Genomic DNA, 144,179 nt, shown 5'->3' with positions numbered 1-144,179 from the left:
CCTGCCGGTCTTAAGTAGGGACATTCCTTCTGTTGGGTCTGCAGAGGGCCGCTGTTGGGTCTGCAGAGGGCCGGAGTGGTACCTGCCTGAGCGTATCCCCTTCTGCTTCCCGTTTCCATCTTAAATGAGGTTCCCTTTATTTTCACACCAATCAGGGAATCCTGAATTCTCTGTTGATTCAAGACACAGAATTAATGGAATCAATACTTGGCATCCTGCCCTGTGTCTGCAGACTAACAGGGAAGCCCCTGGCTCGCAGGCACTCAGTCAGGTGAAGGGACGGACCCCGTTCTCTGGGTGGACCTGGGGGAGGGTGTGAGGAAAAGGACTGCAGCCTGTCGCCACCTTGAGGGTACCTGGCACCTGCAGAGCGGCGGGGGGGAGGGAGAAAGTGAGCTCTTGGCAGGTGGCCTCCCTGAGTGGGGGAATCAAGCCAGGATTGAACCCAAACATGTGAGCCAGGCTGCACCAGGGTTTCTCTTCCTTGCTGCCTGAGGAGCTTTCCAGAAACTCCATACTTGGCAGCTCCGGCTTCCAGGGTGGGGAGGTCTCTATGGCGGCCGCCACCCATCGCGCCCCCGCCCTGCCCATCCCTCGCTGGATAAGACGGCTCTGTCCTCCTGGCCTCACTCTCCCACAGTCCAGTCTTTATACCGCAGACACAGCCAGCTTTAAAAACATAAATTAGGTAAAGTTGTTTGCAACAAATGCATTTTCATATATTCATAGTTGTTGAATTGAGAGGTTTTAATTTATACCATTTAATTTTAGGTGGAGAAATACTTTTCTTCTGAGAATTATGGAATAGCCAAATCTGTTATTTATGACTCTTTTTTTCACAGATTGCCTTTACAAAATTATAGTCATTTAGAAATGTGCTTGTGAAAAGTCCATAATTATGGATAATAAAAGCTTTATAGATAAAATACGACAAATTAATATCTCATCTTCAATTTATATTTTCACTATTCTGTTAGTGTCTCCTGACCTCAGGGCTCTTGGAGGAGTTTGTAACTACATGGATTACAGGGCACATCGCCATGTGCTGTTTCCATTGATTTATGTTTCTGTCTCAGACATAGGAGACGATGTGTTTATTGACCTTTGTCAAACTCACAACATTTTGTGCATTGCCTGGACATACTGAGAATTTTTTAAATGGAAGTTGAGGGTTTAGTCATGTGTCGCAATTGTACCTTCATGTGTCACAATTGGGGCTGCCAGGCTGGGGACTCCTCGGGCCGGCTGTGGACTCAGGTCAGCCGTGGGCTCCTAGGTGGGGCAAGCAGGTGTTTCGACTGTGATGGTTTGCAGACCTGGGCTCAGCCAGGTGGGCTTTGGCCTTTGCATGTGTCACTGATGTGGGTCTACAAAGGCAGGGACTGGGGTAGATGCCATCAGATCAGAGACACCCAACAAGGGCTCGATTTTATACAAGTCTTAGAGTCATTGTAACCAGAAAACCGTTTGCTTTGGCCTTTGCAAGGCGGCTCCAGCTGTAAAGGGGGGTTTCTGGCCCAGCAAATCGTGCCCTCCACCATTTTGCAGGAAGGGCCAAGGGGTGAAGCCGGGAAGCCCTGGACCATCCAGCAGTATACGAGTCACACCTCACACCCCAGGGTGCCTCCAGACTGAACCTGGACGTGGGGCGTCTCCGGGGCCCAACCTGCTGCATAGCCAGCACTGTGTTCTTTCCTGTGGCTGCACTGACGGAACACCCGACAGGGGGCTTAAAACAGCAGGAGACAGCCCCTCTCAGTCTGGAGGCCGGAGGTCCAAAGCCCCAGGGGCAGCAGGGCCAAACTCCCTCAAGGTGGGGGGCAAGGTTCCTGCTGCCTTTTCCAGCTTCCCACGGAGGGTGGCAAGCCCTACATTCCACTGTCACATGTGCCTCCACCTTCTCTTCTCATCAGGGCGCCGGTCACTGAGTCAGGGTCCACCCTCCTCCAGTAGAGCCTCATCCTAGCTTGATCACATCTGCAAAGACCCTGTTTCCAATAGGCTCCCATTCACGGGGACTAGAGCTTGAACATATCTTTGGGGGACGCAGTTAACCCACAACCTGTGTAACAGATAGCTCTGCCATACCCAAGGGTGCCTGCTCCGGAAATGGACACAGCAAGTGGGAAGAAGGGGTTCTGAACACAGTGGATGGGAAAAAAAGAAGGAAAGCTCAGTAGGAGCTCAGGTATGTAGGTTTCAATTGCCACTACCTTAGGGAGGAAGTAATGTATGTCCTCCCTTCCCCGAGGATATAATACCTGTGTTACGGAACTCAGGTCCAGCTGCTTGCTGCTCAAAACTCAGTATTCAAAAGGTAAGTTTTGGTGGAAATGGGAAACGTTGCTTTTAATCAGAAAGCCAGCAATCTGGGGAGAAGGTGGACTGGGTATCCCCAAAACCAACCCCGAAGATTCTGCCCGGCCATGCAAGCTTTTAAAGGGAGAGAGGGGACGTAATCTCAGTTAAATCGTGGAGGTAGGAGATCAGACTCATCGCGATCCCCCACTGTGTGCAGGCTGTCGACTCCGTGGCTCTTTCTTTAGTTGCTGTCTTGTTCACAGTTTGTTCACAAGATTCCTGAAAGGGGAAGCTGGGGAAAAGATCTGGTCATCTGTTAATTACTTATTCTTCATCTTTACTTCCTTGATCTACGGAAGGAAACAACAGATTAGGCAAGGCTTTGTGTGACCAAGAGATTTGAAAGGTGTGCTTGGGTCGGAGACAAGCAGAGCATGGGGGTGACTGGTTTAAGTTTAGTGACAAGACAGAAGGGGCCTCCTGCAGAGAGCTCGTTCCTGCCGAAAGCTGCTGACACCTGCATCATCTCAAAACTGACCTCCTTCTGGGACCTCTTAATTGACTTCAGTCCTGCTTCACAGGCCACAGCCTTCCTCATCTGAAAGAGGTTGACATGATGGGGGTATAGTTGACCGTTACCAGAAGCAGAAACCTCTATGTTGACCTATTACTTAAATGCTCCTAAACCATTGATGGGATGGATGTTATGGATTCACTTTGCAGTGAGGAAACTGAGACTCAGGGAAGTAAATACACTGCCTAGCGTGACAGCCAGGGAGACAGTCCGGATCTGGGGTAGACTCAGCTGATTCCAGAGGCTATTACTCTTCCGTGGCACAGACTCTGCCAGATGCCTTCCCCATCGGCCTCCTCCTAAATGGTCCCCTCTAATTAGAAAACACTTCTTTGCATAGGAGACAGCTCTTCCCCAGAGTAGTGAACCGTTGGTTTAATGCCTGATTCTCTTTGCAAGTACAGCCTTGTCTCAGAATGCAACTCTCCAACAATTCTGCAGACCAACGACCTGCCTTTCTTGAGTTGACGTTCGAGTCTTAGGTCAGGTTCAGCTCTTCTCTAAGGCAAAGCTGGAGTTGTGGGATGAGGGCCAGAAATGCTGTGACTGTTAAACCATCTGTCCAGGTGAGGATTTGGTTAGAAGACAGAGCTGTTTGAGAATGAGTCTGCCATCCTGCAGTGACTGCTCTCAACTCTGATGTTGGATGTTTATACTCAGTATTTACTACCCTGACCTGTCAGGGAGACGGGTTGGAGAAATCAGCGACTTCAAAGGCAGTTTTTCTCCTCGCTAATGATGGCTTCTTACACTAGGGCATAAAGAGCAGGGTTCTCGGCTTCCTGCCAACGCCGGCTCCAGGGCAGTGTCGCTGGAGAAGGGCCGAGTTAGAGTAGCTGACTGTGTCTAACGCAGGGCAAGTCGGATGCCTTAGCAGCCGCTGTCCACTCCTCCTGTTCCTATGACAACCCGCCCCGGGAAGTGACCGGGTCAGCTCTCTGGGCTCCTGTCCCCTCAGGGAGCTCGCTGCCTTCACAGCAGCCACCGGTGAGTCCCTCTAAGAGTCCAGAGCCAGTGGAGAAGGCGTTGTGGGTGTCGACTGAAAAATAATGCACAACCTAAAAGTTGAGAATGATGTTTATTTGGCGGACAAAACTGAGGACTTAAGCCCAGGACGCAGCCTGTCAGTAGCGCTGAGGGACCGCTGTGAAGAGGTCGGGGAGGAACCAGGATCTACAGGGGTTTTTGCCACAGAGACCAGGCAGTCAGAACATCAAAGATGACTGTTCATTAAAGAAAACTAGACATCTCAGGTTAATGAATTCAGCCCTTTTCTAGGCATGGGAAGATGCAAGAGTCTGGGCTCACCGGAATCGTTCCTTTGATCCGCACCTCAGCCACCTGGGGCCAGGATCCTGTGCTTTCCAACCCTGAGTGCCCTCAGGGGGCCCGTCTTCAGGGAGCGGCTGCAGGGGCTGAGGGCGTGGCAGTGGCATCCTCAGGGCTCAGTGTCCGGCGGCTGTAGCGGTGGATGGCTTGATGGCTGCGGCATCATTCGTTTACTGATACGGCAGCAACATTATTCGTTCACGTGGGCTTTCCTGTGCTCGGCCGCGGGGTTTATCATCTCACTTATTTTTAAGACATTTGAGACAAGTAAGATATAATTTTAAATGCAGTTGTTAAACACAAGGAAATTTCCACCTCTGCTTCAAGCAGTCATTGGCTCATTTTTACCCAATTAATGGGCCAAAGACATTCTGTTGAATATCTCTCACCTTATTCATTTAGGGGCAACTGCTATTGTCCTGGTGCCACAGAAGGACAAAAGCCCCAAGGCATGAGGTGCAGCCAGGAAAAGGCTGCTTGTGACTTCAAGCAAAAGCCAGCAGGTGGTCACTTCTGGGCTTCCGATACGCGGATAAGCCTTCGGGAGTCCTTGAACGCTAGGGCCGGCGCTCTGACCCCAAGATTGGTGTTGGGAGGTTTGCGGGCTCCTGCACTATGGAGGCAGCAGGGTTCCCCAAGTATTACACCCTTCTTACTGGTGTAAAATCACAGCGTGACACGTGGTGATCAGTTCATACTGACGTCTCCCGGGACATTTAGAGAGGCTGAAGATAGCCTTCATGTGGGATATCGTAACCCTTCTGTGAGAGCTGCCAGATGATTTTCTGCATGCCATTCTGCGTGGGCTGCCGTAACAAAATACCACGGACCAGATGGGTTAAAGGACAGAAATTCACTATCTTACAATCCTGGAGGCTGGAAGTCTGAGGTCAGGGTGTCCACAAGTTGGTTTCCTCCGAGGCCTCCCTCCTTGGCTTGGAGACCACTGTCTTCTCCCTGTGTCCTCACCTGGTCATCCCTCTGTGCCTGTCTGCGTCCCAATCTCCTCTTCGTTTATGGGCATACGCCATGTTGGACTACAGCCCTCCCATGTAATCTCATTTTACCTTAAGTAAAGGCCATATTTCCAAATATCATCACGTTCTGAGGTTCTGGGGGTAGGACCCCAGCACGTGAATTTTGGGCAGGCACAACTCCGCCCATAACAACTCCCAGGGGGATCATTCAGTGCAGAGACAGGATCTTTCATGTCCTTTTTTCTAATGTGATAAAGCACTGGGAACAGTGGAATGAAAATGGACTTTAGATCAAAGGAAACGATTTGAATATGAATTTTTCCCTTGTTGGCTGCATGACCTTGCGACTATTATTTTTTAATTATCTGAGCACTAGTTTACTCCTGTGTAAATGAGCACACTAAGGCCTTTCTGATGTAATTTTTTGTGGACTGTGATGATATGCCTTCACTGCCTTGCACTGTGCCAAATAATGCCTATTACTATTTCTATACTGTTTTATCCCAACTATCCCCAGGGCATCTTCTTTTCAAATTTCTTTTAATGCATAAGATGGATATTCTATCTGTTTCCAACTCTTTTCTGCATATGGGGGAAGCAGTGCAGATGGAGGTGAAGGGAGATACACCAGCTACTCTCGTCATGACTGTGCCGCTTCTTTTATTTTGGGGACGGTGCTGTTCTAAATAGAACATTATATTTTATTTGCTTCTTTGAATTCCATTGCACATTGAATAGTGCATCTTGGAAGAGGTTTAAAGGTCAGAAACATTTTTTTCTGAGACTCTACAGCCAGTTCATATCCAATCACTGTAACTCTGTAATTCAAATTATTGCTTCTAATGTAAATATTCCTGCATTCATTAAACATAAGGTATTTACACAGATATTCTATTCTGAAGCTGGAGATCTAGGTTGCCTAATAAATAGGTCTGTTATTGAAGATGTGAACAGCGTTCAGCTTAGCTTCCTTGATTTTTTAACTTGCCAGGTTCATGTTTCTCTTTGTCCTAAATTGCTTCCAGTCTATTCGAGAATATAGGATGTACAGTTACTCCTTGGAAGGACGTAGACACTTCTGACCAGTGACAGGAGGCAGGTGTGAGTTGGGCTTTTACCAAACCCTTTCCTCTTCTTCCTGGGCACCAAGCTTATCCCCGCCTCCACGTGGTCAATGGCAGTGTTAACAAGGACTTTAACCCAAAAAGGGAAAAGGAAGTGATCGATTGAAGGTCAAACTGGGTGTGCACAAATCTTGGGAAGAGGGCTGCACCTTCTGGTTGTGTGTCTGGCACTTGGCGACACCTGGCATCCGTGTTGGGGTCTGTCTGGGTTCCCAGAGTCCCTTCCCGGCCCCTTTGGTTGTCCTGAGTCATCCTCTCCTCCAGCTTCAGCTCATGGAAATTCCACAGCTCTGCAAAGGAGGGGAGAGGGTGCTTGGGGGCCAGCAGGAGTCAGCAGCTGGAGGCCTCCCTCGGGGAGTCCTCCTTACACCCGACTTCCGGGCCGTGTTAGTGGCTTGCAGCTCGCTATATTCGTGCGTGATCGTTGTAACTTTTCTTCAGTTATTGCTTTGAAATCATGCAACTTCCAAGAAGCATGACATTTTTGTTATCACAAACTTTGTGATTAGAGCTGAATTTCAATAATATCTTAAGGAATATCATAAGAAGGTGAATGCAGTACCTAATCTAGAATACAAATTTACAGTGAACAGAAGTAATAGTTTGTTTTGAATCACAAATCTCCCTCCACACACAAGTCCAAATGTAATTCTGCATAGTGTGTCTCTGGATTGTTAGTTGTGACATGGATGGAATGATTAATTAATAATATGGTGATGACGCACTTTCTCCTTTGACAGCAGAGTGAATTTAACTATTGAGAAGCAGGAAAAATTGACAACATACTTTGATGTGTTGGTCATTTAACTAAAAGCCAACTGGATACATCTTTGCCTTTTTGACAAAAATCAAGGTTTCTGAAGCTGCTATCCATGGTGGCCTCAGTAGGTCCATGAAGCTCTGGAAATCACCAAGTTTCTTCTTCAGTCTGTTTACATGTAATTTTTCTGCAGAAAATGTCTAAATCCTTAGTTAAATTCTCAAAGAGTCCATGGAGAAAATCCAGTCCATTTTCTGGTTCCCAGGGCTTACATATACTGGACTTGTCTGCTCTGTTGTTTCCCCTACGATGCATCTCCTAGTGTGATGTGAGCTGGAGCCTTTCCCAGGGGCACACATCCCTCCACACTCATAAAACAGCTGAAGTGTAAATGAGGAATGAAATGAATAAGGTCAGCCCACTCAAGGCGAAGCGGAGCGCCACGCGTCTTGGCAGCTAGAATCACCACTAGGCGTTCGACCATCCCCAGTGAGAGACAGCCAGGGCCACCCTCCTGGCTGGAAAGTCCTGGATCACACATTTCCTCATAAGATTATCAACAGCACCCCCTTTTGAGTGCAGAACTGTCCAGTTTGGGATGATAATTATACAGTCACTCTATTACTGGGAACATGATCGGATCAGCGAATCCAACATTGCTTTACCGCTTTGCTGTAAATGAGTTATTTTGTCAGAAGTGATGTTTGATGTGAAATTGTGAACGGTGGATGAAGTGGTCAAGACGTCCACGGTTGGCATCAGTGGAAGAAGCACCGGGAGCCCCGGGCACCCATTTGGAGGGGATTTTCGTGCGGCTGACCGTTGAGGGTCTGTCACCTGTCTGCTTCCTGTGAACATGCGAGTCGTAACTGCACGGGCAGATCACAAAGGGGAAAGGGAGTGGCCATGGTGACCGTCCACTGGCTGGAGGGACGGTGCTGATTGAAATTCCCATGTCCTCTGACACGGAGGCTTCTCTGCGGAAAGGACTGCCTGGCATGTCAGCCTATCCTTTACGGACCAAGGTAAATCTTCCTCAAACTTCACCTTCACCAATCCTCCATTTATTCTTCAAATCTCTGTGCATCTGACACAGGACGCGCCTGAAAATCCAGGTCCACCTCTGCCTACAGCCGTGTCTCCCATGAATGCCCCATTTAGGCAGAATCCCCTTGCTGTCCCCATGGAAGAAGCAGCAATAGGGTAACGGATTTTCAGCCCTACCAGGGGTCAGCTGTGTCAGCAGATAGAGGGCTTTGGAAATGAGGACTGTGGGTAAACGCATCGCACGCATTCAGACACTGACTTCGTTCCACAGAAAATCTGCAGGTGGTGCTTAGCGGTCTCTTCCTTTCCTGTAACTATTAGTAAGTGATGCTTCCTTATCACGTGCCCACGGGCTACATCCTGTAGTTAAAAAGACGTGGAATCTTGCTACTGTCTGTTCCCTTCACTGCTTTCGTGGTCTTTGAATTAGATGCACTGAGTCAGTTAATATTTCATTGGTACAAGGATAGAATTAAAACAGAAAGGCCAGGTTCCTTTGCTTGCAAAGGTGCCGTTCCATGTCTGCTCTGTTCTGGGCTGAAAGATGTGTCGTTCTCCCTGGAGACAAGTCTCAAAAAATAAGCAAAACAAAACACTCGCATGAAAAGCCACCGTCTATAAATCTACTCCAAATCATGTGTGATAGTTTGATGTTTAAGCAGTGTTATTGTTAAGTAATCTTTTTATCAATCATCTATTATTTTCCAGTGGCTGCCATAGAGAATGCGTTTACTTTTTTATCGTGTGATATTTTATTTACAGGATATTGAATGTAAGTGAGTGTTAATACTCACCTTTTCCAAGAGAGTCTGAAACTGAGCAGTTCAGACCTGAGAAGGTTAGAGACTTTCTTTCTCTTGATTTTAAAATTCCTCTGTCCCATATGACTTACAAGAGCATATTTTTATTTTCTTTATCCTCTATAAATTTACACTGAACTCAATTTCATCATTTTAAGAGTGAAGCCTATCCTAATACTACCTCCTGCACACAACCACAGAGAGTATTTATTTAAAAAAGGATGTATTAAACCATTTTACGAAAGCTTTACCTGCAACAATAGCCTTAAGTCACATTTTCCTTTCCTGATGGAGGACAATGACTTTCTCCTCTTTGTAGGTGATATTAGCTTCTCTACAACCTCCCCATTGACTTTAAGGGAGGATCCAAGCTTCTTTTTCCTCTATCGTCTATTATGTCTTAGTTTGTAATAGAATTCAAATTATTTACGCAACAGTAGTACTTATTTTATTTCATTTACATACTTGCTCTTCATTGAGGAGTAGAGGTGAACTGAGGTTCATATACCTATTTAAAAGTCACTCTGGCATAAATGAAGGTTAACTTAGAATTCTGACAGGTCCTAAGGGTCAGATCTTCCCTCTTGCCAGGTCCAATCTAATATAGTTCCCATTTTTCCCTGGGAAATCTACCACAAAAAATCCTCACCCATTCTTATAGGGTCTTTTACTTGCCGTTTTCTAGCACCATCAGAGTGTGGAAAGGTAGGCACCAGCGCCTCTGGCGTCTGAATTGCCTGGACTCCCAGTGACACTGCCGGTTGCTGCCCTCGAAGCTGCACAGACTCACTCCCTAGGTGACCTGGAGGGTCTTTGTCTCAGGTGGGCTGTGATCAGAGTGATGCGGCGACGTACTTGCCTGGTCTTCCGGGGCGGGGTGCAAACACCACTGTCCTTTCTGAGGAGGCTGGGGAGGCGCGAGCAGCATGGAAACACGGGCGGGATACTGCAGGCGAGGCTGAGGTGCCTCCACACATGCTGATTCCTGGTCAGGAAACCACGCTGAGCAGGACGGATGCGGGGCGTCCAGGTCTCTGGTACCGTGTTCTGTCAATGAGGGTCCAGCTGCTTAGCACTGATTGGAAAGTTACTGCTTTGCTGGAAACAGCCATGAGAAGCATGAAGTTATATATTCTTGGTAATGCTTGTTGTACTGGAAGAAGGAAAACCATGTCTTCATCACAAGCGGAATTTCCAAAACCGCCAGGAGGAGGTCCTCATGCAGCTGAAGTAACTTACAGACGATACGTTTACACCGAGGGAATGTATCAGGGGTCTCATCATCCCTACACATTATAAACCATGTGGAAAAGGGCCAGCTGACTCACACTGATGGCGCCTGGCCGCTACACACATTTCTCATGTTTGCTAAGAGTTCCCTCGGCCCAGGAATTACCGACCAGTTTAAAGACCACGTGAGGCACAGTTTCAGACAGCTGATGTTCCTTCCTTCATGTTCTCAAGACTCAGCAAAAATGTTGGTATCTTACATTTTGTATACAAATTTAATGATCATCTCTTTTCTAAATAAAAAAAAAGAATATTATACCAGAAATTGAGACTTTGGAATAATCAATTTAATTGTCAGTACACTCATGCCCTCTTTTAAATTTTAATGTGTTGTATACATTTAAGAAGGTATAGAGTCTGACATTTTAAAAGGAAATTGTATGTATGCAACATTAGTTCTGAAACTTCTTTTACCCAGACATCTTTTTTAATACGAGGAGGGAATTTAACCAAGTCTTAAAAAATGTGTTGCTTCAAAAATCAGAGTCACTGCAGCAAAAAAGAGTAACATAGGTTAGAGGGGAGAAAAGGGGATGGGGGGAGAGAAGAGAGAGGCAGTGGTCAGATGAACATGAGCTGTTGTTCAATTAAATCGTGCGTCACAGGGATACACACAGTTCTTGAATCATCTCTGGCATCACCGTGGAAACCTACAGGCACTTTCTCTGGAGAGAGGACCACACCCCCTGCAGGCAGCACGTCGTCCTTTGGAAAGCCAATCTGTTAGGAAGTTAAGCTTACCTTTTTTCTCATGTGTTTTAATTTTTTCCCTGAGGCCAAAACTATTTTTCTACTTTACATCTCCTAAAATATTCTTTATGTCTTTAGGGACCCACCACCCACTGAGCACTGGGGGAAACGGCGGGGCCAGCATTGACCCTCCCTTACCCCGTCCTGCCTGTAAAGCTCTGTATGTGAAGTCTGCAGGGGCTGCACCTACGAGAACACACATCACAAGGACATGATGTAGCTATCGTCCACCAGTTGCTTCTGTAGCTTTCCTTACAAACACGGCTGTTGAGAATGTTTTCCCATTTATAGGAAACAAATGTGAAACAAGGTGAAAGTGTTTCCTTCTGTCCAATATGGATTCAGCCTATAGTTTGAGGACTTATTTAAACATTACACTCTCCTCCTCTCCTTTTCAAGCCAACTTCCAACTTGATTATTGTGTTGTAATGATCAAGGACACACACATTCAGTCCTACAGGATATAACAAGCCCCCCAGGTGTGTTGTCTCCCTGCCACTGGAACAGCAGGGGAAACAACGCCAAGTTTGTTACTTAAGCCTGTAACCAAAGTCCTCAGCCTAATGGTATTACGGATCAGCCTAATGATATTAATGGTTATAAATGAGAGGAAATTGGGGCTTAGGAGAGAGGAGATAAAAGCAGACAGCAGAGCAGATAGGATTTTCTTTTATTTGTCTTTGCAATGCAATCTTAGGAGAAAGAATAAATGCTGAAAATGGGAAAAGTATACATAAACCTTGGACCTCTATTATGACATCTGTAAAACAGAGAACAAATAAGTAGAAGAAAGGTAAGGAGCGTGGGAAGGGTGCTCTGCTCTGTCACCTGATCCCACACAGCCAGGAGTGGAAGGAAGGGCTGGTGAAGGTAACTCTAAGAATGGATGACGATGTCCCCCGTCCAGCTGCCCTCCCCGCACAGGTGACCAGGACCTTCTCCTTAGGCTGCACACCTAGAGCAAGAGGGGGGAGGACGTCTGCTTCTCCTATCGTCGCAGGCAAATCATTCCAATGAAACCCACTGGAAGCAACCAGACAACTGCATAAACACAATCGATATAGAGAAGAAAAACATTAAAGGCGTCAGAGACCTAGCAAGGCAATAAGGAATCCAAGCGTATGGTTCCTAGAAAGATGGGAAAAGGGGGAGGGGACCCCAACACTGGCGCCCTCTTCCCTTCGTTGAATGTGTTGACACAAGCAGCAGCTGAGATGTGGAGAAACCAAGGAGAAAGAGGCTGGGAAATTCAGAAAATACATCTTACATCTTACAGAAATAAAGGGACAAGAGTTTGAGTTCATGGCCCACTATAGGGAAGGGGCCCCAGAAGTAAGGTGAGCAGAACGCAGAGAGGAGGTGGGGACCCAGTGGGGACATCGCGGTAGGGATCCACCTCCACCTGCCCGGCCACCGGCCGAGTCCAAAGTGACCCCTCTCCGGGGAAAGACAGTGGCATCTGGAGCCCCAAACTATCTCTGAAATTCTCTCTATACTGTCAGTTACCCGCTCAGATGTTTCCAAGCATCAACTGCCTAAAACCAAGAAATTCAACCCTAACTGTTCACTAGTCGACATTTTATAGGCGTTTCTTGTCAGTCAAATAAGCTAAATAAAATAAATGGTAAGAATATTTGAAATGAAAAATACACGCGTCTCTACTTACAGGTGAAACGTGTTTATGAAAGAAATATTCTGTAAACCGTTAAGTTTAACAGATGAGTTTGACTCACTAAAGCGCAATGTCATTTCACAGAAACCCAGTCTATTCTCAGCAATTAACTAACAGGAAGTACGTTTTTAAAGTGATACCATTTACCACAGCATAAAACTCATCGAGGTCCTAAGAAGCGTGTGTAAATAAGGGTAAGGCCTCTATACCAAAGTTATGAAGATTATTGAGAGAAGGGAAAGAAAGCCTAGATAAATGAAGGACAGAGTGTTTTCTCAGGTTGGAGGAAGCAACATTCTGAGAATAAAAATTCTCCCTGAATCACAGCAGGTGTTTTTGTTTGTTTGCTGACAAGAGACTTGCTAATCTAAAATTTAAACGGAAGCAGAAAGAACCAAGAATAGCAAAAGATCTTAGAGCCCAGAGGAGAATATATACGACCCAAAGTCAGGATTTATTGGAAACCTAAGTAGAGCAGTGCAGTTCTGGTGAAACGGAAGGAAAGAGATCGATGAAATAGAGTCCGGGCAAAAGAAAGCCTGCCCAGAAAGTTGATAGAAAACAAACGGGGAAAAAGGGAAGTCTGCTTAGTAAAAAGTGCTGGATAGACTGAAATACTCAGTGAAAAAACTCAAATCTGGGTGGACTGCAAATCTAAACGTGAAAAATAAGACAAAACAGCTTCTAGAAAATAATGTGAAGATTCTCTCCTTTGTTATTGGGGTAGGGAAAATTCCTTAAACAGGACAAAAAAGCTCTGGATATAAAGAAAAAGGGACTTCTATCTATTAAAGACTCTACTACTAGTTTTTTTTTTTTTTTAAAGCAAGCCACAGAGGAGGAGAACATATTTGTAATACTATAACTTTCGAGAGAATCATTACAGTGATAATAATAACGTATATAAATCAATAAGGAAAAGACCATCAGAAACAATAAAGAATACCACGGGTGGGCAGTTTGCAACAGGGAATCTCCAAATGGCCGATAAATGCATGAAAATTTGCTCAATCCCATTAGCCCTCAGGAAAATGAAAATGAAAACCAAAATGACAGAAACAATCAACACAGTGAAAATCAACCTGTGGAATGAGAGAGAATATTTGTAAACCATATATCTGATACGATGTTAATATCCAAAATATGTGAGGAACTCCTACAACTGAGCAGCAAAAAACAAATAATCTCATTAAAAATGGGCAAAGGACTTGAATGGATATTTCTCTGAAGAAGGCATAAAAATGGCCAATAGGTACATGAAAAGATGCTCAACATCATTAATCACCAGGAAAATGCAAATCAAAATCACTGTGGGGTACCAACTCACACCTATTAGAATGGCTATTAACAGAAAAAAAGAAAACAGAAAAAGAAGATAAGTGTGGGTGAGATGTGGAGAAAAGGGAACCGTCGTGCACTGTCAGTAGGAACATAAATGGTGTGGCTATTATGGAAAACAGTATGGAGGCTCCTCGAGAAATTAAAAATCGGACTGCCATACGATCCAGCAACCCCACCTTTGGGTATTTACCAGAAAGAATCTTGAAGAGATGCCTGCACTCCTATGTTCATTGCAGCATTGTTCACAGCAGCCAAGACACAGAAACAACCGATGTTCACTGATGGCTGAATGAATCAAGAACATGCGGTGTATATATACAACGGAATATTATTCAGCCTTAAAGAAGAAGGAAATCCTGCCATTTTTGACAACATGGAAGAACCTTGAAGACTTTGTGTTAAGGGAAGTAAGCCATCCCAGAAGGATAAACACTGCGTGATTCCACTCATCTGAGGAGGTACCTGGGGCCATCAGACTCAGAAGCAGAGGGTGGATGCTGGTGGCCTGGTCCTGGGTGGGGGGCAAAGGGGGAGATGCTGGTCTAGGGGATAAAGTTTCAGTTCTGCAGAATAAGTTGTGGAGACCTGCTGTACAACATGTGCCTACCGTTAAAAATCCTTAAAGAGGGTGGATCTCATGCAACGTGTTCTTACCACAATTAAATAACAAAACATAATGAAGCACCACTGCCTTGTACCTGAAATGCTAATTCTGATGCCATTGGCTCCACTGAGTGCTGGTGAGTCGGTGGGCAGCTGAACTCCCCGAGCCGGCTGTTGTCAACTGGTGTAACCACTTCAGGAAACTCTTTGCCATTTATCTTAAAATCTGGCTGTACACCTATCACAAAACTTAGCATTTCTACTACTATTTATACAACCAACAGAAATGCATGCATAGGTGCCTGTGTTTATATCAGTATTATTTATAACTGACTCATGTTGAAAAAGTATCCATGAACAAGCAATAAAAGGGATAATCAATCATGGTGTGTTTATACAGCAGCCTATAAAACAGCAATAAAAAAATAACTCTTCGGGCTTCCCTGGTGGCGCAGTGGTTGAGAGTCCGCCTGCCGATGCAGGGGACATGGGTTCGTGCCCCGGTCCAGGAGGAGCCCACATGCCACGGAGCGGCTGGGCCTGCGCATCAAAAAAAAACCCAAAAAAACCCATAAAATTCCTCTACACGACAGCACATATGACCGTCACAAACGTACTGCTGCTCAAGGAATGCACACACACACACACACACACACACACACGCTCACTCAAGTTAACCCTGGGTTGGTGACAGATAGATATTGGGTGGCTAGGAGTTCGTGGGTGTTTTCACTTTGGGGTAATGATGATAGCATTTGTCACTTTACCCAAGTATGCTAAACTTCAGTATAAATGTGAGTCCAAAAGAATAAATCAAGACTACACATATTAATAAGAAAAGTAAGCTCTGTTAGCTTGATTTGTTCGTAGTGGCCTGTGAAGACTCTGGTGGTTATTTCTTCCTTTTCTTATACGGCCACGGACTGAAGTAGAATAAGAATTTCCCCATTAAGGTACTGGGAGGGAAGTACCACGGGCCGCAGGAGTGAGTTCGCGGGTTAGAATCAGTGTTAGTGATGCTTCCTGGCTAGAGTCCACCCACACTTCACAGGCAGCTTTGCTGTAGGAGGGTTATCAGAGGAGGCGTTTGCATCAGAGAACCCTGCACAAGTGTATCCAGCGCTGTTTCTGGATTTGCCAGCACCAGTGCTCACATTACATTCGGGAAACCTCCCGAAAGTATGCCGCCTCTAGGACCACGGAGGATACAGGCGTCGGTGAGGCAGGGAAGAAACAGCTGCAGGAGCCATGGGTGGAGATGCTGGCAGGCGCGCAGGCGCACAAGGCCCCCGCATGGATCCAGAGCGGGTGCTGGTGGTGGGGCTTCAACGTTGTGGCCGCCCTCACCTGGGACTGCGCCCTGGGTGGCCTAGTCCCCGCAGTCAGGGGCTGGACCCTGAGAGCAGAGCTCGGGGGCTGGCCGTGCCCGGGCCGGGAGGGTGTGCGGTTAGCCTTGTGTTCCTCAGCCCGCGGCCGCACCTGGCCACCTGTACACGTTGTTCTGCGTGCGTGTGTGTGTGTGTGTGTGGTGTCCGGGCCCAGACTTCCCCTTTAACAGGGACCCCTGTTGTGTTGGGTTAGGGCACACCTGACCCGGGATGAGCACATCTTAACTAGCCACACCTGCAGTGACCCCATTTCCGAGGAGGGGCCCCTCCTGAGGTCCTGGCGTTCCGACACGTGTGTCCGCCCCGTGCTGTAGGCATCGTGCTGATTTGGTCCGGTTTATTTCAGCACGTGGGGGGCCGTCGGTGTCCAGTTGCTGACTGAGCAGATCAACAAATTCAGGTGCAGGTTCCCATCAGGATGGTGGCAGGACACATCTCTCCCTCTGAAGAAACTGGACGTGGAGTCTTGCTATAGCAGAAATCGGTTAGGGCTGCTTCCAATATGCAAGGCCTTATTCTTTTAGCCCAGTCAGCCATTTTCTCAGAAATGTTTCTCTTTCTTACTTAATCACATTCTGAAAATGGTTACTTTCCAATCAGAGCTGTACAGGGCACCGGGTGTGTGCTGTCCTGAGGAAGCGCTCCCTAGCGCTCCCTTCCTCTGTGAGCATCCTTTATTCCAGAAAGAGAGTCACAGTGTGCTAGCCTCAGGGACCACTGCAACGCTCCCAAGACTGCCCGCCACCAACTTTGACCACGTAGTTTTACGAGAGGAAAGAAGAATGCAAGCTTGCGCCTGCCCTTCTCCTTATCAGCACTCCCTTCCCCTCCTGAACTATAAGACCCCGTCCTATTTTCTCCCAAGGGACAGCACAGTCTTGAGGGCGCTAGCTTACTGTGGCCTCCTTTGCCTGGCAAAGCAATAAAGGCTACTCTTTTCTACTTCACCCAAAACTCTGTCTCTGCGCTTGTATTTGGCGCCAGAGAACAGAGGCTGGGATTTGGCAACAGTGTCAGCACTCTGAGAAGCTGTCCTCAGGCTCCTGCTGTTCCTCCTGCCCCTGCAGGGCAACCTCTGCTCACCCTCTTCTAGGAGACAAGCTCTGGGATGTTGGTTGCCACCCAGCACGGCACCCGGCCCGTGGTCCCCGGGTCATGGGTCTGCACCCGACACCGGTGGATCCGCCCACTGGTCCCCGGTGGACCGCAGGGGTCTTTCTTGTCTCACTCTCCATCTTAGCTTTTAGAAATTAAAATGTTTTTTTCACATGCAGAAAATATGAATTCCTTACACTTTTTTTTTTTTACCATTGTTGTTTTTAAATTAGCTCCTTGGTGCTACTAGATTTTAACTTTTCCATACTTACTTGGAAGGCACTTGAATAGAGGTGACAAGTACTTTCTGAACTCAATCATGCCCAATAGTTTTTCTATTCACTGTGAAGGATCTTCGAATGTGTGTGTTTCTTTCACTAGGCTGGCGGAGAAATTTAAAAACTGATATTAGAATTTCTTAAAGGCATTCTAGATAATGAGGTGAAAAGCACCAAGTTTGATGTGGGAGGGATTCAGCCCCTGAAATGTTGTTTACGAATCACTGGCTGAATCTTATCACAGGAAAACAGATTTAGTTTTCAACACTTAGTTTTGAGAAGCATCTAAACTTCAGTATGCGCCAACCTTCAAATGCTTTTGAAGGAGGTTGTCTGCTGCAAAGCTAAATAGCGGTGAACTTAAAAACCTATCTCTTCTGGCTCTAAATCAGGCCATCTGCTGCGGAGAAGCCAGCGTACGGTGAGGCCCCAGAAGCCGCGCGGGTCCTCCCGCACTGAACCACCTTGAGGACTCCTGGCTGGTTTCCCAGTAATTACGTCTTTGGTGTTGCCAAAGTGACTTGATAAATTGTGGATACAATGAGCAGTTTGAAAGGCTAGTGTGACCTTTTCGTTCCCAACCACAAAAACAATATAAAATAAAGTTTCTAAAATGCTGATGAAAATACATAATCTAAATCTATTCCATACCTGATAATGAAACAATAAATTAATCATTAATCATGGTTAGGGATGTTTGAGTATGTGCATTTAAATATATGTAATAAATAATAAACACACACATAGGAGAAGAAGTCACCTTCAGCAGCCCCTTGTCTGCTGGCCTCTGTTACGAGCTCTCTGGGTCACAGGCTGTCTGGTTATTGGGAAACAATGCGGGAAGGAGATCATGCACTCAGCCCTTAGTTTAGCGTCTTTGCACAGGATGTGGTCTCCTTCTGACCTGGGCTTGAATCTCATTATTGCAACTTGTGAGCTCACGTTATCCTGAGCGAATGACAGGGTTCTCTGAGGATGAGCAGAGGGGATCTGCTCGTCGTGGGGTTCTCCCACGTGGAGCTCCTGTGAGTGTTAAATAAACGTATGCGTGCACACACACACGCGTGAAGCACAGGCACGCAGAGGTCCAGCACCTGAGGTCCTGGTCCTACTGGCTCATCAGCCTCACTGGGCTGATGGCTGCATCAGGCCATTTAACCTGATGCCATTACGTATCCAACTGGCCCAATTCTCATTCATTCTTCAGATTTTACGCTCAACAAACTCTCCAAATACAATTTAGTGTTTGCGATCTGTTCTCCATTCCATGCTGTAGCCGTGCAAAGAAGGAGTTTTGCACTGCCTGTTGTTTGAAGACACACACAGACACACCCACACACACAGACACTCATGCACATCTTCTGAATTTCGAGACAAGCGAATGCTTGCTGAAATGTAAGTCTTTGTTAACTCTCATGTTTCTGTGCACAGGACACGAGTTAATAAGTAGCTGGTGTGGAACAACCATCACTTTTGAATATCGATTTACCCACAATTAGCTTCTAACTGTTGACCACATTTAGTTACTTAACTTTGATCTGATTTGCTTCTGTAGACTTTGCTTAGTGTATGTCTCAATTTCATCTTTGTGAAACAATAGATGATTGGCTTGAAACTCTTAAACCTAACAGTGTTTTGTATAATTTACTAGCAAATGAGCATCAGGGACAAATATTTAAGAATTAGAACAGTAGGTAAGATTACCCACTGCCAAGTCACTCAGCTCCACCAAGGGTTTTCTAACCGTCTCTCCTCCCTCCACCGTCCAACAGCTGCTCTTGGTTACTTCCTAGACCGAGATCATTATTCCTTTTCTGGCTTCCAAAGCTTTACCGCGTGTGGCCTCACTTTAGCCAAACAGCCAGCTCTTCACATCTCCCCATCCTGTGTCCTTTGCTTCTGCCCTCACTACCACCTGCTCTCCTGCCCTGGGAGGGTGGGGTGCCCCCAGCCTGCATCCAGGTTTGCAGTCACATTCAGCGAAATAAATAAATTCAACCCAGTCTCATCTCTCAAAACATCCAAAGGGCAGAGCTGGACGTGGTCAGTGCCTGACGTGGGTTCAGGCCCAGTTCTGTCGCCTTTTATTTGATCCTGGGCGAGTTCCATGGGCTTGAGCCTCAGCTTCCTTTGCCTGGGAGACGGGATCGACAGTTTCCAGGTGACAGCGTGTGTAAGCAAGGCTCACACAGAGGGAGTGCCCGATGCACACCACGAAGGACGCAGTGCAGCCTGGCTCCCACCGCGTGGCCCCTTCAGGAGCCTCGAGATCCTGGAGGGACGGCTAGCTGTGCCTGGAGGCTCTGGATCCCAGCGCCTGGGCATGAGGCACCTGCTCAGGTTGGCTGGTTCACTGGTAAACTGATCGCCACGCGTCACACATCATTAATCCATGTGAAGCAGTCAGCAGAGTGCACTTTAGTTTGGCTTAAATAATTTCAAAATAAAAGGAATACAACAAAATTATACAAACAACATATAACATGAGGAATAAAGGGCTTCCCTTAGTCTGTTGATTGCTTTCAACTTACCCCGCTTTATCACTGTAAGCTAGTCTTGAGATCTATCTTAATAATCAATAGTAACAGAAGGGAGCTGGCCCTCGTTCACTATTCGCTGTGACTCCAGAATCTCTGAGCATCGACAGAGTGATCTTTGCTGAAGGCGCTGAGCGGAGCGTGTCTATTGCCGAGTGTGGCCACTAGATGGCGACATGCACACTCTCCTCACGCTCCTGCGGGTCTATTTTCATTCTTAATTGAAGTCCTGTTCAAGCAACTGCATCTTTTTTCTCTGTTCCTGGAGCTGTGGATTTTTATAACACGTTTCATTGTCCTTTTAATAATCCTTGAAACTTTTTGTGCCTTCATTTAACCCCAAAGCCAGATTACTATTCAAATGGTCCCATTGTATAAAAATGTTAGGTGTCTATCAAATAACGACAGCTTAATCCTGCCGCCCCAGGAAGCTGATGGAGCTGCGGCCTTGGGGTTGGGAGGGGAGCAGGCAGGGGTCTGCAGCCGGCAATGACCTTGAGGACGAGCCTCAGGCCCAGAGCACACCTGCGCTGCAGGACTGGAAGGCAGAACCCTGTGGGTGGGATGAGAGCGCGGGAGGTGGTCTGAAGCGTCCGCCTCTCGGGCTCCTGTTACCCTGTCTGTAAACAATCGGTACTCTGGGAAGGGGATTGGAACTCATCACTCCCAGAATCCTCAGCGATTTGCTCAAGGTCACAGAGCTGTTTAGAGGCAGTGATCTCAGGCAGGAATCCTCCTCTTCTACTTGGAGATAAATCATTTTTCAGTGACGGGTGTGCTGCGCGGCCGGGGTGTCAGAGAGCTGGAGGTTCAGATCCTCTCCCTCACCCGCCGGCCCCAGGCCTGGTGCGGTGGACCCGCCTCTCTCTCCCCTCCCAGGGCATCTGCTCAGTCCACCAGGGAGGTGGAGCCCGCAGGGTCCCAGGGTCCGCGTCACAGAGCAGCCTGAGCAGGGCTCATCCCCTGCTTGAAAGACGCCTGTCTGCGCCGGACGGCAGTGGACTTGTTCCTGAGACGGAGAGGCGGGGGTGCGGGCTCAGCGGGGAAGGAGAAGGACACGGGAGGCTGCAGAGCGAGGTCAGGAGCCATCACCGGCCGTCCTTGGCGGCACGTCTGCCTGTCTGGACTCTTGTCAGAAGGTAGAGAACAGCTGTGCAGCTTTAAGCTGTGGAGTCCCTAACAGACCGCTTTATGAAGTTTGCTCACTGTGGGAATGTGTGGAAGCGGGAGGCCGGGGGTCCCCGACTCGGGATGGGGGCCCGTGGGTGGGGTCACAGTGGGGAAGCCAGCGCGGATGGGTGGCCACGACAGCACCACAGGGGACCTGAGAGGGGAGAGTCAGGGGGGTCTGGGCACCACGGGTAGGGCGGAGGGGCTGGGAGAGGATTCCAGGGTGGGATGCAAGCCTGGCGTTTCGCCTGAAAGCTCTGAACGGAGGGACGAGCACGCGGTGCCCTGGGGAGCAGCCCGAGCCCCTCCGGTCCCTGGGGAGCCAGGCTGCAGCCCGAGCATCACCGGAGTGTGAGCCCCGGCCTGGATTTCCCCAGCATCGAAGTCGTGGAGGCCCCGCTTTAATCCCGCCGTGTCCCCTGACCTCACTGAAGGCGGCGTGTGGGGCCGCGGCAGCCATTCCTGCTCTGGCCCCCGCGGTACCCGGCACCCCTCACCTCGTGTTGTAGCGAACGTGTTACCTTGAATTTCCTGGCGGTGAATCAAGCCTAGAGCTAGAAAATGCAATTTCTCTTTCCTCTGGGAGACCCACCTCACAGCCCCTCTGATGCAGGAGTGTGAGGCTGTCAGCCTCTCTTTGCAACGTTCTTGGCCTGAGGCTTCCGGCCAAACATTGTTAACTAAATGCAGAAACAACTTTAAGACATTTTTAAAAATTGAAGTAAAATTGCTCTACAATGTTGTGTTAGCTTCTGCTGTACAGTGAAGAGAATCAGCTATACGTATACATACATCTCCTCCCTCTTGGACCTGCCCCGCCTCCCATTCCGCCCATCTAGGTCACCACAGAGCACGGAGCTGATCTCCCTGTGCTATATGGCAGCTTCCCACTAGCTGTCTGTTTTACACGTGTTAGTGTATTGATGTCAAACCTAATCTCCCAGTTCGTCCCACCCTTGCCTTCCCCACTGTGTCCACATGTCTGTCATACAGATTGAAGTAAACCATTTGAAGACTTTTTAACCCAAGCCTTCTATATTCATTCTATTAGTACATACTATTAACCAGGCTTGTGAAACCAAAGTGTTTTCCCGAAACCCCAAATTTCTTACTGAATTTCCTTCTGTGACATTTGTTTGTCTTTTTCAAGTCAGATGAGGAAATTTTACTGTCAAGACTCAGTCTTTAAATAATGCCCAAGTAAGACCTGCTTCTCCCCGAGGGACCCTGTTCCCTCTGCTTACAGACGTCAGAAATAAAGGGTCTGTCAAATGAGAAATCTCTGAAGCAGATACAAGTTCCACGTCACTGTACACACGTCGCTTCTGTATTTGAGAAAATGAATAGTTACACATCCATTTCATCCACCTTTCTGTCAACACATATGTACTGACGTTTACCTGTGGAACGTGGGCCTTATTGAGGTGATCCTTTTGGTTTGTGTGTGGCCCTCGTCCAACAGGTGGGTGAACAGGTTCATGACAGCAGGTCCACATCAGCAGATCTATTTCTGCCATAATCAGAGGTGATTCCAGACACTTGGCTACTTTTTATTAATTGTTTCGTTGTGTCTATTAAGATCAGGAAGAACTTTAAAGTCAGTCTCATTGCGTGTAGGTATTAAATCCAACAAATAGATTATCTTAATTCTCATGGGTAATAAAATATTTTTTATCAAAAAAGCACTCTTTCACCTTTTATTTTATTTGAATGGTTAAGAAAAACACATTTTCCTTTTCCATTAGTTTCTCTTTTAGAAGTCATAATTTTCAGTCCAAATCCAAACTGTTAATTGTTCAGTTAATTAAAAACAAAATACAAGCGTGTGCTCAAGCATCTGTCTGCCATGTCTCAAGGAACAATAACAACTGATGTGAGCAGAAGTGGTCAGTGAACCTCCCAGGCGCCCACGAGTGTCCAGGTGCCCCTGCTTCTGGAGTCCCCTTGGAGGCCCTGGACTCCTGAGGGGTGTGTGTGGGGTGTGGGCTGACATCCTTCCTGTTCAAGCTACTTCCTGCTGCATTTCTCTCATTTGCATCTAAAAGGGGTCCTGATTACTAACAAGGCCAAACTGAGAAAACCAAGGACACTTCACTTCTACCTTCAGGGTCAGAGAAAGATCCTCCTTTCCGCCTTTCCTTCCACCCACGTCCGGCTCAGATGCACGGTCAGCTCTGCTCCCGGACATCTGGGCTGTGTTCCCATCTTCCTCGGATTCTGCTTATGGATTTATTAGCCCACCTAATGTTTGCACAGAGAGTTTTCTCCCACTTTTCCTCTTCCGCTTGTATTGAAGCTCCTGGAACCGGGGCCGCGCTGCGTCCTTGTCAGCTCAGTGGGCATCCCTCCACTCGACCGCACACACAGTGCAGTCGAGAAGGGGTGTTTGGGAAGCAGGCTGGCTGGACGTGCTGGTCTGAGCCTCGGAACCAGCACGTGCTTCAGGGATGCTGGCTGGTGGGGCGGGGGCTGCTTCCCTGGGAGGCCTTGAGAGGATGGTTTTCTTTTTTTTATTGACGTGTAGCTGACTTACAATGTTGTACCAATCTCTGCTGTACGGCAGAGTGACTCAGTTTTACACATAGACAACGAGGTCCTACTGCATATAGCGCAGGGAACAATACCCCATCTCCTGGGATAAAGCATAACAGAGCAGGGTTTTCTGCCCGAAGACACTGGAGCTGAGACCTGCAGGGTCATCGAGAACAGGAAGCAGATAGGACTCTGAGAGGTGTCTGAGTCCCAGAAGGGGGTCACGCGGGAGTCTTCTGTACAGGTGTCCTCTGGGCCCTGTGAGGTGGACCCCGAAAGAGAACCTGCACCAGAGTTCCAGGCCAAGACCCCACTGGCCTTGAAAGGTAGAAAAATCACTGTGATTTTTTTCAGCATGTGAGGGACAGCCATCAGGTGGTATCTTGTCAGAGACATTCGGATTTTTAAACCCACTCCCAAATATTAAACGTCACTTTGTCTCAGAAAAGAGAATGCTGTCAACATTCAAAAGTCAAGAAGGGGGTCTTTCAGGAGGCTGCCTAGAGACCAGAGGCCTAGCTCCTGCAGGCCTGACTGAAACCATTTGTCCACAGTCGTCCCCTTAGCTCCAGGCATGGAGCTGGGGTCCCCCACCGGCTCTTCCGAGGTCGATCCAGGGCAGTGTGGAAGTCAGATGCTCTTTCCTGACAGAAGTCAGATCGTCCCCTGGGCTTTCCCTCCACATTCTCTTGGGTTACAAAATCCAAGGCACACGACGCCTAGCTGTATCATTTCTCTGGAGCGGAGTTGTTCTCTAGGACTAAACCACAATTTGGAAGCTTGAAAGGTGTAAAGCAAACAACCAAGAAAGGAGAGGAGGAGGCGAAAACAGACAGGGGACGGGCTTCTGCACTCACTGCCCTGGCAACAAACTTCCAGAAGCCTGACGGTGCCTTGCGAAGTGGTCGTGTTCCTGCCCTTTATGATCGTGAGAGAACAAACCCAGCATTTTCAGTGTGCTTTACACGACAGCAAAAAGAAATGCTGTCCCCGCTGTTAATGACGCTGGGAATCAAGGTGCAGAATTTTAGTCCCCAGACATGCAGCTGATCATTTTTTCAGAATAATTAGAGTGGGAGCTAAGAGAGTCAGGGCACAAGGGTCCCCGTGACAGAGATGGGGGGCATTCAGACGTGACAGCTCGCCTGGCGCTGGCATGCGTGGACGAGGAGGTCTCCAGAGCTGCAGGGAAGGTTCCAGAGATTTCAGCTATCACGAGAAGGGGTCCCTAAAAGCCGCGTGAACTTTCAACCATTTTCTGTGAAAGCTTTATCAGGGACCAAGTATATTGTTACAGCAGAATCTCACGCTTCCTTGTCTTCTAAGAGATGACAGTTGTCATTGCTGTTTTCCAGTATATGAAAGGAGTGCAGATTTTGACTTTAGCAATGACTTCTGTGCTGTAGAAAGAAGGGGAGTGATGTGCTTCTCTGGCAGCATCAGCCCTTTAAGATGACGGTGATCTCGAAGCTTCCAAAGAGGTCCGGGGCTTTCGGTGCTTCAGTGAAGGGTGGGCCGGCCCCCCGGTGCTCAGCATTCCCGAGCCGTCCCCACCACTGGCTGGTGGCTGCAGACCCAGTTTATACCCAGCACAAGTCATGGCATTAGACTCACCTGACGCAGAGGCTAACTCGATCTTAACACCAACAGAACAACCACACACGTTTCCCCCAGAACAGGTTACGGACCCTGTGACTGGAGGTTTCCACCTGTGTAGAGGCTCCCTGGACCCCAAGCCTGCACGGACCCCTTCACCCTGCCCGTAATGTCTTCACGGGAAACTCCCCCAGCACAGAGCCCATGGTGGAATCCAGTTAACATTCCACCTGATCGTATTTAATTACCAGTCGACAGTGATTTACGCAGAGCCAGCGATGATTTCCAGGAGGGTTAGCTAGGTTAACAGTGCATAATTCTTCCAATGATTAGATCAGATTTTTTTATCTTCATCTTTTCTCTATTTTTTCCTTCCTCTTAATGTGAGAAAAGGAAACTAAGTATTGGGGCAGCTGGTCAACTGGCATGTTTTGCCATTAACTTTTGTCATGTTTAAAAGGATGGGTTTGAAAATAATACTTGTTTTTATTTGTGCCCTGGTTTCTTCTACAGAGCAGTTGGAGAAGGATTGCGTGAAAACTGGGTAATCTTGCCAACTCAGTAGAATATCACTGAAGAAAGAGAAGTGACTTTTATTTTAAGAAAATGCTTAGAAGCCTAACAAAATGCAGAAAACACACAAAAGCAATGAAATGTGATGAAAACGTGACTCTGGGAAAGAATGGGTGATTATATTACTTGTAACAGGTCTTGGAGATGGTCACGTGCCTTTCAGATCTCATGGTTCTCTTGAAACAGGTAGGATTTGTCGTGAGCGTCTACAGGCCTGAGTTACACCAGATAACGTAGAACAAAGGAAGCATTTTTGATTAATGAAAATGCATCTTTGTTTGTGCTTTAAAAAATTGATGTCTAAGTCCTGCCTGCCATGTGCCCATGGGAACATATGTAATGCTTGAAACTGGATATTTAGTTTGACTAGGTTAATTTCAAAAACAATGACAACTGAACTTAAAAGATCAGGCTATAAACGAAAGGAAATAGGAGTACAGGTTGTTAAAAGACAGGTATAAAATAATGCAGAAGAAGTGCTGCTTCTTTCTATTAATCAGGCTCCAGTGATCTTAATTCAGCTCCAGCTAGTTTTCCACGTTTGATTTCTTTTTATTATTTTAAGGAGCAGATTTTGACTTGCCAGATGGATTTTTGAAAGCAGTTCCAGTCTTTTCTTTTTCCTTCTTGGTTTTCCCCAAATGCAAAGGAACAGATGTCTTTGGGCTGATGCGTCCTTTCCAGGTTACACCCTTAGGATTCTGCCATCTTGGTACCAAGTAAACTTTTAACTCAGTGCCGGGTTATAGAACACAAGGTACGGACCGGATGGGGTATTTTCAGGGAAACGATTTCATGTTGTTTATTTGAAAAGAAGTGCTAGGCTGACTGTGCACACTTGACAAAGTGCTTCTTTTGTCTTAATATGTACAGTGGTAATATTCCCAGAGGTGATCTTTAATTTCTATATTGTGGTAAGTCACTAGCTTGTTCTGATATACTTGAAATATAAACCTGTATGTTAACCATACTCAGTGGATTCTTTGGTTTAATATCTGCTTTCAAAATAACATGGCATCCCAGAAAAGTGATGTATACTCTTCTGTCATCTTGTCGAATTTCAAGGTAATTCCATTTAAATCATGGGAAAAAATGATATATTTATTTATAAAAATAATATTTGGAGATAAGACATATAATAGAAGCTTTAGGGCATACTTGCTTTTAAGATTGCGTGGTAAAACAGGATCACTGGGATGGTTTTTAGTTTTGAAACAGAAGTCTCTGATGATAACGCTAAGAGACGTGGTCATAGAGGTGTCCGCTCACAACCCCGTCCTGCATGCTCGCCCAGAGAATGAGCGTGTGCTCCACTATGGGAAACATGTGCAGCTATTTTATTTATTATAACTTTTTTTCTGTGGTATTAAAAGTTGGGAAAAGCTTACGTGCTTGTCATTAGTAAGGTAGAGCCTGTGCGTGCCCTGGACTCTACCACTCCACGATCTGGAGTAATAAACAATGCTTTACATGCAGCAATGAATTACATCAGAAATAAGAATCAAAATGATGTGCGATACATACAATAGTAAGTATGTAAATTAAAATACACGAAGAACATCACATATTTTTTCACACACAAGCTGGACTACCAAGACATTCATTAATTATAATAGAGTGAGTGCTTATTGGAGGGAGAGTAAAGATAGGGAACAGGGAATAAAAGGAACAAAACAGAAAATACCATCTCATAACAGAGGGACCCAGCCTGGACCTCTGGTGATCAGCTTCTGTCGGTGCAAAATACGAAAGAATCAACTCTTTCCTTTTAGTGTCTTGTCTTTATAATAAAAAAATAATAAAGGGAAAAGGAAAGTAAAATCATGATATTAAAGCTGGTCTCGGGTTATAAAAATAGGTGAATTACTATTAACAGAGAACATTTTAAATCAGATATATTAAGCAGAGGCTAATTTTTTAATGCTACCAACAGATAAAGCAGAGAAGTACCTGGAAAAAATCATGTTTTATCAGCTGATTAAATAGGCTCTGGACAGTCATTGCACAGAGATGCTAAAGCTTCCACTATTTTGACAGACTGGAAACTGTAGAGACTCTTTAATTAAAATGCCATCAGCTGTGACAGAAAGTCCACTAAGAATTTGTGAGTCAAAATGTGATTTGAGAAGATGACACCTTCCTTAATAAAATGGCAAACTTCAGCCCGAACATGTCACTGTTTACATTAAATGAAAATGGTTTAATACACCAATGAAGTTATAGGTTGTCAGAATGAATTTTTCAAATGACCGAAAAAAGATGTTTAAAAAGAAACTCACTTCAAATATAATGTCATATGTAGGATCAAAATAAAAGGATCTAAACAGATGTACTCTGCAAAGCTGAATTTTAAAAAGGAGAGAACTTCTTATATTAACAACAGATACAGTAAACTTTAGAGCAAAAAAATTACCAGGGACAAAAGTTAATATTATCCATAGATAAAAAGATTGACCCGTGCAGAAGGCATAGCAATCCTGAATGCGAATCACCAAACACTGCCTCAAAATACGTAAAACCAGAGCTGATGGAGCTGAAAGAGAAGCGGACAAATCCACACTCAGAGTTCGCAACTTTCAGCAACTGACAGGACTCTCAGAAATTCATCACGGGCGAGGAAAGCTGACACCCTGAGGCAGCGGGTCTAACGGACATTTACAGAACCTCAACTCACATACACGCCATCCTAAAATCCACAGAACACGCACCAAAATACACCATGTCTTAGTGTATATGAAAAGCCAAACAATTTTAAGATACTTGAAACCATACCAGGTGTGCTCTCTGACCACAATGGGATCAAAACAGAAATCAATAAAATAAACATAATACAAAATTTCTGAACATACAAAAGTTAACAAAACATTCCTAAATAATCCATGTGTCAAAGAGAAAATCTCAAGGAAAACAAGAATAAATCACAGATATAAGTAAAAATTAAAATATGAGAAGCAGCTAGACCATTGCTAAGAGAGAAATTTTATACCACTAAATGCTAAATTAGAAAAGATGGAATCCTCAGATAAATGGGTTAAGCTCCCAACTCAAGAAAATATAAGAAGATAAACTCAAATCATGAAAAAGAAAGGGAATAGGAGAAGAAATCCATAAAACTGAAAACAAGAAAATAATACAGATCATCAATGGAACAAAAAGTTGGTTCTTTAAAACGATAAACCTCTAGTGAGACTGAAAATGGTAAAAAGAGAAAAGATACAACTCACTAATATAGGGAATGAAGCAAGATATGTCACTGTAGATCCCACAGATTCTAAAATAATAACAAAAACATAAACAATTCTGTGCACATGAATTTGAAACCTTAAATGAAATATATCATTTCCACAAAAAAACACAAAAAATCACTCAACATGAAGTGGATAATTCGAATAATCATATAAATATAATGTAAATATCCTATAAATAAATGTACTGAGATAGGCCAACTGACATTATCCAGTTTGTGGAGCAGGAAGAAAAATGAACGAAGACACGTGAGCAGAACCTAAGGGTCTGTGAGATGCCATCAAGTGACCCAACATATACCACATACACAAATATACAACACACACGTGCAACACACACAAACATACATACACCATTCACACACAACATATACGTGCAACACACATAAAACATACGCATGCAACATACAATACACACAACACACACAAATATATATGCATACAAAACACACATACAACATACACAAGAATACAAGAGGATACAAAACTATCATCCAAACGTAAAGGATAAATGAATCCGGCCCCAGATAGACAGAGCTGGGGTGTCTGATGCAGTAAATAGGGTCTGACAGTCCCGACAAGAAATGCTGAAAGGATTCCTTCTGACTGAAATGAAGACCCAGGTTGTCACTGGCACACAGTGTATCAAGATGAGACCTGAGCCATGGGAAGAAGGAGGGACATTGATACACATTTTCACGCACAGGAGATATAACCACCATTTTGTATGTCATCTTCTTCTTTCTATGTGATTAGAAAGACAAACGTACAAAAAACCAATTTTCGACCCAAGTTGATGGGCACACATGCTAAACATGTAATTTTTGAGGGTAACAATGTAGAGGAAGGGGTGGAGAGATACAGGAGCAGAGGACATATTTGCAAATACCGTCTGAAGTGGGACTTGTGTATAAAAAATACAAAGAACCCTCAAAGGGCCACAGTGGAATCGAGCAATCTAATTATAATTAGGAAATATGCAAAAGACCCAGAGAAATATTTCACCACAAGGATATAAGGATGGCAGATCAGCACACGGAAATGTGGTCACATCTTACCCACAAGTGAAATGCAAATTAGCACCACAAGGAGACCCACTGCTCACCTGTTAAAACAGCTTAGTTTTTTTCTAAAAGTGACATTCTAAATGCAGGGAAGGATGTGAAGAGTCTGGTGAGAATGTAGAAAGACAGAGCCACTATGGAAAATAGTTTGCCAGAGTACATGATTATTTCAAAATAAAGGTTAAAAAATAAAGAGATAGACAAAAAGCAGTCTTAGGGGTAGAGAATGTTAATATATATTGGTGAAATAGTAAATTCATTAGGAACAATAAATAATTCTGAACATTTTGCATCAATTAAGTTTCCTCAGTCAGTCTGTACAACATTACACAAATTGATGGAACTCCAAGACTTCAATTTTGTTGAGTCCAACAAATAAAATATTATCAAAAATACAAGATTTAAACAACACAAAACCTTTATTCCTTGGATATACATATTCAAAATTAGAGAATTGACATTTTACAATGCCATGTGGACACTATACAAAACTTACTGTATGTATGCTTTGCTGTATAGCAAGACTGAAAAGGGTATTTCTGACAAAATGTAGTCTTATTACCCCTGCTCTATTCACTGTCTCACGGGAGGGATTTTCTGTGCAAATGTTAACTTCAGTGCAGCCTCCGCCTAGATTTCCACCACAATGCATCAACACCCTGCCTCCTAGGAACCCGAGTGGTGGGGTACTCTGACCGTCCACGACGGCCGGTGCTGAGGTGCTGAGGACACAGCCCAGGGAGCTGTCACACATCCTAGGTGGCTTTAGTCTTCCCTTTTGGGAAGTAACCCAACAGAATCCGGTTAACCTAAAATTCCTAAAAGGAGATTCTGACACATCCCAGTACTTTCCTAAGATGACTGTGGAATCCTTTTCCAGAGACTTTTATTATTATGGAAGATTGAGTAGATGTATAAAAATAAGATAATGTCCAACCAAGTGATTAATTTTTGCCAACTCCTTCTCGTCAGCTGCAATCTGAGACATTTTCTGACCCCAACATTTACTTTTCCGAAGCGTGCGTGGCAGCTGTGTTTACAAAGAACCCGTCACACCTGGATGTACTGATTTCCCACCTCAGTTGTTTCTTGCCTGAGCATCTGTTCTAATTGTTCTGTAAAAAAAAAAAAACAACAAGGTTTTAGAATTGTTTTAACACCTGGAATATGGAAGTTGAATTTCTCAGATGGAGAATTAGGTGTTTCATCATCTCTCCCACGAAGTCACACTGATCCCTCTCTTTGAAAAGATTTTATTTACTGGTCCCTCAGCTGCCGTTTTTTAAGCAGCTGTTTTCAATAATATATTTTTAAAAGGCGTTTATAAATATTTATCAAGAAACTTAATTTGGGAAGTCAGCCCCTCCTCCCTGAGTGAACACTGGGCTTTGAAGAGCGTCATAGGAAACATTTATCTTTCATTTGACTTTCAGCTGGAGTTTAACCCACTGCTTGTTGTGTTGGGGTTGGGTGGGGTGAGGTTGAATACATGGGAACAGCCAGATTTACCCTCGATGCCCTTTGCCGATGCTCTACTTTAAGCACTTGCTTGTACTATTCCCCACAAACGATGGAAAATCTTGGTAATTCCCATAGTGCCCGGTGGGTCGTACACCATCCTTTGAGGTCAGGCATAGCTGAAATAGACGATGGCGAGACCCCACCTCTGGGGCTGGTGCTTGACCCTGAGACAGGGTCTCGGAAGGGTCAGGCAGCAGGTCGTGCAGGAACAAATATTGTTCAGAAGGAGTCTGAGGGCTTCCCTGGTGGCACAGCGGTTGAGGGTCCGCCTGCCGATGCAGGGGACACGGGTTCGTGCCCCGGTCCGGGAAGATCCCACATGCCGCAGAGCGGCTGGGCCCGTGAGCCATGGCCGCTGAGACTGTGCGTCCGGAGCCTGTGCTCCGCAACGGGAGAGGCCACAGCAGTGAGAGGCCCGCATACCACAAAAAAAAAAAAAAGAAAAAAAGAGTATGAATGCTCAGAGGAACGCGCAGGCCCCGGCACAAGATTCTGCGTCGTCGGAACTTTCATGCCCAAACCAGCTTAAGGCTAATACAAAGTTAACAGTTGGCCAGTGGATCCGCCATCGAACCTCTGGCCACCATGCAATCCGACGGCATCCCAGTCTCATGTCCCCCCATGTGAACAGACAGCCCGGACCAGGGTGAGGGGTGATGTTGCTGCCGGAGCAGGGGCTCTTCTGGGTGGCCTCGAGCGGCCCTAAATTCTTCAGCTGCAAAGCCGGGGCATCCGGCGACGCAGGCTGTGTTTCCCAAGGATCCAGGACAACAGAACGTCTTAGTTGAATCTTAATACTCTTTTGTGCCATGGTGAGTAAAGTCCTTTTGAGAATGGCTTCGCATCAGGCCCAGCCCAGGCCTACAATCACCCTGGGGAGATGTGACCACAGAACGTTTAACTCTGCCTGTGAATTTGTCACCCAGAGAGATCACGGTTTTTTGTTTAATATACAGTTTTTGATGATATATTGACTTTTTTCCCCCAACGAACTGTATTGCGATCAAAGTTGTTCCTCCTAATCTTTCTTTTCATTACTGTCAACGAAGCTTCTCTCCCAACCTGCTTCCTCTGAGCCCTGAAGAAAGGATGCAAACATAGCAAATCTGATGCCGTAAATTACAGCTGCCCTTGCTTCTCCCCGACAGTTTTAATTAGCAGAGGGCTTTCCTACAAAGTAATTTATTATTCATAGAAAATCCTTGATGTAAAATTTATTTTGAATTGAGTAGGTATAAATTTTAACTTGGATTTTAATTTTTACTTTGATTTGTTTTTAAAGTACATCAAAGTTGACACCTTGTTAAGAATCTAATCTCTTTTCTAAGATTTCAGAATCTTGTGATTAATTTGAACAAAACAAAGAAACTGTAAAAGTCTTGGAGTGTTTTATGTTCCAAGTGATACTATAAATAAGCTCCCCTTGACCCTCACAGCCCCCCAAACACATGCACCTAAATATCTAATGTGGCACCTGGCAAGCCCTGCTCATTTTACAGAATCAGAAAACTTCAGAGCAAAAATTGTATATCCTTGCAACTGTGATTCCAAGAACTTCTGTGCAGAAACTATTCCCTTTCCCTCTACCGTACCCAGCTTCAATTAGACATTTGAAAAAGCCAAAGTGGGCATCACCTAGTGTTACACGCTCGTGTCAGGAGCCAAAAGGAGCAGGGACCAGGCGCTCAGTGAGGCTGTGCCGGTCCCAGCTGGGCACCTTTTTCCTGCTTCAGGAAAATCGGAGTCATCAGTTCTGTTCCAGGCAATGTATAGTGACAGATTTCCTCGTGTTTGGTACAGGTTTGTGAACTTCTGCTTGCACTGCCCGGATGAAGCAGTAACACAGTTACTACGTTGAATTAGCACCTGCCAGGCTGTCTCTACATTCACCATCACACCTTCTTAGAGTGGAAGGTGTGGGTCTCAGGTGCCGGATGGAAGAGAAATAACCGAGTGTGATGCTGTCACCGAAGTAACAGGCGAGCGTCTTTACGCGTTAGTTCTGTCAGGCCTCTTACGAGTTCACCTCCTGGAGTTAACAGGCTTAACTTTTTCACGTGGGATTGCTTGTCAGAAAGGCATCTTTAGGGCTTCCTTGGTGGTGCAGTGGTTAAGAATCCACCTGCCAATGCAGGGGACACGGGTTCGAGCCCTGGTCCGGGAAGATCCCATGTGCCGCAGAGCAGCTAAGCCCGTGTGCCACAACTACTGAAGCCGGAGCTCTAGAGGCCATGAGCCACAGCTGCTGAAGCCCATGTGCCACAACTACTGAAGCCCGTGAGCCTAGAGCCCGTGCTCTGCAGTGGGAGCGGCCATCGCAGTGAGGAGACCGTGCACCACGGTGAAGAGTGGCCCCCGCTCACCGCAGCTGGAGGGGGCCCGTGCGCAGCGACGAGGACCCAATGCAGCCAAAAGTCAATAAATTTATACGTATAAAAAAAAGGTGTCGTTAAAATATATCCAGTCCTTCTGTTTTTGGTGAAGGGCTGGAACTTGCTGGCTATTCAGGGAGCGCCCCCACAGCTTTTACGGTGCGTTTAGTGGACGATCGAGGCCTTTTCCAAGTGGAGCAGCTCAGCTGTGACACTTTAGTGAAGTACGGCAAACCAGACAAGGTGCGTCACTGCAGTGGTGCCATATGTGAAGAAGGCATGGTTTAGAAAGTTGTAAAACCCCCCATTTTCTTTCTGAATGTGCCTGGACCTCCCACCTGGCTCAGAAGGTGAATCACAGCCTGGCCGAGTCTCGCTTGGACTTGGTGGCCAGAGTTCTCTGCGGCTTGAAGGATCCTGGGCAACTGGCTCTGATGGGGGAGGGGTCTCTAAGGAAGGGGCCACCCCCGGAGGAGGCTCCGCCCGCTTGTGCTGGGAGCTGCCCCTCCACCGACACCCGCACCCCTCCCCCCGTGAGCGGACACCAATGTCCTGGGACTCACACGCTGCCGCGTCTCAGACAGGTTTTCAGACGCCCTTCATTTGCCCTCTTTCTTGCCTGAGATGGGATTAAGCACTCAGTTAAAATTTCCCTAAAGAAAGAGAAATATAATGAGGCTTATATGTTCAGTTGGCGGTGAGGTGACTTTAATTTTTATTTCTATACTTCATAATGATTTTCATTTCAGATTGGCAAATCAATGTACGTAATTTTCAGGAACTTACGGGAAGATGTAAAATATTACATAATGCTTAAGCCACATGAGCTGGTCTGTGACTTTTTTGTGTCCAGAGGTACATTTTTTTCAATACTTCAATTGTAATAAGAAGTATGACTATTCATTATTAAGCACTGGACCGGCGCCTCAGAAACATGGGTGTTTTGTTTGAACTTACTATAAGGAGTGGTCATTCTCCTATTAGTCTTGGTGTGTTTGAGATTTCTCAAATTAGCACAACACCAGCTGTGATCTCTTCTTGAAGACCGAACAGCCCAGAGATCATTTTCAGAAGTCAGCTTTTCAATTAGCTGCTTCTCCTGGAGACGCAGTGATAGAAGCCTCAGAGGTCTATCTTACTACTAAGCTCTGAAAAATGACTGAACCTTTTCTCCGGTTTCCGATACATTCAGGACAATAATAATAGGGTCTAACAGCTGGGGGCCCTACAAGAAGCAATTATTTCCAGAAGGAAAGAAAATGTGAGTAATTTAGCCCCAAAGTGAAGAAAAACATGGAATCATTTCCATCTCTGAAGTAACAGTAGAGCGACCATGGGGTTTTTTTGTTACTTAGGTGACTATTAGTAACACATTTTTTTTAAATGAAGATTTTAAAAATTTCACGCAAAACAGCCGAGAAGGAAACACATCACTGTTAAAGTGATCAAAATCACATACAGGTTATAGATTAATTAAGGCACAGCTAGTAAGTCAATCAGCCTTGTTTTATTTTATCTGGTTAAATATTTCTAAGTCATAATCACCTTATAGCATTGCTGAAGGAAGTAGTTTTAAATGCTTAACAGTTTTTACTTCTGTATGATTCTATGAAAATATGTTTGTATGTGGACAGTTTTTACATACTTGCGTCTACGAAGCCTAGTATGTTTTCTGTATTTTAATGTGTTCAGTAAGGACTCCTCCCCGTCAGCAAGGGAACATTATGCTATGTATGCACAGTGATTTGGAGGCGAACTTGGAGTGGTGTGATGTCTGGCTTTGCTCCATTTTTAGTCTGTGCCGTTAGGAGGTGCAGGATGCTAGCCCAGTGGTTGTTGGGGCATTTCAGCAGGGCTGTGATGGGAGGAGGAGGTAGAGGGCACGTGCTGGCGTTGTGGGAGGAGAGCCCTGTGTGAGGCGGCGCCCACTGAGGATGCTGCTCGGGGCCCAGGGATGGAGGGGAAAGCGCGGGGGCTGCCCCCAAAGGCAGAGAAGAAACGCTCCAGCTTCATGGGTTTCCGGGGTTCTGCTCATCCGTTTGCCCCCGAGAGAGGCTTCATGTGCTTCCGTATTGGGAAAGTAACTGCTTCAAAATAGACCTTGGCTACCTCAGATCTGTTATAACCGTGTGATGCGAATTTAAAACTTTGAAGAGTTGTAATATCCCCGATTCAGTCTAACTTATGACACTCGTGCTTCACCATAAGAGGTTGCTGATGCTTTCATGTATGATAAACACTCATGGTTCTTTCTCGAATGTCAAGCCAGGAGAAAATACCCCTTCCGCAGACATTTTGGCTGTTTCGTTTCATTATCTCATTCCTCCCCTTTGATTCTACCCTATGGTTTACCAGCATGCCCTCGCAGCACCTCGTCATTCTATGTGCTTAAATTGTGCGCAGTCAACATGCCGGACAGCTTAGTGGAGAGACAGGGTGCGGAGAGCACGCGGTTCGAAGGCCTTCTGACTTGAGTCACTGTCCTAAGGCTGCACTGGAGGGACAGTCTCAGAATGCGGCTGCCCCAACTCCCAGCTCCATCTCGTTGTAACACGCGAAGCAAGTTAGAGAGCTATGAGCACAGGGTGGCCTGAACACTCACACGTTGTTCTTGAAATGAGGTCTCTTTCTTCAGTAGAAAAATGAATCTGTGTATAACGATCAGTGTTCAGTGGCAGCAGCAAGGACTGAAAGGAAAGATGGAATTTGCGGCTGGGTGGCTCCTGGGAACGGTGGATGGTGGCACTGTTGACGGCAGTGACGTTAGACAGCTTCCTGATGGACATTCCCTAGTGACATCTGTGCGGCACTGATGTCACCTGCTCCTTTTACATTTAAATGCCGACCTTCCCTGTGGTCCACAGGTCAGCACAGCAGGAAGGATCGCGGGGCCTGGCGCTCACGCAGGCCTTGCCTTCACCAGCTCCAGGCCAACTGGGGCCAGTCGGCTTGGGCAGTGACCACGGTGGGGTGTCCCCACTGTCCTGAGCTTCGCTGAGGTCTTTGCACTTCAGGGGTCCCATTGACCCCAGGAGCATCTGGGGCCTTTTTTTTTTTTTTGCGGTACGTGGGCTTCTTACTGTTGTGGCTTCTCCCGTTACGGAGCACAGGCTCCGGACGCGCAGGCTCAGCGGCCATGGCTCACGGGCCCAGCCGCTCCACGGCATGTGGGATCTTCCCGGACCGGGGCATGAACCCGTGTCCCCTGCATCGGCAGGCGGACTCTCAACCACTGCGCCACCAGGGAAGCCCCATCTGGGGCCTTTGTGGGGGGCTCCCAGAGGGAACCCCAAGCCCTGAGTGGTCCAGGGCCTCTGATGCTGTTTAATATAATAAAGTAGATATCAGGGCTTGTATCTTCCTCAGCCAATTGTCAAGGCTAACTCAGCAAAAGTGAAAAACTACTGTAACATATACGCACCCAAGGTGAAGATGTAAGGAGGCTACTGGGGCCCCTGGTAATACACGCTGCAGACCCGAGGAAAGAGGAGAAGCGGCAGCAGCATTTAGGCAAAGATGTAAAGGTAACAGCTAGAGAATCCACGTTAGAAGAACTTAGCCTAGTGCACAGCATGGGAGTAAGCTGTGATCAGGAAGCAACAAGTTTAGCCAAAGTCTAAAAGGACGGACGGCCTCTGCAGGGCTTATTCCTTCTCCAGGAGACCAAGCGCGGCTCTGCTGCTTCTCATCCCTCCAATATGCTCCTCTTGGTGTCAGACATGAACAATTATAGGCTTTAGTCATACGGTCATTTTGGTGAAAATTACACAATTTTATGATGGCGTAAAACTTTACGAATTCTAGGTCTGCATATCTCTATAGCACAACTTTTTTCTTGTGGTTTATTTTTGTCATGGAAAGTAAAGTAAGTGGCCCTCCCGTGCTAATGACTTTCTAATGCAGTCACGAGAAAATCTTGAAATCCCAAACCTAATGATATTAGATGTTGGAAATGTCACTCCCTGTAACCTATTTATGCGGCATATTCTGAGAATTCACTGTTCACCAGTTTCCATTCTGACCTGAGTTAACCTCTGTGTCTTCACCTCCACCTCAAATGGAGCTAGGCTTGCAAAGTTTCTGAAAGTCTAAGTATTTATCTCTGTGAATAAACACCTGGATTGTTTTACTTGTAAAAAAAAAAAAATCTACACCTTTTAAAAAGAACAAAACTCCACTACTTATTAGATTTTTAAAGAGGTTTGACTTATTCTCAAATGAAAACACATATTCATAAAATACCCTGTGCATGAATGCTCAGAGTGACTTTATTCATAATTGCTCCAAACTGTCAAAGAAGAACAAAAACAAAGAAACAGAAAGCCCATTAAGAGGTGAGCGGAAAATCTGATATGGTGTACTCACACAGTGGAATCGGGCTAAAATCGCCCCAAAACTACTCACAGTGGAATCGGGCTAAAATTGCCCAAAACACACGTGAATCTAAAAAACAGTATGCAGACGGACAGAGGACAGACACCAAGAAGTACCTTTAATAGGACTTGGTTTTTACGCAGCTCTGGATCGGGGGAAGTAGAGCAACAGTGATGGGGACACATCTTGTTGCCGGGCGGGGGGCTTTCTAAGGGAGACGTTCTTGGCGTGATTTGGAGGCTGTCCACAGTGGTGTGCACATTGGTCAAAGCTTATCGAAATGTACACTTAAAACATATGTCGGGATTCCCTGGTGGCGCAGTGGTTGGGAGTCCACCTGCCGATGCAGGGGACACGGGCTCGTGCCCCGGTCCGGGAGGATCCCACATGCCGCGGAGCGGCTGGGCCCGTGAGCCATGGCCGCTAAGCCTGCGCGTCCGGAGCCTGTGCTCCACAGCAGGAGAGGCCACAGCAGTGAGAGGCCCGCGTACCGCAAAAAAAAAAAAAAAAAAAAAAGAACTCACCCCTCCTGCGCTGCCCTTGGTGCAGGCTCATTCCTCCAAACCCGCTCACTCTCGAAGGAAGAGAGCAGAATGATTGCTGCGATTCCCCAGTCTCGGAATCTCAGGGAAAGGTGGGGCAAGTGGTAAGCTCCCGGGACCCTAGGTGGCTCTCGTCATAGGAGCTTGCGGGGAGCCCCAAGCTGTTCCCACAGGAGTGAGGACGAGGATCCCAGAGCTACAGGTGTGTGGGTGTCACACACACCAGGAACCTGCAGGTAAACATCCAACCGCGGAGGCTGAGAGCAGGAATTCTTCTGCCCCTTTCACCCACCGTCCCCAAACCACCCTTGCCTACCTTTCTAACTGCTTTGCATTCAAACTGCTCTTCCTGTTCTCAGGCCTCTCACTTGAGCTGCTTCATCGGGGAAGCAATAGAAATGGGCCTGAGCCTCTCTGTGCTGTCCGCCCAGCTCGTCACCAGCCCACCTCCCCTGGAATCACGCCACCCAGGGACGCTCCACGCTGAGGGCATTCCTGGGAAGCAATCTTTTTCCCAGGAAGTGCTCGTGAATTAGCAATTTATGCAAAGTGCCTGTGGGTCTAAATTAAAATTCTATTGCCGTAGCAGGTCGTGCTAAAATTAGAGGGAGACAGATAAGAAAATATGTGGTGCTGACGCTAATTAAGCAAAAGGCTCTTAAGGTGGGACTTGGCCTCTGACACATTCTCAGGCATCAGCTTATACGTCGTTCTTACAGCCGTGAGACTGGGTGAGACGGCAGGGAAGTGAGTCACAGGAGGAAGGAGACAGATGGGAAAAAGCACTCCTGGAAGCCACGCGAGGATACCGGCCACGTGTGCCGTGTCACCGTGTCCCGTGAGAGAGCCGACTCAGACCCGACCCGAAGGCACAGGCACGTCACGTATGCATTGTACTGCATTAACATGTATATAAAATCTCCGGGCTTCCCTGGTGGCGCTGTGGTTGAGAGTCCGCCTGCCGATGCAGGGGACACGGGTTCGCGCCCCGGTCCGGGAAGATCCCACGTGCCACGGAGCGGCTGGGCCCGTGAGCCATGGCCGCTGAGCCTGCGCGTCCGGAGCCTGTGCTCCGCAACGGGAGAGGCCACAACAGTGAGAAGCCCGCGTACTGCAAAAAAAAATAAAAATAAAAAAATCTCCATGGAGAATACAGTACTGATGGGCAAAAGGAGGCATTATCTGTGCATCTAGAGTATAAATAACCCCACTTATGGTGTGAGGGTAATAATGGGGAAAGGAATGGGCTGGAGAGATTTCTTTCTGCATCAACTTTACTCCCCATTTTGCATAAATGTCATTCAAGAGCTGTAACAGATGATATTTCCACCTCATTTTCTTTTTCTGATGCTGACCAGGCATGTGGTTTGAAGTAAGACGTGCCACTTCCTCAACCTGTTCCCTTATTTATGAAGTGAGAGATCCTGAAGGAGCAATTCCTCAGCTGGTTGTGAAGTCACTTCTGCACCCAAAGTGATGTGCTTCCAGACTCCACTCTACCCTGGGCTCTTCCTTTGTCTCTGCCCAGAAAGCCAGGTAGGCACACGTGTGTGTGTGTGTGTGTGTGTGTGTGAGAGAGAGAGAGACAGAGAGACAGATAGACAGAGACAGAGACAGAGAGAGACAGAGAGAGAGAGAGGGGTTCTTGTGAGGAGAAGACTGTTGACCGTGCTGGGTCCCGGACAAAGCAGTTTTCATGCAACACCTAAATCCTCACAGACACCGAATTCCGTCCCCTCTGCCCTTGCTGAATGCATGAAGAGGTATGGTCTGTGTTATCATAAAATTCTCTGCTCACTTCACTGAAATGTTGCATTCACAGCACAGTCAGTGCTTGATTATAACCGTGTCTAACTTTCAAATTGTCACTTGGTTTTTTCTTGGGTCTTGAATAAAACTGTGAGTTCCTTAAGAAGCCAATTTCCCCATTGCATCTGACAAAGGGCTTTACACTGAAGCTGGAGCTGAATTAGGAGAAGTTGTGCATCACAGGACCTTAAAGTTTGGAAAGAAACATGCCCCATTCTACCCTGATAGCAACACTGTCTATGAAGCCCAGTGCAGATGAACGTTAAAGTACCCATGACGAGTGCATCATCTTCAATAAGGGCTTCAGGCAGAGAAACAGAAAACTTAAATCCATTAGAAGACATGAAGAAATGAAAAGAGCTGAGAAAAAATGGTAGATATGGGAGATGGGCATAATAAAGTCTCTGAAGATTAAAAATAACAACAATCGGACAGAGTAAACACAAAACTTCAAGCAAATTATACATAAATTTAAAAATAAAAGTCTTGAAACTTATTATTAGGCTATACTGTCCACCTGGAAAAATCAATCCAGAAAGACCAGAACCAAAGTGACTTATAAAACGAATGGATTAACAAAGAAAAACAGTTGAGCATCTAGGTGATAACATGCAGGAAAATGAAGACCAGACGGTCATGAGGCTTTTCGGAGAAGACGGTGAAGCAGCACATGTCAGATCCTTAAGAGAGAAACAGTGAGCTAAGTTCATCACCCTCTGCAGGGAGAATTCCAACATAAAGGCCACAGGCTGCTATAAGCATATGCAAAACCTAGCGTGTCTTTTCTTTTAGTGTATATGTTTCTTGTGAAGATTTCCCGAGAAATCTAAAGAAGAATAAGAATAAGCTTCCAACAGCCTAAAGGATGAGACATTGGCCTCGGATTCATATGAGCCTGAAATGCATAGTTATCTTTATAACTAAGATTATATGATGGATATAAAGGAGAGAACGTGGTATCTCTTGGCTCGTAGCATCTAAACGTGCTCCAACACTGTTAATACGGTACCAATACCAAAATCTGGATCTGCGGGAATGTAAATGCATGCAGCCACTATGGAAAAGAGTATGGAGGTTCCTCGACAAATTAAAAATAGAACTAACATATGATCCAGTAATTCCACTTCTGGCTATTTATCTGAAGAAAATGAAAACACTAATTAAAAAAGGTATCTGCACCCTTATGTTCATAGCAACACTGTTTATAATTGCCGAGATGTGGAAGCAAACTAAGCGGCCATAGACAGATAAATGGATAAAGAAATTGTGGTGTCTATATACCATAAAAAAGAATGAAACCTTGCCATCTTTGACAACATGGATGGGCCTCTAGGGTATTATGCTGAGTGGAATAAGTCAGACAGAGAAGGAGAAATGTCATATGATCTCACTTATGTGTGGAATCTAAAACACACAACAACAGCAACAAAATGAACCAAACTCACAGATGCAGAGAACTGATTGTTGGTCGGCGGAAGTGGGGATTGGAGAACGGACGAATGGAGGAATATGGTCCCCCCAAAAAACTGGAGGATAATGGAGAGAATGGTGAAAGTTAAAGTTGCTGCATTTACCCAGCTTGAATTACTTTTTAATTTTTAACTTAGCATTCAGTTCTTTGAAATGAATTATTTTCCCCCTGGACAGAAGTCGGAATTTGATTGAAATGGGGGCAAAGCACAGCTCTCTTGCTTCAGTATCAATCCACAGGCCAGACATTGCCCAGAAGATGAAGGAACGGAGACACACAAACATTTTTCCAAAGAAGACGTTCAAATGGCCAGTAAGCCACGAAAAGATGGTCAATATCATTGGTCACTAGAGAAAGAAATTGAAGGCATAAGGCTATGCCCGCTTGCACCTATGAGGACGGCTAAGATCAAAGACAGTCAATAGCGTGGTGGTGAGGATGCTCAGAAGCCTGGAAGCTCACCCCCTGCTGTGGGGACGGAAAGCGTACTGGGCAGCCCAGCAGCTCCTTACCCAGACACACACTGAAGGGACAGAAAACAGCCGAAAGTCGGGCACAGTCCAAATCCCCACTGTCTGCTGAAAGGATAAGTGTGGTGCATCCACGTGATGGAATATTGGTCAGCAACAGGTGAAGAGTGAATCGCTCGCTGACAAGTTGCTACAATCTTGTTACTGACAAGCCAGCAGTGGAAGGTCGCGTGTTGTAAGGTTCCGGTCCTGTGAGTATCCAGGGGGATGGTTGTTACCTGGGCGGGGGGAGGGGCTGCTCATGACCAAGCAATTTCTTGTGTGTGTGATGAGAATCTCCTGAAGTTAGACTGTGCTGATGATGTACAGCTCTGAATATACTGAAAAGCACTAGCCTGCACGCGGCAGAGGTACTTTATGGTAGTGAACTATGTCTCACTACAGCTCACAGGCTAAAACATAATCATAATCAAGAGTATAAAATACTTGGAAAATATGATAAAGTCAACATATAGGAAAATCTGTGGGATACAGACAATATGATTTTTTTGAAGATTTGTTATATATGTATATTATTAACATCTTTATTGGAGTATAATTGCTTTACAATGGTGTGTTAGTTTCTGCTGTATAACAAAGTGAATCAGCTATACATATACATATATCCCCATATCCCCTCCCTCTTGCGTCTCCCTCCCATTCCCACCCCTCTAGGTGGTCACAAAGCACTGAGCTGATCTCCCTGTGCTATGCGGCTGCTTCCCGCTAGCTATCTATTTTACATTTGGTAGTGTATGTATGTCCACGCCACTCTCTCACTTTGTCCCAGTTTACCCATCCCCCTCCCCGTGTCCTCAAGTCCATTCTCTACATCTGCGTCTTTATTCCTGTCCTGCCCCTAGGTTCTTAAGAACTTTTTTTTTTTTAGATTCCATATATATGTGTTAGCGTACGGTATTTGTTTTTCTCTTTCTGACTTACTCTGTATGACAGACTCTAGGTCCACCCACCTCACTTTTAAAAGATATTTTATGGCTTTAAATAATATAATTTTTTTTTAATTTCACCCCCATCCAAAAGAACTGGTGTAATGATGGAAATAATCTATTCCAGGCTGTGCCACTGACCACATGTGGCTTCTGAACCCTGAAATCTGGTTAGTGTGACTAAGAACTAAAGTTTAAAAATTTTAATTTCAATAATTCAAATTTAAATGTAAACAGCACATTATTAATTAAAACCTGATAATTAGTGGGTTAGGTCTTCAACTCTATTATACTTAAAATGAACAACAAAGACAATGAAAAGACACAAGTAATAAAGACAAAAACAGGAAATTGTGAAATTGAAAATAAATAATCTGCACACAGTTATCATTACCAGACTCAATTATTGCAAAGAATAATCATATAGGCACACAGTTTTAATGAGGTTAAAAAGGGAGGGAGCGGCAAAGAGAGGAGGAGGGGGGCGGGGGAGGGGAGAGGAAAGGGGGAGGGGGGAAGGGAGACACTCTGAGGACACAAAAGTCCCCTGAAGCAAGGATCTGAATACAGAGGGGGTAGAGGTTTCCATCCTTAAGTGTGCATCATGTTTACTTGGAGGGCTTGTTAGAACAGATTGCAGGGTCCACCCCCAGGGTTACTAATTCTATAGGTTTGGGTTAAGCTTGAGAGCCTTCATTTCTGACTAGTTTGTAGGTGGTGCTGGGGACCCTCCTTGAGAACCACTGGGGTAAGGTAAAATTCGACAGTAATGAAAGCAATTAACACACTCTTAGCAATAGTTTGAATAATTTTATGCAACTGAGTTTTTAAATGTGTATAAATGTATACAGTTTCATAAGTAAGAAGAAATAAGACACCTAAATCTAAGTGCTACCTCAAAGTAGCCCCCCCAGCTAGCGGCCCAAATTTCCCCCACCTTGAAAATAATGGATAAGTTTCATTTACGGTTACGGTGGAGGGGACCAAAACTTTAAGGAATTAATCATCTTTACCTCAAACAAATGATTTGACAAAACAAGAAGACATAAAACTAGCCAAATAATTCCGTATGTCTAGCAAAACTTTGACATCAAATAAAGCTTTACTAAAGAAGATAATTGTTAATTAATCTTGTTTAAAAATCTAAATGCAAAAACTATTTTAAAAAAGAAAAACAGTGTACCCATATTATCTAGTAATATATGCATAAACCATGAACAAGTTGCGTTTATCCCAAAGAAGACAAGTGTGATTAAATATTAGAAAATCTATTACTACAAGTACCACATGAGCAACATGAAAAATTACCTTAGGATTATCTAAAAGGTTCAGAAACAAACTTGTCAATAGCATTTAATTCCTATTCATGATAACAAAAGAGAGCTTTTTTTTGCAGAATAGGAATAGAAGGGAATGACATTGACCTGATAAGGGATATTCATAAGGAAAAATAATCAAACATAACAATGGTGAAACTTTGAAGTTCTTTTCTCTAAAGGTTACCAGTGTTATGCTCAGTTTTTTAAAAAGGTATTTCCTTCATAGTCAAGAACAAGGCACAGGTAAACTCTGTCATGGCTAATATTGAACACTGTACAATGGCCATGAAATTAAAGGACAAAGTTGGAGGCATGTGTATCTTAAAGAAAGGAATGACATTTCCCTTCCTAACAATCCATAAGATTAAAGAAAAGAGAATTATGAAGAGAATTCAAGACTTTCTACAATGATCCATAAGAGTTAAGCTCAACAGATGAATGTATTCAAAATAAATACACACAAGAAAGCATAATTTTTTATTATATTCCAGAAAGGACCAGTGATAAAAAAATACCATGTATCAACAAAATATTATGTGGCACCTCTCAATAAGCCTAACACCTACTATATATGTAAGGTCTTTTTAGAGAAAATTACATAATTGCTGAATGCGTAACATACATAAATGGAGGTATATACCATGGTGGTGAAGTCTCAGTATTCTAAAAAATGTCAATTTCCCCCAAATTAATCTATGCATTCAGTGAAATATTAAAATGTATAGAACGAGTGAAAGTGAGGCTAACATTTATATGGAAGTACAGGAGTCCAATTTAAGCAAAGGAACATTTGAAAAAGCAGAACCGGGAAAGTCAATTGGCTATAACCAGACAGTAGACTTACTTTACCTCTATAGTAACTAAGTTAAATAGACTCACTGTAAAAATTCAGAAATGTTTGCTCTGCACACATGTAGATTGAGAGCAGGTGGGCTTCAAATCACTAGAGAAAAATAGGATTAATTTCTACCTAACGTCATAGCAAGGATTAGTCTCAGATAGATGAGTGTGAAAAAGAATGTTTTTTCACAAGAAAATATATGTGGAGATGTGTCGCGTTCTGAGAACAGGAAGGCTTTCTCCAAGGTTTACCAGTTGCCTCTTTAACCCTTAGCACCAACCACTTGAGGCAGGCACACGTGTGGCCCCACTTCAAAGACAATTAAATGCCTCGCAGAGTCTGAAACTGACTTCCCCCCGAGGTGTCAGAACTCAAGGGCAGAGTTTGGATTTTGCTGAGACCCCTGACTGACTCAAGGTTTTCAACCAACATGGGTGCTGCCCCTCCTCTTCCTTAGGTTTCCTTTTACACAGTCACTTCTGATGACAGATGCTAGAAACCTACTGTAAAATCTGTCTTCTTTAGAAATCATACCACACATGCTTTTTGTTCTCTTGTTCTCAAAATAGCCTTCGGCACAAATCAATAAACTCTGACTGGGCTTGACCTGTATTGAACAACCATTAAAATTCTGTGTCTTTCCTCAACTTCCTTGGCTAATTGTAGAAGAGAAAACCCATTCTCCTTTCAAACTCACCTGCCGAGCACCCCACTCCTGAGACTTCTTCCTTCTCTTTCCTGCTGGACCACAGCTCACAATCAGCATCCTTGACTGCCTCAAAACTGTCCGTCTTAGATTACAAAGTCTAGATTGCAGAGACTGTCAGCTGCACCGATTTTGTTCAACGATGCTGCTACAGATTCATTAGTCAGTTGCATGGCCTCGTTGATAAGGATATTAACTCCATGAGCCCAAGACATCAAACTCCACTTGTGAACACCTTTATGAGCACTTGCACAAATTCTTCTGCCAGCTTGACAAGAGGAAGACGATGAATTCGTCTTGGGCCCTCGTGTAATTGAGCACTAATCCCATTTAACGCTGACACTACATTCTGCCCTCAAGGACTACATTTCTCCCTGCAATTGCCAGGCATGTTGGAGCGCTAAGAGAAAGAGCACCAAGTGGCTTTGAGAAATGAGTCCAAATCCACACTCGGCAAGCACTGAGTTAGTATGACTCTGAGTGAGTGATCTCAAATGTCTACACTTCATGATGTTGCTGGTGTCTTATTTACTTTCGCCTGCTCTGCTCTTCCAGTCCTGGTTCCAACCGGTAAAGAGCTTGGACACCATCACTCTTGTCCTCAATAACAACAAAAAATTGAGTAAGCTGAAAACCCATGATTATCTTCAGCTGCATCAAAGAACTGAGGTCACAGGAAAAGCCCCACCCCTAAACTGGAGAGACTGGTGAACACAGAGAATCACAGCCAAATCCACGTACAAGGGTCAGATTCACTGCTGCAGCCATGAACTGATGGGCCCCCTTAAAGGTCGACTGGCAAATTGCTGGGTGCTGAGTGTGGACAAAATCAGGAGTTAGAAACTCCTGGGGCCCAGCCTTGGGGGCCCCACACTTTCAAACATATTACTTCCAGGAAACACGTTGTTCTCAAGGTGAAGACAGGAGAAAATCCACCCATGCTTCCACCAGGATGAAGGGGAAAGTCTGCCATCACGGGAGACTGATTTGCTAGAACATTACATGACTTGGGGGAAGGGCAATTAGACATGTAGACATCTGTGGCCTGTGCCAACCTTTCTGGTTTATATAAGGGGGAGGGGGGCAAAGGTTAAGACATTCTTCTGAAGGTCAGAGCCCAGGGACACTTACAAGCCTGAGATTTGATCATAAAATTGTGGACTGTCCCTCTCCCTCCCCACACCTGACCACACACCAGCAAGGGTGCAGTGAAACAACAGTAGGTCACAGCTGAAAGAGCTTCAAGACACTGACTCTATTTAAGAAGGGATTTTTAGAGAAATCCAAATATAATAGGGAAAAAAATGAGATTAGAGAAAAGGGAAACCCCCGGCACCCACAGCTATGTGAACAGCAAACACAGCCCAGATTCTTGCCAGATTAACATAAAAATTCATGCTAAAAGCCTGATTACCTCCGCTCCTCTTACCAAATACATCATGTCCAGCTTTTAACCAAAAATTACAAGACATGCTACGAGGCAAGTGAAACCACAACCTAAAGAGAGTATCCGAACAAGACTCATATCACTTTAGGGTGTCATGCTGGCCCTGCTACACCCCCTATAACATTTCATGGGTATACCACTTATCCCAGTTATCAATTTCTGGATTTGCATCTGCATCCATTCTTCACTGCCAGCTCTGCAGCGATGGAGCTGGATACTCTCAGGACCTCTCCCGTTCAGCTGGCGTGATGAGAAGCTCTGTCAGCAGAAGACGTGCGTGTAAAGATGTCACAGAAGAGAACTCCTGCTGCCAGTGTCCTTGTCCCCACAGTGATCCACAGCCACCCCCGACCTCTGAAGGAGACCTTCCAACAGTAGCAGATCAAAGAACACCTTGTGAAGGGGTAGAGAATGCTGGCAGGTGATGGGATGTCCCAGGTCACCAAGACACTGCTGGATTTAACTCAGAGGAAAAACTTCTATGCAGTGTCCGCTCAGATTTATTCTAGCAGTTTCCCTGTCTCCAAGCAAGGTCTTGTCAGGTGTTTCCGTTCTTGCCAGTCTGACTGATGTGAGACACGCCTCCCTGGAATTTACACATCCCTGATGGCCGGGTCACACTCAGCCACGATACCAAAGCCGTGTGGTTGTGTGTATTACGGTTACCTTCTCTCAGTCTCTGACTTGTCTTTAAATGACAAGTCACTTTGCTTATTATGCCTTTAGCATAAGTATTTAAGATCAATTTTAGCCGGTCTTGTCCATAATTTCCTTAATCGATTGTGCTCTTTGGGTTCTTTTTAAGAAGTCTTCTTACTCGGATCATAAATATGCTCATCCATGTAATTCCAAAACTTAAAATTGTTTTCCTTTCACTTGAACGCATTTTCTCTATGAAGAACTTATTTTCGTGTATGGTGTGGAGGAGATGTAACTTCATTTTTCTCATGCTTAACCCACTGTCCCATTGTCAGTTCATCCATGAGTTTTATTTCTCTTCTGCTATAAATACAATATCTATACATGGGGACGCTCATGCCAAAGCTCTTCATTCTCTTCTGTTGAGTTTTGTTTTTCTCTTTAGCGTCTAGAACTTTGATATTTGGAAGGGATGTCTGGCTTCCCTTTCCTCCTTGGTGGTCAGCACTGATTTTCTATTCTTGACCATTGGTATGAATTAAACATTCACACGGTTATTGGGACTGGTATTGGACTGGTGTTGGGACTGGTGTTGGTACTGGTATTGGGACTGGTGTTGGGACTGGTATTGGGACTGGCGGAAGGTCTGCATCCCAAAACACCAGAGCACAGATCCTTTCCTGAGGACAACTTACTCTCTCATTTGGCTCCTGGGGATTTAGCCCCAGGGAGGTTAGTGAAATACTCAGTGTATGCGTTCACCTCATGTGTTGAATATCTAGTGTGTGCCATCTAATCCTGGAGATACAACAGTTGACAGAGGACACGTTTATCTGTTCTTTCAACAAGTAATTACTTAGTGCTGATTTTTGTGCCAGACACAGGTCAGAGATCTAAAATCTATGGCCAAGTCCAACATGACACCTGGTTTTGTAGTAGAGATGTTTTAGAACACACTTGTGCCCATCGTGTATTGCCTCGATTGAGGACAAGGTCTAATGAGGGAAACAAGAACCTCAGGACGATCCCACTCAATGGCAAAAGGCTTCTGGGGCAAGTGGGTGCGTTGGACAGAATTCCACACTTGCTGAGACAGCTAACGATCAGGAATGGACCTCTGTGTTCTGACTCCTTAAGTGTGCTTTATAGGGATATTTTTCCCCTCTTATTCTTATAGTACCATAGCTTCTGTATTTCGGTTATCTGTATTTTTAGTTAATTTTTGGTGATTTTTTCTTTAATTTCAATTGAATGGAAACTCATTTCACAATTTTAAAAGCCCAGCATAAATTCAGAATGTATTTTAAAAGACATCTCAATCCGTTGAGGAATGTTAGTTTATTCAATAAATGTAACTGGGATAATTGTACTTCAGTTTGCGGGGATGTCCCCAAGACCACCTGGGTGGCCCAGTAGAAGGACCACGGGATTTAGGGAGCTCAGGACTGTGAAAGGACAGAGATTTAAATCAGCAGAGGGAGCAGGTCCAGGACCAAGTAGGGGGACCAGGCAGGAGCTTCCAGGCACCCCTCCTGCGGAACCGCGGGCATGCTGGGTTCTCCCAGTCACGTGGGTGGTGCATGATGTGCTGTCAGCCACGGAGCTGGCCCAGCCTGAGGTCAGGAACGTGGGGGTCACACGGGGCAGGCCATGCCCAGGGGACTAATAAACTCAGCTACCGGGACACCGGCCCACAGGCAAAACGCAGTCCCCGTAAACCAGGTTAACAGGAACTTTCTGATTGAACTGGTATTACGTGTGCCAAGGGTCAGTCCCAAGACAGACCTCTGGGGAGAGTGTGCGGGGTTTGAGCAATCCCAGACTACAAGGTTCAGGGGAAAATAAAGTAGTATCCCTATTTTCACCCTTTCACAACAATAACTTGAAAATGACTAAAACTCTAAATGGAAAACCAAAGTATAACTATTAAAGTTCTACTAAACACAGAATGACATTTTAAAGGTGTAAAGTGATTATGGCTCCTCTGAATATGAAATCAAACCAAGTAAGTCATTAAGAAATATACCACATCATTGAAAAAAATTAAAACTTTGATAGAGATGAGAAACAAAGAGATTTGTAGAAAATATTCTTAAAATATATAACAGAAGAACATGAAAATAGTGAGTTTCGAAACCTACCTTGAGATGTCACAAATCAGGAAATAGAAGATCAGCCCGAGCAGCGGGCAGTGGACAGAGCAACACCTCCTGCGGGAGGGCATCCTACCCACAACTGTGACTCTGTTTACAGATGCGCCTACAGGGCTGACCCCAAGAGGATTACCAGGGCGGGTCCAGAGCAATCACACGAGTCCATGGGCACAGAGAACCTTCCCTGGGTCTGCAAGAGAGCGATCATGACAGAGGAGGAAGGGCCCCTGGAGGGAGAGGGAAGAGGGAAGACGTGTCCACAGCACAGGGATGTGGTCCCGCTGGAGGCTCAGCCCTTGCCTGATACCCAGCAAGGAAGCAGCTGCAAATACCTGAGTTCCGCGAACAACCCATGAGCCAGTAAACCCGATCTGTCGTCCCCAAACCTCAGAGGCTGAGACCCACTTCAGCCTCTGACCTACAGGGCTGAAGAAGGTAAACGGGTGATGCTGAAGCCACTACAGTTTTGGTAGTTTGGGCAACAATAGAAAACTAACTTTCTAACACACAGAAGAAATAAAAGTGAGCTTATAAACATCTGAAAAGTCACTCAATTTTATCTGAGGTCCTGCAATTCCAAATTAAAACCATACTGAACTATGATTTTCCCCACATTGGTTAAGAAAAAAATAGAAGACTGACAAACACAGCTTTGACCAGGACGAGAAGAAATCTGAAACTTAAGCATTGTTTATGGGAACTTAATATGGTACCAATGCTTAAAAGGTCAAGGTGGAATTGCCCATCAAAATCTAAATCCTGCACAACTAGAGAGAAGCCCGTGCTGCAACGAAGAGCCCGCGGGCCGCAACTAAGACCCGACGCAGCCAATAAATAAATAAATAAATAAATAATAAATCTTAAAAAAAATTGAAATCTCACACATAATCTGACTCAATAATTCTACCTTTATAAATTCATCAGGCAAATATATTCCTGTAATTTTGAAAATATGTATACATAAGGTATTTCATGTTATCATTATTAATAGAAAATTTTTAGGAAAAAAACTGTTATAAACTGGTGATATGTTGGCAAAATTGTGTAACAATATACAATGAAAAAGATTTAACACTCTGAAAGTGTGTTAAAGAGTTGTATGCGCTGAATAAGAAGTTTCTTGTGAGAAGTAAAAAAAAAAACGTAGAAGCAACACACCCAAGACGATGTGTGACGTGGTTCCACTATTTAATGACGTATTTGCACACAAGGCACTGTCTCCAAGGGCTTTTGTCGGAGTCCTTGGTAAGATGAGATAAGAAACCAAGAAACACCCGCCCCCCGCACATTGCGAGTTCCAGGAGGCCAGGTGGGTCCCAGGGCCCGGGACCTCTGACTTCTGCTTACTCCAGGCTGTGGGCACCCCTGGGTGGCCTCATCCACTGTAAGAAATACCTGTGGTTTTGCAACCGGAAAGCACAGGGTTGGGAATTTCTATCTCTGGAAAAAGGTGTATCTTTGCAATGGAAAAATAGGATATTATAAATATTAAAACTATAGATATGCTATAATTTTTATTCTAGAAAAAGAGCTTCTTATCTAAAACATAGTAACTTTTAATGTAAAATAGTCCGTAGTGTTTTGGTACACTTGAGATATGTGATTTAATCAAAATATTAATTACGAATTAGCTGATGTTAGTTATTCATCTAAAGAATATTATATTCTGTGACTTTTAATAAAGCAAGATACAGAAGGAATATTTATGAAAAATACTATCCTTAATTTAAATAGTAAATAAAAGAAAATCTCCATTTTAAAGGGCATATATTTTGGTAATTAAAAACATATATATATATATATATTTGAACGCTCTTTCCTAAGTATTTTATTTTGACGACACCTCTGGAAAGATACACTTTTCCAACAGCACATAGAATTAATGAGAGCTAATCAATTTAAAGTGCGCTATTGCTAACTGTGGCATGTGTCTCTATCTTCCTCGCCTCTCTTGGAACATTATTTTAGTCTGTAAGTTTTCTCTTACTTTCCCGTTTTTTGTTGCTGCAGCTGTTGTTTTACAGTCACAAGTAAACACGCTGAGCCTAAGAAATATGACAGCACGTGTCAGTTACACGCAGAGCTTTGTAACTTCATCTTTTCATTACTTTCTGTTTCCTTGAAAATCTTCCTCATAATTTGAAACATGCTACAATCTAAGTCAACTAAACTTACTGGGTTTATATTCAGAGCACTTTGCTTGGTCTTCGAATCTCTTCATAATCTTTCCTCAGCCGTCCTCCACCAGCCTTGATTCCAGAAGGAGCCTGGGGTGTGTTTCTCTCCCAGGTGAGAATTCTTTCCTCTTACTACAGTCTGGGTTCTACCCAAACACTACATTTCAAGGCCTCATTGCTTCTCATAAAGGAGCTGAGAAGTGTGAGATTGAAAAGTGAGCACATCCCTTTATTTGCTAACCGCGTGCTGAGGCTGGACCAGGCAGAGCCCAAGGCCCTGAGATTTGGAAGAGGGCTCAGGTAGATGCTCAGAGGGACCCCTTGTTCTCAGGTCAGAGTCCCCGGTGTCCTAGTGGAGAAACCAGGTGCAGCAGACTTTACACAACACCACCTGCGCGCCCTCCATGTACACGCCTGCCTGTGTGATTTAACATGTGTTCCTGGAAAGGCTGAGTTTCTTTATCCCAGAAAATATTCTTTCAGATTACATGTCTCACCTCACTTCTTACCATCCCCCCCCCCAAATCCATGCTAACCAGGCCATTTCTCATATTTCTCTGAAATTTTCCAGTTAATCTCTCACCCCTGGTTCTGCCCACTTTCTCGGGTAATGTGTCATCTGGACAACTGACATCCTCTGAGTGGCCACGTGTACTTTGAGTTGGATACTTTCCCTGCTGGGCCCTGACCTGGTCCAAGCGCCCCTGTGTTCTCTGTTGTCATGGAGTTAGCAGGTGTGATTTCTGCCACAGGACACAGCAGAGTAAGAGAGCCAATGTATCTGCCTCTGAAACAAATTAAAAACTGGGTGAAATCATACAAAAGAGGCTCAGAAGTTGGCCATCGGGGCTGTAAGAGAAGGAAGGGAAGCGGGAAATGCTGTGAGCTTCACAAATCCTCTGCCGATGGCTAAGGGGTCCCGGGGAAGCCGGCAGGGCTCCAGGTGGACCAGGTGGAGCTGCTTGTCCGGAGGGGCAGCTGTTCAGAGCCTCAGGACAGAGAGCCCAAGACAGGAGAGATGCACCAAGGGAGGGTCCAGTCCAGAGGCAGCTGAGAGCACAGCTCAGGGCGAAGCGGACAGGTGTGAGGTTGGGGTGACTGGCAGAAGAAGTCTCTGCAGGTCACACAGGGCGAGAGCAGCTTCTAGGGTCACCAGCCAGAGAAAACGCTTGTAAGTCACGGGGACGTGGTAAAATGGTCGGAAAAGCGTTGCTTCAAGAATGGGAAATAGATCCATCCAGTCTCTACAAATGACCCAATTTCATTCCTTTCTATGGCTGAGTTATATTCCATTGTATATATGTACGACATCTTTATCCATTCTTCTGTCGGTGGGCATTTAGGTTGCTTCCATGACCTGGCTATTGTAAATAGTGCTGCCATGAACACTGGATCTAGAGACTGTCATACAGAGTGAAGTAAGTCAGAAAGAGAAAAACCAACATCGTATATTAATGCATATATGTGGAACCTAGAAAAATGGTACAGATGAACCGGTTTGCAGGACAGAAATAGAGACACAGATGTAGAGAACAAATGTATGGACACCAAGCGGGGAAAGTGGCAGGGAGGTGGTGGGATGAATTGGGAGATTGGGATTGACATGTATACACTGATATGTATAAAATGGATAACTAATAAGAACGTGCTGTATAAAAAAATAAATAAAATTAAATACAAAAAAAAAAAGAACAGGAAGTAAATAAGCTGATCTGATGCCCCTTTGTCAGCATAAAGGTAATGCTTCAGAGAACAAGATGCAGCCATTAACCGCATCCCAGAGCTAAGCTCAAGAACATGTACAGGAACCAGGAATACTCAAGGCCCGACGGAAGTCCGGCATCCATTAAAAACTGTCTGACAAAGAAATGGAAGAATCCAACGTACAGTGCGGGTGAAAATCCATGAACAGAAATAGATGGTGAAAGAATTAGTAGATAAGGACAATAAAAACAGGGATGGAAACTGTATTATGTTTGTTCACAAGTAAAGAAAAGCATGAACGTGTTAGACAGACAATGGACGATATTTTTTAAAACCCAAATCAAACATCTAGACGTGAAAACAAAAATATCTGAGGTGAAACAGACCTGTGATGTGATTAGACATCACAAAGAAAAGAAGCATAAATTTAAAGACACAGCAAATTAAACTAGACAGAGTCAAACACAGAGAAGAAAATACATTAAAAAATCAGAAATTTGAAAAAAAAAAAAAAGATGAGCACAGAGCTAACAACCTCAGGGACGGCTCCCAACCCGTTACTTGATGTGACATGAGTTCCCGAGGGAAAACACAGATTCGGCAGGAAAGAAAATATACTGGAGAAAAAACCATGGTCAGAATTTCCAAATATGATGCAAGAAACTACAAACCCAGAAATTCAAGTAGTTTACCTAAGCCTGAGCTCAAGAACATGGAGAAAAGTACAGGAAGGCACATCATAGTAAAACTGCCTGAATCCAATTCTGAAGAGAGAGTCTTAGGTGCATCCAGGAGGAAAGAGAAGGGCAGGTCCCCAGGAGACAGATGGTGGACCAGCATCTTCAAACACAACAGAAAAAACTGTCACCCAACAAACCTGCCCAAGAAAATATCTTTCAAAAATGAAGGGGGGCGGTGCGTTTCCCTGGTGGCACATTGGTTAGGAGTCCGCCTGGCAATGCAGGGGACATGGGTTCGAGCCCTGGTCCGGGAAGATTCCACATGCTGTGGAGCAACTAATCCCGTGTGCCACAGCTACTAAGCCTGCACTCTAGAGCCCGCGAGCCACAACTACTGAGCCCACGTGCCACAACTACTGAAGCCCACGTGTGCCTAGAGCCTGTGCTCCGCAACAAGAGAAGCCACCACAATGAGAAGCCCACGCACCGCGACGAAGAGTAGACCCTGCTTGCCGCAACTAGAGAAAGCCCATGCGCAGCAACGGAGACCCAACGCAGCCGAAAATAAATAAATAAATAAAATATGTTTAAAAAAAGAAAAGAAAGGGGAAAAAATTAAGGGGATTCAAGGCTTTTTAGCTACAGAAAAGCTGAGAGGTTGTGTTGTCAGCTGAGCTGTGCGGCGAGGTCTCGTGAAGGACGTGCTTTAGGACACGGTGCGGGTCCTGAAAACCAGGCTTGTTTGGATGGAAGGCTCGGTGTCAGCACTTGCGAGGAGGACGTTTGCAGATCCCAGCAGCAGCGGGGGATGAGCGGGGCAGGATGGCCTGTGTCGGTGGCCAGGGAGCAGTGGGTGGAGAGCAGGTCACCATGGTGGGTGCAGGTCCCTGCCTCCCCACTCAGCTCTACGTGCTCACTGTAGAGGGTGCCCCGCCCCCAGGCCCGGAGCAGCAAACCGGGAACTTGGGGCGGGAAACCTAAGCTGCAAGTGTGAGATCACAGATGCTGGTAGACAGCTACACTGGTGGGCATGTGGTCTCTTCTGATTGCACTATCTCAGAGAAATATGAAAAAAGCCCATTGGTTACAACAGAAAAAAAGTGGAGTTACCTGAAGCAACCCAAGAATGGAAGAGGCATGGTCAGCAGAGAAAAGAACCAGCAAGGTCCCCAAAGGCTAAAGTAGCCTCACAGCTGAACGTCCTCCACCCAGGGTTTCCATGTTGGTCTCAGAAGTTGGTACCAAAAGTCAGACATCCTGTCTGGTTAGCGCCATGGGAATGTGTGTCTTCAGGCAACAGGCTTCCTGCTTTCCCCATCCCCCGAGTCCTCCCTGCTTTACGTCATCTCTAGTTTTGACTCTCAAAGATGAGACACAGAGGTTTCTTGCACCCAGATGCATCTTAACATTGAGTCTCATCTTCTCCCCTGTGAGACTTACAGGATATTCTTAGGAGAGGTCTGGAAAGTCAGTGCTCTCCTGGATACGTTCATATCTCGTTCTGCTTCTACCAGAAATAACTTCAATTTGAAGTAGATTATTTGCTTTCACAACCCTGCAATTTTTGTCTTTAAGCTAACAGTCCTCGGGGCGTGAAGAAATGTTGAACTTAATGGTTAAGTCAAGGACCTTGGTAAACATAGAGTGAAGAATGATTTCATTAAAGTCTGTTAATATGAAGGCTTCACAAGGAGTTCCCCATTAATACTTGTCTTTTGTCTTTGGGTTACTCTGCTTTCTTTCTGTTCAGTTTGTTTCAAATTCATTTCTACAGTTCATAATAATGAGTAAGGGGCAAAATGGATCAGCAAAATGTGAACTGTGGTACATGTGAATTAAAGTGAAAAGGAAAAGACGGCCAAGCAGACTTTAGAAGATGGGGTCCCCTGTGAGAAGAAGGAGGGCTGTAATTTGACCAGACGCGAATATTCAGGGGTGTTGGTAACATTCAGTGTCTGACAGTGTAGACAGAGGAGAGGCAATTTCCTTGTTCGTTAACTAAGCGGGTTTACCTGGTAGAGTGTGTACACTGTATAGGTGTGTAAGATGCAGCTGTAAGAGGATAAGCCTGGCCATGCTGTGAAAATGACAGATAATTTCATTATACACATATTTTATTTGGGGCACACAGGTGTTCAATAAATGTGTGGAAGTGATTAATAGAATTTCGGAGTCTTGGCTTTTATTGTGACTATGAACTTTTAAGATCTGGATGATTAATGTCATTTTCATAACAATTAAATTATCTCCTTTGGTTAAATTGACGGTATTTTTCCTCTGTGTTTGTCTGATATATACTTGTAATTAAAATATGATAGTCCGGACCTCGAATATCCAAACAGTGCGAAAATGAAACTGTGTCTCATGCGTTTGAGCCGATTAGTTGAGAACATTAATTAGCTTAAAACAAAGGCACATGAAACAATTGATCAGCTCACCTCTTGCCTCGGTGAATCAATCGTTCATTTCAAAGGTCTCTGTACTGGCAGCGGAGATGGCTCTGGGCTCCAGAGAGTCAGGAAGCCACAGGAGGGGACACGGGCATCCACAGGCTCTGCCCACGTGGGTCCCGTTTCACAGGCAGAAACTCACACGGGCCGTCGGAAGAGGGCGCCATGCGGTATTTCTATTAGAAAGATGGTTCTAATTTCTCTGACTTTGTGACATTTTGTCACTATTCCCAAAAGCAGTATTGTTATAAATTAGAAACTAAAGGGACACCATCTGATCCAGGTCACTGTTTTCACTGACTCACCAAAGTCCCAGCAGATTTCAGAGCTGGTCACGCCCAGAGGCAGGAAAGAAGCAAACTTCCTGGATGTGGTGTCCATCCCGTGCAGTAACCCACAACTTGTGCCTGTGTCCCCTCTGCTTTCATGCATGTCTGTTACATGTGTTGGATGTAAATCATACATTCATATCATTTTCTTTGAAATAGCCGGGCTGCAAGAGCGCTGAGAACTACGGCTGGATAAGTGCTTGTGCACAAGATGGCGGGGGGGGGGGTTCACCTGAAATTCCTCACGAGGGACATAATGACAATGGTTATTTGTGATCCTTCCCCAAGTTTTATATTCATGGAGCCTTTTTATGTACTTATATGCACGGCAACGAGGCATGATTTAGTAAAAATTGAGTCATAAGCATTTTTCCATCTTGTCTTACAAACTTATAATTAAACCTTTTAATGGCTGTACATCCATATGATGGTTGTACCAGCGATATTTCAATGGGAATTCTCATATGCGTGGTTGTTTACATTCTTACTAATTATTTCCTTTTGTCAAGACCTCATAGATAGGATGACAGTTCAAAACTCATCAACATTTTCCCTCCCTTTTGCACATAATGCCAAACTCAAAATTTTATGTTGGATGGGAGCACAGATGCAGAGAAAGCTGACAATATAAATGAATGGCTGCTCTCCAGTAAGGGAGGGAACTCGTGCACAGTCGCCTCTTCTGGATAATAGTGCATTTGTTTACGGACAGCACACACAAACCTCAAATTGTCCGGAACGTCTAACCTTCTCACGCCCCTTGCCACTCCACGCTCTAACTTCAGAAAGCTGCCACTTCTTAGAAGTGTCACTTTTCCATCTCAGGCCTTTGCAAACGCTTCCTCTTTCCTCTGCCTGGAACGTTTGTTTTTTTCTCGCTGCTTCATGTTCACACGCGTCGCAGTCACTGCTTCCTCTGGGAACTGCCCTGGTGACCCAGCTTCCACCTAGTTCCTCTTTGCTCTCCTGACCTCTGCCCTTTGGCAGGCTCACGGAGACCCCAACCTCCTTGGTGACATGCTCCCCGCCATGTGTCACCGGAACACGGTGGGTCCTTGTGGATGCGCACGGGGCCAGCGTCCCCTCAGTGTGGCCAGACAAATGACCCCACAGGAGTCGTGCCAACCCGTCCACTCGAAAAGGCTTCGTGGTCCTGGGGAGAAGCACAGGGAGAGCCCTGACCCCTTCCCCGTCCCCTCACTGAACCCCTCGACTGCAGGCTGGCTGCAGACTCAGAGCGGTGAGGGTAGAGGGATGGGTCTTCGCCCGTGACACAGGGACGTGCAGACGCTTTGGGGGAGGGTCCCGGCGGCGTAGGGGGTGGAGGCAGAGGCTCCCCAGCCAGGGCTCTAGGGGCCCCTATTCTGTAGCCGTGAAGGCTTCAAACATAAAGCATTTTGGTGCTTTCTGAGCTGTCGTCTTTCTCTCATCTGTCCTCCACCCGGACCTGCAGCTCTGGCCCTTGCCCTCCGTCTGGGCCTCCAGCGGGCCGGCTCACCTTGAGAAGGCGGAAGGCCCGTTCTCCTCCCACACGCGGTCACTGCTAAGAGGGATCGGTGACCCCCACGGCACAGTGGCTTAGCTCCCGCGGGGCGGGCGCGCGCCTCCTCTCGCTGTCGCCTCTGGGCGCAGGTCACTTTGCTCCTGTCTGCAGTCAGCACCGTGTCGCAAAGCGTGTCTGAACTGCTACCCGTCACCTGGAAGTCTCACGCGGGCTCGGTGGCACCCCGGGCTCCAGGTGGGTGACAGGTAGCGGGCTTCCCCAGGGTGTCGGAGACCCCGCGGCGCGCGCGCCCTGGACACGAGCGTGCCACACCTGCTCCCAGACGCGTTCCTCCTCCCGCCTCCTGTGCCAGAGGCGATGCTTCCAGACCCCGCGCTGGGCGGCAGGGGCAGGACCGGGCGTCTTCTGGATTCCTCCCTCCTCCGCTCCGGAAACGCAGGCTCCCGGCTTCTTTCTCCCCGGTGTCTGGGCATCATTTCCTCACCCAGCGTCCCGAGCTCTGTCCTCAGGTGTGAACGGCCCTGGTCTCGAAACAGCTCCTGCGGCCTTGCTTCCTGCGCCTCTAACCGGGAACGCGCACTCCTCCTAAGAAGAGCTGCCCCCGCCGCGACCCTGCGCCCGGCTCACCCGCGCAGCGCCTCCCCGGCCGCACCGCGGGGCCTGTCGCCGGCCCGGGTCCTCCTCTGCGAGGCCAGCGGCAGGGCCGGTGCTGAGAGCCGTCGGTCCGGCGAGCAGGGCCGCGGTCCTCGGAGCGTCTGGGGATGTTCCGAAGATCCACTCCAGCTCGCGTGGAGGCCCCTGGGTCTGGGCTTGAAGATCTGGACCCTGGTTTCGCTCACGAACGGCTGACGCCACGGCCCCCAGCACCTTCTGTTCCCTCGGCCTTGGGGCCCTTGTCCGTTTGCTTCCCCGGAGGGCTGGCTGCGGCTTCGCTCACACCTGCCCAGGGCTTCCTGGGCACCAGGAGCCCCTCTGCTGGGCTGACAGACAAGCAGGCTCGCTGTCCAGAGCCTTGCGGGCCCAACTTCGCCCACCGTCACCCAGGCAGACGGCTGAGGGCCCCAGCCCGTGAAAAGCCGTCGATGGGTCTGTGAACGCCACCACGTGGCCCTTTCACTTTTTACTTACAGGCCAACTTCCAGAGACACACGTGCCCGTGGGCGGGACAGGACACACGTCTCAGCGTGGAAAGCACGGCGTTTCAGACCTGCTCACTCCAGCCGGCCCTGGCTCGTTCCTCCCCCCAGGAAGAGTCCGCCCTGAAGTTGGAGGTTGGGGGCTTTGCCATAGTTTAGAGGAAAGATCACCACGTGTCTGAGGTCTAATCTGAACACAGTTTAGGAATAAGCTGTGTTTTCTGCTCAAACTCCTTCCTGGAATCATCTACCTACGTCAAAGCCAATGAACAGACAGCACAGAGCAATCGAGAAGCCGGTTTGCTCTTCCGGGATCCCAATGAGCCTCCCGTTCGCTGTGGTTCTTACGTAATCACAGCCGATTTGGTGCGGCCTCCACGCCGGGGTTGACTTTATCACGGCGCACCCTCCCGCCCTCCCCACTGCCCTCCGACCGGTCCCACCTCGACAGGGACGACGATAGGTCAACACCGGTCCCCTCGGCAGGGACGACGATAGCACAGCAAGTGCTTACGATTCTGTTTTCTAATCCATCGGCATCATACCATTGACTGCAAAACAAAGAGCAGTCCTAGATATACTTTTTTTTTTTTTCAATCGGATCTAAATGTAACTAAACGGAAAAGAAAGAGAGAGAGAAGAAATTGGATTTAATGTTGTTATTTCTGCCAGCCTGAGCCCAAGTGAGTTTGTAAACATCTGGGGCTCCTGACGGCTCAAAACACTCTCCCGTGTGGTGTGTCCTGTTGCTTGTCTTTCCTTCAACCTGCTGTGCGCTTTCACGCGAGTCCTCGCGAAGGATGCCGTGACTGCTCTGGTGTCCTTGAGTGGTTTCCCCTTCCTGAGCCATCGGACGCTGCTGCATCTAAAAATCCAAATCCCTACCTTACATGCTTTCTAATGTTCCTGAGACGCCCTCTCTCAGAATCACAGGTAACTTACATCTACCTCGCCTCTTATTTTCAAGCAAACACACCAACTTCCCAAGGTCAGGGGTGTCATTTGTGATCGGGGGCTCTTTCTGATCTACAGACACGGCTCTATGATAATGTCGACTCCCTGGGAGCTTTCAGTGGTCTGTCCTTTGGAGGCTGGGGTGTGCTTTCCTGCACAGCTGTGGCCCCATGTACAATCAATATGGGAAAGAATTACATGGGGAAATCAAGCCCTTAATGTCTTCCCACCCCTTCCATTCCCTAGAGGGATCCACTGGTTAACATCTTGGCATGTGACTCACCTTCCCAGTAGTTCCAGGGCAGGCACCACGTTTATCAATAATGGTAAGATCCGTAAATAAACCATCACTACAGTTAGTGCCTGCTTCCTGCATTCCAGACACTTCTAAAATGTCCACAGTTCATCTTGTCTAATGCTCACAGCGCCCTGTGAGGTAGCTGTGACTCTGCTTCCACTTTCTCTGTGAGGAAACTGAGGCACAAAAGGAGAAGATGTCTCAAGGTCTCACTGGTGCACGTGGCCCAGAGGCAGTTCCACCCCATCCCTGCTCTGAGCCACGGACAGAGTCAGGGCAGACGCACATGGTGCTTGCAGATCCTCCCCTGCCCCGGCAGCCCCGGGCAAGTGTCCCGTGTCCACAACCACTGGCCCTGCAGTCTGGCGGGTGTGGCCTGGGGACCCCGAGCAGCTGGGGTGCACCGCGGATGCTCCCATGAGCAGGCGACGATCCCACCCCACGCTTCTCATGGCTATGCAGGCTTTTCCAGGCACAGCTCCAGTGAAAATACCTGAATTGACTAAGAAAGCCTTGAACAGATCGAGTTTAACATGAATTAGTAAAGAGCAGCGTGCCAGTCTGCAGAAGGAAGGTTTGAAATAGTAATTATATTCAGTTTCAGAAAAACGAAGACAGAATTTTTGCACCTCGAGGCAATGACCTGAAAACTTCACGCCTGCTCTGTCTTGACAACACACACACACAGGCTTTCATATCCACCTGCACACCTGCCTGATACACACACAGATGCGTGTGTGTGTGTGTGTGTGTGTGTGTGTGTGTCACAGGACCAGAAAAGTGAACGGATCAAAACCAACTGTAATGAACAAGGGGCGCAACCGCCTCCGTCCCGGGATCCTGAGCTCAGCTCCTTTACCCCTCCCCCCATCCCTGCGGCCGCACCTCTGACATCTGTCACCGCAGCGTATAGTTCTTGAACATTATAAGGACCGCCTGCCAGTGAAAGTCTACTCAGGAGACAGAAACCAGGCAAGTCATTTTCAGAGACAATTTAAAACAAAAACTGTTTAGCCAGGCACTGGAGACTTTTGAAAAGGTCACAAGACCACCCCAGGCGTCAGAGTAGCAATTGGGGGCGGGGAGGGTCGAGAGCTGGTCTGCGGCCGGCAGAGCAAGGGAGGCGGGCTGGGAGCCGGGTCCACCCACCTGAGGCCCACACTGCTCGGGGCCCCTTCAGTGGACAGCCCCGGGGCGCGTGCAGACGGCAGGCGCATGCATGGCGTTATGTGCTCACCCAGGTGTGCACACGCAGGTAGATTGATTTCTACGTTAATCTGCAGGCACACTAAAATAAACACGGTGCGTCTGGTGCACCGCGATGCATCCAGCAGTTCCCCGGGCTCCTCTGTGAGTTCTTTCTCCGGCAGTAAGGCCCGTCTCTCCGGTTTATAGTACGTGTCCTCATTCGGTGGACTCAGATTCAAAGGCGCAGTGGTTCCAGAGCCGCTAGCCGTACCCTCTGCGAAGCAGGCTCACCGACAAGGAGGCGGTGCTGTTTGCTCCTGGCCTCACAGAGCCTTGTTAAAAGTCGGTTCTCCAGGGTTACTCGGGTTGGAACCTCTCCCTCCTTCAGTGAGGTGTGTCACCACCTGTGACTCAGTTACGTTCACTGTCCGGCTGTGTGTTCCATCCTGGGATCCCAGCATATTGGCTGATTTTTTCTAAATTTGTGTACGTGAAAATTCACTTTGTGGTGTTTGGTTACATGCTGAGGGTCACATATGCACCACCAGAGCCCCTTGTGCAGAAGTTATACCATCAGAAGTGATCCTGCAGTCTGCCCTGTCCAGCCCAGCCTTACCCTCCCCCAGCCCCTGACAACCAGGGATCTGTTTCCCACCCTGGTCCCTTTGCGTTTCTCAGGGCGCCATCTATTCGCACAATGTGTAGCCTCTGGACTGGCTTCTCTCACTTAGCAAAATGCAATTAAAGTTTATCCATGCTGTGTCTGATATTTGCTTATTACCTTTTCGTTGTTAGGTAGTAATCCATTATATGGACGTACCAAGTTGTTTATCCGTTCTCCTTTTAAAGACCATACAGGTTGTTTCCAGACTTTTACTATAAGTGAATTATAACTAGAGGCCCTATAAACCTTCCTGCACAGAATTTTACAGGAACATAACATCCTAGAAGTCAGATGCCCATGGTGTCACAAAGGGAACGTCCCCAGGGTATTAATAGATACTGTGACCTGGAGCCCTGGTCTCACCTGGAGCCCATGGGCGATTCCTCCCAGATGGTGGTGTTAAACAGGGGCGGGAAAGCGCCGCAGGCCTCTGGGCGCCGCAGGCAGGGCTGGCCCGAGCTTGGCAATGTCGGACGCCTGACAGACATTGAACAGGAATTCCTGAGCCGTGTCCCCACTTACAAGGATCCACAGCCATGTCACCTTTCCTTCCAGGTGACAGCTGCTGACATGAATTCTAAGTTGAATTGGGTGGGTTGGAGGCCGCCCAGGTGGACAGGACCGCAGGGGATGGTGTGTGGTGACTCACAAGCTCCCTGCATGTTACTCTCGACTTTCTCAGAGTGATTTGAGCTGACGGCCGTTGTTTACAAGGACACGTGTATACGAGTATTCAAGGATGCAAAGCTTGGAACATGGCCTCAAGCCACACACAATAAATTTGCATGTGATCTGCCTGAAAAAAATTACAGCTGAAATAAAGTTGGCTGTCCTTCCACCAAATCTACATGTTTTTTATGGTATTTTTAGAAAATATTTTAAATGTCTATACTGCTAATTTTTCAGTTTTGGTAGTGGCTTCCTTATTTCACATCTGTACGGTAAGAGTGTTTTCAATTCTTAGAAATAACTGAGGTCTCTTAGGAGTAGAATTTCATGTTTTTGCCGAGAGGCATGGCGGGGTTTCCCGTGTCACAGGGGGCAGTGAGTGTCACACTGTCCACGGAGCGACCACCTTGCACCACATGCACTTCTCTTTGTTCCTGTTTGAGCTCACTGACCCCTGAACAAACCTTTGAGGTAGTGCTATTATTATTCCATTTATAAATATGGAAATGAAGGCTTGGAGAGGTCACAGGAGCTGCATAAATTAAGAAGCTCCTAGATGGCGGAGCCAGGACCGAACCAGTCAGTCTGATTCCTAAGCCTTACTTCTAGCCATATACCATGGCCATAGTTTGGAGGAGTCAATAATTCATTGTTGTTGTTGTTGTTTTTAACATCTTTATTGGAGTATAATTGCTTTACAATGGTGTGTTAGTTTCTGCCGTATAACAAAGTGAATCAGTTATACATATACGTACATCCCCATATCTCCTCCCTCTTGTGTCTCCCTCCCTCCCACCCTCCCTACCCCACCCCTCTAGGTGGTCACAAAGCACCGAGCTGATCTCCCTGTGCTATGCGGCTGCTTCCCACTAGCTATCTATTTTACGTTTGGTAGCGTATATATGTCCATGCCTCTCTCTCGCTTTGTCACAGCTTACCCTTCCCCTTCCCCGTGCCCTCAAGTCCATTTAATTCATTGTTAAATGAATGAAACCTTTGAAGTATTATGTTCTCTGACAGATGAGGAACAGGAAGTTCAAAGACTTCTAGCAAATTGCACATAAGTGGGCAAATGCATGGCAGAGCCAGACTTGAGCCCAGATTGCTCAGAAACGGACCGACCCTATCGAGATGACGGGCAGTTTCAAGCCTGCACAGTCATGCAGGCGTCACAAGCGAAGGGCACTCTGACGAGGGCGACAGAAGACAGCTTCCCGCACCAGGGAGGTTTCAGCTGAGAACAAGAGCCGGGTCAGCCTAGCCAGACGTGAGTCTTTTCCAGTAGAAGCTGAGACAGTAAAGTTAGGCTTTTGCTGCTGATATGACTTGATATGTGCTTTGAAAAAAGAAACAAAACCTTGAGTGTTTCTAATTGCTAGCATACTGCAAATAATTTTCCAGGAGGCAGTGAAATCTCCTGGGTGCCCTGTTATTAGAACTCAGTGTTTCTGCACAGTGTCAACTGACTAACGGCCTCAGTGTCCCGGCCTTTGCTTCCTGAGGTCCGGGGCTGGGTCCCTCCTCCCCGGCTTTGTCCTGCCAGATACTCAGGCTGGTGTTTGCTGGAAGCCACTGTGGGCATCCTGCAGCCACTTCCAGTGACTCTCAAAGTCAGCCCTGGACAGCTGGCTTGGAAACGGAGGATGGACAGACAGACGGCACAACTGGCCCAGGTGGGTGCCTACGAGACTTCAGTTAAGACAGAAGGTGCAGGAAATGCCTGGGGTTTTGGACGTGAGGTCCTCGCTCTTTAGACATGATGCTTTTTAAGAAATAGGCCCAAGGACACATCACACCTCCTACTTCTGCGGAGAACTATTTATTGGGTCCCCCTAGGTGCCTAGAAATGCGCTTTTCCTTGGGCTTATAAAGATTAAGAAATCATGACAGGAGACGTGCTTGAATACAATTATATTGTAACTGTGCTTGAGTTCAGTGTAGAGCCCACCAATCCTGACGATTCTGAAGGGAAGCCGCCCAGGGGCACAGCCTGCACACCCGCGCTGCCCACACACGATTCCACGCCCTCTGAGTGAGGGGAACAGAAGGTGGGGAAACCGGAGCCCCGGCTCTGGGGACCAAGGGAGGAGGTGAGAGACCCCGTGCATCCGTCTGTCGGCCCCTCGGCCTCTCGTGACACACTCGCTGATGGAGCGCGCGGTCCACGCTCCCAGAGGGAGGGCGGGTGATGCGGCTCGAGCAGCCCCTGACCTGGGCCGCGGGCGCCTCACCAGCCGACGCAGATGGTGGCAAAAGTGCAGGGAGCACCGTGAACGGGGGACGGGCCTAGAGGCCTGGACGGGGTGCAGCCGGAGGTCGAGGGCAAAACTGAGATCCAGACTGAAAAACAGAAACGCCAGGCCCAGTGGGAGATTCTCTAGATGTTCGAGAGAGAAGGCAGGGCGCTGGCAGGGCAGCGGCCCCCCGGCCGCCCTTCTCCACCGCCTCTGATCTCCGAGCCCAGGACCGTTCCTGGCGGGCGGGGAGGCCTCAGGGTCTCTGTGGGGAGTGGCCACCCTCCTCCACCCCCGCCTTGCAGTCCATCCGACCCTCTGGGGGGAGAGCTCCAGGGTTGGCTGGTGTCTGCTCCCCACGGGAAACGTCGTGACACCGCCCAGGACACGGCATGAGCGGCAGCCTTCAAAGCAGATGCGAAAGCCCAAGGACCTAGATGCCCCCAGCGTCACTGTGTGGGAACTGCCCGTGGAGCACGAACCCCGGGTGACAGGTCACACTCCCTCCACGAGGGGCCCCTCTCACCCGTGTCTCTGTCTCACTAATGTGTGGATTTCAGCTGGGCCTGATCCTGAGTAAGAGGCCGTGCCCCACTTTATCAGTGCAGAGGTCAGGGCTTGGAAGTTCAAGGGGGCGGGGCAGGGTCTGGTCCCCAAACGCCCCACCGCATCTCGGTCACCCGAGTCCTGCGGACCGGCGCCCTCGTCTCCGCAGCCGCACGCGCGCTAGTCAGAGGGCGGTGTCCGTACGCAACGGGCAGGTGCGCGCAGAGGCACACCGTCATGTCCCCTGTGTCTGTAACGGTCTGAGCTATAGACGGAATAAAATAAAACTGAATCCCGTGCGTCGCAGATCAGGTGCCGTGTTCATTTCTGAACAAATCAACACAAACGTAGTGACTCAAAACACCAGAAGGGCAGGCTCTTGGGGTCTGGCGTGCAGGCTGACGGGCTGTGCTAGCCGGCTGAGCCCCTCTGGAGGCCCTCGGGGGTCCTTGCTGTGGCTGCGTCTCCCCACGCCACTCCTCGGTCCGAGTGTAACCTCTCCCTGCCCTTCACAGGGATGCACGTGGCACTTAGGGGCCCAAAGAAAATCTCCCAAGGCTGGTGCAACAAAAGTTTTTCCACATATGCTGACAGCAGTTATCGTACTGTACATACTATACACTATAGTTTAAAGGTAATTCCATACTAGAAAATCACTTTAAAGTATAAAAAGTTCAAAGCAGTGTATGGTAACATCCAACTTAAACCGAGACACAGAGTTTCAGGTCGGAGAGAAGGCCCCCAGTGACACCGAGTGACGGAGAGTCGGGTGGATTCCGTCCTGGACAGTCTGTCCACGGGGGCGAGCTTGTTTTTATGACAATGTTCTGTGTGAGACACTTCAGCTCAGTTCCAGCCATCGGCTAAGCACAAACATCCCCTAATTAAATACTCTCTGTAATATTTCCCGTCTATGTAACAGTGGCACATTTATAGAACTGGTATATTTGTTGCATAAGGAAACTGGTCCTTAATTAATCAACATGCGATAGTAAAAGAAACAAGTTAATTCCATTAAGTGTGTCATTAGCATGCTCTACACGAACTATAGGGGATTAATAATTTTCTTGTCTCCCTGCTTCCTAAGAAAGCTCTGCTGTGTTGACAAAGAATCACTAACCCTTAAATCCTCTCGTTGTTTTTTCTTGGGAGTCCATGGATTTCTATTCGCTCTTAGAGTCTTGAGGTCTGGCCACGGCACACCTTCAGGCCACAGACGAACTAAAGCAGGTGTGAGGATCCAGCTGCTCTGGACTCTGCCCCGGGATGCTCCGTGGCCTGACTCTACCCACCCTCCTTCTGTCCTGGTCCTTCCGCAGGGTTTCTCCCCAGTAAACCCCCTCACTCCAAACCTGGGGTGTGCGGACAGGTCACGTCCCCCGGGCCCGGGGGCAGGTGGTGTGCACGCCGTCCCAGGGCTACGACCCTCCCTCACACAGGATGCTGTGAGCGGGGGGCAGCATCCTACATACAGGATTTAATAGAACATGTTTACTATATTATGATTCAATGATAATCTAAAACGTGTGAAAATAAAACTCACTGACGGAAGAAAGCCACAAGCATCACACCCTGGAGAACGTCCGATGGAGTTGCCCTAAACCTGATCACTCCTCCCGAAGATCCCACTTGGCTCTGAACCAGCTTTACGAGGAGTGAATGGTAACGAGCTGACAAAGCAGTTCCACTTTGTGACATGGTAAGGATACGCATTCCAACAAGATTTTTAAAGTAACATCTAAATAAGTAATTGGCCGTAGGAGAAACTTATATTCCTTTCACGTAAACATAAATGACACAATTTCGAGGAAGTGGGGGTCCTTCCGGTTGCCTGTTGTCTAAAGTAGCCAGAATCGTCTTCATCTGAATATGAGATCAGCAGCTCCCATGGGACCGAGGAGGTAAAGACCCTCCCCGACGGCTTAGGAAATAGAGCCAGCCTTAGTTTTTAGAAATAAGTAGAGCTGTTCCTCTGTCCTAGGTACATTTTGGAAGATGTTTATTGATCAGCACACCGCTCTTCTGATGAGATGCTCACAGTCGTGTCAGCCCCACTCTCTAGGAAATCATTCCCTAAACACGTAGCAAAAGCGTCAAGAGAACCAAGGAGGGAAGAATTGCATAATACAAGATACCTGTGTGTGCAGAACGTTAAAAACCCTGCCACGACCGAGAACCCTTATTTGAATTTCTCACTTTTGATGGGGTGTCAGAAACCCAAGGCCAGGTAGGGAAACTGAGGAGTCGGATTCAGCGGCGTCCAGCGTGTGGAGGGTGGCAGGCCAGAGTGCCTACGGCACAGGTGATGCCCTGCTGCTACCTGGTGCGGCCCTTTATGGGTTAAACCTTGGGGTCACCGCACAGCAATTAATGGTGTGATGACGTGGCCACTGTGGGCTTTCTTCTCGGTGTTATGAAAATATCTAGAAACAAGAGATATCCACAGGTGTGCCGGCATCTCTGTCCTCAAACCCATCCTTATCTGACATGGAAGCACTCACACTGTTCAAAGTCCACATTTGACACAGAGACACTACATTGTTTAGTTATGAAAAGGAAAGAACCACAATGGAAAAACTGAATTGCTTTGTTATGTGAAAAAAAGCAGTGTATTTTTAAACTACCTTTTTTATTGCCATCTTTCTTGAAATATTGAATAACCCAAAAAGCAATAATACTTTTTAAATAAAATGGCTTTAAATTTTATAATTTAAAGTTAACACCCAGGTTATGACAAATAACAATAAGGTAGAAAATTAGTACCTTGGTTTCCCTTTATTTAAGAGTAAGTAAAGCAGGCCTGCTCTGTAGGAAAGACTAGCGAGAGTAATGACAGAATGGACTTGGGACCTCAGGAAAGGAGAAATCACAGCAGAAAGGGTGAGTATCTGGGCGTATACGATGGGCTGCTTTTCTTCTTTTGAATATTTTAAATTGTGCTTGACAGTTGAAAGTGCATATTATTAACTAAGGGTGTTTCCAATACATGACCGATAAAATTAAAGTCATCTATATGCTACAGCTTCCCTCAATCTGCCAGGTGAACATTTTATAGCTCTTTCTAAGAGTCTCCTGCCGTGGAGACAGAGCTACTGCTACTACTAATAATTAAGGGTAATAATAAGCTGACAAAGAGCTAGTATTTATTGAGTGCCAATTTTGTGCAGACAGTGAGCTATGCTAGATACCTTCCATAATTATCTTTTTTTTTTAGATGTTGGGGGTAGGAGTTTATTTATTTATTTTTTATTTATTTATTTATTTTTGCTGTGTTGGGTCTTCGTTTTCGTGCGAGGGCTTTCTCTAGTTGTGGCGAGCGGGGGCCACTCTTCATCGCGGTGCGCGGGCCTCTCACTATCGCGGCCTCTCTCGTTGCAGAGCACAGGCTCCAGACGCGCAGGCTCAGTAGTTGTGGCTCACGGGCCCAGTTGATCCGAGGCATGTGGGATCCTCCCAGACCAGGGCTCGAACCCGTGTCCCCTGCATTGGCAGGCAGATTCTCAACCACTGCGCCACCAGGGAAGCCCCCATAATTATCTTTAATTATTTCAACCACACTGATGAAAATAATTTTTGGTTCCCATTTTACAGATCAGAAACTTGCAGTTCAGTTAAGCGAACAATTTGCCCCAGACAGTGAAGTGGAGAAGCCAAGGGAAAAATCCTTCTTGGCTTAAATAAACTGCTCTTGAAACTAGCGTGCATTCCCTTCTTGTCATTAATCTGTGAGCTCAACCCTTCTTTCCTGAGCCTCAGGTCCATCCCTGAGACAGCTGGTGAGATACATGGAGCACAGCGGATGGGCAGGGTCCTCGTGTTACAAACGCCGCACCGAGTTCGAGAGAGAACCTCGTGGGGATCTGGAAAGATCGTCTTCTGTGTTTGGCGGTGAAAGCAACTGTATTCATGAAATCCCCAGAAGACTCTACCTACCCCTAACTTTGTGTCTACATCTACCATTTAATAAAGCAACAATATTCTCTTCTCAAAGTGGTACACAAGTCTCAGGTCTTTGGGGAATTTAGTTTTGAAGATCAGTTAGGGTTCAAGAGAGTTACTCTTGTATATTTTCCAAAATGAGGACATTTTTTCACAAGTAAGTCCAATTTGCTTTTCTCGCAAAATCTTCCATTTTGGATTATCTTAAAAGCATAAGAGCACTTAGGAAGTAGAAATATTCTTCATGCGCTTGTATACTCTACGCTTACATCTGTCATATAGATTTTATTTCACGGAGAAAGAGCACATTCTCATTTTAGAATATTACAATATAGAGGAAAAGAAGAAAATAAAACTCCTCCAACCTCATTAGCCAGCGGTAATCGCTGATCACACTGGGTTTAGGGTTATACTTAATTCTGCTCGGGCATTTACATATATGAGTAGTTAGTTACGATGTGATTCCACTCTTCACAATGACCCGCCAGTTTTATTTATTGTACCTTCTGCCCATCTATTTCAGTAACTACTCTGAAGTCCAATGCTTAATAAGTGCCTGACACAAATCTCACATCTGTACAGCCTTCCTGTCCTGTGTTTGCTGCCTTTGACTTTAACAACAGGACTGTGACAAAAAAAAACCATTTAACTCTGTTTCTATTTATTACTGAGGAGGACATTGTAGGTGCACATGTTTGATGGAAAAGCTGCCAAAATTTACCCCAAAATATCAACCACTTTATGGCCCCCGGAAAACCCCAGAGAATCCCAGTTTCCCTCTATCTAAGCCAACGTCTTATGAGTGTGTATGTGTGTGTGTGTTTCCCATGTGTGCCTGTTTGTTGACAAAAATGCTCGCTTTTAACTTCAATATCTCTCACTGCCAGTGAGATGGAACATTTTCTTCTCGTACTATTTGAATCTTTGGACACTCGGTCTCAGCTTTCCTCTGTGCTTGTTCCCTTCCCCGAGGAGGTGCCCTCTGCTGCTCCCATTAATTTCTTGCCCTTTTACTTTCTTGCTACCAGAGGTCAGAGGCCACACCTTCTTGATAAACTCTTGGTGCATCCGTTACAAGTGGGAAAAGTAAACTGAATCCATGGTGGGGATGGGCTAACTTCCACTTATGTCACTTAGGGGTGGGAACAGCTCAGACTTTCAATTTTTATTTTGGGATCCTTAGACATTTTCTTCCTTGTTTGAACATTATTCACTAATCACAATTTCCTGAAAATTGTGGGATATTATTAAGAGCTCATCATTTCAACAAATGTATCCTTAATTGGCAGGTTCCAGGGCATGTGTAATTTTAATAGCAGAAAAACTTCAATCTCCTGCAGCCCCCTCAGATCTTCAAATATTCTCAACAAGGAGCTGTTGATGGCTCTTCCACACAGCAAGAGGGAATACAACATTTGGGCCATAGGCATTTTTGTTCCACATTCTTAGGTCAAGAAAATTTCTCTGTATGAACTCACCTGAAATCTAAAAAGACTGCTCTCTGGATGTCCCCCAGGTAAGGTCTAAAACCAGAATTCTGCATGGCATGTAGACACAGGGTGGCGATGGGTAGAGCGTGGAGGGGCTCCGTGCTTACTTTGCACTAAATCTCCCCTAAAACCGTCCCTGCTGGAGCAGAGCATCTGCAGATCCTCCGCACTCACCACTAGCCAGTCGTAGAGAAAACACAGAAACACACACTTTAATTTCCATGAGAATAAATCAGCACTTCTGAAGCTGGTTGATTTCTATTCAGAAACACTGAGTCTTCATCTAGTAACAATTTGACCTTTGCACTGATGCCTCAAAAGTCCAAAGTGTCTCCAGATGCTAAAGTTTTTCTCGAAAAGCAGCAGGGCTCTTTCCACTGGCAAAGCCTCACAGGTTTTGCTGGTCGAAATACTTATCGAGAGGCTTTCCAGCAGCTGGAGGTACAGTCTAACCCCTCACCCCACCCTGAACTGTACTTTCCCGTCACTCTCCACACTCCCAAGACTTGTGTGTCCCCATTGGACTCCAGCACAAAGGCCCTTAATCAGTCCAGTGGTTCAATGGAATTCCAAAAAGTAACGTTATTCAAATAGCTTAAGATTTCTTCCTGGTGGCTTCCAGAAAGTGGGCAAAAGTCAATGCCTACTAAACTGAACCAGAGTAGATTCCTGGAGACGCAGCCCAGCTCCCAGCAGCGTCCACTGGTCTCTTCTGAACATCCCAGACTACAGTGAAGATGTGGTGCATATGCACAATGGAATACTACTCAGCCATGAAAAGGGATGGAATGTTGCCATTTGTAGCAGCACGGACGGACCTGGAGGTTATCATATTAAGTGAAGTAAGCCAGACAGAGAAAGACAAATATTATTTGATATGATTTATATGTGGAATCTATATATATATATATATATATATATATATATATATATATACACACATACATACACACACAAATAAACTTATTTCCAAAACAGAAAGAGACTCACAGACATCAGAAACAAACTTATGGTTACTAAAGGGGAAAGGGGGGGCAGGGGGAGGGATAAATTAGGAGTTTGGGATTAACATATACACACTACTGTATATAAAATAGATAAACAACAAGGACCTGCTGTAGAGCACAGGGAACTCTACTCAATGTTTTGTAATTATCTATAAAGGAAAAGAACCTGAAAAAGAATATATATATATAGTATATATATATATATAACTGAATCACTTTGCTGTACAACTGAAACTAACGCAATATTGTAAATCAACTATACTTCAATTAAAAAAAAAAAAGCTTGAAAGGCCAGTTGTTCTGTTTGCTGTCATGTTCCCCAAAGTAAATGCGGACATTCCTGGGGGCGGAGCTTCCTCCAAATCCTCCATAGGAGTCTTGATGTATTGATTGCACACTCAAACCAATTCCCCTGATCCTTATTGACTACTTTGCTGGAATCCACATGCATGGGGGTGAGAGAAATCCAACTGTCCACACACCCACGGGGGCCAGTCCATCCTTCTCCCTCACCTGAGGGGCAGGAAGAGGCACAAAGGCCCCTGCTGTTGGCGTCATAGGAGGTTCCCGTGAAAAAAGGCCTAATTTGCATTATGAACACACATTTGGGGGATATTTTCATCAGCTTCGGCATCAAGATTTCTGAAATAAGGAGCCACATGCCATCAACTTGATTTAGGCTTAAATTTAAACAGCTTCCATGCTTATAAAGATGAGAATGTTGGATAATGTTGTATTTTAAATAATAATTAGGGCTTTCTTATAAAAGAATTTTAAAAACTGCTTGAAGGAGTTTCAAAGCCTGCTTAATTTTAGGCTGTCTCAGAAACAGAGACAATTTTCATAATTTTGTTTTCAAGAGTATAGAGCTGTCATTCTTCCGGGCACCTCAAGAAAGCAGGTTTCTTTAAAAGGTTACAGAACCTTTTTTCCTTCTATCACATTTCTCTTCAAAAAGTATCTAGCTTCAAAGAACATAAATATTTTATGTGTGCTTTTAAAATTGTCTATTTTTAATATTAGGAACTGAGATATTTTGGTTTCATTGTAGACAGCACCTGCTGGATATATACACACGTCCAGCAGGTGTATCTATATGTGTACATTTGATAGGTAGATGGATAGATACACAGTTGGTTTAAAAAGTCTCGTTTGGGGATGACGGTGCTCATATGATTCACATGGTAACTGCAATTGCCCCAGAAATCCACCGTGTGTCTAAAAGAATGGGAAACAACATATTTTAATCGCTTTTCTGTTCTCTCAGGACCATGCCAACAAGGTGTGGTTACATGGGTCTTTTAGATGACCAGGCAAGTGACAGCAGAGAAAACCAAATTAAGAGACAAAACCCACCAGCCTATAGGATTTAAGTTAATCATGCACATGGTTTTATTATTAATTAGCCACCAGCTCTGGTTTAAGCAAAATACCATGACTGTGGGTGGAAATCAGAGGCACATAGTCACATAACCTATCTGTAACCAAGTAACCACCCTGCCTTTCAGTAACTCCATGACAGTCAACAGAATCCTTCATTCTGCGTGTTCTGCAAGCAAACTCTACCTCAGAGAAGGGAAATACTGCAGACTCCGCCAAAAGGCACTAAAGTCTAATCGGAAGTGAAACATAGTGAAGGACAGAAAATGAGTGGTCCTGGCCACATGGGGAGTGACCTTAGGCTTTCTATGACCCCAGGTGAAGTCAGGAGCAATTACACCTCAGGAGGATGGAAGGACCATTTATGACAAGAGGACCCGCAGCTCAGGAGGAATTGACGTTAACGGGACTTGATTAGGTCCTGAAAATGAACGGGGCCAGGATGAAAGAACCCAACTTCAGAGGGATGTGAAGGAGGGAGGATGGAGAGAGAAAAGGCACCTGCGATGCACCTCGGTCTGAGATGACGACTGGGCCATGCATGACTCAGCACAGCCGTGCATCTTAACACTTTTAAAGTCACATTCTTAAAGTTTGTTTTTAATAAAAAGGTCATACAGGGGCTCCCTGGTGGCACAGTGGTTGAGGGTCCGCCTGCCGATGCAGGGGACACGGGTTCGTGCCCCGGTCCGGGAAGGTCCCACATGCCGCGGAGCGGCTGGGCCCGTGAGCCATGGCCGCTGAGCCTGCGCGTCCGGAGCCTGTGCTCCGCAACGGGAGAGGCCACAGCAGTGAGAGGCCCGCGTACCGAAAAAAAAAAAAAAAAATTAACTCAGAATGGATCATACACATAAACGTAAAATGCAGAACTATAAGACTCCTAGAAAATAACATAGGAGAAAAACCAGATGACCTTGGGTATGAGGGTGTCTTTTTAGATACAACATCAAAAGGATGATTCATGAAAGAAAAAAAAGATAAATTTGACTTAATTAAATTAAAACCTTCTGCTCTGCAAAAGACACTGTTAAGAGAAAGAAAAGGTAAGCCACAGTCTTGGAGAAACTATTTGCAACAGACATCTGATAAAGAATTGTTATCTAAAATATATAAAGAGCTCTTAAAATTCAACAAAAAGAAAATTTATAATTGGTTGTTTGTTCCACATTATATGTCATCAGGGAAATGCAAATTAAAACAAGAGACCACTACACACTTATTAGAGCAAATAAAATCCAAAACACTGACAGCACCACATGCTGGTGAGGACAGAGCAGCGGGAACTCTCACTTGTTGCTGGTGGGATGCAGAATTGTACAGTCACTTTGGAAGATCATTCTGACAGTAAGAGTAAACACTCTGACCCTATGATCCAGGAATCACGCTCCTTGGTATTTATATAAAAGGAGTTAAAAATTTTATGTCCATACTGAAACCTGCACACAGGTGTCTATAGCAGTTTTTGATAATTAGCGAAACTTGGAGTCTTGACCAAGATGCCCTTCAGGAGGTAAATAGATTAAAAAAACTGTGGTTCATTCAAACAGTGGATTATCATTCAGCTCTAAAAAGAGATGAGTTCTCAAGCCATGAAAAGACATGCAGGAAGCAAAAATGCATATTACTATGTGAAAAAAGCCAATCTGAAAAGGCTACACCCTGTATGATTCCAAGTATCTGACATTCTGGAAAAGGCAAAACTATGAAGACAGGGAAAAGGTCTGTGGCTGCCAAGGGGTTGGGGAAGGGAGGGGTGACTAGATGGAGCACAGAGGATTTTTAGGGCAGTGAAAATGTTCTGTGTGATATTATAGTGGTGGATACATGTCAGTATACATTTGTCTAAACCCACAGAATGTACAGCACCGAGGGTGAACCCTGCTGTAAACTATGGACTTTAGTTCACAGTAATGTCAGTATCGATTCATCAGTTATAACAATGCACCATAGTCATGCAAGATGTTAATAACAGGGGAAAACGAACGTCTATGCGCGTGAGGGGTATGTGGGGACTTTCTGTACCTTCCCCTCTCTATTTCTATGAACAACCTTACCTCACTCTGAAAAATAAAGCTTATTAATACGAAATAAAACGAAACAGAACAAAGAAGCATATCTAGCACAGACCTATGTACTCAGCTTATATCTAAAAACATTGCCCAGTGAATATTTTTCCCTGTTAATTTACCCCGTAAGCTGACCAAACACACCCATGACCAGATTCAGGTTCAACATCAGCTGTGAGGCATCAGCGCGTCAGGAGGCAAATTCTACTAAGTCCTAATACGCCTCGGGAGCTACGTGTCAGAAAGACGGTCCCAGTTCCAGCTGGATTTAAAGATCGTGTCTCTAATAACGCAGGTTTTCTGGAGATCCCGAGATATCTTGTAATCCCTGATTTTGTGTTTGAAGTGACCTGAGGGGTCTCAGCGTGTGAGCAGCAAAGAGCGGAAGGGATTTCAAAGGTCACAGGTCTGATGGCAAGATGTGGGAGTGTCTGCTTACTTCTGCACTGGGGTCTGGGGCTTGGGAGTCAGCACCGAGCTCACACCTGCACCCACTCCTCCTGGCCCCTCCTAGGGTCCCTCGGAACCCCTCAAAAACCCTCCCTGGTACACCCACATTTCCCACTCAGTCTCGGCATTGGCTGCACCAGTGTCTGTCAGACTATCTACGGGAAGGACTATTTTAATTATTATTTCAGATATGTCATGGGCCAATACATGTGTCAAAGACAGCAAAAAGAAATGACTACAAATCTGAAACTGAAAATAACAGACATACAAAATACAAACTCAGATATCTTTTGCATTTTAATACATATATAACAAACAGAACATAGAAAAAAAGAAACATTTTGTTAAAGTGTATATATTATTCAATTAAAGCTTTCATATAAGTGATTAACATCGAGAATTGTTATTCACAATCCCAAATTTTTGCTTTCACATTTTTAACTAAAATATTACTGAAGTAGTGAGTCTCCACTGTGACCCCTTATAAGCTCACTTTGAAGGGAATGCACGTATATCAATATTTAAAGCATGAACTGACAAGTGATCTTGCTTCTTATTAATTTATCTTCTCTGGATTGAATAGCAGTCCTACAGCAAGGGTAACGTATTTCTAAAGGACTCGTGTGACTCGTTTGAATGTCCCTGTGTAGAAGCTGGTCATCGGTTATGCTACCAGGAAAAGAAGGGCAGATGTGAAGGCCGTTTCTTCAAAGTCAGGGGACTCATTTTTAATATTTATCAAAATGAAGCCGGGGTGACTGCATTTCCAAATATCCTTTTCAACCATTTTTCAGTGGCCAGTTGCAACAAATTCTCCTGTAACATCGTAATTGATTTAATTATCTGTCACTGAAAGACATAGATTCTATATTTTGTACACTTCAGGGTTAAAGTTGACAAACTCACCCTAAATATCGCGTGTTGTCATCTGGTCCTCCAGGCACAACCAGCACACAGCTCATGCTGCTGGCACATCTCCTGAAGTCCCCTGCCCTGGAGGCGGGTGGGAGGAGGGTCTGCGGCCCCCCGGGCCTGGACGCTCCTCTCTCGTCCCTCCTCCACCCTATGGGGACCGAGAGCACAGACACTCATCCCCTGTCACGGAAACTCGCCTGTTCAGGAGAAGAGAGACAGTGGAGCCCTGGACACAGTGACTGGACAGCAGCCGTGGTTACAAGGTGCTCACGTCTGCAAGCGAAGAGTGTGAAAACAGCTGCCCCCCAAGACGGCTGCGGAAGCAAGGGGGGGCGGGGTGTAAGGTGTTGAAAGAATATGGAAGGAAGGAGGGAGGGAGGGAAAGAGGAGGGAGGAGGGAGGGAAGGCGGGAGGGAAGGAGGGAGGGAGGAAGCTCTATTTACTGTATGAAACTTGACCTGAGAACCATGTCATCAAAAAATAAGGGTTTAACCTCATTTTCAGTCTGAGCCTGTGCTGGTGGCAGGTGGCCCAGGGCTGTGAGGTGTTCTGAGGGCGCAGCCCCGTGAGGGGTAGCAGGCGGGCTCCAGGCAGGGAGACCCCAAAGAAACAGAGGAACCTGCTGCCCCCGCCCCGCACGTCCTGCCTGAGTCACGACACCAGCGGGTCCAAAAGCCTTGACCGCGGGTCTGGGGGGTCAGCACCCCCGTCTCACGCGCGTCCGTAGGCACCACTCTTGACACTGTGCGTTGTGTGTTGAGGACTCAGTGATGACTCTCCTTCTGAGGGGAGGGGCTGATGGCTGCTTATTTACCAAAGTAGTTTTCTGATGCTGACGAACCAATAGCCAAGTTTGGGAGCCTTGATTAAGTTTCTACTCAGCGCCAGAGAAACGAGAATTACTAAGAAGGGCTAAAACTTGCCTGCCTTTCCTAATGGTAGCTGGCTCTGACGCTGGTATTGGTGTGATGTTTCAAATGATGGATTTAGAGAATCAGTCCTGCATCTGAGATTCTCTTCATTCGCTGTCATTTTTATTCCCAGGTTGCATGTCTGAAAGTCTCCATTTCTCTTTAACACTAGGTCCCTTGGAATTCCGCTTCCTTGTGAAGATTGATTACCTACAACTTGAGGCAACTATTTCTCAAACAATAAAGACAAATTTTTAAAACTAGCTTTGCTCTTAGAAATGCCCTCATTATCTCATTTCCAGAAATACGAATAATCTCCTGAGTAATTTATGATCTCAAATCTTAAGATCATGTACTTTGGCTGATTTTAACTACATAAATTTGGTTATACAGAGATTTTAATTATAGTATTTTGAGAGTGTGATTGATACCTGTTAACGTTTAACAGAAAGTATCTGAAAAAGGACAGTTAAGCAAAAATGCATAACGATGGGTTTTCACATAATAAACTCATTATATTAAATAGGTTAGAGTTTGCATTTAGTTTTTAATTAATTTCCTTATTCCTATAGGATAACAGCAGCCTGAATCGGAATCTCTGTACATACCTTCCCGAACCATAGAGCTCAACGCAGACAGTAAATAAAACCCGCTTAACGAGGTGGCCTTGTTACCCTCATATGGGAAATAATTATGAAGTTCGGTCGCAGATTTTATTTTGCTGCCTCTCAATCATTTAAAAATCATTATCGAGGGGGGAATATAAAATGGGTTTCAAGCACCAGTTTCCTCCTTGATGTACCCTTTGAGCATCTAGACGTGTGGATGGCAGGCTCAGTGGCAGCCTGTGCATGCTCTGAGGCTGAGGGGAGCGCTGTGCACCCAGGCCTGATCCCAGGAGACCTGGGCGGGCAGCGACCCCTTCACCCACTCAAGCCTTCGATCACATTCCTCCAGTCGGTCTCCTCCCTGCACTAATTATAACTTAAGCAACACCCACAAAGCACTTACTATTTACACTTGCTTCAGGCATGCTGTCTCCTATCATCTTTAAGAAAAATTTTGATCTGGTTATTATCATAAAAGAGAAAACTGCAAAACCAAAATACACAGTCTGGAGGTGAATTTAAAGGCACCAAACCGCAGTGGACCCAGAACCTTAACTTTCAGCTTCAGACCTCCCTCCCTCCGGGGCACAGCTGCGCTGCCCCAGGAACCCTGCCTCGGGGGGGATCCTGGGACACATCGTCCCCTGGGCCCAGCTCTGTTCTGTGTGCCTGTCTCCACCGGCATCTTGTGTCTTATGTGGCTCCTGTTTTAGCAGAGAAAACGACTTACCGCGGGGGGCCAGGCTTAGTCGGCTGGACTGTGGAGGGGGACCCTGCAGAGGAAGACGGGTCCCAGGCAAGGAGACCAAACCAGAGGAGTCTGGGCGGTGGGGGAGGGAATGAGCGGGGGTCTGGGGTCAGCAGATGCAAACTGTTACATCTAGGATGGATAAACAACAAGGTCCTACTGTAGAGCACAGAGAACTGTATTCGGTGTCCTGTGATAAACTACAATGGGAACGAATATGAAAAAGAACGTATGTGTCCAACTGAATCAGTTCGCTGTGCGGCAGAAATCAGCACAACACGGTAAATCACCAACATTTCCATAAAACTGAAAAAATCTATGTGCTATTGCCAGTACCAAGTTGTAAATCTAAAACAATTATTTCTAAATTATCAATAAAAAGTTCAATCTTAAAGAAAAGCGAACAAAAACCAGAGGATTTTGACACATCAGAGCTCAAGGCCACGGCTGGTCCCAGGGAAGTGACGGCTCTTGGTCTCGAGGGGCCACTGATGCTGTGAGACAGGAAATGACAGCGCTTCCTGCGGGGCAGGTGGGGTCACAGGTGAGCCCTGAGAGGCCAGGTGGCAGCAGGAGGAGGGTCAGGGGTTAGAGGGGAGCCAGAGGCCCGCAGGGTTGCTGGGGGTACACTCACGGCAACCGTCCCTCCCCACCGGGGGCTTGAGGGGAGGCCGCTCTCGCCCCAAACCTTTACCTTCCTGACATTGGGGGTTTGCAGGCAGAAGGCAGGTACAGAGGTCAACCCCAGCCCTGCCCCCAAGCAGCGGGAGACGTGGGTGCAGGTCAGGCTCCCGGGCCTGGGGAGGATGTGTTCTCCGGGCCCCCAGCTCGGGATCCTTCCTGACCGAGCAAAGGGACAGGTCGCTGCAATTTCCTCAGGGCGACAGCTTTCCTCCACCTGTGTGTGCATCACGGTCATGTCCACGTGAGGTTAAATTCACATTCCAGAAGGACAGAAAATAACGATAATAAAGTTACTGAAATGACAAGGGTTGAGCAGTCTATCCACCCCTACACTCTCAGTGTCCTGAATGGAGGAACCGCGTCTTTGTCAGATCCCGCCTGTAGCCTCCATTCAGCTGACACATGGTCCACAGTACATTTATTTAAAATAATCTGAGTGCCGTGAAGGTGGTGATTATAGCACAATGCCCGCAGCGTCGACGACAGCCTGCTCATTCTCTGAACAGAGAAGTTACTTATTTTGGAGGAGCGCTTTTTATTCTCCTCAGAGGGACGAAAAGGAACGCTTTGGGGACCCTGGAAACCAGATGCACCGTGTTCTGATTCTCTTAAATAAATAATTTAACGTGTGATAATAGAAGCATTCTGTTTTCAAAAATATTCCCTTGTACTTATGCCTGCAATTCACTGCCAATGTTCTCAAGGTTCCCATTTATTCATTCCCACCTCAGGGATGTGACTTGAATATAAATTATATTTAGGAGAATTTGTGAGTATGCAGTGTAATTTTTTTCCTTGTCGATTGGCGCTGTTGAGACACACAAAGTCGGTGCTTTCGTGTGGGGTCCGTGGGGCGGATTAAACTCGGGGGGAACCAAGGGACCACTTCCTGCCATCGCTGGGGCCACGGATTTGCAAATCCTCTTCTCTGCAGACCCCGGGCTCTCAGGGCAGGGCGGCACCTCTTCAGCCTCTGGGGACAGGCGCCCTGTGTCCTGTTCCTCGGTGTCTCCCCTTCAACCTCGCGGCTTGTCCCACACTCTCAGGTTGGGAAGTTTAGCTCCTTCTGAGAACCTGCCCGGCCCACTGTTTCCTGTCTTCTCCCGAATCCCGGGGGCCGGCGTCCAGGGCTCGTCCACCACGGACCCACGGTCCTCCTCGCACGGCCAAGACCAGGTTTAATCCCTGCGCCACTCAATAGCCTGCTTGACTCTCACTGATTTCCGTCGCTGCTAAGATCCCACGGAATTCGCAGCCTGGACCTCCCAGAAGGAGGGCAACTTCCGACTATGTCATATTTGGCTTCTTCCCTAGGTGCCCACCTTTCTCCCCCTGTGCATCCCCAGGACCCAGCACAGGGTGAACCGAGAGGCCTGGAGAGGACCCGTGTCTCTGGATCTCAGCATGGACTTTGGCAAAGTCTCCAAAAGTAGCTTTACTCCCCAGAAAGGTGTATGAGCTGCCTGGAAGCACGTGGGAAAGTCTGGTGGGGGGCGGAGCGGAAGGCTGCTTCTGAGACCTGGGGTGAGAACCCGAGATTTTCACGTGTCCTGATCCATCGTGAGGAGGAAACGTTTGCACACTTCTCAGGCCCGTCATCGAATGCTCAGCCTCAGGGACATTGGCTGTCACTCGGTTCCCCGTCCTGCTCGGGCACCTTGGGTGTGACGACAGTGACGTCATGAGGCTTGCACCGGGAGGAAGCTGCCCTTGGCCGTGGCCCTGACACAGCCATCACTCCTGCCCTGCAGTCACCCCACGCGGCTCCCTCCCCATGTCACTCAGTCCAGCAAGGGAGCGTCCTCGCTGGAGGATCCTTCATGACGGAGGGAAGATAGAAGCGTGATCGGAGGCTGTGCTCCTGGCCAGACCACGTCCGCTCGGGGAGAAACGTGTCTCGAGATGAGAAGATGCCTTTGGACATGGGAGGAGATGCTGACAGCCACGCCGCGGAGGATCCGGGTCCTCCACATCTCAGACGTGAGAGGCTTCTGAGATGCGTCTGGAGGAGAACAGCAATGTATTTTTAGCCTCATACATCTTAGACTTAAATAGATTTTTTAAATTAGAGTCAACATAATGGATATTACTGATTTCTGAGTCTATTATGTTAAATTCCAAATGATACTGTGGCTGATTATTTAGGTTACAGCTGGGCATGATTTAAAATTTACACTTGTTAGGTTTAGCCCCTTTGATAATTAAGACTGAGGAGTCATGCCGTGCTTTATTTCCGTTTTTATGTTTTTATTTTTTTGATGGTGCCTCGGGGTCTGATAAGCAGTGAATTTGGAAATTCACATTTCTATCAGGAATGTTTGGATGCGTCTAATGCTACATGCTGTATTGCCTTCTTCATAGTTGATTTTTGATCATCACAGTGCTGTGCAAGTGAGCCAGGCCGTAATCTGCACACCACAGGGGTTATATTTCAATAAAGTAGTGAATCCGTACCCAGGCCTTCAGATGACTGGCTAGCTCAGTTCCCAGAGAATTTCATGAAGAGCGGGAGGTGTTTGGGAAGGAGGGGGTGGGGACCACAGGAGTTAGAACAGGGATGAGAAACACCCTGCTGATGGATGGTGTCTGCAAGGCCGAAGGAGGGACCCAGCTACAGGGCTGGGCAGGTTGCTGGAGGAGCATCAGTTACGGAGAGTGGTTATTTTTATGGGATAGACACTGATACGGCCACTTTTCAACTGAACACTCACAACAACTGATAACGGTCATTAGATCACTTATTTATCAGAACCTCTGCATCAACATCGCTGTCATCGTCCCCGTCAGGCCGCTGCCTCCAGACCATCAGAGGGAGTCGTGCGTTAACAGCTCAGCAAGGAGAAGCCCTGGGCTTGGAGGACGCAAAGCACTTCACACGTAGAGAACAGCTATATTTTTATTATGTGAATGCTTAGATTTGATTTCATGGGAGATTTTCAGTGCTTTGATGTTTTAGTTTGGCTTTGAAGAAAAAAAAAGGAGTTTTCAAAGGCAAAGAAATAGGAAAAAAGTTGTTAAGGGTGAGTGAAAGGAAAATGAAAGTGGATGTTTATAAACACACCTTCCTTCCACTTCTCCAGCCAGGGCTTCCATGGAGACAGGCTCCCAGGCCCACCCCCCTTCTCGCCCGGTGCCGACCCCACCGCCCCCTTCCTGCCCCTCAAACCCCACAGCACGTTTCCTCCTGGGGCCTCTGCACCTGCCGGTCCTTGCTCCTGGTTCCTGACGTCTGCCCAGGTCTACACCCAACAGCACGAGGAGGCTAGAGCAAGGACGAGGCCTCAGCCCCTAAGGGCTCACGTCCTCACCCGAATTTCTCGAGCTCCAGCCTGGATCTGAGGCCTCGAGAAATAAGAAATTGGCAGATGCCCCAGGTGGTGAGCGTGGGGGCCAGGCGGCCTGCAGACTCCAGGTCTGAGAGTGGACGGAGGCTGCAGCTCTCACCTGCGGGTGGTGGGCTGAACGTGCCTCCTTGTGGACCTAGGAAAGGAGCCGAGGCAGCCATAGCCCCCAGAGCTGACCAGAGCCTCCGCCGTGTCCTGGCCGCGGGAGCCACGTCTCAGGATGTGCTGAAGCCTCCCCGTCACCATAGCAACAGGAAGAGCTGGGTACACTGGGTGAGAGATGGGGAATTTCAGGTGAGACCTGGAAACTTAAAAGGAACCGAATTGGATTTCTAGAAGTGAAAAATCAAGTACCAGCTGTTAAAAATTCCTTAGATGGAATTAAAAGCAGATTGAGTAAGGGAAGAAAGAACTGGTAAAAACTGAGGCCTGTCTGTACTCGTTACCCAAACTGAAACACAGAGAGAAAAAAGAACAAAGCCTCAATCCCCTGTGGAAGGAACAGTATAAACAACTCAAACGTGCTGGTACTTTACGCCCCAGGAAAAAATATCAATGAAAAAGAATGGACAGAAAATATATTTGAAGCAATATTGGCAGAAAATAGCCCCAATTATCTGTAACAGCAATCTGCAGATCCAGAAAACACAGCAAAACCCGAACAGGATGACGACACAGAAAGCCACCCAAGGTCCCTGGGAGCAAGTTGCTGAAAAATGAAGATAAAACCAGATCCACAAAGGGATTTATTCCACATCGCGAACAACAATAAACCCGTCAGAGGACATTTTGTCACAAAAATAACAATAGCGTCAGAAGAAAATGCCACTGAATAAAAAGTCTGTCAAATGAAAAATAAATCGAGCGGAACCACCTTTCAAAGATGAAGAATAAATAAAGACATTTTAAGATGAATTAAAGCTGAATAAATCTGTCCCCAGCAGATCCGCGCCTCAAGAAATGTTAAAGGAGGTCCTTCGGGCTGAAGAGAGATTATACTGGAAAGAATCACGGTGCCCAGAAGTATAATACTAGAAATAGTAAATATGAGGACCCGGAGAAGCAATGATTTCCCTTCCTTCTGTTACATTCTTCAAAAGTTAATTGACTGTTTAAAACAACAATAGCAACAAAATATGGTGACTTTTACCGCCTAACATGTCAGTGGAGGGGACCAGCAGGTAGGGAAGGAGAGCCTGTGAGTGATGTACAGCGTCCTCAAGGTCTTGCGTGACAGACGTATGAGGCCGCCTCAGAGAGCACCGTAAAAACACAAAGATGAATGTCGTGGTTTTGAGGGACACCACTGAAAGGGAACTGATACAGCCCCAAAGTCAATAGCGGGACAGAAAGGATGATAAGGGGACACAGGAGCACGACTGCGAAAGGACACAAATGCTGGACGGGGAAGAAATCCCGCTGTACTGAGCCCCTGACAAGGTGCTGGGGCTGCAGACTTGGCTGTTGACAAACCCCCGCGCGCCGAGCCTGCGCTGAGAGCCTGGGAAGCGTGTGACTGAGCCCCGGGCGGGGAGGATGCTGGGGTCTCCCAGCTTGTCACGTGCATCCAATAAGCCACACCTGAAGGGTCTTTAGAAGTGTATTTTTGAGCCAAAAACGCCCATTCTAAATGAAACCAGCACAGTTAATTCCTCTGCCCCAGAACACACACCCACCTGGGTCAGATTCACACCAACACGATCGCCTGTGATGTGAACGATGAACACATTTTCAGGCCACGTGCAAATCTCCTGTGTAGTTTACCCACGTGCACTTACACCTTCACCAGGAAACACAGAAGGTTTAAGTACGTTCGATGACAAACCGACGCAACACGTGAATGTCCTGACCCGGATACGGAGCAGCTCCCTCCCAGGGTCTCCACACCATCCTCTCAGGTCACATCGCTTCCCACAACTGCTCACCTTATTTCTGTCAGTTTATTTGCCCATGTCTCACTATTTAGATACCTGAATTGTTTCCAGTTTCCCACTCTGACCAGTTAAGCTGCAGTGAACGTCCTCTACGTAGCTCCCCGTGACTGTGGTGGTGTTGCTCTAAGGTAATTCCTACAGCTGGAGCTGCTGCTTGAAAGCAGGTGCACATAACAGTTGTAATGGACACAATAGAATGGCTCTTCAGATGGGCTGTGTAAATTTATACTCCAATAGCCTGTTCGTAAGATCCACATCCTTGACAATTCTGCGTTCAGATTTGTTCATTTTTATAAAATGATGGGCTATGAAATGGCCTTTCATGCATATTTTCCTAATTAATAATAATGCTGATGTCTTTCATAAACTCACTCTTCTTCTCCTGTATGAATTATCTGTTCTCAGTCTGTCCCCACGTTTTCTGTGACAAATCTCTTTATCTTTCAATAGATTTTTTTATTGGATTGTGAATGGTCTTTATTTAACCTTGACACTAACTCGCTATTACAAATGTTACAAAAAGTTCTCAGGCTGAAACTTAGCTATACAATCTCTGTGGTGTCTTTTTTACTTGGATTTTCTGTTTCCGAAACCATCGTGCTCACAATTAGTATTTTCTCTTTTCCTCTTACAGTTTCCGTTCACTTCATCGGCCTGTACTCCAGGACAATGTTGAAAATTATGATGGGCTTACTTATAATTACTCTTGACTAAAATGGGAATGCAGCAATATTTCACTATGAAAGCACTGATATAGGGTTTTGGTGGGTACTTATTTTTAAAAAATCAAATTTGACAACTTCTATTACTGTTCTTTTAGTGTTTTTATTGATTAGTTGATTGAAATTTTATCAAATGTGTGCTTTTTTGTTTATTTTGCTTTTTTTTTAACTTCTTCAATTTGTTAAATTAATGTGTTCATCTCTTGAATAACCTTTGTATTCCTGAGGTAAATGCTATTTATTCAAGATGGATTTATGTTTCCTAGGACACAGCTAGCTTAGATGTACCAATATTTTATTTAAGATTTTTGTATTTATGCTCATAAATGAGGCTGAGCAATAATTATTTTTTATTCTGCCTTTTAAAAACAAAATTGTTATGATTTTCCATAAAAAATAGAATTAAATTCAGCAACATCTTATTTTTTTGCTGGCCTCTGTACTCACATAGCTATGGGATGCAACTCCTTTCCTGGGATGGTCAGATTCCTTTCTGGTTGAAATGGTCTTTTTGATTTTCTTTTTTTTTTAGATGAGGGTTTGATGCTGATAATCCTTTATTGTCTGAAAAAAAAAGATTTTGTTTTATTCTGACTTTTTATATAACTTCTTATCATGGAGAATTTCAAATACATACGTAAAGGAGAATGTAGTATAATTAACTCTAATTGTAGGTGGCTTGTCTTTAGCTTTTATCAACTCCTGGCCAGTCTCCTGTCCTCTGCTTCTCCCCTCCCACCCCTTCCCTAAAGCCAGGCTTGTTTCTATCACCACACCAAGTTATCAGTCGTTTCTCACTCTTTGGAAACCTAGGTTGTTTCCAGTTTTCTGTAAACAATAATGAATGCTGCAGTGAGATCTTTGTATGTGTTTCTTTATGCAGTCGTGCTGATATGCCCAAGGTACATTTCTGTGCATATCTCTAAATATTTCTACATGTATCTCTAAAAGACACAGGAATATTTTTTTTTCACTTTCTGGATAAGCAATCAACTCCCAGTTAACTCCACATCTGTGGCTGAACCATATAAACAGTTTCTGAAGAAACTAACAATACATTTTCAAATTTGAAATTAATCAACGATAATCTCTTCATATCATCAAATATCCAGTCATTCTTCACATTTCTATAATTGTTTTAAAGTATTTAAGATACATTTTTAAATGCTTGAAATAGAACCCAGGCATATTCTATGATTTGTTATTGGCTATTATAGCCCTTAAAACTCTACGAGTCTGCCTATTCCTTCTCCATTGCTTTTTCCCCTTACAATTTATGTGTTGAAGAAACCGAGACTTTTGTCTTGCAGCTGTCCCACAGCTGGCACTGATGATTGCTTTCCTGAGGTTTAATTTTTTAAGGTATTTTCATCAGTTCCCAGTATTTTCTGTAAATTGATAGTTAGATCAAGATACTTCACCAAATTCATGGTACATGTTTTGGTGAGACTATTCCACTGGTGACACCGTGTTCTACCACCAAGAAGTGTCTAGTGTCTACTCACCTCCCTCCCTCTCTCTCTCTGGCGTTGATAATCACTACCACGGAGGCTCATTAATGTATTATGGGTAGCGAAGTCGAGATATTTTAACAGTACTATTCTTTTCTTATTTATTAGCTGAAAATATATAGCTGAAATATTTCTACAAAGAGAAGCCTCCCTTTATCAACTATTTGGTTACTCTGAGGTACGGTTTTTATATGAAAGGCAGGATAAATGCTTTATTCTTTCCCTTTCTTTCCATTTTCAAAATTATGAGTATTTCCCAAAAGAGATCATGCATTCTTTTGATTTTACTTGTGGAGAATCATTAATAATTCATGGAATTTTATATAATAGAGGTGCTTCAGTCCCTTACAGAAATTATCATTCCTGACGCTAAAATTGTCCTGTCCTTTCTCAGGGGAAGCTGTTATGTTGTATCCTGAGCACTTTTCAAGGAAGTTTTAGTGAAAACATTATGCAGAAAGGCGCACACAGCCTGTTTCCATCTCAGTGAATTTTTACAAACTGCACAGGTGCTCGGACGAGCCAAGGAGAACACCACCAGCATTTCAGAACCCCTTCCCTCACCCAGGCCCCGCCCCGTAACAGCTGGAGCCCCAGACAGCTGCTCCACCTTGAGAGCAGCACGGCCAGGCCTGCCCGTTCCTGCCGTCCATACAGGGGGGACCGTGCACACACGCTCAGCACCATGTGGGTGCCATCCATCCCCCCTACTGCTGTGGTTACAAGTGGTTCAGTCTTGTCTGCCTTAATCTGCTGTGAGAATCAACAGTTCATCCACATGACTCTCCATGGGCCCTTGTGTCTTATCCCACTTTGGGTCGCAACAACAGTGCTGCTGCCGTGAATGTTCCAGGACACGCCCTCCGTGCTTCCAAACAAGAGACGTCGTCTGGTCAGCTGCCTTCCTTCTGGAGCCTCAAGGTGTCCCAGCTTCATCTGGTCCAGTTCTTTCCCTGGAAAGGAAATCAGCGGCGACTCTTTCAGCGGGAAATGGTATCTAGAGACCATAATACTTGTTATTATTTCTTTGGCTAAGATTCAAAAAGTAATTCCAACCAACTAAATCATTCATAAGAATTAGTAATTAGCAAAATCAATTGCTTTACTGTTACCACGCTTCTCTTTACCTCTCGGTTCTTTGGACATGTGAATAACAAAATTATTAGCAACCGGAGGGGAAAAAAGTAAACCACGGTCCTGGTTGGAATTTCTAACTTCAAGGACACATAAAGTATTATGAAAACCCTATACTTTGTAGCAAAACACATGGCTGTTCTCCTAATAAAAATTAAGTTGAATCCTTATCTCACAACTCAATCATAATATATTCTTTTTAGGTCAAAGATTTAAATGTGAAAACTAAAATAAGTATCAGAAGAAGACTTGGAGATATTTTCTTATATCAGGATGGGAAATGTTTCTAAGCATGACTGGCAAGTGGGAGAAGTTTTAGAATTCACAATTTGATCAACGTCTTAAATGCTGCATTGTGTCCAAGAAAATGAACAAACCAGAAAATGTACAATTCAATAATAAAAACTATGGGATGGCACAGGGAGCTCTGCTCAACATCGTGTAACAGCCTAAATGGGGAAAGAATTTGAAAAAGGATAGATACATGTACATGTGTAACTTGGTTTCCTGTGCACCTGAAACTAACACAACGTTGTTGATCAACTATACTCCAATATAAAATTAAAAGTTACAAATGATAATAATAATAAAAACTGAAAAATGGCCCAAAATATAGAGAACCGATTCACTCACTAATAAGCGAAATGGAAGTGCCCTAAAGATGCTTAACTTCGTTGTAAAACAGAGACTGAAATCATGAATTGTGATTTCTTCCTCTTAGTTTGCAAATTATTGGATTAAATAGAATTTGGGAAAATATGCATTACACATTCTTGGTGGAATTGTAAGCTTTAATGAAACACAGTTGAGAAGTCTATACTAAATACAAAGCACTCATGCTCCTTCGACCTGAAGATGCAGGAGAACCAACTCGGCACAGAGAGGAGACAGCCCGGCCAAGGGGAAGCAGGCGGCCGTGTTCCCAGGGGCCTGCAGAGCTGCGTCGGGCCCAGGATGGAGCCCCAGGCGGCGAGCTTGCCCATCATGGGGCAGGTCACGCTGCTAGGGAAGCCAGGTCCTGCTGGGGGCTCCTGGAACAGGCGGGGGCCGCGAGTCCCAGCCGTCACACGGAGGGCCACGTCGTTACTCTTTGTAAAGTCAGGCCTGATTTCACCCTCACTGTGCCTGGTTGTCCCTTTCCTCAGGGGCTGCTGTAGACATACCCGTTTCCCACCTGGCCAGGTGTGGAGTTGCTTCATCGCAGGACGGGCTCCAGTGCCAGCCCTGCGTCCCCTCCACTGCTTCAAGGGTGAAGGGGAATGTTTGTCGCCATGCCTGTCCTCTCCCACTATGACATGCAGCTAGGAGCCTGTCTGTCTGAAGAATTTATCAGAGTTGCTGCAAAACTATGAAGAATCCCAAGTGATGAAACTAAAATAATCCGTGTGGAAAGGAGTCCCCTGTGGTCACCTGTGCTGCAGAAATGGCAGGGGCTCTTTGGGGAGAAATCCTCTCCTAGCCACTGCATCTGTTTCTTTTCAGTAACGCAGAAAGGACGTGTTGTTGACCTTGTATCTTCTTCCCACTGAAAGCTCGTGTCACAATATGTAGAAAATAAAGTAACTTACCCTGGAATGCTTTAGTAACAGTCTTGTGAGTTGCAGAATTACCCAAAGTAGGACCCTTCCTGCTGCTGAAAGCTGTGGGCTCCCGGCTCCCTATTCCCAGGCCTCGCTCACGGTGAGGTTTCTCTAAATCCTGTCTGGCAGCCAGTTGTCCGTTGTCTTGGGAGCCCATTCTCTTTGTCTAAAGGACTGACTTTTCTGAGCAATAAGTAAGAACAAGGTTTCCCAGCTCCTATGCCTGCAAGGACACAACCACCTGTGGGAGATTTGGCAACTCCTCGTGTCAGCCCCAGAGTTGGGGACAGCTGGGCACTTTCCTTCCTTGACCGTGTTCGTTCCCTGCCCTTCTGTGGGACCCGGGGTGAGGCTCCTGTGTGCCAGGAGCTAAGGGCCAGCATCTCCTGGACCTGGGGCAGCCCGATGCCCAGTCATTACAGGCCTCTGTCCACCTCCTGCCCCTCCCAGAGGCCACTCGTCTCCACTTGCTGCGGGAAGGGGCCCGGACCTGCCTCACCTTTGCTCAATTGTCCTCATGAAATTCAAACCTAGAGCAGAATAACCAACCAGAGATTCTGCCTCCGAGAATGTCTGTCTCTCATAAGGCTTTGCAAAAATGCCACATCACTCAAAGTCACTTGGGTGTTTCCTCTTTTAAAGTTCAAATCCTTGTATTAGTAAAGGAATAATGATTCTCAAAAGTGGACAGTCTTGAAAGAAAGTCGTTAAAACAGTTAATTCCATTAAAGATAAATTTGTGTTACTCAAAATGTCATCAGTGCTCTTTGTCAAGGTACTTAAAGTAGAGGAGCCAATAAAACTGAGTTTCTCTGGATATACAGTGTCCTATAAATATTGTAAATATTTATCATTGAGTAATTAAAATATATAAATCATGCTAATATTTTTTGGTATATGTATGGACACAAGCACAAAGGACATCGAATTAACTACTGTTTAGTTATGAAGTATCAAATTTCATAATTACACTCAATTGAAAACATGGCTATTATTCACTTTTAAATTTGACCATATATATGATGGATGACAAATTTAATATCCAACATCTTTTTTCTTGTATCAGATTCTCAAAAGACATTCTTAATTTTGAAATTTGTTAATGGTGTTAAAGGGTATTACTGAGGTGACAATAAAAATCCTTTTAGGGAAAATATAGTAACAAAAATCTGTTAATTTAAACATGCATTATGCAAAATGATCACATACGTTAATGTATGTCAGTTCTAGGAGGAGCGTGTGAGTTTAAATTTCAATTTATTGGAGCTGAGTTTGCAGTAAAATTTACATGTGCAGACATGTCTCCCCAATTGTCATAAACGCTTGGGTCCTGATCACCGGAGACGCTGGGCTAGAGATGTGAATCCGTGACACACTTGCCACCAGACTGTTTGCCACAAAGATGCTGAGCTGTTTATTCTCCCCTCCTGGCAGGAGAGCTCTTCAGATGGGCTCCGGACTCCTTCTGTGAACCCTGACATGTCTTCAGCATCCAAGCCACCTGGGAAGGCTAGGGCTGTATGCTATCGATTTAAGAAAGGGATTCCTTATCTGTCAGACCCGATATTGTGATTTTCTTTTTTAATCTTTGTTTAGAATGTGGTAAAAGTGAACCTTCACACTATGGTATAATGTAATTCCCATCAACAAAGGCCCCATGGAAATAAAATACATCGATGAAATAGTTTGTTGGGAATAGAGAAAAAGATTAAGAAGTGAGAAGTTTCACTGCTTGAATTGCTAAGTTGATTGAAATATGAGTATGGGACCGTCATTTTTTTAAATTTTAGAAATGTGCACTGTTAATAATTTTATAATAATAGTAGCAACATTTGTGACTCCATGGCTTTTCTATTTGCTCAGGGTGCAAAGTGCCCGGGCTCCTTTGCTCTGAAGTTTTCCCTCAGGGAACACCCCTCCAAGTTGTGAGGGCGAATAAGATGCAGCCCGTTAACTTCTGTTTGGCTGGATGGGGTGTGTCAGCTCCTTCTCTCAAAGACGTTGGTGGATATGGGGTATATAGGATATATATATATATATATATATATATATATATATATATATACACACACATATATATGTGATATAGGGAAGGATGTATATATAGGATATAGCATGTATCTATAGGATATAGGACGTATATGTAGGATATAGGATGTATATACATAGGATATAGATACAGGATATAGGACATAGGGAAGAGAGTATGCAGGTTCTGGAATCTGGGGTGTGGTGAGAAAAGGCTCTCTCCAAGGGAGACAGGAAATCTTACAAAAGACAAGGATGACACCCAGCCAGGATGTAGATGCTGACTGACCCCATGTCACCGTGTGATTCTCTCCAGCTACTTAAACTGTGTCTTTACATGTTTCCCTGAAAATAAATTCAATTAAATCCATGCTATGGGATTGTAGTGACAACTAACTGACCTAGTGCTGTACAAAACTGTGTGTACATCTTCAGTACTGTATCTGACAGGCAGGGGTGCACCCGACACTAAGCAGTAAAAGTCAATACACACACTTGCATCACTGATGCTAAGTTCTGGCCCTAGGAAGTCCACTTGACAGATATTTTAATAGAGGCTAAATGATAGAATAAGTTGATAGATAATCCAAACACTTAGAAAATATTGGGTTTTTTCTACTGAAACCATATTGAAATTTTCTACTGAATTCTTTTTTCATTTTCTTTGTTACAGAAATGTTTAAGCAGTCAAGAAGTCAGACATTACTGCTGAATAAATCATCGATTACTTATTTAGGACTTGCATTTACGCTGATACAGGGCCACGCTTTACGTTAATCTTTTGTTCCTTCGGACGCTGATGACTTGTGGCAGCTGACTTTAATATTCAGTGTTATCCACTGATATTTCTGACACAGAATTAACTCATGCTTTATGTAATGTGACAACTAAATGGTGAGACTAGTCTTGGTACCTGGCTGTGAGGCTGAGCAGCACAATACCCCTCGTCTAATCTTTTATGTGTTTTTTGTTTTTCTCTGTGCCGCACGGCATATGGGATCTTAGTTCCCCACCAACCAGGGATCGAACCCTCGCCCCCTGCAGTGGAAGCTGAGTCTTAACCACTGGACCGCCAGGGGAGTCCCTAATCTCTTACGCTCTGATTCCATTGTCTAGGCAGATATAAGCAGTTTTGCACAAATTATAGTTAGCGTTCCCTAAAACTTTTGTCATGTTTTCTGGGATAAGGAAAAGGCACCGTTTAAAGCTGTCATGTAGAAGAGTACCTTGTTTTTAAATATGTATTACCCTGTAGCTATAATGAGAACAATTTTAATGCAATAGGTATATTGTTCTTATTCTCCTTTTGAAATTCATACTGACAGTAAAATAGTGTCAGGAGGTTTTAGTCTTTTCCTCAGCTTGTGACCGGCAGATTATAACCAAAGCAGTGAAAAGAGAGCTCCACCTTTTAAAAGAACAGAGATCCAACTCCTGTCAGGGCGGCGCTGTGGTGAGCTGCCTTCCAGCCTCCCTTCTGTCCGGGACGCAGAGCTGCTGCCCAGCAGGGCCTGGGGAACCATCCTGGGGATGAAGGGCATTCGGGAAAAGCTGCGGACAGACCCTCATCTGCTCAGGGTCACCCTGCAGGCTCATCACCGCTGACCGGCCCCAACTCTGTCCTGTCCTTGAGCACCGCCCAGAAGAAGGGTCACCAGGTGGAGGGAGGGGGCCTCTGCTGGGTCTGAGGAAGCCCCCGGCCCTGGGAGGGGCCCCCAGACAGAGGACAAGAGGATTCAGGTCTGCACAGACGCCTCCACCAAGTCAGAGCGGAGGGCCAGCTAGCTGGGCTCTGCAGATCGTCCCTGACCCCAAGCCAGAGGACACTGCCGGCAGGAGGGCGGGGCGGGGACCTCAGGAGCACAGGAGCAAACTCACAAAATGTGAGCGAACTGAACTGGCCATGAGGGAATGTTGGACTACGTTGATTTAACACTGCAATTACGTGAACAGCAATCACCATAGTAACAGGCTGATAAAGATGTACCATGTGGGCTTCCCTGGTGGCGCAGTGGTTGAGAGTCCGCCTGCCGAGGCAGGGGACGCGGGTTCGTGCCCCGGTCCGGGAAGATCCCATATTCCGCGGAGCGGCTGGGCCCGTGAGCCATGGCCGCTGAGCCTGCGCGTCCGGATCCTGTGCTCCGCAACGGGAGAGGCCACAGCAGTGAGAGGCCCGCGTACCGCAAAAAAAAAAAAAAAAAAAAGATGTACCATGTAAAGGACCATAGATGCAGGAAAGACATTTGACAAAACTAAACATTCGTGAAAGGAAGGAAGGAAGGAAAGAAAGAAACAAAGAAAGAAAGAAAGACATCCCAGCAAACAAGGACTCAGGGAATTCTCAGTCTCCGGAGGGGCCTTGGGAAGTCCAGGCTGCTCACATGGGGAGTGAAGGACGAAGACACCCCCCAGCCCACCACCAGGGGCCAGCGGTGCCAGCCTCCTCCCTGCAGGAAGGGTGGAGACAAGGCAAGAGAAAGGCTGACAACTGCCCCCAAGTCAGAGGATGGGATTGTCTTCATAGAAAATCCCAGAGAATTAGGAAAAAATCTCCTAAAAGAGATACGTAGTTTCAGCAGATTTGCAGAACAGGCAGTCGGTACCTAGAAGTCAGCTGAGATTCTATACGAACAACTGGAAATTGAAATAAACAATGTGCCACTCAGGAGAGCACCCAAATGTGAAAGGTCTGGGGTTAGTTTGCATTTACTCTGGCCTGGTACCCAGTGGCCACCACTGGCCCAAGGTGGACCGCACCTGGGGGGTCGTGTTGACACAAAACCACGTTGACTCCAACCCCACCTGGGGCTGATCTGCGCTCATGAATGCACAACAGAAAGCACGTTTCCCACTAAGCATGGCCGACTCTGCGCAACTTCCTCTCCGCCAGGCAGGCTGTGCTTTCAGCCCACTGTCACTGAGACCCTCAAGGGTCTGCCTGTGTCTTTGCTGCCCTTTCCACTGCCACCCTGGGGTACAAGCCCCTGCCTTCTCAGATGAGCAGCCACTGAAATCCCTGCCCTGTCTGTTACTGAAGCCAGCAATCCAGAGGGAACACCTACCTGTCAGGGCAGAGATATCTTCTTAGCTTTTCCTGCGTTCGAAGTGGCTTTGGATAGCTACCTTTTGTTGATTGTAATACCCCAAGCAGTCTTACCGTTACTTGTAAGTGTATAGAACACGCAGCTACCTCTCATGACGTAATTGCTTAGAGACATATGTGGTGTTTATTTTAGAAAGACCACTTTAGTTTAGAATTAAAAAACCAAAATAATAAAACAATGTAAAACCTGGACACAATTCTAAGTTTGAGGGTGAGAAGATCAACAGTAAAAAGTAAAATGAAATAAATTCATGAATTTCTTCACTTCATTCACTATGTTGGACAGAGTGAGTTATTTGAATAAGAATAAAGTTTAATTCCTTAATGTTTTGGGAACTAAAACTATGCGAACACTTGTCATCCTAAAAATGACTTACATTTGATAATAAGTAGAAGAGTTAGCTGAAACTGAAATGTGGTTTTGCCCCCTTGTTATTGGGGCGATCGTGCTGCCGTGTGTTCTCCCCACCATTACCATCAAGGTGCTGATTTAGAGACTGTCAGGAAAACTCACGGGTGTTACAGTAATAGTCTCTCTCTGAGTTTGTTTTTTTTGAATCCACGACATTGCTTCTGAATAATGAAAGGGTTTTAAAAGCTAATGAATAATCAGACATTCTGGAATCAGAACAGAAAAGAAAAAAAAAATCTTGGTTTTATCTGTGCTAAATACCCATTTCAGATCCATCCGATTCCTAAGTCACGAGCACTTGCTGTCATGATTTTCAGGAACAACAAGAAGAAGGGTTTCACTAGTTCCACAGGCACTGGGTGTCCCCAGGCTCAGTGAAGCTCACAGTTGGAAATTCATTACCTATTGATCGCTAATTGAGGCAAAATGCCTTCTTTTGAGAAGGAAATGCCTTGGACTGTCTGTGGAACATTGGTTCACTCCTTGGAAATGTTTGGAAATACAACCCTCATTTCCCCTCAGGGTAAAGCCATAATAATTCTTTTTTTTATTTCATTTCATTTCATTTCATTTTTCTTTGTTTTATTTTATCTTATTCTATCTTATCTACACTATTTTATGTTATTTTATTGAGTTAGACAGGGAAAAGTGACTGTCTAGAGGCTGTAACAGATTATGAGGTTTAATTGGTGTTCACCGTAGCAAATTCCCAAAAATCTGAGATTGTTCCTTTTTAAAAAATACACCTACTGGTAGAGCATCTCCTCCACTGGACTGACTATAAAACCTCCTGAGCTGGCTCTTGTGTCCAACACTTTCCCACAGCGCGGACAGTGGTCTCTCTGGAGCCCCAGCCGACCGTGTCCCTCCCAGATCCCAGATCCTGGGGTCCAGCGAAGCAGTGTTTGCAGGGGTGGCGACGGGCTCTCTCAGGGGCTCCTGGTTGCCCTCTCAGCAGCCTGTGCTCACCAGTTACACCCCCCTCCTGCCTGCCCTTGAGCTCCTGTCTTTCTTCAGTGCATGGTTCCTCAGCACCTAACCGACTTTACCGAAGCTTAGTTCAGGTTTGGGGTTATGAAGACACAGCAGACACACAGGCTCTATCCTCCACATTCTTGTGCATTTTGTGGACAAAACAAGCTAATTTCATACAGCGACAAGTGCCAAGGATTCAAGTACTTCTTACAAATTGGTTCATATGTGACCAAAATGATTTTAAGTGCATTAATTTTTCTATTAAAAAAGATAACATTGCTGTGTTTAACTTGACTGTGTCAAAATACTTAGCATATTTTAACTTAAACCCTTAAAATGTGTACTACGGCTAATGTTGATCAGGAGAGAATTTAACCAGTAAATAAAATTAAATATTACATATACTTCAAAAATTAAAGCGAGAGAACCAGTGTTTAGATTTGAAACTATTTCATTCATTTGGGTCCAGATTTCCCAGGACATGACTTACAGAATGAAGTGCTGGATTAATGTATTCAGAGCCACTCTGCGGGTTGTATGTGGACAGTTGATGAGATAACAGAACTTCTGTGTGTGTTTGAAGGGACGTGAAAGCAGCTGTGGAACAGAGGGCCTGTCAAAAGCATGCTTCCTGGCTGTTTGCTGCACTTCCGCTTATTTCATAGGGACGTTGGCATAACTTGTATATTTTAACTGTAAAAGTTCAATCCAAGGGCTTCCCTGGTGGTGCAGTGGTTGGGAGTCCGCCTGCCGATGCAGGGGACGCGGGTTCGTGCCCCGGTCCGGGAAGATCCCACATGCCGCGGAGCGGCTGGGCCCGTGAGCCATGGCCATTGAGCCTGCGCGTCCGGAGCCTGTGCTCCGCAACGGGAGAGGCCACAACAGTGAGAGGCCCGCGTACCGCAAAAAGAAAAAAAATTAAAAGTTCAATCCAATACAAAATCTGTACTGATCCTCAGTATCAGGAACGAAGAAGCAACGCTTGTACTGACAGCCACCACAGTGCGTGAGCCATGGGGTAACTGGGGTGTCCCCAGCTCAGGGGTCGGGCTGCTCTTGAAAAATCATCGCAGAAGTGAACCTGGTGGGCTTCAGGGCAAAATCCTTCCTGACCACTGAGGGGAGACATGGGAAATGTGTGTTTACAATATAATTACATTGAATTCGTTAGAACAGAACCAAACAATTCACTGAATGCCGAACTGATAATTTGACATCATTTTTGTGGTACTTGCAATAAACATATAAAAATCGGTCTTATTTAGGGGATCTGTTTGAATTAAATTTAAATTAAATATGCAAAATATATGTATTTTAGCAATTATGGAACTGGAATTGATTTTATATGGCTCTTCTCCATAAAATATTTAGTTGAATTTTTGTTCTTCATCCCATCTGAGAGATTTTGCCTTTGAATCAGTCTACTTTAAACTATTCAAGTTAACGACGTAAAAATGTTTGTCTTACCTCTGTCAACTCTTTGTGTGTTCCGTGCTTCTTGTTCTTTTATCTCCTTCTATTATTTGCTAACAATAGATTGTACTATTGTATAAATAGTAGCTTGTATTTGGTTTGCATTTATTTTCTCTGTGATTTCGATTCTGCTTATTTTTTTCTTAAATTACATTTCCTTTATGATGGTTTATTTAAATTCTACTTAAATTGCTTAAATGATATTTCACTTACTATCAAAGCAAAGAAAAAGATGGGATCATATATTTCTCTTGTGTAAAAAAGAAGCAGTTCATACTACTTTTCTCCCCCGGCCGTGATCCATCTCCCAGCTTTGATATAATCTGAGGTTTGATGCTTATATTTGTTACAAAATCATTTTAGATGACATATCTTCTATACCATGAAATATGTGTGACATTTCCTGTCAGCCTTATATTTAATCTACTAGATTTAATTCAGTTTTTATCTTATAGCTCCCTGCCTTTCATTTTTATAACGTGAATACTCTGTTAATGTGTTCCTATAAAATCTTCAACTCCTGTGTTGCAGAGTGTATCTTAGAACTGTCACGTTGATACAGCGTAATTTTGAAATACTTCTGAAGCCAAGGGTCCTTCTATTATATTTAGACAGGAGTGACGCCCAAAACTTGCTAATAAGCATCTCAAACCTTAGTGTTCAGAGCAGTTATTTGAGGAAATTGATGGGCGTGCAGGGCTAGGCTCCACTATGAGAGGCTGATGGGCTTGGGTGGCTGGATGTGGAAACGGACGCGTTTGGAAAATACCCCAGGAAGTTTCAACGAGAAGCGTCTCTTCCTCGGAGGATGCGCCTCTGGTGAGTTCTCCTCCAGTCTAGCTGTCCAGACGTCGGGGAGATGCTGACCGAGAGTCTTTAAAAAGTCATCCAAGGGTCTCTAAGGGAATCACCGTCTCCTCTGCTTCAGCAGGGTCTGGAGTTTGAATTGTGACGCTGCCGTTCACTAATCGTCAACGGGGAAATCGCTGTCATTGCCAAACCTGAAGAGGAAGAAGAGAGATCCTTCCGCATTAGGCTGTTTGGGGATGAAAAGAAGATGCTCCCTCTGAGAGCTCCGCGGCTTCCCGGCTGCACAGGCCATTCACTGAATCGCCAAGGCTGGATTCGTGGAGTCGAGGACTGACGGCCCAGCTGCCCCGAGGGAGCAAGAAGCAGCGGGTCGGGGGAGGAGGCCGCGGGCAAGCTGGAGGGCAAGGGCCTGGCAGGAAGCCCCGGCATCCCTCGTCCGCGTTCTTCTGCCGAGACCTCTCGTTAACCGACGGCCCCCTCCTCCGCAAACTTGGCGAGGCTCGAACCCTGCACGAGTGAGGACCGTGCTCTGGCATTGTCAGCGGCCCCCCTGGTGTTCGGGTCTCAAGAGCGAGCTCCCCAGCCCGCCGAGGCCGGCAGAACTGGGGGTGCGGTGCTCGGTGCAGAGAACGCTCGCCGGGCCCGCGGCTGCGGCGCATTACCCGCCCGCGGAGCAGCCGCGCGGGGTCCGGGCCCCCCGGGCTCTGATAACGAGCACTCGTGAGCGGACGGGCAGCGGCCCTGCATGGGGAGGCGGTGTCCCCGGGTCAGGGCTGCGAGATCAGCACAGTCCCCGCAGCCCCAGGGTCCTGCGATCTGAACCCAAGCAGGGAAAAGGGTGGGAGCCCAAGGGGAGGCCGGTAGTGCTGGGGGGGAGACCGTGAGCCCAGGTGAGAGGCACCCGGGCCGCGCCCCGCCCCGCCCCGCCCTTGCTCCGGGCAGGATGAAGCACAGCGGAGGGTCTCATGGACTCAGGAGGGCCACTGGCAGCTCAGGCCCGCTCACAGGTCACGTCTCGAACCGTGAGACTGTGCGCGAGGCTCCTACTGTGAACCAAACAGACCTTCTCAGGAGATGAGCTGTGATAACCGGTCAGTTTCCCGCCCACCTTGGGGGTGACTGTGGATGGGCCTGGTGGACGGGCCACACCTGGTGGACAGGCCACACCTTCCCCGGGGGACGCCTGCTTCTCCTCTCTGACCCTCTCAACACACGCTCACCTGTGACACATATCTCAGGTACTAATGGAAAAACGTCAGATAAAACCACATGCTTTTACTCAGAATGTAATGAAAAAAATAAAATCGATTAAATAAAGATAATTGAAATTACATGACGTAAAACTCGTGTATACAATTTATTTACAATAATCTCAGGTGCTCAGAGCTATAAATGATAAATTTTCTTTTTTTTTTAATGTTAGCAGAGCTGAAATTCAAATCTAAGTCTCTCCAGAGCTAGAGCTGTGACCTCTCCTGTGGTCCCCGACCACCTGGGACTTGAATATCCTCCACCAGGGACATCACACTTTATATCTTAAGGTCACTTCCATCTCTCCATCCATTGATCAGTCATCTCTCTATCAATCATCTCTCTCTATCTACCTACGTATCATCCATCCACCTCTCACCTGTCTATCATCTGTCTATCCACCTACCGTCTATCTATCATCTCTATCCACTTATGAATCATCTATCTTTCATCTAACTATCGATCTATCTATAGATCATCCATCATCTCTCTAACTGACCTACACACGTTTCCTCCCTCCAGGCTGTGAGCTCCTTAAGGCAGCGGTGTTTGTTCCTTTTGCTTTCCTGGGCATAAGCTGTGCCGGAAAGGCTCGTGGTAAACTCTCAGTAACTAATTATTGAATGATGATTCTGTCTGCCTGGTTTTGACGAGACAACACACTCAGCGGAAGGTGCCATAGAAGACAGAGTGGAAGCAGGTTTCTGAGTCTTTTCATGGAGAAGCTGTTTTCATCCCCTCTCCATCCAGTGGGTGGGGGTCCCCCGGAGCATCTCAGGGGTGCCGAGAACTGGGCGCCAACACCAGGCAGCTGAGATGGGCAGCAGGGCATCCGTCCCAGGTGCTCACAGCCCAGGGGGGGACCCGCAGCCATGCAGGGCCACATGGGGTGCACTCCGGGACAGGCTCAGGGGGAGCTTCGCAGGAATGAGGGGCTGGCTGTCCCGGCCCCGCAGGAGGATGTGCGGGACTTGTTTGAGGGATTGGGGGCTGGCGGGGAACCGAAGCTGCTGCCCGGGGGGCGTGCAGGCCTTGCGCCTGGTCCCGGGAAGAGGGGGCATTAGATCCCAGGCGCAGAGCGGGGAGGGGGCTTAGACCATGAGACACCTCCTGGTTTCCCAGATGCTGAGGCTCACGTAACAATATCAGGCCTTAATTTGAGGCCTGGAACCACAAAGGGCTTGGAGGATACATGTCCAGGAAGAGGAAGAACGGGCCTAAGTTGAGGTGGAAAGAGCACATCACATTTAAAGGAAGGAGTGAACTGACCCGGCCTCGGAGACTAGGAGCCCCCCGGGGGGTGTCCCGTGGCCTCAGTGTAGACAAGGGGCCCGTGGGTCGCCTGCACTCTGAGAGGATGGAGCTGTGAGGTAAACACTGCGACTTCATAGAAATAAGAGCCGCGGCAGCCAGAGCCGCCTCAGGTCATTTGTCTTCTTTGGTTTTGGAGATGTCATAGAGAATCTAAACACTGTTTTCCTGAGAAAATATATTCTAAGATCTGGATAACTGCTTTAGAAATGATCTTTGGAACACAAGATAATTAAAATAACTGCCCATAGATATGTGGACTATATAAGACAAGGTAAACTTGTTTTAAAGAAGGACCCCAGGGGCTCCCCTGGTGGCGCAGTGGTTGAGAGTCCGCCTGCCGATGCAGGGGACACGGGTTCGTGCCCCGGTCTGGAAGGATCCCACATGCCGCGGAGCGGCTGGGCCCGTGAGCCATGGCCGCTGAGCCTGGGCGTCCGGAGCCTGTGTTCCGCAGCGGGAGGGGCCACAGCAGTGAGAGACCCGCGTACCGCAAAAAAAAAAAAAAAAAAAAAAAGAAGGACCCCAAACACTCTACGTAGATACCTGCCCTCAGGAAAGTGAGCACAGCCCCGAACCCTTAAGTGTGGGCCGTGCATAGCAAGACGACACACAGACCACAGTGGGGGAAACGGGGTGCTGGTGGTGTAACTACAGTGAAGAAACCTGACAAACACCCTGAGCCCGGTGGCCAGGCTCAACATCCACAGCCATGAGTCAGGCTGACTGCATAGTCCCTGGAAGTGATGTGAAGAGGATGGTGCTTTACCTCTGGGGTCCTCCTCCCAACAGCCCATAACTCCAGTCTCATCCTGAGAAAATATCAGACAAAGTCTACCCAAGGACATTATGTAAAACTCCCAGGGCTTCCCTGGTGGCGCAGTGGTTAGGAATCCGCCTGCCAATGCAGGGGACACGGGTTCAAGCCCTGGTCTGGGAAGATCCCACATGCCGCGGGGCAACTGAGCCCGTGCACCACAACTACTGAGCCTGCGCTCTAGGGCCCGCGAGCCACAACTACTGAGCCTGTGCGCCTAGAGCCTGTGCACCTAGAGCCCGTGCTGCACAAGAGAAGCCACGCAATGAGAAGCCCGCACACCGCAACAAAGGGTAGCTCCCGCTCGCAGCAGCTAGAGACAGGCCGCGTGCAGCAACAAAGACCCAACGCAGCCAAAAACAAAATTCCCAGGAATTACTTCTCAAAACTGTCAAAGTCACCAAAAACTAGGAAAGACTGAGAACTGTCACCCCCAAGAGGACCCCAAAGAGGCAGGACAGTGAAATGCAGCCTGGGTCCTGGATGGGATCCGGGAACTGAGAAGAAACTCTGGGCAAAGAAATTTGAAAAAGTATGGACTTTAGTTCATTGTAATTACCAATGCTGTCCCTCAATCATAACATACACTACCCCCCTGCAAGATGTTAATAATAGGAGAACCTGGGCATGAAGTGTATAGAAACTCACCCAAAGATCTTTGCTACCTTTCTGTAAATCTAAAATGATTCCAAAATTTTTAAAAGTTTATTTTCAAAAGTGGTTTATGATCTATAAAACACTCTACTCTATAGCCCATTATAAATTGATATGGAGTTTATAATCCTTTATTGTTTGTTTTTGCTATAAAATCACAAATGGATTAGTGTAAGCTTTCTTAAAGTTTATCTTTTTAATGTACTGATTGAATTTCATTTTACTGTTACTTTTCCAGAGGCTGACAAGGGAAAGAGAGGAATTAAAATTTTTGTAGATCTGCAATTTTCCATAAATCACCAAGTAATAAAAACATCAGCAAAAAATTAAAGATAGTAATTTAGTCTCTAGCTTTATTACTAATGCATGAGAAGTGCATTTAAGCAATTTAAATTAATAGCATAAGTGTTACAGCAATAAAGCTGTTCCCTTTTTTCTAAGTCAAATGTATACATTTTATAATAGAACTGTAGCATTTAGAATTCACAGTAGACAACTGCTAAGATCACTGTGGAACTGCACCCAGACTGGATAACACTTCACTCCCACCCCTTCTCAGCCCTGCCATGGGCTTGTCAAATGGCCTGGGCTCTGGATCTCTATGATCTTTGCTCTTATAATTTAAGAGCAAACAGCTGGGTTTAAATTTATTAGATTTCTTGAATTAAAATAATTTCTCTCTCCTATGCAAGCTAATAGGTCAACAAAGAGAGGAAATCTTCCAGAAAGTCCAGGTGGAATGTATTTGTGTGCATACGTGTTGACACCCACAAATGCTACTGCACACCGTGTTTCTTCCTTTACGGACATGCCTTCAGCCCCTCCGGATTTACAAAGAGCGTCAGGAGGCCGCCTCTGCACGATGTGAGTCAACAACTCTGACGAAGAAAAGCAAAACAAACCTCCCTCTGCAGCTGAAGTCAACAGAGAGCAAACTGCTTCCTGGCTCCCCTGTGCGTGGCTGTGTTCTTATAGGTGGGACACAGACCACCCCATGGCCTCATTTTACCTTGGTCACCTCCTCTAAGGCCCCACCTCCAAATACAGTCACATCCTGGGGTTAGGACTTCAACACACACATTTGGAGGGGACACGATTCAGTCCGTAACTCTCTGGCTCTCACATTAAGGCCAAGAATCCATTTTTTAAAACAATCCCTGTACAGTCGTGTTTATTGCTTCAAACAGACAGATGTTGCCGTTAAGTAACAGTTCCCACTAAATATTTAGAACTGAAAACCAGAATGTTCCATGCTTCTGCATACAGCTATTTTACAAGCAAAGGATCATTTCTGGTGCCTTGTGGAGATCAGATCCGTTTGTACAACGGGCTCATTCCTTCTGTGAATGGGGCTTATTTAGAACCAAATGACAGAAGGGGTTGAAGAGAGAAAAACAGCAGGATGACAGGTGCTCTGCCCCTAAATCAGATACATAACAAACACGAATGCTGCATACGTTCATCAGAAGCTAAAGGTAACCTTTTTTTTTACTTTTTTGACGTAATCACATGAATTTATAGTAAACACAATTTTAGCATAAAGACAAATGGACCCAATAAAGTACTAATTCCCCGAATGCTGGTGCTATGTACCCTCTTCTAACACAATGCGTGTTTCCCTTTAAAAACATAAATGAATATATGCACAGGTTTCAGGCTCCTCACGGAGGTCGGCCAGCGACCTGGGAAGGCGTCTCGGCCGCTCAGAGACCATCCTAACGCTAACTAAGGGACGACGTGTGGGTCTTAAGACGCCCACAGTCTGTCGCCTGCCATTTCAATGTATTCCTGTGAAACAGATACGAGTGTTTGAGAAGATATCCTTCTGCTTCCACTTTAGGTTGAATTCTGATACATTTGGGAGGGAAAAAAATCTCAGTTTCATCAGGGTTTCAAACTCCAGTGTTCAGAGCCTAAGTGCAGGCAAGACAACTTCTGAAGCCTCATCACGTCTTTAAAGCACACCCGTCTCTGCTGCGGTGATTGCTCTGAGCCCTTGGCTTCAGCCCGAGTAGAGGCTGTGTGTACAATCACCACGGGTGGAGAATCTATACGGAGCTTCAAGCTCTCAATTAGAAGCACATCTGCCATAAGGAAGCACCCCCCCCTTCCGAAGTGCTGGGTCCCAGGGATCCTTCCAGAGAACTAGGGACATTCACAGAGGAGCATCCTCCCCAGAGACCACGAACGGACACACCAGTGCTTCTGTCCTGGAGGTTCTCTTCAGAGGATATCGGGATGAAGCTGAGGCGCCCAAGTCCTGGATTGCATTCTAACAGGAATCACTGAACACCTGAGGGCTTCCAAAGTCAACTGGAAAAACCACTTGGATGAGAATCTGCCACAGAGAGAAAAGAAGTCCAGGAATCTGAATGTCGGAGAAATCTGCAGGTCCTGCAGAGGATTTAGCCTCCCTCTTTTCCGCACGCCCACAGGCAGGTCCCGCTGACACTTCATCCTCACGGACACCCAGTCCAGCCCACCTCCCTGACACGCATCCACAGCCTCCCTCACCCCTCCCTGGATGGGGTCTCTTCACCGCGCCCCTACCTGCAAATGTTCCACAAACCAAGGAGAGTGAACAGAGCCATCAAGCCACGCCTCTCCCACGCACCAGATCCAGGCACCCTTTCCTGAGCCATCGGACACAGGCTAAGCTCACCACCCCACATGCTCAGCCCAGCGCCCCCCACTTTCTGCTTCACCCCAGCTTCTTGCTGATGGGTGTGTGAATCACCAACCTGCTCCCAGTCAGAGGCGGATGTCTGCCGCCCCCTCTGCCCAAGATGCTCTTCTTCTCCATCACTCAGTGACTCCCTGGTTTCCCAAAGGTCCCCTCCTCCCAGGATCTGGGCGTGAAATGCGAGCTCGGAGTTCTAAAGTGGTCTCAGAGCCACCGTGCTGGAGGCTTTCCGTCTCACACACATGGTTCACGAGAGCCATGAACTCAGGTAACTCTCCCAAGATAACACCACAGTCACAGGATCATGATGAGAGAATGCGGGGTAACCGCCTTGGTGCTTCTGAGGCGCCCCCCCGACGCCAGTAAGACAGGGACGTGTGGGTGGAGGGCAAGCAAATCGACGGCGTTGTGCACATGAGACGGGCATCTGGTCTCCACTGCATCCCATGTTCTTTCCTGCAGCCTCCGGGTAACACTGCCATTACCAAAGCATTTCCTCTTTTCTTTCTTCCTAATGCAGTTTTCAGTGTGGCTTTCTGTACAGGTGCGGCTGCTGTGTTCCATGGTGCTCTGTTGAATGGGGTTTTATATATAAAAACAATATATGTATGAATCAGAAATTGGTAGCATTTTAAAGGCTGCCAAATTTCACTCTAACCAGGAAGAACACTGCTGGAAATTTCAACACGGAAGAGAAATATATTGATGAAATGATTCTGTCTCCTCAAATGTATGCTCAGTATTTCTTCTGCTGTAGAATTTGTCACAGAATCACTAATGTCCTTCTGGAATGACTTACTCGCCATCTGTCTGCATCTCCTTTATCCCTGAAAGCCTAGACCAGAGGGAACCTCTGAGGGTCCGGTGCAGAGAGAAGAGGACGCACCGGATAGGAGGCTGCTTTGTGCACAGAAGTGACGGGCCTGCCCGTTCTGACCAGGACCCTCAGCCCAACAGCCATGGCTGTGCTGAATGTCAGGTGGGTCTGCAGGTGTAGGAATGAGGCGCCCCCAGCCTAAGGGTGTAGGAAGGCGGCCCTGCCAGCATGGGCTAGAGCAAGGGGCCAAGCAGGTAACAGGATGGAACAAAACGCGTCTGATAAGCCCGTGTGTGGTGGGGGAGTAATGGCCCCCAAGTATGACCAAGTTCTAATTCCCGAAACCTCTGAATATGTCACCTTAGGTAGCAAAAGGGAATTTTAAGATGTCACAAAGGTTATGGACGTGGATACGGGGAGATTATTCTGGTGGGTGAGTTTTAAAAGCAGAGGTCAGCTGCGGTCAGAGAGAAGTGACCACAGAAGAAAGGTCAGAGGTGAGGGGCGTTGCTGACTCAAAACAGAGCCAGGGACTTGAGCCAAGGCTGTGGGCGTCGCTGGAGCCCAGGAAAGGCAGGAAGAGACCCCCAGAGCCTCTGGGGGCCAGCCCTGCACACACCTTGGCTTTAACCCAGTGAGACCGAGTCCAACTTCCGACCTCCATGACCGTAAGATGACAAATTCGTGTTTTTTAAGCCACTGAGTCTGTGGTTATCTGTTAAGGTAGCAAAAAAACAAACACACACGATGCGAAAAAGACCAAAAAATACATACGATATAAAAGAAGCAGGTACTTTGTCTGATTTTTGCTAATGCAAAAACAGAGGCTAAATTTTATCATGACTCTAGATTTTTAGAGAGGTCATAAAAATAAATTTTATATGAACTACCTCAATTATTAAATATTGGAGGAACGCTTCGGGAAGGATCAACCATGATGAGAACAAAAGCACATTTGCACAGGGCTGGTTATCAAAACCAGGAAATGTCTGCTTCACGGTCTTCTTACTACAGTCCCTCCTCCGTGTCACTCCTTGACTTTCTTCTCTTAAAAGGAGAATATTTTTATCTAAGTGCATGCAGAAAATCTGTGAAGGACTCTTCTTTGTAACTTGGCACAACTGTTGAAGTAAATGAGACTCTCTGCTGGAAAAAGCTCTAATGCCTTTGAAATTAAAACATTTGGTCAAGCCTGCAAGAATCTTTAGGAGCTGTTTTTAATCACGGGAGTATAAGATGGTATATGCAGCTTACAGAAGGATGACAGAGCTCCATGGATTCTTATAAACTGGGGACTCCAGGGACCCAGATGTGTCTGACCCAGGGGAGAAACTCATCTCCTGGATTTTAAGGAACACGTCTATTAGAAGGTGCTTAGCTAATGAATTTTAGTAAGCATGTTTATCAAAATTTATTTTTTAAAGTGTAATATTTTGAGAAATTGTCATATCTAGTTAATGATAGACTGCTTATACCTTCTGCACATCATGTGAATATTGCTTCAGTGCATATGTACTCTCTTATCGTAATCTCACTAAGAGTAGGAACTCTATCTCTTATTCTTTTGGTTTCTCTTGAAGCGAAGAGTGTGGTGTTCTACCCGAGATGTGTTAAACTGCTTGGTCACTAAACACACATGCACGCACATGACCTCTTCCTTCAAACATTTTCTTGACTTTTCATTATCAACAGTTAATTAATTCTCTCTAGAGTGGCCATGAGGGGCCTAAATTAAACCCTCGGAAGGAACTAGTATTTACTGTAAATCAAGCCTTCGGCTCTAAACCACAAACACCACAGCAATTCCCCATCATTTGGGATGTGACGTGTAGTTGATTTCTAGTAGAATTCCCCTCTGAAGACCACCCTCTGCTTCTTCTGGTCCCTCGCTCCTCCTGCCCTTTTATTTCTCGGTCAAGGGCACAGGGTGCTCCCTGTGACAACGGCTGGACCCCTCAGAGGCATCGGCGCCCTCCCTCTGTGCCCCCAGCGTCAGCTCACACATCACACCTTTTCTCCCTCTCGCTCGGGTCCCCTCTTTCCTCCCAGGTGGCCTCACCGCTCACGCGGCTCCGTAGCCCCTCCAGAAACGATGCGGGTCGCAGCCACGTCCTCCAGGGAGCTCTCCTGCCTTCAGCAATGATTTCCAAGGTTTTGATTATTTTTGAATGAATGCTCACCAGCTCAGTAGCCTAACGGATAAAACCAAGAGAAGGAGAGAGTCTCCGGCTGAAGCCGGGACGGTGGGAGGAGGGTCAGGGGAGGGGGTGGGTCAGGGGCGGGGGTGGGAAAAGGGGCGGGGGTGGGAGGAGGGGCGGGGGAGGGGGTGGGTCAGGGGAGGGGGTGGGAGGAGGGTCAGGGGCGGGGGTGGGTCCCCCCCGCCGCACAGGCCCCAGGCCCCGGGGTAAGGCCGGCCCTCCGCTGCCCTCGCACCGCCCTCTGCCGTCCGCCCGCCCGGAAGGTCTCGCCCCTCCCCTGCGCATCCGGAGAGGAGACCTGGCGCCTCCCGCTGCGGAGTACCGGTCCGTGGAGCTCGCGGCCGCCCCGTGCCTCCCCGGCCTCGTGAGCGGAGCCCGGACACTCAGCCTGTTAGAGCTGAGACCCCGGCGAGACAGGTCGTGAGTAACAGGCGTTCTAAATGTGAGGAAACGGACACCCAAAGGCATGTTCCGACCACAGAAGGAGGCTGGTGCGGACGCGGGCCGTACGTTCCAAGTTGCCACAACCAAGTGCCCTTCATCCTTTTGCAGCGGGCTTCTCAAATTCTTTCACCGGAATTGCTTTTCCATTTTACTGGCCACGTGTGTTCAAGGCATATGGAAACATTCCGACACAAACTGTTGAGGGGCCCCTCCTGCTGCCGTCTGCACCGTTCCCGGCATCCCAGCCGATGTCATGAGAACTTTCCGGGAGCAACGTCACGGAAACACGCCACGTGGGCGTCCTGTCCAGGGTGGCGGTGACAACACAGCCGGGATGTGAGCCGTTCTAACGTCTGCTCGCCGCACGCCAGGCCAGTGAACTGGAGACGAGGTGTTGAGCAAGGAGCGCGACTTTATTCGGAACGCTGGCGGACTGAGGAGATGGCAGACCAGTGTCTCTAAATAACCATCTTAGCGGGGTCTGGATGCCAGTTTCCTTTACAGAATCAGAGAGGGGGAGGAGATGAGAAGTAAAGTAAAAAGGCCGTAAGTTTTGCAAATATCCCCTGGAATGGCCAGCCTCGGGGAGGGGATGGGTCCATTTCTTTTTTCTTGCAGCCATCCACAGGGGGGCAGGGTCCAGATGTTTCCCTGAACAAAAACACTTTGGTTTAACAGTCAGGCAGAGGGGCAGGGTTTCCCGAGGCAGGTCATTAATGTATAGACAGTATCCTTGCAGTGAACAAAAGCGCGGAAAGCAAAGGATAAAGTAAAAGAAACAGATCCAACATGTAGTCAGAATTGGCTCTTGCCTGTTACATAGCTAGTAACCACATTTACACACATTTACGGGGATTGTTTCCGCTCAGCACCACAACTGCACTGGCTTCGATTTATTTCCTTTACTGCCCCTCTTCCTGCTTCAATGAACAAGAGATTACTTGCCATGAAAATGAAAGTCAACAGCATCTTTGCTAAGGTTTTCATTAAACTCACGACATATGGTGTAGAATGTCTACAACTTAAAACTATCAGTATATAAAACCAGTTTCCTTAGGTGCTGGTTTTAATTTGAAGAGAGCTTACCCCTTTTATTTTCATGTAGGAAATGGAATTATGGGATCAAGGTACCCCAATTATCCCCTCCTGAGTGGCTGAGGGACACAAGATTCCCCCAAGGTGTGAGAATGATAAGCCCTCCATCCTACAGACACTTCAAATCAAATGTTAATCACGTTCCATAAACTATTTTGAGTTCAACTCTATTTCTCAGTAGAAAGGAAGGCATTTCAAGGTCTGGCAACAAGTTGGCAGTATATATCCTTTTAGGTTAGGAGCTGATCAATTGTACTTGGTCAAAATGGTGGCGTCTCCATAGTGATCTGTGAGCCCATCGTCTGGACCACACACAGCAGAGAGAAGGTAGACTTAGGGGTCAGCACTCCCTATCCACCCCCAACGCAGCACCTCCAGGATGTGTGACCCTGGGAAGTTGTGTGACCCGTTTCGCCTCTAGGTTCCTGGTGGAGAAGATGAAGTAGCAACATTTGTCCCGGTGGAAGATTGAGAGAATTAGGTAGTGATGGAGGGGAGCATGTGTCTGACACAGGGCTTAGCACAAAGCAGGGGCTCAGGACCTGTTAGCAGTCGTCATGACAACCCTAAATTCCACAGGGGCAGCCGTAGGGTTCCCTCTGTCTCTCTCTGTCTGTCTCTCTTTATCTCTCTCCCAATGTGTCTCTGTCTCTGTCTCTCTCTGTCTCTCCCCAGGACGGGCTCTGCTCTTGCACAACTTCATCTGAACCCTGAGAGAAGCAGTTTAGAAGCTCCGAAATGGAAGGTGGATTATGTAGGGGCCACATCAGTTAAACATGTCACAGTTTCAAGTTTCTCATTAAGCAACTTCTGTTCTAGACTAAAGTTCTATTTCAGGAAGTAATGGAAGAAAGGGCATTTTATTTCAATCTAAGCCAAAGGTGTAACCACATAGAGAGATATAAATTGATTTCCTTTTTACCTGGGGAGTCCTTCATTTGCAGCCAGCCGTTCACTGACATTCTCAAAAGGCATTGAAGAAAATGTTTAATCAAAGAAAAAATGGTCATAAATATGGCTCTAGACAGGCTTTTAAGGAAACGACTTCATAACCAGTTAAATGGCTCGCAAACCTATTTCTTTATATACAAACAGAAACTTACCTTTTCCAATTGCATTCTTAAAATGTAGTCCTTTTTTTCAAGCACAAAGTATTTTCGTGGGCAGTGGTCCCAGTTGCTAACACTACATAATTGGTCGTGTGCAACTTTAAAATGGAAGAGAAAAGCACATTTTAATTTGATTTGAGCACTTGTTTTCTAGTAACCTATAAACCAGATTAAACGTTTTAGAGTGTTTCTTTTTGGCAAGCTCTGATTTATTTGGGACTTGCCATCGTGTACATACAAGTTTTCAATAAAAATGAAATGTCCAGCCTTCTGGACAGTGACCGCTTCACCTGCTTAACTGTGACAGCCTGTGCTTCTGCCCCAGAGCAGAGCTTCGTGTAACTAACACTGGTTAGAGGCGGCCTCCGGGGCTGGTACTCAGATGATGCTTCAACGGGCTTCCTCGCGGCCCATCCCCCGCCAGGCGCAGACCCTGCTTCCCCAGCAGAGCTGTCAGCCCTGTGCTTGCAGACTCTCCACACCCTTACGCAGCACCTCACACAGCCTGGGGTGGGGCTAAATACGCGTGTGTTCATCGTCACAGTAAGAATTCAGTAGCTGGGGGGAAACGGGAGAAAAGACACATGAAAAAGTCAAGTTTAAATGGTGACAAGGTCTAGAAATTAGTGAGTTCTAGAAATGCCCCCAATAAATTAGTAAGTGACCAGCCAGAGTCCATGGAGAATCACGTTAGAAGTTTTAAGAGTCTGCGATGATTGCAACGTGCAACAGTGCATCTTATTCAAATACTTATCGTCCGCAGGTTTTGATTTACCCCCATCTGCCTTGTAGGCCTCTCTGAAAACCAGAGATGGTCTTGTTGTGGACGGAGCACTGTCGCCCTCGACCCCATTGGGCCCACTTGTGCAGGGTTCGCCATCCACTGTGCACTGACCTGCCCCCTGGGGGGCTTCCTGACACCCAGAGTCCTGAGGCTGGGAACGGGGTCACCTGGGGTCCTTTGCCTCCAGTTTGGTCCACCAGACACAGCAGTTGGGTAAACCATCTAATCCTTGCAAACTTTTTTGTTTAAACTAATCAGAGTAGTTTCTGTTGCCTGGAATTCAACCCAGTTCTGTTTCCACCTTCTGTCTGTCATGGATACCTTTCCGTGGCCCCGTTTCCTGATAACAGGAAGCAGTGAGGCAGCAGCACTAATCACACAGAGATCTAATCTCTAGGACACCAAAGTCCCTCATCCCCAGAAGTGGGTTAAGTAGGAAAACGTGTAGACGTAATTTACAAACAAACGATTTTCTAAGAGGATGTCAGATAGCATGAGTTTTTTCTTACTTTACAAGAATTCCTATCCCAGTGTTAAAATCTCAAATTTTTGAGTACTTCTGGCCTTGAGAGATTCTATAAAGGAAAAGAGAATGAGAGAAAAAAAACCAAAAATGGCAAATGAACATCCATCCTTGGTGTCATTTTGCAGACGAGCTACACGCCATGAGCTGTGTTTCTTCTGTTCTTCCGTTTGTTTTCACCCCGGTCCCCTGAGGCATAGCCCCAGGTGAACCCGAGCCCTGTTTACCCCGAAGAGGCTTTCGGCAGGAAGGGGCGAGGGTAGAGCAGCCCCACACCGTCTGCAGGCCGAGGGTCACGTGGTGACACAGGCCCTGAAGGCCACGCAAGGGTCCTGTAGGAAGACGGGCCTCTTGGTGCCACAAGTCGTGTCTGCCATCGAGACACTTCTCCAGCTGGTCTGATTCCATCCTTGTCTGGGAGCTGCAATGACTCTTTTTTTTTTTTTAACATATTTTAAATATCTTTGTTTTCTTTCATTATCAGAAGGCAGATTATACCAACAAGCATTGTAGTATTTGTGTGTTCTGGTACATTACAATTCTCAAAGGAGATCATCCCAAATAGTAATTTTTTTTAGAATGGGTTGGGTTTACATTTTTAAAGTTTTTTTTAATTGAAGTATTATTGATTTACAATGTTGTGTTAGTTTCAGGGGTACAGCAAAGTGATTGCATTATATATAGATAGATAGATAGATATAGATATATATTATTTTTCATATTCTTTTCCATTATAGGTAATTACAAGATATGGAATACAATTCCCTGGGCTCTACAGCAGGTCCTTGTTGGTTGTCTATTTTATATATTGTGGTGTGTATCTGTTAATCCCAAACTCCTAGTTTATCCCTCCCCCCACTTTCCCCCTTTGGTAACCATAAGTTTGTTTTCAGTGTCAGTGAGTCTGTTTCTGTTTGTGTATAAGTTCATTTGATTCATTTTTTAGATTCCAGATATAAGTGATATCATATGGTATTTGTCTTTCTCTGTCTGGCTTACTTCACTTATAATAATCTCTAGGTCCATCCATGTTGCTGCAAATGGCATTATTTCATTCTTCTTTAAGGCTGTGTAGTATTCCATTATATATATACACCACGTGTTCTTTATCCATTCCTCTGTCAATGGACATTTAGGTTGCTTCCATGTCTTGGCTATTGCTGTGAACATTGGGGTGAATTTATCTTTTCAAATTAGAGTTTTGTCTGGATATATGCCCAGTAGTGGGATTGCTGGGTCGTATGGTAGTTCTATTTTTAGTTTTTTAAGGAACCTCCATACTGTTCTCCATAGTGGCTGCACCAATTTACATTCCCACCAGCAGTGCAATAGGGTTCCCTTTGCTCCACACCCTCTCCAGCATTTATTATTTGTAGACTTTTTGATGATGGCCGTTCTGACCGGTGTGAGGTGATACCTCACTGTAGTTGTGATTTGCATTTCTCTAGTGATTAGTGATGTTGAGCATCTTTTCATGTGCCTCTTGGCCATCTGAGTGTCTTCTTTGGAGAAACGTCGACTTAGGCAGTTGCTCTTATCCTTCCCTTGCACTAGGATCCCTCTCAGGTCCTTAGACAGCACAGCAGTGACCTCGGCCAGCACACTTGGCCTCAGTGTTGGACCACCTGTGCAGTGCAGACGTCCAAGGGGGCCAAGTTCTTAGGGACAGAATCACCCAAAAAGGGCAAATTCCTAGGGACACCTGTGGACCATGTGTGCCCCCAAGGGTAGAATCACGAACAGCTTGCTGGAATGATCATGACTAAGCGAAGGTCCAGGGGCAGTCGGTGGAAGCAGGAATTAGGGTCAAGGACCACAATTCACATCCTGGGTCCCTGCTTCTCGGCTCCATAATTTTGGACAAGCAAGGGGGCGCCATGCTCTCGGCGACCAGTTCTCCTCTCTTGACCTTGGCAAGTAAGGGTGGTGAGGAGAGGGGCAGGGATCCCAGCCCCCCAGACCCTGGACCTTCTGCAGCCCTGGGGCTCCACCTGTGGAAGACCAGCCTGGACCAGTGCCCGAGAACATCTCAGGGTCCACAGGCTCTCAGATTAGTCCTCCACCTCATCGTCATCTTCCTTTCCCGAGGACGACGGTCCAGGCCAAGACTGAACAGCAGTCCCGGCTGTTGGCACCTGCAGGGCAGTGGGAGGGCACCCTCAGAGCATCCGAGCCCGAGCCCCGAGCCCTGGGCATGCTGCTTGAGGCCTGACCCTGTGACCACCTGGCGTTCTCACCTGGATGGTAACAAATAAGACAAAAGCCTCCAAAACTAAGTGGCGACAGGAGCTCGAAGCCTTGAAGGGCTGCTGTCCTATCCTTTAAAGCTCTATTTTATTGGGTTACTTATAAGACAAGACACTTTCATTTTAATTACAATTGCTTTATGGATTAATTATCACAACGATTGTATGAATATTTGATGCAATTTTACGGTGTTTACCAACAGTATCTTGAAAGGTAGCTACTATGCGTCAGTAGGCCGATGTTAATCATTTATATTCATAAAGGCAGCTTGAGTCTCATTAGCAAAAAAGGCTGGAAAATATGTGAGCACGTCACTGACAATGTGTGAGCGCTGGGAGTTCGTAGAAGTAATTCTTTATACAAAATCCACAAACAGCTTAAATGTATGAACATTTCTTAGATAAAAACTTCTTCTTTGTCGTGTTGAGTTTTGGAGTGCTGGCAGTGTTTTAGAAAATTATGTTTCCGTTTCGCATCTGCTCGCCACTCCTGACCCCCGAGTCTGTGTTCATCACACGCAGGCGTCAGTATAATTAATTTTAGTGCGCTTTTCCATTAATGTTTCAGCCTTGTGAGACTTTCTGGGGTGGATAAAGTTTACTTGTTTGAGCCTCGGTGGTGTTTCTCCCGCGTGACGGCAGAGGCGCCCATGAACTTCCACAGAACTGGATGCGGGTCAGAACGAACGTGGGTGTCTGCCCAGTGCGCCAGCACTCTGGGTCACTGCCGCCCGGGACCCACATTCTGACACCACCTCTGTGTTTGCAAAGCCAGTCTGCCCTGTGTGTGGGGAGCTGCTCTGTGTCACTGCCTGCACCCCTGACTGGTCTCCCACAGCCCATGCTGACAAAGGGACAAAGGGGCAATGCTGTAGGACAGGCTGTTCGGTCCAGGTGCCCGCTTCCCCGGGGAGGGCATCCCTGCTGCCTACCACGGTGCCCTGGCTCTGCTGACAGCACAACCTCCACCCCACCCCGTTCATCCCCCCCTCACACCACGTCCTGGCCAGGCGAGGCCTCGGGGTCCAAGAGCCCACTTCCCAGGGAGATAGAAATGGGCCACACAGGACATACAGCCACGCTGGGGTCAGCCCTGTGACAGCGGGGGCTCCCGAGGCTGTTTGGGGGGGTCACCCTCCCCTGAGCAGCTGCGGGATGTGGTCCCACTACAGGGACCCTTGGGATCGTAGTGATGCAGTGACAGCATCACACGTTCAGCTCCTTGGGGTCCCCAAACCAATACCCCATCCCCCTGGACTCTCATCTCATGTCCAGATTTCAGACCAAAGTCTGAGCGTAAGAAATAGTCACTTTGCAACGTTCACATTTTTTTCTGAAGAAAGGTGGGGATAAAACGGGATAATATAGATAAAGTGCCTGACCTTGGGCTCCATCCGACTTGGTCACTGCAGCGACTTCCGAACCCTGCTGGAACTGCCAGTTTGAAAATGCAAGAAGTGTTTTTGCATAATTCCTGTTTTGTGCAAGTAGCCACAGTTCTTTCATTTCTCTGTACTTTCTCATTCTGTATTATTTTCATTTTATTTCAAGAGATGAAATACATTCATGCTCTGTCAAGAGAGCCCCAAGGAATTTAGAAGCCTTTTTATGTGAAGTAGAAAGGCAATAGAAAATAAATAAATAAAAACTTGGGAAACTTTAAAATTCGACTTTTATGATGAGAGAAGCTGAGAGAAGCTGAGAGCAACGGTACAGTGAAGTTTGCGTCTCTGTCCATGAGTTATGCCATGTTTTTCTCCATGTCCATAATGCAAATAACCCAGCAAATTAACATCTCACAGGAAGGCTTGTTTACCTTCCGTTGAAAATCTCATGCATTTTAAGTGAAGGCTCTGGAATTCTGTAATCAAGCAAGCTCCGCTTCTCACCACCCATTCATCACGGATCATTAGATAAGTTTACTCCAGCCGCCCCCCCTCCCCACCCCATCAAGGCTGACTGTGTGCTTCTGACCAGCCCATGCTAGTCATGTAGGGCAGGAGACCCAGGCCAGCCACAGGGATGAGACATCGCAGTCCACACCTTGGGAGCCCTGCTGTTTGGGGAGATTTCAAGCCGATACCAGGAAACGGTGTGAAGGAAACCTTCACCCATACACGGTGAAGGTGCGTGCCCCGGGCTCAGCCCTGGTGGTTGGTGAACAAGCCAGGAGGTGCCTTGGCCAGGATCCGACTCCCAGTCCCTGTGACCTGGGCACGTCACCCACCTACCCTGGCCTCAGGTTCCTCGCGCGTGAAAGGGGAGAACACCCAGATCAGCTCCGTAGCAATAATATTCTCTCTGTTTAATCGTGTCTGTTCAGGTTCAGAGCCCAGACGGGCACAGCTGGATAGCAAACAACATAACTTTCTTCCCAGTGTAGATGACACTCATGAACAGATGTGGAGCATTTCAAGGAGAAGGGGGTGCAAGGGAGCTACAGGCCCCCGGGAGGACCAATGGAGAGTTTTGAACTGTGAGTCTGATTAAAAAACACAAAAGTGCTGGTGACACATGTGGTGTTGGTGCCTCGATGGCGTCGGGTTTGATCGCAACAATCATCCTGCAGGAGACACACAGACGGCCGCCCAGACCCTGGGGAGCCTCTGCCCTCCCCAGGGACCTAGATGCACGTGAGCAGCGGCTGGAGGCCCTGTCTCCCCCAGACTTGGGAAAAAGCCCCTGAAATAAGGAACATGAGGGCACCCAAGATGATTCACGAGCTTCACGTTTTTGAAACCTCCCCAGGGAATATCTCTGTCTTTCACAGAGCTATGGTCTATGCTGGTTGTTACTCTTTTTTGAGTTGACAAAAACCCTAATTTCAGTAGGAACAGAGGACCCATCAGCATCAACACGAGACGCTTGCAGGGAAACAGGCCGAGGGTGTCTGCCCCCAAAAGAAGCAACTTCCTGGATTTCCCTTTGTGAACCAAAGAGACGGGACCCAGGGTTCCCCACGAGGGAACCTTTAACTCCTGTTTTCTCTGGAAGAGGGTCACATCTCTGTGGAATTCTGGATTCTCCTGAGACCGGTTTACTCTTCACTTAGGGTGAGGGACACACGGCCACCTATTAAGGAATTGTTTGGTAATACCTGTTGGTCTGCAGTCTTTTCAGTGCAAACTCATGCAGTAAGTGAACATCATAGATACCGTGTCTGGGCCGTAGTGACCTTCGGTGAAGCTGCAAGGCAGTGGGAGTTGATGATGTTCTCCTGGTCTGTGGAGCCCCGTCAGATACCTTGCAGGGGCCTGAGTCTCAGACGTTCTTCAGTGTTTTTGTTGGAAAGCCACGTTGCCTCTTCCTGACAATAAATACCTTTATTTCTAAAGGATCCTCAAGGTTAATATTTCCGACTTTTCTAAGACAACTATAAAATGGGTCTGTCATTAATAAGGAAGGTGACATTTCATTAACCAGTCCTGTCACACACGTCAACCTCAAAGATCCCCCCTCTGCACAGCTCCCTGCCCCTTCATTCTCCCGAGCAGCCAGGGTCAGCGCCCAAAGCACAGGAGAGGCTGGAGGGCAAACCGAGAGCTGGAGCTGAATCCTTGTCGGGTCATCAGACACCCACCCGCAGCCAGAACGGCCAATGGTCAAGAACATTCCAACATGACAGACAGCACACCAGGGACACGGGGCCCAGATAAAGCCCTGTGCCCAAGCGCTGGCCCTGCTTCCGGGCAGCAGCTCAGAGCTCCTCGGGGCTCTGCGTCCACCCCCGGCACCCGGAAAGCCAAGATGTGCCGACGTGCCCGTTCTGTGTTTTCCAGGGAGGATGAACTCAGCGTGCTCGATATTCTAGGCTGTGTGACCTGCGGACAAGCACACAGGAAAAGGTCAGAATACGCCTGTTGTTAATCGTATTCTTTTGCTCACTTGCAACAATGATTCACTCGTTTGAGCCTCACAACAGCATAATTTTTGTGGACGTAACTTTATCACCCACTTTAGGTGGAGGCCCAGAGAGGGGAACTAAGTGCCCAAGGTCAGGGCTGGGTGGGTTGTGGCCCTGAGCATAAGGCAAAATGATATTAGAACATCAGGCAAGTACATCAAGGGTTAGGGACCTTCCTTGCTCTGAAGCATATTTAGCTTCAGTGAAGTAAACTTAAGGGTACTCAGCGTGAAAGGGAGACACCTCCTTAACGTCCATGGTTAACAGAAGCGCGTAACAGAAACTTCCTTCAAACATCAGTGAAAAGCCTATTTCTCCACTAAAATGCTGGCCTGAGCAAAAATAATTAAACAAGCACAGGACTTAAGCTTTTTCTGTGGCTACCAAATAAGACAAATCAGCCTTCAACAATCCTTGTCGAAAAAGTAAACTATATTCCCAAATTGAGAAGGTTTGTTATCAAAAAGCCTGAAAGTTATCGTCAGTTCTGGGTAGATTGTATGCCAAATTCAATCATTTGGAAAATTGTAACCACTGAACTGGGAAATCCATCCCAGCAACTGGGAGACTTGTGCTCGTTGTAAGCTCTGATCCTGAAAACTGTCCACGCAGCTGTGGGGAGACCAAGGTCTACCCCCGCTCACGCCGTTTCCACATTTCAAAAATGAGCTTCTACTCTGACATTTCAGTGGAACTGCCAAGTAAGAACTAATCAGGAAGAGAACCCAACACCAGCACTGCCGCCCTGGACCTCGGAGGACACCCCCGAGGCAGCGTCCCTCCTCCAGGAGGCTTCACTATTCACTGTCCCCGCGATGGGAAGAGACACTGATTCCCCATCTCAGCTAGATCACGATGCCGTCTCCTCCACGCTCCAGGGCAAATCCCCAGCAGCGCAGAGGATGCAGTGAAGTCAGGATAACCCTCAAAACAGAGTCAAAGGGGCTCTCTCTCTCTTCTGGCCCTTAAATCTGGCCTTCCTCCGTCCAAAGCATCATGTCACTTTTCAGTATCAGTAAGACCTTTGGAGGGTTAACTCTCCTCTCTTCCCGGCTTCAGAGTTCGGGCGGCGGTGAGTGAGGCTCAGCGCCCCTGGACGGAACCAGACTAAACTCTACCAAGAAACCGTTACACTTTTCCTCCCCAAAGACAAAATAGCCCAAATCAATAAACTTCCTTCCTTCCATCCCCTTTGATCCCCTTTGCCCAGTGAAAGAACATCTATTTCTGTTAGTCTTATTTGCAAAGAATTACTGAGCAAACAAATCAGTGATTTTGTCATAAAACATAGGGAGAGAAAAGCCACAAAAACTGGGGGAAGAGAAAATAGCAAATCCGTGAGATTCTTTCCAGTGAGGCTTTAAAACATAGTATTGGGCATTTAATTTATCCCAACTTTTTTGAAGAGATGCAAGTGGCAACAATACGTATATACTGCATATGTAATCAGACCAACAGCAGCAGGAGGTGTGAGGGCTGCTGACATCTCCCGAGCACTTGCTCCATGACATGCTTGTTTCATGGCTAAGTGCTTGGCCTGCACTGTTTCGTGTCAATATTTGAAAATCTCTATGAAGTGGATTTGCCTCCATTGTACAGGTGATAAAACTAAAGGAGAAGATGTGAAATACATTAAGAGCACAGAGCTGAAAAGCCGTAGCCCTAGGAAGCAAACTCAGGCCCGACTCCGTGCAACTTACCAGATAGAAACTGTAGAGTCTGTGGTGAGAATAAAGTTGGCAGTGTGAAGTGCGGCGAAGGTCAGATCGTCAATTCGATTTGTCTCCCCTGCTGAAACCTTGGGTCCCTACGTGTGCTGAGAGAGAGACAAAGAGGGAGAGAGAGAGACAGAGACAGAGACAAAGAGGGAGATGGCTGAGGCAGTCTGGGGTCTGGAGAACACGCCAGCAGCCGGGACTGGGTGCTTCAGGGAGAATTTCTTCTTCTTTGGGAGAACGCAGCTTTTGCTCTCAAGGCCCCCCACCCACATTACGGAGGAAGGTCTCCGTCACTCAAGGTCCGCTGGTTGTGGACGAAGGGCCTTGCGAGCCACAGCCCGAGCGACGCTAGGCCTGCCCTCCCCAGGCTCGCTTGCCGGTCCTCGGTCGGGGTGTGGCTGATGGGTCGTTCTCAGCTGGGGGCAGCGCAGGGCGATGAGCCAGTTTGTGGCGAGGCCCGTCGGCAGCGCAGCGACAGCTGAGGATTTGCGAGTCTGCCGTCTGGTCTGTGTCTGGACACTGCAGAGAGGGACGCGGACCTGCCTTGCGGTGTGTCTGTGTTTCTCCACCCCAGGCTGAACTTGAGGAACCAGAGCCGCTGCAGGTGCCCTGCGAGTCTGCACACCTCTAGTTGGATAAAGGCCTCACCTGCCACTGTGAGATCGTCCTGCCTCCAGAGTAATCAATACATTAGACTATGGGGCCCCTTGAGACAAAGGAGCCCTTCTCTGGCTGGTTTTAGACTACTAAGTGTTTGCATAAATCTAATATTCCTTGAATTCCAAGAACATTTACAAAAAACAAAAACGGAACTGCTAACGCCTGAACTGTACTAGACTTCAACAAAAAAATAAATAAAAAGAACAAACTTTTGAGAAACTGCTAGCATGAAAGTATTTTTTCCTATAAGAAATCAATTCAAACAAAGATAAGCCTTGGACAGATCAATTTGGTTTGATAATTTTGATTTAAAATGTCTGTGCAATATATTATAATTTTTCTTTTTTCTTTTTAAAGATGTTGGGGGTAGGAGTTTATTAATTAATTTATTTATTCATGGTTCTGTTGGGTCTTTGTTTCTGTGCGAGGGCTTTCTCTAGTTGTGGCAAGCGGGGGCCACACTTCATCGCGGTGCGTGGGCCTCTCAGTATGGCGGCCTCTCTTGTTGCGGAGCACAGGCTCCAGACGCGCAGGCTCAGTAGTTGTGGCTCACGGGCCTAGTTGCTCCGCAGCATAGTGGGATCCTCCCAGACCAGAGCTCAAACTCGTGTCCCCTGCTTTAGCAGGCAGATTCTCAACCACTGCGCCACCAGGGAAGTCCTATAATTTTTCATTTAAGCTGTTATGAGGTCTGAGTTTTCTCCTGACAAATCTAGATAATTTAAATTTTCTAAATTTCTTACACTGATTTACTCTGGATAAACTAATAATACACCTATATCATCTTTAAGATTAAAAAAGATGCACACTTTCAATTAAATGCAGTTATGATTCCGACATATACTTTTATGGCAAGAGTGATTATGTATTGTGGTGCGTGACCTTCAAAATAGTTGTCAAGATCATCAGTTAAGCAAAGATCTTGGGACAATAGAATTCAGTTTGCGCTTGTTTTTTTATGATGTAAAGGGGCTCTACCTCTGGGTCATGCTAACGAATGCATTCACTTTTCTGTTTCAAGTAGGTATTAAAAAAATGGGTTTGGCTGTAAAGAATGAGATTAAGTGAAGAGTTGTCCGCATTCCAGGGCCTTTTTGCTGATCTTCCCATTTGTGCATCTGAAGCCCTCTGTGGTTTTCAGAGTCCTCACAGCCACAGGGCACGTGGCCAGGGCTCTGCTTCCTTCCCCACCGGCAGCCCCAGAGGCACCAGTTAAAACTCAGGTAGGGAGAGTGGGAGGGAGACGCAAGAGGGAGGAGAAATGGGAATATATGTATATGTATAGCTGATTCACTTTGTAATACAGCAGAAACTAACACAACAATGTAAAGCAATTATACTCTAATAAAGATGTTAAAAAAACAAAAAACTGAACTGGACAACCATAGCTCTAAAATTTCCAAAACTGAATTGAATGCTTATTTCAACTGGTGTTTTGAGGCTTCCAAATATTATCGAGAGCCTAAAATTGCCTCTCTGCAAAATAAGATTTTAAAATTAACTGAGGTAAACAAATGATTAAAGAAAAATAACATGGCTTCCAAAGCTTCAAAAAAAAAATAAATAAATAAATAAATAAACCTCAGACAAGCTGTACAGGGTCCAGCCTCAGCCACGGATGAGTCGCCAGCTTCTGTGTTTCAGGATGAAGTTCTCGCCAGCGTGTTCCTCACCACAAATAACTTGTTGTCAGTGTTAATCTGGTATCTGGAAATCACCACCTTGATGTATGTTGTGGATTGATCTGTTTCTCCATAGGAGATGTTGAAGTCCTCGTCCCTAATACCTGTGGATGCAACCTTATTTGGAAACAGGGTCAACGGAAGTACTATTAGCTAAGATGAGTCACGCTGGAGTGGCGTGGGCCCTAATCCAGTAGGTCCCGTGTTCTTACGAGAAGCCGAGTGAAGCTGGAGCTATGCTTCGGAAGGGGCGGGTCTCAGGGGGGCGCAGCCCTGCCTACACCTTGATTTTGGGCTTGTAGCCTCCAGACTTGTAAGACCTTAAGGTCTGTTGTTCTAAGCCGCCAGTGTGTTGTGCTTTGTTAAAGCAGCACGAGGACACGAAGCCAACACAGAAGGCGGAAGACACAACCATTTAGAACAGGCGCCTTTTAATGAAACTTCCGCTCCCAGAGCCGGCGGTGCGGAAGCTCTCTGCTTTCTTTAAAAGGTATTGCACAGGGCTTCCCTGGTGGCGCAGTGGTTGAGTCCGCCTGCCGATGCAGGGGACACGGATTCGTGCCCCGGTCCAGGAAGATCCCACATGCCGCGGAGCGGCTGGGCCCGTGAGCCATGGCCGCTGAGCCTGCGCGTCTGGAGCCTGTGCTCCGCAATGGGAGAGGCCACAACAGCGAGAGGCCTGCGTACCGCAAAAAAAATAAAAAGGTATTGCACAAAACCCTTGAAAGAGATTCAGTCCAGGGCTTGTTCCCAAAGAAAATGTTTGGTAAACACCTCCTTTCTTTATTTTTAATGTCTGCTCTCTCTCTACGGGTCTCCTCGTTTCTTACATCTGTGATGTACATTTGTGAAGCTGGAGGGGTAAACTTCCACCCACCAGGCCGTGGATCATGCAGCAGAAATGACTGTTTCAACACGGCCACTGTATGAGGGACCATGAATTACATTATGGAAAAGGTTAGCTCCTTCCCTAAAGAAAGAACAGCTGTGATGAAGAGAAGTGATATCCGTTAACTACGCTTTCCATATTCACACATAAAAAAAGAGTTATTTAAAATAAAATTCAAAGTAAAGGTAATTAGTACAACTTGAAAATAAGAGAAGTAAGAGCATAATAGATTCACGGTTGGGTAAAAGAAAACTAATAATGAGATCTAAAGTAAACGAACTTCAAGATAAAAATCTAGGAACTCAGTAAATAAATGATACAATATTATAATTAAGTAGTTAGAATATTAATGAGAGAAAAATTAAAATGAGAGCAGTGGGTAGAATTAAAGATTAAAAACAGGAGTTAAGAACCTTACAATTAAGATGGATTAAGGAAAACATATCTGAAAAAAATAGAATAAGAAATTTGAAGATTAGAGAGATCAGTATACTAATTGAAATCATGTTATGAAAAGAAAGATAAAATAGAATAAGCTGACAATACAATCTATAACGAGAGCAGAATGATAGCTTTAAACGTTACTTAAAGAACTGAAATATTGTCTTAGCAAAAACAAGGTGCCAGATGTAGTGTCATTCGTGTCAATGTCAGATGGTGGCAGAGGGGCCCATGACCAGATCTGGGCAAAGATACACGTTCAGGGCCAGTGTGAGTGGTGTCAGGGCTCTTTTCCTCTGGTGAGGCCCACACGCATGTACATGCAGCCGAATCAGGAATTAAATCTTCATTGTGTGAGGGATGCAGATTTGGGGGTGGTGGTTAATACTGTAGACCCACCCTGACTGAAATAGAAAATGGGACTACAAGTGGGATGTCCACTGAGTGTGATCAAAAAAATATATTTTAAAAGCATGCAGGGAAGAAAGCAAGCACAGGTGGAATAATTGGTCCCCAAACACATCCACATCCTGCTCAAGGCCCGTGTTTACGTGCGTAACGTGGCAAAGCAAGTGAAGGTTGCAGACGGAACTGTGGCCAGTAATCAGCTGACCTCGAGAAGGGAGGTCATCCCGGACTGTCAGGGAGGCGGTGCGGGCAGTGTGATCACAAGTCCACGTATGTGATGAGAGGGTAACGTGTCAAAGTCCAGGTGATGCAGGTGAGGCAGTGCTCCTGGCCCAGGTGGGAGGAAGGCCAGGACGCAGACAGCACGGCAGCCCCTGGGAGCTGGACCCTCCCCTGGCACCTGTGGAAGGAGAGCAGCCCACCAACACCTGGCTGTTAGACTGTAAACCCCCTTGGAGCCTGGCCTGCAGAACTGTTAAGAATTAGATCTGTACTGTCTCAAAGCTGATGGACAAGGTAATTGAGAGGCCCTACGAGTTGTCCCGGGCAACTGAGGCTCCTCACCTCTGACCTTGGGATGTTTGCACCATCCCCCCCGCAGACACAGCCTCGAGGTGAGGCCGTCTGGACAGTGAACCTGATGGAACCCAGGTAAGCCCCCTATAAACTTCTAAAATCTGGCGGTGGGTGCAGGTAGCCACTTGTCCTGCGGTCCAAGGCAAGCCTCATGAGTAAGCCCCCTGCAGGTTACACCTGCCACCCCCCTGTCTGGAGGTCTTCCAGTTTCTTTGGTCTCTCCCTGTCCTCTTGGGGACGGGGCCAGTTTATGAAGCAGCAAAAGCCACCAGGGTTGTGGCAGTCTGTGACGGCGACCACGGGAAATTGTTCTGCCGTGATGAATACTTAGAAAGACCGTCACTTACAGAAGTTGGAATGTAGATAATTTTAGCGGCCAACCTGTGACGCACAGCCTGGCAGGGAGCTGGTTGATTTCAGTGGGTTGGGATGGTGCCCTCTGAGTCTCCTCAATTACACGACTGTCTCCAGGAAACGGGCTAAGGATGTGGTTCCCACACACCTGCTGGGTGGCCCTAATACGAGAGTGTGGCTATTGTCGCAAGGAGCCCCAAATAAGAAGCTCGCCAAGAGTTTGAAATAGTTGATTGTAGAAGAAACCCTAAGCCTCAAGAAGGTCTGTGAGTGCCAGAGAATTTAAATGACCCTCGATCCCTCTCCCACAGCAGGGCAGGCTGTGGGGAGGCAGGTTGGGGGTCACAGGCCGCGCCGGAGGTGGGGATGCAAAACCAAGGGCGTCCCCAAAGTGCAGCCACAGGTCACATCCAAAAGGGAGTGTCTGGCAGGGAACAAAATGGGGACCCATTGAGGACCTTTCCTCCCAGGCGGAGGGCCCTGACCTGGGTGCTTCTCCCTCTGAGGGTGCTCAAGGCAGTGAGTTTGCTCCTGTCCGGCTGCACAGGGAGGAGGGAAGGGAACCTTCTCCTTAAGAAGCAGATCCAGGTCTGCAGGCCGAGAGCTGCCGCAGCAGGACCTGAACAAGAGGCAGCAGCGTGAAACATCCGGATGCCAAGTCGGGCTTCCATCCCCGGGGTCTGAGGGGCCGTCCTGCTGTCCTGGGACGTGCAGGAGCCCGTTTGGCCTTTGAAAGCATGTGAAGCTGTGCCGCGCACCTGGGCGACTTTGGAACTGGTCACTGCCCCTGCCGGTCAGGGCACAGGGCCGGTGCTCACCTGAGCGGGGAGAGGCCGCAGGACTAACTGTGGACATTGAGTGTTGGCAGAAGTGGTCGAGGTTCCTTTAGGACGAGCCTTTGATGACACTGCCAGACCCAGTCTGTCCTCACCTCCAGGCCTGTCTTCACTTCCAGGGCATGTGACTGTGTAGGTATGTGCATCCGTGCATGTGAGGAGTGTGTGCATAATTTACACTAACACAAGATCATGTTTAATAAGTACCAGCCTAAAGGTGTTTACAGATGGCCACAGAACGAGGGAAAGAGCTAACAGTGGGAGGAGGATTTCTTGAAACCAGCCTGAATTTATCCTGAATTTCTATTCTCAATTTACAGAGCAAATGTATTAGCCATTTTATAGTTATGTATCTTTTTCTGATAAAAGATGTCTCATTTGTTTGTACTTTGGACAATATTTGCCCGCAGGACAGAGCTGTGCGTTATGATCTACAACCATATATCTTATGCTTTTTCAGCTGGACTTAGGCAATTATAAAAAGATACAGAATGAAACAAACCCACAACAACAAAAACCCTCTAGGGCAGTAAAATGGCACTCCCCCACACTCACCTTAACGCATTCCTACTCGGCACGTACAAGGCGTGTTGAGAAATAACCGCGCTTCGAAGTAGTGCAACGTCTGCAAAAACAAGCTGATGGCAATTTCTAGCTCAAGAAAAGTGTAGCTCAGTCCTTCCTATTTTTTCCACCATCTTAACCAAGGAAATGGGGAAAAAATGATTTTTAAAAGGTAATTCTTAAAATCAGTTCAAAAAACATTATCAGGCAATTAAAGAACGTTAAAGAACTCCAAATTAACAAAATCCTACGGGGGTTGGTGTTCTGCTTATAAGCTTATCAACTCTTACGGAACAGGCTGCCTTTGTGAGCTCCAGCCATAACTAAGTAGGAGTTATACTCACAGCAGATCAGAATTACTTTCAATAAAGTGGAAGGGGCTCTAATACAGAGTCTGAGAATTACTATTAGGAAAACTTGTTTGCAAATCTCACCAAATAGATAGTTTTTTGTGTCTGGTTGTATGCCAGAGGCTAATTTTTGCTAAAGCAAACAATACTTTCTTCCATTGAGTTTTCACATTATAGTTTACTGAAGGGCGAATTAGCAGAATTATCATAATACGTAATGAAATGAAGAGCCCGTTAAAAGCAAAGGATTGTGGGCAACACTGTAGATTGATTTCTTTTTGGCGTTGCAGCACACTCTCTGAGGGAGAAGTCATCTGTGTTTAAGGGGAGAGGATGTGACGCCTCTCTGAGTCAGGTCAGGACTCCCGTCTATCTGTGGTGGCAGCTATTATGTCTACAATACGACTAACTGTCATAGCAATCGATGAAATTTGTAATAATTATAGTGAGTAAATTTATTGAGCTCCTTTTATATTCCAGATGACACCAGACATTTTACAAGTTAGTCATTATAACAACTCTCCAAAGTAGGCGTTAGGATTTTGGCTTTGAAATCGAAGTTCAAGGAATAAAGTACGTCGATTCATTAGTCAGGCGCACAGACAGCACGTAGGGCTCCGTGCTAAGGCCACACACTGTGCTCCAACTGCAGGTCCCTGCTCACCAGCCCTGGGTCAAAACAGGCCTCTACCCCTCATCTGTAAAATGGGATGAGACTGGCATTGAGCTCACGGGGCTCCAGAGAAAATACCGTGAGCTCATCCACAGATGACACTTAGCTTCTGGCCCATCGTATAGAAAGCTCAGGAGAACCTTAGTTGACCCTAAAATCAATTATTGTTACCATTGAAGGTATTCTGTGGGGGGTGACATTAGGTCCATGCAGCAACAATTTCTGTCCTCCCCAGCACACCACTATCACACATCACACCAAACACCCTGCAGAGTTTTGAAAGAGCAGTGCAACATTTCGGGCTCCACTTTTTTAATTCAAATCACTGACCACTTAAGAAAAGGAGTTAAGTTTCCATGTTCTGAAGCCTTTTCACAAAAACTGTAAATACCTTTCAACATTCAAAATTCATGTCCTCCTTCTTTAGAAATAAATTTGCAACGAGTCTTCCATTGTTCTTTACTTGCTGCCTTGACTCATTTTACAATCAAAGTTCCCATTATCTGAAATTCTGGAGTGTAGTAAGCAACAGGCAGAAAGATCGCCGGGCAAAAGCAAAGCGATTGTTTATGAGACAGATTTGAAGGCTGGGTTTGGATTTTTTTTAATGTACCGGATTTTCTGTGTAATTTGTTAATACTAAGTGATTTACGTGTTTCAAAGACGCTCCTCAGGCATCCACAAGGACAAAACGTGAAAGGGATTTTAATCACAATGTTGCTATGGCAGCAAAATTCACAGATAAACTAAAGATTTACCCTTTATTTATCTGGCAAATAGACAAGTAAACTAGTGGAATTGTATGAAGTACTTGAGATAACGCATTGTTTATGTGTCATATTAAAGCAGCTCAATATAAAAAAAAAACCCAAAATCAAAAATGGGCAGAAAACCTAAACAGACGTTTCTCCAAAGAAGACACACAGGTGGCCAAGAGGCACACGAAAAGCTGCTCAGCATCATTAATCATTAGAGAAATGCAAATCAAAACTGCAATGAGGTATCACCTCGCACCAGTTAGAATGGCCATCATCTGAAAATCTACAAACAACAGATGCTGGAGAGGGTGTGGAGAAAATGGACCCCTCTTGCACTGTTGGTGGGAATGTAGATTGATACAGCCACTATGTAGAACAGTATGGAGGTTCCTTAAAAAACTAAAAATAGAACTAGCATACAACCCAGAAATCCCACTACTGGGCATATACCTGGAGAAAACCATAATTCAAAAAGACAAATGCACCCCAATGTTCATTGCTGCACTATTTACAATAACCAGGTCATGGAAACGACCTAAATGTCCATCAACAGAGGAATGGATAAAGAAGATGTGGTACATATATATAACAGAATATTACTCAGCCATAAAAAGGAATGAAATTATGCCATTGCAGAGACATGGATGGATCTAGAGACTGCCATACAGAGTGAAGTAAACCAGAAAGAGAAAAACAAATATCGTACATTATTGCATATATGTGGAATCTAGAAAATGGTATAGATGAACTTATTTGCAAAGCAGAAATAGACACAGATGTAGAGAACAAATGCATGGATACAAAGGGGGGGAGGGGGGTGGGATGAACTGGGAGACTGGGATTGACATATATACACTATTGATGCTATGTATAAAATAGATAACTAATGAGGACCTACTGTGTAGCACAGGGAACTCTACTCAATGCTCTGCAGTGAACTAAATGGGAAAGAAATCCAAAAAGGAGGGGATATACATAGAGCTGATTCACTGTACAGCAGAAACTAACACAACATTGCAAAGCAACTCTACTCCAATGAAAAATAAAATAAAATTTTACTAGGTTTAAAAAAATAGTTCTAAAAACATAGTAAGGTGGAGAATGTTAGAAATAGAATGATTTCTATAGCAAAATACCACACACCCACCCACCCACACACACACACACACACACCCCCCACTACATATTTCCAAAGAAATACATATATAAATAAATATGCATGTAAGATAGGGGATGGGCATGGAGATAAAAGAAGAGGAATTATTGTGATATAAAGAAAGTCCCTCAACAAACCAATGTTGATTATTTAAGAGGAGTTGTCTATTACCAGCTCAATCCTGTCAACCTAAATCCTAAGCAATAAAAACAATGCTAGAATATGACAGGTTGATCATTCACACATTTCCCATCCTTTTAGAAATCCCACTGAAACAGAACTATCCGTAGATTAGAGGAAAATTATAATTGTAGAAATAAAATAATAAAGAAATAGTGATGTACATGTCAGTAAATAAAGGCTGGTAAATCTCTCAGGATTGAATGTGGAGAAAAGGAATCTTTTGTGCGTTGTCAGTGAGTATGTAAATGGTACAGCCACTGTTGAAAACAATATGGAGGTTCCTCAAAAAATTAAAAATAGAACTGCTATAGGATCCAGCAATTCCACTTCTGGGTATTTTCCTGAAGAAAATGAAAACTCTAATTCTAAGAGATATCCACACCCCAGTGTTCATTACAGCATTATTTACAATAGGCAAGATATGGAAGCAACCTAAGTGCCCATCAACAAAAGAATGGATAAAGAAGATGTGAAATATATATATATATATTTATATATGCCAGACTATTAATAATGGAATATTACTCAGCCATAAAAAAGAATGAAGAATGAAATCTCACCATCTGTGACAGGATGGATGGATATAAAGAGTATTATGCTTAGGGAAATAAGTCAGACAGAGAAAGACAAATATGTTGTGTTCTCACTTATATGTGGAATCTAAAAGAAAAGCCCAAAGCAAAACAAATGAACAAACAATACAAAATGAGAAAAGACTCATAGACACAGAGAACAAACAGATGGTTGTCAGAGGGGGTGGGGTGGGGGAATGAGTGAAGTAGGTGAAAGGAATTAAGAAGGATAAACTTCCAGTTATAAAATAAATAAGTCATGGGGATGTAATACACAGAACAGGGAATATATTCAATTATATTATAATAACTTTATAAGGTGACGTATGGTTACTAAACATTGTGGTGACCAGTTTGTGATATAAATAAATGTCAAATCTCTTTGTTGTGCATCTGAAACTACTATAATATCAATGAAGTATAGTATGTCAACAATACTTCAAAAAAAACGAAAAAAATATGTTAAAAATATTTAATGGGAGAGCAAAACAACTGAGTATTTGCATTTGGTATATTTGGCATACATTTTTTAAAAATATTATTTTATTTTTATCAAAAGGACTTTTAAAATAAAAATAAACCTACTCTCACTGTCATTTTTAAAAGAGAAAGGGAATTGTCTCTTTTAAACCTCACAATCCGTGTTTAAAAATGTGTGTCCTCCAGGGTCAATACTGAGGGGTTTCAGAGCTGGGGCTCCAAATGTGACTACTGGGTGTGACTCCCTCCCTGCCCTCAGACCAGGTGACCTCTGCAACTTACCTGCATCCTTCTTCCCAGGTCACCTCACCAGGGAAGTGGAAAGTGAGGGACCAGCTCCAGGACCAGGTGGGGAATAAGCATCACGGCTGGGCCACTTCTGAGGTGGGAGTTCCTTCTGTGGTGGTGATTTGTATAAATAGTCTCAAGAGTATTTATTCAGTTGGGTGGATCTATGGGTAAATTAACCTTCGGAGGTTCACAGGGGAATCAAAGCTTGTCAATGTCTTGTAGCCACTCACCATGGATGAGAGAGTTCAGAGTTTCCCGACATGCTCCAAAATCTTTGTTTTTGGAGAAAATCCCAATTGATATTCACTCTCTGTGCAAAAACATTCATGATGTGTTAAATACTTGCCACTTTTCCCATATTATATATATATGTGTGTGTGTGTGTATAGAGAGAGACTTACAAAATACTGATGAAAGTCAATGAAAGTCAAAGAAAATGAATGACTTGAAATAAAAGTCTGTATTTTACATAAAATTTCATAAGGAATTGTAAGTAATAGTCTCCAATGAAACAGTATGCGTACTAACTCATGTTTGGAAACTTGCTGTAGAGTTCAGTTGAATATAAATTCACACGTATTTTCTCCCAAGGAAACAACTTATTTCTGATAGTGTTTATCATGTAGTATTTACCGTATGTGTACTACATATAAAGCTACATGGTACCGATAGCATATAGAACTGTATTGACATACAGGTACTAGCTTTTCTCTTTGAAAAGTGAAAACTACAAATTTTATGAAGAATGAAATAAAAGTATTCTTCATAATCACATATATTTCCAAAGCAGCCACCATCCTCACGTCTATGGAAGTACAGATGCTAACGCGCATACACACACCACCTCCTCAGGCGCTGGTACCCTGACTGCGGCCAGGCTGCCAACACGCCTCTCCACACCCGGAGGACTTGGGGTTCTCCTGAACCTGTCCCAGAGCACACCTTACTTATATGCGTTCTCTATTACATAAATGGTACTACGTTTTTTCATAAAGTGTATTATTCAATATATACATTTTATAACTTTGTTTTCTCTTAACATATTGTAGACTTTGTCTACTAGACATAAATGTAAATATACCTCATTTTTGGTAACAGCTTCATAAAAAATGTGTACGGATGACATTTTATTTAATTAATCCCTTTTTATGTATAAAGATGGCGTTCTGATATTTTTCTGTTTTAGTAAGGCTGTAATGAGCAGTCCTGTGTCTACATGTGTGTGTGCACAGTTACTTTTATCATGTACTATGATACGTTCTTACATGTGGTATTGCTGAGTCAAAAGCTTACATATCAACCTCTCAAGCCCTGGTTGTTTTCCTCAGATTGGGACTATGATACCAGCACTCAAAGTTAGTGGAATGACTGGGTAAGTGCACGGCTGCCCACAGAGCTGTCCTGTGCACAGATATGGACGCTACCTCTTCTGCCACTGTGCCTTCTGAAGGCCCAGAGACCAGGCCTTCTTCTCTAAAGATGAGCAGGGAAACACCACGGACCTGGCCTGGGAGCAACGGAACTGAAAGTGTGTGTTTCCCTTTGTCCAGGTTAATCCTGACTGTTGGCCCCTTTCCAGGAAAAAGAACTCTGGTTTTCATTTTCTGAGGATCACCTTGTAACTGGGCCTTCAAGTAACTACAAAGACTTCGTCATTTTTCATTAATTGATTATTCAGGTTGATATTCACTCAAGTTTGATCAGATCCGTGGGGGACCCTGTTGTGCTGACCTGAATGTCTGGGTGGAGGGGGGCTGTCACTGGAGCCCTGAAGGAGGCTGACTCCTGGTGGCAGGTGGATAAGCCAGCTGGAGAGGATGGAGGAGAGCCTGAGGTGGGGAGTTAAAGCTCTTTGAGAATCTGGTTTGTGAGGGAGCTGAAAATGGGCAATTCCTCCGGAGGATGAGGGAGGGGGTATGGGGGGGGAGGAAGGGGTACTGCAGGAAAAGGCGAAAGTGACAGGTTCCTTAGCAATTGGGGTGCGGCGGACTATCTTCCATAAGGCAGGGCAGGTCCCCTGAGAAGGCCAGCAGAAAGTGTCCGTGGAGGGAACAGAAGGTGGGCGGATTTGATTATAGGGTGGGAGACACATGAGGTAGCTCCTATCTAATTGTTTCTAGTTTCTCTTTGAATTAGAGAGAATATCTGCAGCGGAGTGAATGGAGGTGGAGGGAAAGGGGGAGAGAGGGGCGGGGAGAGAGAGAGAGAATATGGGAGGGAGGAAGGAGGGAAGTTGTTTTAGAGCCTGGAAGTCAAACCCACCGGGAGGGGTGGCTGAACCACAGGAGTGACTGGGCGCCTGCTTGAGATGTGGTCCTGGATGGAAACAGACCAGTCGTTAGGGCTCTGTGGTTTCCCTCACGGGGTTCAGGTGTTTGGGGAAAGGTAAGGGGCAGGTGGATAGTTGGGCTTAACCAGGTTTGTGGTTTCACGAGGCAAGTTTGACAGCGAGAAAAACTGGGGGAAACTAGGAATGTTTGTAAGGGACTGATGACAGTGGTGGATTTTATAATTTAAATGGAATAAGGAAGAAATTGAAGTCATTCTTGAGGGCGGGGTCAGTGGTTGCCAACAGATTATTTGGCCGTAAGTGTAGAGTGAGACACAGGGGACATGCAGAGGAAATGAGCTGGGGGGAGGGGTACTGACAGTGGGACTGCAGGTGGTTGGTTCCTGGGGCTGGTAGGGCAGATGTGGGCGGTGAGGACCATGGCGTTGAGGGAGGGGAGACTGAGGAGACTGGACAGAATCTCGGGCATCCCGTACTCACTTGCCAACTAATGCCAAACCCCTTGGCTCCCACTGTTTCTGCTTAAGCTTCCGGCGTTGCATTCTGCACACTGGACCAGCGCATGTGGTCCCTGTTGCCATCGTGTCTGTCCCGCGTAGCACAAGCCTGATACATAACACAAGTCCAGTGCATATTTTTGAATAAATAAGGAAGGGGGTAAATGAATGATTATCTTATTAAATTATGAAACAAAAGAATCCCATATTCTTGGTTGTAGGTGGGTGTTTTACTGAAGCACTTTCTTATAAAGAAAAAAACCTGTAGATTGCAAGCAATTTTCTGCAAGAAAAAGTACATAAATCAGAAATTCAAACTTTTCAAAATTCATACACTTTGTACATTTCTAATGTACTTATTAAGAAAAAGAAAGTATTAAATGAGAAATTAGCCTCATAATTGTTTTTGTCACAGCAAAAGTTGAGGAGAATCGTATCATGTTGCTCAAATTCCTATTCATTTCTCTTAAGCCTATGAGAATCAAAGTATCTTTGTGTTCAGAAACGAATTCTCTCCTCAGAGCCTCTGTACACTTATATAACTCTGAAAATAAGATTTGGGACTTGGTTATGAGTCAAAACTAAATGTATTCATGGTTTATTTCTATTTGGAGACCATTCTAAAAATTCAGGTACATATTTGAATATTACAATGCCTACTGGATATATTTAATATCTTCTCCAAATATTCTTACTCAGGTAAGGATACGTGACATAATCAGTTTTGAGTTCACTCATTCATTCTCAAAGATATTTAACACGTATGCTAAGAACCTGATTTGGGAAGGACATTTTTATTACATGGGTAATAAAATGTCTGTAATCCATCAAATAAGGGAGGCAGTAATTTTATGTCTGTGACCCATTAGACTCTGAGCTCCATGAGGACCTGGTGGTCTTATATTCATCACATCCCCAATATCTACTAAGGCATCTAGACATCGGTCAGCAATCAATTGTTGTTGAATGTGTGAATGATTGAAACAAATATTGACTATTAAAAGCGGTAAAAGATATAAATATTTACATACAGTTAGAGGCATTCACTGATCACCTGCCTAAAACCCACTCTTGGACCATGACTTAAAAGCCCTTGCGTTATCCTGCAGTTGCACAGGCCCCAGGACCCTGGTGCTAGCCCTGGTCAGTTTCTGAGTCCTCCGAGGATCTGCCGATTCTCAAGGGCCCCCAACAGCCATGGCTCCCCTGGGAGAGGTTTCCTACAGGAATCCCCTCCACTGCTGTGGAATCTTTCTCTCCTTTCTCCTTCTTCTCCTCCCTCCCTCCCTCCCTCCCTCCTTCCCTTCCTGTTCTTTGAGTAGCATATTAGTGTCGATTATATCACACCATCCTTTTTAATGTGAAATGTCATTTTTTCCAAAAAAGTCTCAAAAATAGTACTCACTTCAACTCCTTAGCACACAAATATTAACAAATTTCCAAAACAATATTAATTTAGCAGTAAAATTTATTATCTGAAGACTGGGAAAAAGTGATACCTGCTCTACAATGTAGTTCTTGTGAGTTGTAGTTGTAATTCATATTAATATCAGGTTTAAAAATAGAAATATGGTAATGATCATGTGATGCTCTTTTTCTTGAATAATTAGTTGTTTTACTCTTTAGTGAATTTCTAGTTTAGACAACATCGAGAAATTATGGCGTATGCAAACACACTTCTTTTGTAGCAAATATGGTTTTAAAAACACACACAAGGAGCTTCGCTGGTGGCACAATGGTTAAGAATCCACCTGCCAATGCAGGGGACACGGGTTGGAGCCCTGGTCCGGGAAGATCCCACATGCCACAGAGCAAATAAGCCCGTGCACCACAACTACTGAGCCTGCGCTCTAGAGCCCACGAACCACAACTACTGAGCCCAGGTCCTGTAACTACTGAAGCCCGCACACCCAGAACCCATGCTCCACAACAAGAGAGGCCACCACAATGAGAAGCCCATGCACCACAATGAAGAGTAGCCCTGCTCGCCGCAGCTAGAGAAAGCCCGCACACAGCAATGAAGACCTGACGCAGCCAAAGATAAATAAATAAAATAAATTTTAAAAAAACCTCAGTTAAAAAAAAATAAATTAAAAAAACAAAAACACACACTAGTTTTCTGCTCATAGGAAGATGGAGAAAGCAGTATGGAAGTACCTCGAAAAATAAATAAAATTATTATTATACCCAGCAATCCCACTTCTGGGCGTATAACCAAAGGAAAACAGGATATCGAAAAGATTTATGAACTCCCATGTTTACTGCAACATTATTCACAATAGCCAAGACATGGAAACAACCCAAGTATCCAGCAATGGATGAATGGATAAAGATGTGGGGTGTGTGTGCCTGTGTGTATGTATATGTATTGTGATATCTATCAGATATATATGTATATATGTGATATATATGTGCCTATGTGTATATGTATGTATATTATATGTACATATAATGAATATTATTCAGCCATCAGAAAGAGGAAATCTTGCCATTTTGCAACCACATGGATGGACTTTGAGGGCATTCCGTTAAGTCAGAGGAAGACACATGCTGTATGATCTCACTTAAATATGGAATCTAAGAAAGCCCAACGCAGAGAAACAGAGTAGATGGGTGGGTACCAGGGGCTGGGGAGCTGGGGGCTGCAAAGACGTTGATCAGAGGGTACAAACTGTTCAGTTATAAGATGAATACATTCTGGGGGTCTAATGTATGGCATGGTGATTATAGTTATCAAGACTGTATTTCCCACTTCTGAAAAGAAATGGTAATTATGTGACCTGGTGAACGTCAGCTAACCGAGGGTGGTAATCACACGGCGGTATAAGTGTATCAAGTCAACACTTTGTACACCTTAAATTTACAGTTATCCATCCATTATTTCGCGATAAAGCTCGAAAAAACCAGGTTGCCGTCAGAAAGAGCAGCGTCTCTCTTGTCTGTTCCACCGCCACTTGTCCGCCATGCATCAGGCGTTCCACTCGCAGAGACGGGGTCACGCCGGTCCTGCCACCTCGGCTTTCGCGCTTTCCCGCCTCAGAGGACAGCGAACGGGCTTCCGCAGATGAAAGACCGGGCGCGTCTGCGCCCCTGAGAGTTTGCGCGACCGGGAGACGCGGGATTTGGAAAGGGAGGAAAACCCACGCCCTTTGTAAAGGTTGGTAGCTTGGGGGGTGGGGGTGTTTTCCTGAGATTTATGCCAAACTTTCGTTTACGCTTGAACGAGGATGACTTGAGTCTATGCAGCCCGATACTGTCCTGAGAGAGCAAGGGAATCGCCGACCGGCTGCTGCCCCACTGCCGGGAGGTGCGCCCAGCCCCGCGCCCCAGGGCGTCCCGGGGTCCGCAGGGAGGACACGGGCGCCGCCGAGCCGCCAGCCCGGGGCGCGGGTGGGGCTCGCGGGCGCGAGAGGCGTCCTTTCCTCTTCTGGACAGTCCCCAGGGTCCAGCACCAGCTCCACGTGACGGGGAGACCCCGGCGGAAGGGTCCCCAGGGACCCGGCAGGCAGCTGCCCTGCGAACATCCGAGGGTGGGGAAGGCCCGGAGGCACCCGGCTGCGGACGGTGGGACGCCCCAGGTCAGATCCACCGGGGAGCAGGGGCGGGGAGGGGCCGCCGAGCGGGAGGAGCGCTCGACCCCGGCCCGGGGGAGTGGCAGCCCCCACAGGCTGTCACCTCTCCTGCTCTCCCCCGGAGCGCCGCAACCCGGGACACGTCCCCGCCCCTCGGCAGCCGCGCTCCCCTCTTCTCCCCACGGGTCGCGTGGGCGGCGCTCAGGGCGGTGGGCGGTGGTCACGGGCGGTGGGCGGTGCTCACGGGCGGTAGGCGGTGGTCACGGGCGGTGGGCGGCGCTCAGGGCGGAGGGCGGTGCTCAGGGCGGTGGGCGGCGCTCACGGGCGGTGGGCGGCGCTCGGCTCCTCCCGCCGCTGCCCGCGGAGCCAGAGCCGAGCCCGAGCGGCGCCGGAGCGCAGAGGGGCGCGGACGTGGCGCCCGCGGGGCCCTAGGAGGCTCGCGCGGGGCCTCGGCGCTGAGCTCGCGCGGCCCGGAGCGCTGGTCCCACCGAGTGGGCGGCGATGAGCGCCGAGGGACCCTTCCCCCCGGCTGCCCCCCGCGGGCGCCCCTGCCGCCTGCTAGTGCCCGCGAGGGTGAGTGCCGGCCCTCCCGGCCGTCTTTTCTGCGCGCGCCCCTCCTCTCCCTGCGCCCCCTTCTCCTCTGCACCCCTTTCTCCCTCCAGCCCTCCCCTTCCCAGCGCCCCTGTCTCTCCTCCGCGCGCCCTCCTCATCCTCCGCCCCCTCCTCACCCGGCGCCCCCTTCCCTCTTGCGTCTCCATCGCCATCTCCCGGGGCGGCTCGTGCGGGCGGGCGGGCGCAGATCCCCCGACCCTCCGTCCTCCCGGCCCAGCATCCCAGACGGAAACTTGTAGGGTCTGCCTTTCCCTGTCGTGAAGATGCAGCGGCTCCGTGGCCCGTGGGAACCAGGTTCTCCAGTGTTGGGGGTTCGGGGTTCGCCCCTCATGTCTCCCTGCGAGCGGCTCCTGGCCTCAGGGGCCGCGGCGGGCGGCCTCCTGAGCTCAGCTCCGTCTTGGGGGGCCTCTGCCCGGTGCTGGGGTCCCCGCCCGGCCGAGCGCCCCGCTACTTAGGGGACAGCTCAGCTCTGGACGCCCACTTCGTGATATCAATTCGTGCGTGCGTGTCTGTGTGACATCAATTCTTATCCCTGCCCCAGACGACTTCCCTCCACCCTCTTACTTTTAAATAACTTAACTGTTGGGGGAAAACAGAAATGTGGCTCAGTCAAAAACGGAAAGTTCTTGGAAGCCTTCGCGTCGCCACCCCCAGCATAACCGAGTGTTCTGGAAACAGTTTAGGAACCGCAGCCGAGGCTCCCCGACTGATTGACTAATCTGGCTGGAACCGCCTCCCTTCGGGTTTGTCCTCACAGACTCCCTAAGCCCGGGAGCGACAGTGAAAACCGGAGTGTGTCTAGCAATCCTTTTCAGGATAACCGAGAAATGTTTCGGAGACTGTGGGTTGAAGGCTTTTATAAATTCTTGTGTGTCAGGATGCTTCTAACAGGGCAGTAGTACTAATGACTGTATGATTTTCTTAAAAAAAAAAAAAAAAAAGCTTATGTAGAGACAGTTGCTTCTTCCTTCAAGTTGTACAATTTTGGGGTGTTTCCACAAAATCTTGAAATTAAATTTCATGTAAAGTTCCGTGCTGATTGTGTAAAGTACTTTGCCACAGAGTAGTTTTCCAGCTACTGCAGATGGAAATTAAACCGGGAAGATGTGCTTGGAGTAATTGGAAGTAAACTGCTTAAGAAAGAGAGGCTGGGAGTTCTGTCACTGCCTGGAGTCTTGCAGCCATGCCCTGTCTGGTTAGGAGCTGCCCATCTGCTTGAGGTGTTCTTGCAGCCGTCCTGTTTATAACCACTGTAATTATAGTGGAAGAACCAAGTGGATTGATCATACTGCATAATTGACCCAGTGGACGAGTTATTGGCAATAATTTAAGTTTTTAAAAAATATATCAACTGCAGGTTCTCAAATAAGTACTCTCCAAGGTGCTAAATGTTGACTACATTAAGACACTAAATTGAGGGCTCGGAAAGGGGCTCCGTACCCCATTTGCTGAGACTGTAATTAGTGCTTATTTGTAATAAGAACCTTGATTATAAGATGCATCCTACGTGCCTCATACTGGGTTTGAAACGACTTTCTTGTATGTCATCATTTTTCTAATTAGAAGCACTAAGTTCTTCTTAACTGAAATGATTAAATAACTATGTAACCTCAATGATGTTACGGATCGTTACTGATACGAAAAGCAGCAAATCTGCATGGTTGTCTAGGTTCCAAGGATTCAAGTGAAAAATTTATGGCCATCAGAGGTCCACAGTGCAAAGATGTTTAGGGCCATTTTCCAGCCAAGGTTCCAGCCATGATTGTGTTCCAGCCAGGAAGTTCTGTCAGCACCAAAGGGCAAGTGTTGGAGTAGTAACATGGATCCCGTAGTAGCAGGAATGGTCCCTCCGGTGTCCTAAGTAATCAGGTGTGCTCAGATGCTGCGTGCTACAGCCTACAGCAGGGCTCAGATTCTTGCCCCCTGTTAACTGTTCTGTCTACACATGTGTCTTTTAAAACAGGAGCATTCATAGCTCACAGTCATGGCTGGAACCATGTTCTTTATGACTGCTGGTTTGAATCATGAGAATTTGGCCACATTTGAATGTCTCTTGCTCAGGATTGGAACTTCCTTTTCTCTTTCGTTTTAGGTAGCCGTTCCCTGTTACTTGTATTCCCTAAGTTGAGCCAGTTCATATACCTGTGTCCCTGAGTCTCCTGTGTCCCTGTGGTTAAACCCCTGGTGGAGAACCGCCAGTGCAGTGTGTAAAGGTGTCCTGCTTTCCTGTTCAACCACTGCTGTTGGTTTGTGCTGAATGCAATTTTCTGTTTTTAATTAACATCACTGCTTCAGTCCAGGGGCTGGAAGCCTGGGAGAGCCAGTCATATATGTGAGTTCTCACGGTGAGCTTGGCGACTGGAAGGTGAGAGCATGTCAGGTCATTTAAAGTGTGCATCTAGTAGCGTCACCACTTCGTCATCTAGTTAGAGATGTGAGTTATCGCAGGAGCTAAAGGAAACAGGTAACCTCTGGGGAAGGATGTCCGTTTGTTCTGTGCTTTTGTCACGTGTTTCTCGTCCTTGCTGACTCATCTTTGATTTCAAGTGTAGAATTTCTGATGATGTCTATGATGTCATAAGCAAGATTCACATATTTTAAGATGGGGAATTACCTGATTTTACCAGGAGATAGGATTCCTATCTTGGATCGGTTTCCAAGATCCAAGTTTAATTTAGTTCCGTGTCCCTAGATGTCCCAGGAGACACACTTAAGAAGGGTGACAAGAGGGCAGCACTGATGTGAGTTCCATCAAAGGAGCTAGTGGCAGACGGAGACGTTGAGCTGCTTTATCATTGGGTGGAGGGAGGGGAACTCGTGTCAGTGAGTTTACAGCCGGGTTCCCTCTCTGTCAAACGGGTACCCCAGCTGCAGAATTATGAGAGCAGCTCGCCTGCCACCACAGGAAGCAGGTGGCGTCAGGCACGTGAGGTCTGTCTCTGTACCCCAGGCCCCCACGCTGTCCTTCTCCAAGCAGACACTCACTCTGAGGCACGTGGACACGGGTGATGGGTGGCCGCTGCATGCGGGACGGGGACGGGAAACCGTGTGTCCCCTGCCTCCCCCTCACCCGAAGAACCTGTGGTCTGGGTTCTGAGTCACTTCAGACCTGATTCCAACATCCTCAGAAACTCGCTAATTAGAATCGACCTGTATTTTTTGCAGTGTACCAAGGCAGGTTAAAGAAGTGCTTTTAGGGGAAAAGTGCATGCGAATTTCATGGAAAAAAGTATTTGTGTTTAGACTGGCGTGCGCTTTTCCTTAGCGTCAGCTGGTTACTGCGTGTTGTCATTCAGATTGTGCCTTTGGAGAGCTTTGGGCTTGTTTTCAGCGAACACTGGACGTCAGTTTCCCCCAGGCCACTGAGGCCCCCGCTCATTCTGTGCCGAGCAGCAGAGGCTCCGCGCCCTGGACGCCCACCCTCCGGGCCTCCCCGCAGCCCTCACCTCCTTCCTCTCTTGTGTTTCATCTTCAAGGCTGTTAAAAAAAAGTGTGGCGAATATTATGCTGTTGTGATTTCTCAGTTTAAATTGTTGGTGAGACAGTTTCTGGTTTCTACGAAGGCTGTAGTTTTACATCCATAAATATTGTTAACTAGCTATGTTTTAATTAAGCAAAGAAGTAGGACTTTTAAAAAGTGAATGTGCCTCTTAGCTTGCTTAGCAGACCGCTCAGCAGGCCCTGTTGGAAACAGTTAGAAAAGGCCAGTTACGTGTGGGCACCGAGCTGACCTGCCGTGGAGCCCTGGCACCGGCGATGACCTGCTTCTCCTGTGAGAGTTTCCAGAGCGGCTGTGTCTCTGCGCTTTGCACTCAGCACTGTCTGCAGGTTATTTACAGTCACACTTATTATTCTGAGTGACTAAATCTGACTCTAAACTGTTGACATTTGGCATCAATTCTAGTCTTGTTTTTTTTTTTTTTGCGGTACGCGGACCTCTCACTGTTGTGGCCTCTCCCGTTGCCGAGCACAGGCTCCGGACGCGCAGGCTCAGCGGCCATGGCTCACGGGTCCAGCCGCTCCGCGGCATGTGGGATCTTCCCGGACCGGGGCACGAACCCGTGTCCCCTGCATCGGCAAGCGGACTCTCAACCACTGTGCCACCAGGGAAGCCCCAATTCTAGTTTTGATAGGCACCAAAATTCCTTTGAAATTTGGATGAATCTCATTGTCTTATGGCGCTGAATTGTACTATTATAAATACGATCATATAAATGGTAGGGTTCAGTATTGTAAATCTCATGGTGTTATTAGCATTCATACTACTTTATTTTTCGTGCTGATTTTAGTTGAAGGCTGACTCCCCTCCCCTTTGCAGTGAGTGGTAA

Source organism: Monodon monoceros, unplaced genomic scaffold (genome assembly GCF_005190385.1).
Source record: "Monodon monoceros isolate NGI ecotype Baffin Bay Population unplaced genomic scaffold, NGI_Narwhal_1 Super_Scaffold_19, whole genome shotgun sequence".
NCBI lineage: Eukaryota > Metazoa > Chordata > Mammalia > Artiodactyla > Monodontidae > Monodon > Monodon monoceros.
Note: the sequence above shows the minus strand (reverse complement) of the source record.